Below are 144,179 nucleotides of genomic sequence, written 5' to 3' on the forward strand. Positions count from 1 at the left end.
AGGGGCTTCTCAGCACAGGGATCCCAGGTCCAAAGGATAGGCTCCCTTCCCAGCACTTCTTTCTTGGTGGTATGAGGTTCCTTTCCTCTCTGCTTGATTATCTCTTTTATATCTTTTATTAACTCAACATACAACCTAATCCTGTAGATTGAGTCCTGACTCATTAACATAACTACCTCTAATCCTGCCTCATTAATATCATAACCCAGTAATCCCAGGATTAATATCATAGAGGCTAGAATTTACAACACATAGGGTAATCCCATCAGATCACAAAATAGTGGGCAACCACACAATACTGGGAATCATGGCCTCACCTATTTGACACATATTTTTGGGGGACACAATTCAATCCATGACAATGTTCATGAAAACCTTTGAAGTGAGGAAATTTGCACCTGAAGAACATAAAAGCTTATGCAAAAAGTAAGTTAAAATGATTAAGGTCACAAGTGAATTATGAAGCCCTGTATAAATATTTTATGTTCATTAAAATAAAACAAAAAATCTAATTAATTTCCATTTATAACCTCCCAAGGTATTTGTTCTCAGCAATGTTAATACTATGGTTGAGAATTTGTTTTGCTTTTTGAATAATTAATATGCATAATAGGAGGCTTTTGTCCCTCATGCCTAATACTCATTAATTCATTTCTGATTTTATGGCTTAGAATTTTTGACTTCTATCTCAGGGAACTCAACTGGGGATTCAGAATATCTTCATAGCTAAATAACAGCATTCAGAAAAGTTTATTGACTTGGTCAAAACAACATAACCAATAAATTATGTTGAAACTCCTTCCCCATAACAGTTACAGAGCCATGGGGACTTCATTCCAGTACACATGAGGATGTACTGAAACATTTTGATTTCACTTTTAAAAATGGATTATATGGAGAGACAGGAGTCCTTGTGGTACAGTGGTTAAGAGTTTGCCTGCAGTTCGAATCCACTTGCCGCTCCTTGGAAACCGTATGGGGCAGTTCTACTCTGTCCTATAAAGTTGCTTTCAGTCAGAATTGACTCAATTGCAACGAGTTTGGGTTTTTTTTTTTGATTTATGGAGAGAGAGAGACAGACAGACAGATCAGCGAGAGAATGTGAACACGTTTTAATTAATTGTATAGTTCACAAAATTTTCTCAAACTGAATAGCTCCATCTAAACAGCAGCCAGGTCAAGAAACAGAACCCCAGAAACCCCCTCTTGCTGCCTTGCAGTTACTATTCCCTTTCCTTTCTCCCACAAGAGGAACCAGTATTCTGATTTCTTACATTGCAGATTATTCTCACCTGTTTTCGTACTTTCTATAAATGGAATCATATGGTATGCATTCTTTTTGTTTTTCCTCTGACTTCTTTCACTCAACATTATGCTTGTGAGATTCATCCACGATGGAGTGAGTAGCTGTAAAACATTCATTCCCGTTCATATTTTAGTATCCTAGTCATAAATAAACCACAATTTATTGATTGCACTGTGGTTTGGCATTTGAGTATTTTTCAGGTTCTGACTATTACAAATAGTACTGTTAGAATATATGAGCACATGTTTTTCGATCAATATGTGCATACAGTTTTGTCAAATATATACCTATTAGTGGCGATGCTGGATCATAAGGTATGTGTCTGTTCACTTTTACTACCACACACCTTTCTAAAGTGACTACAACAATTACTACGGGGAGTTTGCAAGGGTTTTTTTTTTTTTTTTTAAATAATTTTTATTGAGCTTTAAGTGAACGTTTACAAATCAAGTCAGTCTGTCATATATAAGTTTATATACACCTTACTCCATACTCCCACTTACTCTCCCCCTAATGAGTCAGCCCTTCCAGTCTCTCCTTTCGTGAACAATTTTGCCAGTTTCTAACCCTCTCTACCCTCCTATCTCCCCTCCAGACAGGAGATGCCAACACAGTCTCAAGTGTCCACCTGATACAGGTAGCTCACTCTTCATCAGCATCTCTCTCCAACCCATTGTCCAGTTCCTTCCATGTCTGATGAGTTGTCTTCAGGAATGGTTCCTGTCTTGGGCAAACAGAAGGTTTGGGGACCATAACCGCCGGGATTCCTCTAGTCTCAGTTGGACCATTAAGTCTGGTCTTTTTATGAGAATTTGGGGTCTGCATCCCACTGTTTTCCTGCTCCCTCAGGGGTTCTCTGTTGTGCTCCCTGTCAGGTCAGTCATCGGTTGTGGCCGGGCACCATCTAGTTCTTCTGGTCTCAGGATGATGTAAGTCTCTGGTTCATGTGGCCCTTTCTGTCTCCTGGGCTCATAGTTGTCGTTTGCCCTTGGTGTTCTTCATTCTCCTTTGATCCAGGTGGGTTGAGACCAATTGATGCATCTTAGATGGCCACTTGTTAGCATTTAAGACCCTAGAAGCCACATTTCTTCTAGGTTTGCAAATTTGTTAGAGTACAATTTTTCGTAATAATCTGATATGATTCTTTTAATTTCAGTTGGGTCTGCTGTGATGTGGCCCATATCGTTTCTTATTTGGGTTATTTGTTTCCTTTCCTGTATTTCTTTAGTCAGTCTGGCCAATGGTTTATCAATTTTGTTAATTTTTTCAAAGAACCAGCTTTTGGCTTTGTTAATTCTTTCAATTGTTTTTCTGTTCTCTAATTCATTTAGTTCAGCTCTAATTTTTATTATTTGTTTTCTTCTGGTGCCTGATGGATTCTTTTGTTGCTCACTTTCTATTTGTTTAAATTGTAGGGACAGTTCTCTGATTTTGGCTCTTTCTTCTTTTTGTATGTGTGCATTTATCAATATAAATTGACCTCTGAGCACTGCTGTTGCTGTGTCCCAGAGGTTTTGATAGGAAGTGTTTTCATTCTCATTGCATTCTATGAATTTCTTTATTCCTACAAGGGTTTTTTTGCTTCACATCCTCACTAACACTTGGCATCTTCTGTCTTCTGTATAATATAGATTCTGAAGGTTATTTAATGATATCGAATTGTAGTTTTAATGTGTATGTTTTGATAACTACTTTGCTCTCTTTTCATATGTTTATCGATCATTTGCATATTCTCTTTTGTTAAGTATGCTCAACTTTTGTGCCAATTCTTCTATTTTTAAAAATATATTCTAGATATGAATCCTTTATTCTATACATATTTTGCAAATATCTTCTCTCACTCCATGGGTTGCCTATTCACTATGTTAATGGTATCTTTTGATAAGTAATGTTAATATATCCCTATTTATTTATTTATTTATTACAGTTAACATTTTATTTGTGTCTTGTTTAAGACAATTTTTTTGCAGTTCAAGATCATAAAAATGTTTTCTTATATTTTTTCCCCCCAAAATAAAATTGTGTTGCCTTTCACACATTTAGATATTCAGTCCTTCTGGGACTGATTTTTATACCTAGTATAAATAGGTATCAAAATAAAATTTTGTTTTTCTACTGACCTAGCACCATTTATTGAAAACACTATCCTTTTCTGCTGACATTATGACTGAACTTTATTTTGTCTCTTTTCTTCCTAGCAGACATGCTTTTCAATTTATCTTCCTATTCTCTTCTTAGCATCTTTCTTTATTCCTCTCGTTAACAAGGTGGGTGGTTTAAAACTAGCTTACTTCCAATTTTAAGGAAATGGCATAAAACATAAATATTGCATAAACACTGTTTTTTTTTTTTTTAAACAGACCTTGTCAGAGAGTAAAGAATACTATATTATAATTATGATGGCTATATGGTGGGCCTTGGTGGTGTAGTGGTTAAGAGCTTGGCTGTTAACCAAAAAAGGCTGGCAGTTCAAATCCACCAGCTGCTGCTTGGAAACCCTACTGGGCAGGTATACTCTGTCCTGTAGAGTCACAGTGAGTTAGAATTGACTCCATGGTAACGTGTTTTCAGTTTTGATGGCTATACGGCAACTGTCTCAAAATGTTTATTCAGGCGGCCTCATAGTAGGTGGAGAGGAATTTGGATAATCACCATCTATTCCGTCTGCCCTTGCTCTTGCATGTTTTCCTGTTCAGTGGAACCTGGAAATATAAAAAAGAAATTATACACACAAAAAAAGCTTTTTCAAACACCCTTATAGCTAGGATTCTGAGTGTTAATTAGCTGTGCTCATACAACCTTTCACAGACTGAAAACAGAAGATATCTTTCTGTAGCTGTTGTTGTTTCTGTTCTCAATCACTGACATGGAGAAGCTTACTTTTCTATAGCAGTGCACAGTGTCCTGTCTCAATTTAGAGTCCTACAACATAAAGAAAAAAAAAAATTAGTTGTGGCTATTTCATAATTCCTAGGCCACAACTCTATATTAAACCAAAGTCCCATCTCTCTACTTGTGACAAAAGTAATAGTTTCTCCAATCAACGCAGTTCATTCTGGAAGCTTTGCTTCACAACTTAATCTAGAGCCCACTTTTTCAATATTTCTGTCAATTGTGTAGGCATCTGATTTCCCATAATAAATCCCTTGGTGCCTAAAATAGCTAGAGAAGTTTATACGCTGCAACTGAACCCTGAATAATAAAGGAGGGACCATGCAAGCTTAGAGATGGTTGGAAGTACTTACGGAAAGAAGCCCAAATTGCAAGTTGGAACTATCGACTCCAGAACAGAATTCATCCTCTCAGAGGTAAGGTTAAATAAGTAAAACATACTGGAGGATATTAAGGCAGTGTAGCAACAGTGCTGGTAGTAAATAAATGTTACCACTATACTAAATGCCCTCATTAAATAATCACATAGTATAATTTGTAAAAGACCTTCAATGAACATGAAACATGCTTCAGCTTCTGATTAATGGTTACCTCTGTTCACGTATTTGCTGATGGCTATGTTCTGATTCTCATTATTCAGTTCAAGGTTAGGTCATAGTGAACACATTTAGAGCTCTAAACTCCGTCTTTACTCCACGATGCAGTTTTACTGGTCCAAATTTCCAGTTCTGTTATTTGCGGTAGAGATGATTTTCCAAGGGAAACAAAGGAGAATTAGTTGATTCCCTCTCTTTTATTGTAATTCAGAATCCTCCTAATTCCTTATTCCTTAAAAGGCCTTAGGTAGTTTATAATAAATTATTAAAGTAAAGCTAAAGCAGTATGAGTCATGTTAAATCAAAGTTAATGTGCCTTCAAAAAAAATTGCTAGAAGCAGCAATTGAGTACAAAGTTTGCATTCAAACTTCCTAGAAACCAAGTTAAAAGAGAAAACTCAATAAGCCGCCTAGATTTCATTATCTAAGAAAAGGCAAAACTTCAGGTTATCAGAAGATACAAAGATTTTCCCAATATAAACTGTAAGAAAAATTCAGAGAAACAGTTGCCAAAGTCTGTTAAAAATGTAATAAAATTCAAAATTGTTATAAAATTTAAAATGTAATAAAATTTAATCAAACACATTGCTCTATTTGAAAAAGATTAATGGTAGGCACACTAATAGGTCAAAATTTATTAAATGCCCCTCCAATTTTCCAATAACATCCAATATTAATCATTTTCTAAAATAAAAAAAGACCATAAACACTAAACTCAGTGGATACGGTGTTTTAATCTACTGTTACATTATGTCCAGAAACTTAATGCAAGATGATTTATTGCATTTTTCATAAGGCATTTTATGAATTTACTGACACACAATGATTTATGGGAAAATAAATAGATGTTTTGAAAATACAAAAGCAGAGATAAACTTGAAAATAAGTTTAAAACTAAATCTTTCTTAGCTTTTAATTTTGATTTTCTTAGCTATTACTTCAGGAAATCTTTATGGAGAACTTACCCTGTTTGGGGCACTATAAGAAGCCCAGGTAATATAAAGATGTTTAAGACTTCACACTTGCATGATCCAGTTTTGACTCCAATACTCTGATTTATTTTTCAACATAAATTAGATGAACAAATTAAACACTTTTAATATTTCCAGTCCTAAAAATGAGACCCTTTCCTGGTAGACGTAATAGTAAAACTTCAAAACTCAGTATGGTTCACTCATCCCGTTTACACACTCCTCACCTCTCAAGATTGAGTTTCAGATGGGTAGGAGTTCCTTAGATTAGTAGTCCCCTCCCTGCAGGAATAAGTGGATGCCCTAGATTAAGTTTTCCTGGGAGTCTTAAATACCTACCAGAACTCTGCTATGCTCCCAGGATTTTCAGAGCCTGAGTGGCATGGACATCTTAGGTGACACTGTTGTCAACAGAAACATTGAGTTACCAGTTGAAATGGTCCTGCCTGCCTGACCAGGGCCTTTTCCCTTCACATCCATGTTGAAAAAGTGTGAGCCATTGATAATTTCCTCATAAAGACTGAAAGCAAAACCAGGAGTGCCAGATCTAGGAGCATGCCTTATCAATCAAAATTTCCTGAGCAAAAAGCTTCCCCTCTTGTGAGTTGAGGATGGCAGAACACGAGAAAACTGCCTACGTGTGCAAACGATGCATACTGGTTTATTGGCACGTAAGGGGTAATGCAGCCAGGGAGTCTGACCTTGTCACATCAGGGCATGGGCATGGGTAGCATTCTGACTCTCTGGGCGTTTTCTCCAGGGAGAAACGCTCAGAGGTATTTTGAAGCCCACTCCCTCTTATAACGAAGTTCAGTCTGATGTACCACCAGGTGCATTTTTCATGTCCTCAGAGAAGTAGCTGTGCTTGGAGATGTTTATCCCCCTGGTGTACAACAGTGTTCCATCTGGCACTTAGGTTCTTTAACCACCACACCTGAAAAGCTAATTGGGGTTTGTGCCTAGTATTAGACTTCTGGCCATGTGAGACATTTCCTCAGCCATAATGTCAAGTCATCCCAATGAGGGCCATTTACTACGATTTGATATAATTCACCTCCTGACCCTCATCAGGATGGTGTGAGCATTTGTTGCCACTGGAGATTGTAGAGAACAGCATAACATATTTTTAGGCCAAAATAAAACAGCAGAAGTCAGGTCCCCATCTACACCATTCCCAGTATAAAGTCCTGCATAATAATGAGGTTTAGTCAGGAAAGTAAGTCCTTAATGCTGTTTACTTTAATTTCCTGAACAATTTTAGTTATTCTATGGGTTCCAGTTTTCATTGTTACACTACCTCTCAGGCTTGGGGGTATCATCAACCCACAAGCTATAGGAGGAATTAGTGATGGAGCCACTCCTCCTTGGGTGGCTAGAAAATAGTCCAAGGCAATGTGATTGTCTAGAACTACAGTCCCTAAAGTGTAGTGTAAGTCAGTAAGTGATTCAGGCCTTGAGTGATGGTAGCAACTTGCCATGTAAATTCTTTAGCCATGGCCAACTAGCCCTTTTGAAAATGTTTCTGAACATATGCCATGCCAACTGCACTGAAAATTAATGTCCCCAAAATGGCAACCACTACAGCTCCTGCTGTTTGCTGCTGTCATGTTTTGGGAGTGGGTGTGGGTGTATCCCTAACCTGGGATGTTAAGGGAACCTCTAATCACATCAGGATGCAAGTGAGTGAATGGAGGAATGACTGAGGGAACCCTGGGTACAGGAGTAGAGTGGTGTGGCCTGTAGAGTCCTTCCAGGATCTCTGTGTTCCCTGTAGATGTTGATCTCTGAGCAACAGAGTGTTCTTTGTCCATATATGAAGGGACCTTCCTGTGGACAGAGGGTCTAGATGAGACACTAGTCTGTGTTAAGCTGATTGTGCCCTGGTGGAGTCTACCAGTTTGGACTTCCTGTAGTGAAGTTTGGTTTAGGTGTTGTGGTGGTAGAGATCTCTGGTCCAGGGAGAGTCTTGGTGGTGAGAATTGATGTAGGTTCTTCCCATGGTTTGGCTGCTATCTGGGATCCACTGGCCCAGGGTTTTTGAAGGCCCAGCAGGCAGTTAGATCAGCTGCATAATGAGTTTTTTGGATGATGGTCTTGTGAAGGTTTCCATTGGGGTCATCTAGTTGAAGACTAGTGAAGAAGTTTTTGCCTATATTTTAGGGAGCATTGACACTGGAGTTTTTGACCCAGTTTGATAATTTGTCAGCAGTGGAATTGGGTTTGGGAGCTATATCACTGGCCAGAGAAGTGCCGGGAATTCAGATATGGAACAGCCTTATGCACACAGTGCCACATTTGGATGTGGCAGGGCTCCTGTAAATAGGCAGATGGCATTCCCCCAGGTCCTTCCAGGTGTTTAACTAGATCTAAGGAGGCATTCTTCTTGCTATACATTCTGTTGGAGACATTGTCCTATGGCTTTGGTTCTGCTCTAGTCTCCCCAGGCCTTGATTGGCTCCCCATTTATATGACCTCCCACTGCAGGTGCAGATGTAGTTACTCCCTTGTATTGCAGAGCATGGTGGAGGTGCTTCGACCAGCCCAACTAAGTCTGTGACAGATGTGTTAATAGATGTCTTTCCAAGTGGGATAATAGGACACCCCGGGGCATTGTGATTCCTCAGCATGAGGCTTGTGATAGTGATTCTGGGGACAGCAGGCAGTGATATTGGGCTGTTGTAGACATTTTGCTTAGCAGGGGTCTTAGATCCAGGTAGAGCCCCTTATATACTTGACAGGTGCATGTTAGAGTGTAGTGAACTTGCAGATGACTTAGGAGATGGGTCACAGCCACGTCTGGAGTTGTGAAATATGTTATTTTCAAAATTCCAAAAGTCCAGTGAGGCGGTGTGATTCCTTGATGTTGGTGGGTATATGAAATCTGAGGAGCTTGTTTCATGTTGGTTTGGAATGTGCCTTCCTTTTGCGTTCCAGATATACCCTAGGAACTTTTTGGTTTGGACTGGACTCTGGATCTTATGAGGGCAATGATCCATCCTCTATGAGGCAATTGGTGGTGATGCAGAGTGATGTCTGAATAGCCTCTTGAGTGGGTATGGCCAATAAAATGTGATCGACCTATCATCAAAGGTGAACACCATCTGGCAAAGAGAGGCCCTCTAGATCTTGTTGGCGCAGGCCATGGTGACAACTGCGCTATTAAGATATCCCAGGGAGAATTTAGTGAAGGCGTACTGTTGGCTCTTGAAGGTAAAGACAAATTGGAATTGGTCTTTAGGGATGATGGAGACAGAGTAAAACATGTTAGCCAAATCAATGTCTCAGTACCATTGTGCCTGGAAGTTGTGAATGGCATCCAAAGTGGATACAATATCAGATAGGGAGAGCTTAATGGGGGGAACTGCCTTGTTTAAATTGTGATAGTTAATGATTAGGCACCATTCTTTTCTCTCTGCCTTAAGGATGGGCCAGATTGGGGAATTAAAAGGAGAGATTGCAGGAATCAGGACACTCTTTTTTTTTTTTAAACATATCATGGATGATGGGCCCTCTGCCCCTTGTTGCCGCTGATACTGGGGAGTATTGGTAACTCATTAGTGCCATTTGGCCCTCCTGACAGTTAAGACAAAAGACTTAGGTTAATGCATTGGCATAACTGTGCTGTCAATGCATCCGTGCCGATGACTGGGAAGGGGATGGCTGAGATTAGTACCATGACCCCAGGGATCTGGCTAAAAAGGTGATGCCAACAATAAGTGGTAAGGTAGTCTTAATGCTGCTAATCAGGCCGCCCCCTCACTCCTTTGTCATCAACCTGGACATCATATATTCATTTAGAAGAACCAGGAATCAATGTTGCCTGGTTCCCCCCTGTGTCTAAGAGGGCAAAAAAATGTTGCTTGTTATGGGGCCCCAAATCATCATTAAAGCAGGTACAAGCAGCTATACCATCCCCAGGAGCCCCTGGTGGATAAGCACATATTTTCTTTTGGGGCATCTGCCCCTGCCATTGTGGGAGGTCAGGGGCTGTCCCAGGTCACTGAGCTGTGGGAGGCATGGCTGCATCGCTTAGATCTGTATACAATAAGCAAAAAACCAAGCTTCATTGCCCTGGAATCAATTCTGACTCACATTGACCCTATAGGACACAGTATAGGAAGCTGACTGCCACTTCTTTCTCCCACTTGCGGCTGGTGGGTTCTAACTACCAAGCTTCCAGTCGAGGGCTTTACCACGGCACCAGATGGGCTCCTTAGGGTTTGGAGAAATGCGTAACTGGCTTACCAGAGATGAGTCGGCATCGACTTGGCAGCGGTGGGTTAAGGGAACATCAGTTTGTTTGAGAGTCCTCATTTGTGAAGGCTCCAGTAGAGGGCGCTCTGAGGAGTGTTTTTTTTTTTTTTTTTTTTTTTTTTTTTCTTGCTGAAGGAAAGAAGTTGCCGCTTGGAGCCTGCGTGCGGGTGAGGGGCACGGGCATCACTTCCAACGTGACATGGCCCTTTGACTGTGTGCTGGCAAGCTTACTCCTCAAATACTGGGCTTGTGAGAAGGTTTTCACTGTTTTTCAAGGTGGAGTGGGCCTGCGAGTCCTGCTGGATGGTGGGCTCAGATGCCGCCATGGTTAGAAGAGCGGGCTTGAAAGCTGGAGGAATAACTGGAGGCATCAGGTGCCCAGGGCCAGTGGGGCTGCCACAGACATACATCCACTCCAACGTATCCAGCTGGCTTAGAATATCTCATCTGTCCTGAATGGTTTTCTAACAGCGGTCTGTGCAGGAGGTAAGGACGCTCATGCTGGCGTTAGCCACTTGCCAGGCCATGAACACCCACTGGAGGAGGGAGTAAATCTGGGTGGGTTGGTCATGTTCAATATGTTAGGCGCCCTCAGGCTGGGTAACTTGGATGAGACTCATGGGATATTTGCGAGTGATGGCTGCTAGCTGAGGGACGACCTCCATACTGGTGAGGGCTGGCTCTCTCTTGGCTAGATAGATACAACATAGTGGAGGGCTCCTGCAACAGGCGTTTTTTAGAGCAATTGGGTCTTCATTCAAGTGAGAGTCAGAATCTCTTTATGGATCGCCTGGGGGTTGGAATTTCTCTCTCCCCTTCCACCCCCGCCCCCACACACTTCCCACTTTACCACATTCCAGGTTGTTACTGGGAGTACTTGTGTTAAACGTCTTGATCATAGTGGGAGTATTCCAATTCAGAGTCTCAGCAATACTGTCTATGAACAGCTGCTAGAAGAACCCAGGTGGTGTCTCTGCAGTGGGACAGCCCTGTAGAAGTTGGGACATCTCATCTGAGGTTTGGAGAAGGACAGGACGGTACTGCTCTGACCCTGAGTAATTTCGTGGACTTCTTGAGAGGCTGAGGTCCAAGGGTCACTAAGTGGCTAATTACTGAGAGTCTCAGATTTGGGACAACAGCACAGATCCTGGTGCAGCCGCACTATGAGAGGCAGCACAATGTGTTTTTGAATTTGGAGTCCAAGGTCGGGGAAGCCATGCTGACGCGAGTTACTTTGAATATGGTGGTGGAGCTCCACCCTACAAGGAGCTCCTCCAGCATATCCTCATTGCTCAGACAACACACATGGACCAAGGGAAGAGGATGCCTGGGAGTTCCCGGGCATGGGTATGGACAGATTCCACAGCATCAGGCTGCAGTGGGGGACAGAAGGGAACAAAACTTTGGTTGTCACTTGCCAGCTAAAACAATGATTTTTGACAAAAACTGAAAAATCGCCTAATGATGGTGAAAATTAGTAATATGAAGGCTAGCAGCCTCCTGACCCAGACAGGGGCATCCAACAAATTTTGAGAGGTCCAGGCAAGGGTGTCAAAAAACCCTGACCGTCAGAGATCCTGGATGTTGGTGTGGGAGTCATGCCAACCACCGTTCCATCCTCCTTGCCGGTTGTTTTATACATCAGTGTAGAGTTTCCTGATCAGAAGGCGTCCCCTCTTGTGGATCGAGTATTGCAGAAAGCATGAAGACTGCCCATACATGCAAATGATGCATAGCAGTTTATTGGCACTTATGGGATGAAGAAGAACCCTGGTGGCAAAATGGTTAAGTGCTCAGCCGCTAACTGAAAGGTTGGCAGTTTGAAACCACCAGGCACTCCTTGGAAACTCTGTGGGGCAGTTCTACTCTGTCCTATAAGGTCACTATGAATTAGAATAGACTCCATGGCAACAGGTTTTTTTTTTTTTTTTTTTTTAATTTGTTGGATTGTCAGGAGGGAATTGTTTTGTAAGGTGGCTACCTCATTTAAGGCCTCTGCATTATCTTCAGACGTTGTTGTTATTAGGTGCTGTTGAGTAAATTCCTACTCATTGTGACCCCATGTTATAGAGTAGAACTGCCCCACACCAGAGTTGTTTTTGGCTGTAATCTTTATGGAAGCAGATCACCAGATCTTTTTTGACAGAGCTGCTGGGTGGGTTCAAACCACCAACCTTTTGAACACTTAGATGTTTGTGCCACCAGGTCTCCTTATCTTTAGGATAGAGAGTTATAATCTTCTAACAAAGAGGGATGGACCACTTTTGAAGGTCCAGTGGACTTAGGGGTATGTGAGAGTTCAAGCTTCAGAACCAAATCTCCTCATCTGAACATGGCCTTACTCCTTCCTTGTCCTTGGCTTAGGAAATTTCTTGGTACTAAAAATTCAAACTTCTCTGAAATTCTTATAGTACAAGTAAGTTCCAAGCCTGGCTCTCTGCTCTCTGCCTTAAAAATACAAAAGATCAAGGTTTTCATAAATGTTGTCAATAGTTACTCTGGCTTTCACACTGTGCCTTGAATTGGTGATTAATCATCCTAACCCTGTTGTCATCTCTTTTCAACAAATCAATGCAACTCAACAGCAGCTAACAATTCCATGGTCGTTATGGTTACCCATCCTATCATACTTCTTCTGTGGCAGAGATATCATACCAGCCAGGATGTCCCCTTCCCCTGGTATCCCATTGCAGTCAACTGTTGACAGAATTTTTGCAGTTGCATTGCTATACCATGCCAGAAACTATGCATATCGATTTTCAGTGCAAGCTAGCTGGCAAGTGATCCATTTCTCAAATTATTATGTCTTAGTTCTTAATGCTGCTACAACAGAAATACCACAAGTGGGTGGTTTATTGAACAAAAATTTATTTCCTCACAGTTTAGGAGATTAGAAGTCTGAATTCAGGGTGCTAGCTGTAGGGGAAGGCACTTTTTCTTTTGGCTCTGGGGGAAAATCTGTCTCTCTTTAGCTTCTTTTTCTCAGTTTGTTGGGGATTTTCATGTGGCATGTATCCTCCCCTCCATCTGTGCTTTCCTCTCTGTGCCTCAAGGAGCCCTGGTTAATACAGAGGTCGCCAGGCTGCAGAAAATTCCACTGCAGCTTGCTTGGCCTGCCTTACAATTTTTGCATCAGAATTCCAGTCCCATTGCTTGGCCAGTGTTTTAGGCTGGGATCTCTAGAGAAGCAAAACCAGTAAAGTGTATATCTATTTTTTTTTTTTATAGATATAGACATTTATATCAAAGAAATGGCTCATCCGATTGTAGGGCCTGGAACGTCTGAAGTCCGTGGATTAGGATAGAAGCTTCTCTTGATTCACGTAGCTGCAGGGGCTGGCAATCCCAAGATCGGTAGGTTGGAGAGCAGGGCCCCACTCACAGGCTGTGAATACTGGCGAATCTCAAGATTGGCAGATAAGCTGATAGGTCAAGCCCCAAGAACCAGAGGTCAGATGAACAAGAGGTAGCCGCAAGATCTAAAGCAAGCAAAAAGCCAGAATGTCTGTTTATATTCAGATGCAAGCCACACCCTCAAGGAAACCTCCTTTCAACTGATTGGCTACTCACAGCAGATCCCATCAAGAGAGTGACCACATATAAACACTGCGAATCATGACCCAGCCAAGTCAACACACAATCTAAACCATCACAGCCAGCGTCAGCCTCACCATTTTTGCATAAGAATTTCAGCCCCATTGCTTGGCCAGCCTTGTAATTTTGCATTAAAATTGCAGTTCCTTTCCTTGGCCTGGGAACCCTGGTGGCATAGTGGTTAAGAGCTATGGCTGCTAACCAAAAGGTCAGAAGTTCAAATCCGCCAGGCACTCCTTGGAAACCCTATGGGGCAGTTCTACTGTGTTCTGTAGGGTTGCTGGGAATCGGAATCAACTCGATGGCAAGGGGTTTGGTTTCTTTTTTTTTTTTTTGCTTGGCCCGCCCTGTGAAAATTCTGGTGCCTGTGTGGTTTGATTAAGAGGGTTGCTGACGTAACTTATATGAGCTCCCTATTTGTAAACCCCTTAAAAGTAACTTTTTTCCATCTCCCACTTGGAACAGTCTTGGCAGCAACAGCTCCGATTGCTTCCTTTCTTTGTGCAATGAAATAAAGGCACCTTTACACTCTCCCAACTCAGTCTCTTATTTATTGGCCAATTGGAGTCACACCAAGCAAAACTTAGGATTTCCACCTGGTAACGTGGCAATACAATAGTTTAGTGCATGGCTGCTAACCATAAGGTCAGCAGTTCAAACCCACTGGCCACGCTCCGTGGGAAAAAGATATGACAGTCTGCTTCCATAAAAATATACAGCCTTGGAAACCCTATGAGCCGGCTCTATCCTATAGGGTTGCCATGAGTTGGAATTGACTTGATAGCAATGGGTTTGGTTTTGGTTTTATTTATTGAATATCTGCTATGTGCTTGCCACTGTTCTATGTAATTTGCATATTTTTTATATTAATCCTCAATGCAATTTTGAAAAGTAGACATTTCTGTTGTAAAATAGTATTTAACATATAATACCGATAAGATAATGTGGTAATCCTTACGACTCAGACAGCTTCTTAGTGCCTCAGAATGATTTAACTGTTGTCCAGAGCCATGGAATCTTTTATTTATTTATTTTTTCTTCCTGTTGTGAAAAGCTAAAAATTTCTCATACCTCATCTCTTGTGACACGCTTCTCGTGGAGGCTGGTAAATAAAATATATCTGAGACACCACCGGGCCCTCAAGAACAGTGCTGTTTTTCTAGGCATCAAGCTTATGTTCTTGAACACATAAATTGTCTAACTTTTTTGGTGTTGATTTTTACAGGAACATTGTAGAATTTAACAAAAGTATTTATTAGGATATAGACATTATATTGCAGAATTTTAGACACATTTAACATTTTAGGAAGCAAATGTGCATCAAGCCTGAGTAAAGATTTACGTCTTATTTAGAAGCCTCTTTCTGAAGTGAGTTCCATCTTATCTTTCTGGAAATACCATCCTGGCCCTTGAGGACTTTTTAGATTCTTACAGATGTTCCACTGCCTCATTTAATTTACTGACCAAGAGAGAAAATAAAAGCAGCCCAATGGTTAAATTTCTTCTGACGAGATGAAAATATGGTCTGTCAGAAATATTGTCATTTGCTATTCTGGCTTGTAGAACACTATTAAATGTGAATCTGAACAGAAGACAAAAAGCATCTACACACATACACGTACATGTATAAAACAGAAAATTATGTCTATATATAAAAAATGGAAAAGTAAAATATAGCACAAAGAATATATATACATATGTGTATATATAAAACTTTACATTTATATGTGTGTATGTGTGCATATATATTTATGTTTGTATATGCACACGTTAATTTCCATTTCATCTTTAATAATTAAAAAAATGGAAATATATGGCTTTCAAATAGGTGTTATCTGAACTTGAAGCAATGTTTTAGAAATGTAGGCTTTCAAATATTCTCCCAGTTAAGGAAAAAAAAAAAAGATTTTTTTTTAGTCCTTCAATCTTTAGTATATCGCACTTTCTTTTTTTATTACTTTATGTAGCTGTTCTCTTTTAAGTGTATTTATATATATGAAGGTTTTGAGCATAGTGACTAATGTAAATAATGCCATGATCATTTTAACAGACCAAATGCATTGCTCTCATTACAGTCTTTTAATATTGCAATGTTCTTTTTCCTGAATTTTCAGTAAATGTGGCTTTTAGGTGATGGTAATCATTTCATGCTCAGTGAAAAGCAAAATACATTTAATGCCCATAGAAGTCAAAAGAACCACTGAAAATGATCTCAATTTGCCTTTATAGCATGCATTTTTCTTTGTGAGTCAAAGAATTCACACTGGGAAAGAAACAGGTGCTGGACTGCTGCTCTTACAAGAGACCGTTGGCCTCAGTAAATAAGTGTTTAGAAATATTTTCTTTTCCCTGCTTCACATTCAGGTGCAATTTTCTCTCCATTCAGCTTGTCAAATACCTCTGTCTATCCACACCCTCTCTTCCTGGCTCTTTGTAATTGAAAGACTGATAAGAAAATTTTAGTATGCTACATGTTGTAGCTGAACATTTATTAAGGAAAAAAGAAAAAAAACCCTTTAGCTTGCTTGTGTTGCTTTTCTCCTGAAGCATTATAATTTCCTTTGTAAAACGCAAATACCTTTTTTTTTTACAGGCCACCAGCTTCTAGTAACATACACAGTATTTAACATATCACCTCCTTGTAGAAAGGGAAAAAAAATTGTTTTAAATGATTTCTTTTTTTGTAAAGACTTGAAGAGAACTTTATTGAAACTTTTGTTTATAAGAACTGAGGGCAAAAGAATAAAGCCAGTAAATTTTTTTTCTTTCAGATTTTTGTTACACTAATAATTAAAATGGCATCCGTTACAGGGAAAGTCCAATCTGCCTATAAATATTAAACATCTTGTAAAAATGTAATTACATACTTTCAGGTATATTTATGATATAAAGAACTCTGGTGACAAAGCCCAACAACAAGTTGTAATAAAAATAATATTTTTATCTTTTACTTATCAGAAATTGAAGAGCTATTTGAAACAAAGTACATATATGCCTCCACTTCAAAGAAGAATGAAAAAAGAACTTTAGATAATTTGTCGAGCAAAGGTTTTTTTTTGGCTGGACTGTGTGAAGGAGTTTAAAACCACAGGCCAGTGAGAAAAATGTCTTATGCTAGAGTTACTACACTTTTAAGGTAGTTCTTCAAAACCTCTTTCATTTTTAAAAAATGGTTTACATTTCAGTTTGATGATTCATAACAATTTGTTGTTGAAATAAATCAAAACATGGAAAGTAAGACAAGACTTGTTGATTCCTCGGTATGGACTATGTCAATTTACCAAAAGAAATGCATCCAAGCTTTCTAGCTGATCTTATTTCACTGCGTTATAATTGCTTATCAACCTGTAATCAGAACTGAACCTGTTACCAAACTCAGCGGGTCCGCCACTTGTAGTCTGGTTAAGAATAACTAAGAGTCAAGTGGATTTAAAGCAGGCATAGTTTAACACTATCAGCAAGATCACTCTTAAAGTACTGTCTCCCAGAACAAAGGACTGGGGGAAGTTTATACTATGCAGTAAAAGGAAAGTTGTACATATTCATTAAACTCTTGGGAAATAACATGCATATTTAAAAGGCTGGGCTGAATCTTAGAATGGAAGTGGATGTCAGACCTCTTGATTCTGAATTGGGCTTGGCTTCTATCTAGTGACGTATGTCCGGTGTTTTTAGTTCCTTGATACGAGTTTCTTGGTTCCTAGGCAGGACTCATTATGGGATGGGGACATCCAGCGTTCAACCAAATCATTTCTGTGCCTGCGCGGGATTCTGGTTTTAGTTGGTTTGCCTGAAAAACAATCTTAAGAGGAAGCATTATGGGAAATCTGGTTGCTTATCATTTAAAATTTAGTCTCAGGTTGAGATTCTGGTTTCCCTGTGTCCAGCCTATGCCATATCTTGTTCGTTTTGGAATTTTTACGGCCTCTGTTCACAAGAGAGTTAATTTTACCTCAGGACCCCAGACCTGTCTCAAACCCATTGCCATCAAGTTGATTCTGACTCATAGCAACCTTGTAAGACAGAGTAGCGTTGCCCCATAGGGTTTGCAAGGAGCAGCTAGTGGATCCGAATTGCCCACCTTTTGGTTAGCAGCCATAGCTCTTAACCAGTGTGCCACCAGGGCTCCTCCTTCACTAAAGTAAAGCTACAAAAGAACCATATGCACCCGTTCCTATTTATCTGCAAATTCAACTAAAAGACACACTTAGGAATGGATTTCTTTTGTTACTCAGGGACTACCTGTAATCTGTGTCCAAACTCATATTCATAACTATTAATATTTTTACTATTTTCTTCTTTGCTCTTAATGATTATCTTTGCTTTAGAAAGATGATTTTAATCTCCCCTTCTTGTAACTTAAAAAATCATAGTGAAAAGAGTGTTGGATTAGTTGTTACGCAACCCATGTTCAAGGCTAGCTTGTCACAACAACCTGTGGCTCTCAATCAGTCTCTCTGGATTCAGCTTTCCTACCTGTGTAATGAAAGAAGCAGCCTGCATCATTTCATTTTCCCTTCAAGGTGTAAAGCAAATGCTTGAGGTTTTACTGCTGTAATTCCTCCTATTTAGCCGTGTCAAAACAAGGTAGATGAGGATTTCTTCTTTCTCTTTTCTGTAATTTTGCTTCTCTTTTAAAGAAGTGCATTTTAATTCAATTGGAAGTTTCTGAGTCCACCTACCTTCTGTGACTCACATATATATGTATATACATATGTGTGTATATATGTATATATATATGTGTGTGTATTTTTTTCTGTTAAGCCACAGTCAACAATTACTGAATAACTGATCTTGGGAACTTAAGAAAACAAAAATAAAGAGTAACGTAATCATCCAATAGAGCAAATTTAATCTGTACAGCTAGATGCTTCTTAAACTAGTATACCTTTCCCTTAACTACCAGGTTGTTTTTCCATGTAACAAAGATGATGATAATCAGTACTTGCTGAGCTTTACATTGTAAGCAGTGTACTTTATCTTAGTAATAATAAAATTTCAAAATAAATTTATTTCTGCCTATTTTATCAACATTGTTTGCAAAAACTTTTGTCGTCTTTATACCACATTACAACTTTTCTTTACTCCAAATACCACCTCTTACTTGATTTTTTTTTTTCAAGTAAAGCATCACTTATTTTTCAACTTAAATAATTATAGCCTCATTTTAAGCAATAATATTTTGGGAAACATGGATTTGATAGTTAAATTGTTCTAGTACACATTGACATAAATTTAAAACTATCAAAATTAAAAATTGTCCATCTGTGAACTATCTAAGAAGCCCTCGTCATGCAGTGGTTACAGCAGTCAACTGCTAGTGGAAAGCTCAGTGGTTCAAAATCACCAGTGGCTCTGAGGGAGGAAGATGTGGCCATCTGCTTCCATAGAGATTTAGCCTCGGAAGCTCTATGGGGTCCCTATGAGTCCAAATCTACTCGATGGCAGTGGGTAGCATGGGCGGTAAGCTATCTACAGTCATCTGAGATGACAAGTGCTACACGTATCATACTTTGTAATGGGTACTTTTTACAAAAGTTTCTTTTTTTTTTCCTCCCTATTAAAAAAAAAAAATAAGCTCTGTCATAAAGCATGGGAAATTATTGTTTTCTGAGCTATCAGAGATTCCATATTTTACAATGGTTAAGAGCTCAGCTGCTAATAAAAAGGTCCACAGTTGGAATCCACCAGCCGCTTCTTGGAAACCCTATGGGGCAGTTCTACACTGTAGGGTCACGATGAATCAGAAGCCACTGGAGAGCAACAAGTTTGTTTTTTTTCCTATATTAAAAAAAAAAAAAAAAAATTCCTAACTCCTTTGGCCTTTATTTGGCTTTTATTCTTGATTTAGACACATATATAAAAGATGTTGACAGGGAATATTAAATACTGAAATATTTCAATTGCAATCAGTAGAAAATATGAAATAAGTATTATTTCAAGGAAATGAAAAAATATTTCATAGTAGTCTCGATGGGATTATATTGAATAGCTACATGGAATACAGGGAGTATTCCATGCATAGAGAGAGAGGAGTTTAATTATCAAACGAGTGCCACCCACAAAATGTAAACTTTTTCACAGCAGAAAGGATACTTTCCAAGGAAGAGATTAGGAGTTATGATATTGGCAGCAAATTTTTTGAAAAGATTTAATAATATCTACCACATGCAAATAAAGAAAACAAGGTCATAGAAAAATTGCTTGAGATAGGTTAATAATTCTAACTCTACTGTACTAAATTCCATATTTTCTAAATTTAGCATTTAATAATATACCTTTCAATTGAATGCAGCACTATGAAATATCTACATTTTCACTCTTATATTTCAGATTTTTCATTTCTGATCGCAAAAGCAATGAATTTATTTAAACATTATAACAATAGAAGCGATGTAAGTCCTCTTTGAAATTTAAGTCCCGTGTGGCGCAGTGGTTAAGTGCTTGGCTGCTAGCCAACAGGTTTGTGATTTGAACCTCCCAGCTGCTCCACAAAGAAAGATGTGACAGTCTGCTTCTGTAAAGATTTGCAGCCTTGGAAACCCTATGGGGCAGTTCTACTCTGTCCTATAGGATCACTATGAATGTGCATATATGTATATATACACAGATATATAATCCTATATGAAGAAGAACTGTATGAAGAAGAACGTGGCATCAGGCTTGAAGGAAGACTTATTAACAACCTACACATGCAGATGGCACAACTTTGCTTGCTGAAAAAAAGAGAACTTGAATCACTTACTGATAAAGATCAAAGACTACAGCCTTCAGTATGGATTACAGCTCAACGTAAAGAAAACAAAAAGCCTCACAACTGGACCAATAAGCAATGTCATGATAAATGGAGAAAATATTGATGTTGTCAAGGATTTCATTTTATTTGGATCCACAATCAGTGCCCATGGAAGCAGCAGTCAGAAAATCAAACAACATATTGCACTGGGCAAATCTACTGCAAAAGACCTCTGTAAAGTGTTAAAAAGCAAAGATGTCACCTTGAGGACTAAGGTCCACTTGACTCAAGCCATATTTTCATTTGCCTCATATGCATGTGAAAGTTGGACAAGGAATAAGGAAAACTGAATTGACACACTTGAATTATGGTGTTGGTGAAGAATATTGAATATACCATGGACTTCCAGAAGAACAAACAAATCTGTCTTGGAAGAAGTACAGCCAGAATGCTCCTTAGAAGTTAGGGTAGTGAGACTTCATTTCACTTACTTTGGACATGTTGTCAGGAGGGACCAGTTCCTGGAGAAGGACATCATGCTTGGAAAAGTAGAGGATCAGCGAAAAAGGGCAAGACCCTCAATCAGATGGATTGACACAGTGGTTGCAACAATGGGCTCAAACATAGCAACGATTGTGAGGAGGCATGGGATTGGGCAGTTTTTTGTTCTGTTGTCCATAGGGTCTCTATGAGTCAGAACTGACTAGATGGCACCTGACAACAACAACAACTATATATATATACATACACATATATATATATATATAAAATAGTATCTGTCAGATACATTTATTTAGATTCCTTAGAAAGCAATATATTCAGGTTTATCAATAATTTATAGTATTTTTATGCTAAAGGCAAGTGATGATTTTATATATCTATTATTTGTAATAAAATTTTAAATATCTACTTGGGAAATACATGCAGGAAAATCTCAATGGAATGGAGATGACACTTCTAGTGCTTTCTTTTTCTTCTTAGATTCTAGCTTACCATACCCTCTTACTGTATGCATCCCACCCCTAGAATATTGAAATTTCATTATTCCTCTGATGTGTTCAATTATTTATTGACTTGTGTTTTGATAAATCCTAGTTTCCTCTGCCCCAAAGGCTTGTCTTCCATTCTTTTACATAGCATACTCATAGCCGTTCTTTCAGAATCAGTACAGACTTTGTGAAGTCTTACCCTGCTGGTGAATGCAGAGGCTTTTGTTTGTTTGTTTTTAATATCATGCATTGCCATGAAGTTTTATTCATATCATAGCAGTAGTAATTATCATTTTGTATTGCTTGCTTACATTTCTGTGTCTCTCAGAAGCTTGTGCAAACAAAGGTAGAGATAACATCTTATCTTTCTATCACCTGTGTCTGGCTCATAATAGGTGATAGGCAAATGTGTAGAAACGATGGTCAAAAAGTCACATCTACAGAATACTAAAGAAAGTAGTCAGTGTTTTATTCACTGAAAACAAAGATTAGACAGGTGTGTATTAATTGAATTTTTTCTTTTGCAGTTGAATATTTGGACATCATGAAAACACTGCATTAGAGTGGTTCTAATCACTTAATTTTCATTATCAGCTTTTCTTTTTAAACAGATATATCTTGTGATATTATGGAGAATAGACTAGAGGCAAGAGAAGGACTGGCACAAGAAATGATTGAGAAAATCATGACGTTAATGTAGTTACGAAAATTTGCTGAAGAGCTGAACATGTATGAAGAAAAAAAAAGAAAGGCAAAGGAAAATGTAAAATCTCTCAGAGGTTAGAAATAAGACTTGGTGTTACGACTTGAATTGTGTCCGGACCCCTATACCTGTGGTTACAATCCATTTGGGAATGGATTTTCTTTGTTATGTATTTTTGTGGTTCTGTCTTGAGTTGACCTCTTTTGAGCTATAGAAGGAGCAGATTAAGCAAGACAGCAGAGATGGGTGAAGATAGATGCCAAGCCACATGAAAATTCCTGAGGAACACAAAAGACAAGGACTTTCCTTCAGAGTTAATAAGACAGTTGAAGAATTATGTGGGCATGATCAAGAAGTAGAAGAAAACTCAGAGTGTAAGCTCAGTTGTAGGACTGTTATTCCCCTATGGTATTTGCCTATTTCTAAAAGTCGAAGAAACTAATCGGGGTTTTTTGTAGTCTAACAGAGCTATAGGGAAAATGTGGGATGTCAGAGGCCTATACTGTAGAACAGGGTTTCTCAACCATTTTTCTATAGAACCCTTGGGTTCCAAGAGATGACACTAGGGCTTATATGAGACATGATTAAAAAGTAAATAAAAGTTGGGTTTTGAACTTTGTCTTCTTAGCAGCCATTAGCAGTTTTTTAAATATGTCTTTTAAGCCCCTTTGGCAATGTGCAATGGGACTATGTTTGTTTGATTGAGTTCATTCTCAATTTTGATATGAGATGAGGGACGCCAATGATAATTGGTGAGCTTTGTATTGCATAGAGGGGAGGATGATAGGCTGGTGATGTCAGCTTCTCTTTACTCAATTACCTCCCCCAAACATCCTTTATATGCCATTGACTTACTTACAGGAGCAAACAAATTCTACGTGTGTAATAGAAAATCAGAGGACAGTTTTTGCTCTCTGAAGAAGAAAGTTAAAATAGACCCGAATGAATTAGCTGAGTGGATAGAAAGAGAATGTTAAGCAGAATAATTACCAAAACATACTGTTCCCTGGCTGTTAATATCCAAGAGAACTAGACTTTTGAAGGAGAAAATTCAAATACTGGGAAAGAAACAATTAAGATCAGGTTTGGTTGCTAAAAGCCTTCTTGGGCTTCTGTGGCCACTTGAGCCGGCATATTCACTGGAAAAGTAATACAACCCCTAATTTGGCTGAGGCCATAGTATCCAGATGATATTCTGTTAAAAGGCCGTTTTGTAGAGAAATACGAGTAGAAGACTGATGAATCCCTGCCAGCATGAATTAAAAAAAAAAAAAAAAAAAATCAGCCATTAGGGGATCACATCACTAATTCTAGACACTGCCAAATTTAGAGGGATTATGAGGTTTGGCAGCTGATCCCAAATGACTGTTGTTAGGTGCCTTCAAGTTGATTCTGACTCATAGCAAACCTATGTAGAACAGAAGGAAACACTGCCCGGTCCTATGCCATCCTTGCAATTGTTGCTATGCTTGAGCCTATTGTTGTAGCCACTGTATGAGTCCATCTTGTTGAGGGTCTTCCTCTTTATCACTGATCCTCTATTTTATAGAGCATGATGACCTTCTCCAGGAACTGATTGTTCCTGATAACATGTCCAAAGTACGTGAGGTGAAGTCTAGTCATCCTTGCTTCAGAGAAACAGTCTGGCTGTACTCTTCCAAGACAGATTTGCTTGTTCTTCTAACAGTCCATGATATATTCAGTAATTTTCTGGACATTAAACCACTCAGGTTACCCTTGTTCTGTTTGAATGACTGCCTCTTGGTCTATGTACAGGTTCCTCATGGGCATAATTAAGTGTTCTGGAATTTCCGTTTTTCACAGTGTTATCCATAATTTGTTATAGTCCACACAGTCCAATGCCTTTACATAGTCAATAAAACTCAGGCTAACAACTTTCTGGTATCCTCTGCTTTCAGCCAAGATCCATCTGACATTAACAATGATATCTCTCGTCCCATGTCCTCTTCTGAATCTGGCTTAAAATCTGGCAGTTCCCTCTCAATGTACTGCTTCAACTGCTTTTGAATTATCATCAGCAAAATATATTGTGTGTGATATTAATGATATTATCTGGTAATTTCCACATTCTGTTGGATCACCTGTCTTTGGAATGTGCACAAATATGGATCTCTTCCAATCAGTTGGCTAAGTAACTGTCTTCTAAATCTCTTGGCATAGAAGAGTGAGCACTTCCAGTATTGCATCCATTTGTTGAAACATCTCAATTTGTGTTCCATGAATTCCTGAAATCTTGTTTTTCACCATTGCCTTCAGTGCAGCTTGGACTTCTTCCTTCCGTACCATGGGCTTTTGATCATATGCTACCTCCTGAAATGGTTGAATGTCAACCAGTTCCTTTTGGTACAGTGAGTCTGTGTATTCCCTCCATTTTTTTTGATGCTCCCTGTGTTGTTCAGTGTTTTTCCCCGTAGAATCCTTCAGTATTGCAACTCGAGGTTTGAATTTTTTCTTCAGTTCTTTCAGCTTGAGAAATACTGAGTATGTTCTTCCCTTTTGGTTTTCTAACTCCAGTTTTTTGCACATTTCATTATAATACTTTGTCTCCTTTGAAATCAAAAATAGAAGTTCAGCTCTTTTACTTCATCATTTCTTCCATTTGCTGTAGCTACGTTACATTTAAGAGCAATTTTCAGAGTCTCTTGTGACATTTGTTTTGGTCTTTTCTTTCTTTTCTGCCTTTTTAATGACCTGCTTTCTTCATGTATGGCACCCTTGATGTCATCACATAACTCATCTGGTCTTCAGTCATTAGTGTTCAATGCATCAAATCTATTCTTGAGATGGGTCTCTAAATTTAGGTAGTATGTATTCAGAGTTGTACTTTAACTCTCATGGACTTGTTTTAACTTTTTTCAGCTTCAACTTGAACTTGCATATGCACAGTTGATGGTCTGTTCTGTACTTGGCCCCTAGTCTTGTTCTGACTGATAATATTGAGCTTCCTCATTGTCTCTTGCCACAGATACAGTCAATTTGATTCCTGTGTATTTCATCCATCCATCAAGGTCCATGTGTATACTTGCCGCTGATATTGTTGAAAAAAGGTATTTGTAATGAGTAAGTTGTTGGTCTTGCAAAAGTCTATCATGTGATCTCTGGAGTTGTGTCTATCACCAAGGCCGTATTTTCCAACTACAGATCCTTTTTCTTTGTTTCCACTTTTCGCTTTCCAAACACCAGTAACTATCAATGCATCTTGATTGTATGTTTGATCAATTTCAGACTGCAGAAGTTGGTAAAAACCTTCAGTTTCTTCATCTTTGGAATTAGTGGTTGGTGTGTAAATTTGAATAATAGTTGTATTAACTGGTCTTCCTTGTAGGCATATGGGTATTATCTTGACACCTAGTGCTTTGTACTTCAGGATAGATCTTGAAATGTTCTTTTTAACGATGAATGCAATGCCATTCATCTTCAATTCGTCATTCCTGGCATAGTAGACGATACGATTCTCTGATTCAAAATGGCCAATACCAGTGCATTTCAGCTCACTGATGCCTAATATATGGATTTTTATGTGTTCCCTTTCAATTTTTGATGACTTCCAATTTTTCTAGATTCATATTTTGTATAGTCCATGTTTTGATTATTAGTGGATATTTGTAGCCATTTCTTCTCATTTTAAGTTATGCCACATCATCAAATCAAGGTCCAGAAAACTCAATCCCATCTGTGTCATGAAGGCAGAGTCTACTTTGAGAAGGCAGCTTTTCCTTAGTCATGTTTTGAATGCATTATGACCCAAGGGGCTATTCTTCCAGCAGTATATCAGACAGTGTTCTGCTGCTATTCATAAGGTTTTCACTGGCAAATTTTTCAGAAGTAGACTGCCAAGCCCTTCTTCCTACTCTATCTTAGTCTGGAAGCTCCACTGAAACCTGTTATAGCTTCTACAGCAACACACAAGCCATCACAGTTTGACAAAGTGACGGATGACTCATAATCCCCATAAAATATGTGTGGATCCCAAGTAACTTCAAGCTTTTGTGAGCAGACCATTGCGCATTGTGCAAAAACTAATCCTTTGCAATGGGTAAAGATAGAAATTTGCCACACTTACTATGAGAGGAGAAAATGTTCTCTTCCTTCTGACTATCTAATAGTATCCACATTCTGAAGCAACAGAAGTCTGTCCAATGCTGGAAACCCTAGATTAGCTGCATGATGGTCAGGATACACATTTATATTAGTGTTGTTGACACAGACCATGATAGATGATGTGATACGGAAACTCCCTGCCACTCCACCAATCTTGGAAGCTTTGTGTGACCTTGTTAGTAAGTGCCAAGAAAATACTCAGGAGGCGGTAATTGATTTCCTAGTTTACTCTGCATGTGACTAAGTGATAGGAAATACTTTTGTTCTATTCAAAGGCAAGGTGACACTGAGAAAAATGAAAAAGACAAGAGGGGTGATAACTATTTATCTAGGTTGAGATTTTAGATAGCTTTTTTTTTTTTTAGATTGAATCGTGTCCCCTTAAAATATGTATCAACCTGGGTAGGCCATGATTCCCAGTATTGTGTGGTTGTCCTCCATTTTGTGATCTGATGTGATTATCGTATGTGTTGTAAACGCTAACCTCTATGGTGTTAATGGGAGCCCTAGTGGCACAGTGGTTAAGAGATCAGCCGCTAACCAAAAGGTAGGCAGTTCAAATCTACCAGCTGTTCTTTGGAAACACTATGAGGTAGTTCTACCCTGTCCTATAGGATCGCCTTGAGTTGGAATCAATAGTAATGGGCAATGGGCATGATGTTAATGAGACAGGATTAAAGGCAGTTATGTTAATGAGGCAGGACTCAATCTACCGTATTAGGTTGTCTGTTGAGTCAATCTCTTTTGAGATATAAAAGAGAAAATTGAGCAGAGAAGAGAGAGATCTTATTACCACCAAGAAAGAGGAGCCAGGAGCAGAGTGCGTCCTTCAGACCCAGGGTCCCTGCATGGGACCAGGGAAGATTGAGGACAAGGACCTTCCCCCAGAGCTGACACAGAGACAGAAAGCCTTCCTTTGGAGCTGGGACCCTGAATTCTGACTTCTAGACTCCTAACCTGTGGGAGAATAAATTTCTGTTTGTTAAAGCCATCCTCTTGTAGTATTTCTGTAATAGAAGCACTAGATGACTAAGACATTACTGAAAAATAGAATAAAAAGAGGGGAAACTAATTGGATTGCCAGTAGGAAGCACATTATCAACACTTGGGACATAAGACAGAGTTTTCTTTTCACTTTTAGCTATGATGCTTACTCTTCTTAAAGTGACCCGTGAAATCCACGACACACATCCAACTGTGTATGGATTAAAATTATATTTTAAGGGTTGTGATTTAGAAAATACTTGAACATGGTGCTGAATTTACTCTCTCAGATGAATAGAATCAAAGGCCTTTCATAATTACATAGATGGTTTCCTCTCGGGTGGTGTGCAAAACTGCTTGGGATTACTAGCATGCAGCGATTCCCATGGGGGAATGAGACGACAATCTTACAGGTACAAATGTGAAACTTAAAAGGTACATGAGCGATGTAGTGTATTTAGGTTATAACAAAGTTAAGTGCTGGAAAATGTTACTAGAGAATATCTTACAAGGTTCTTTTGCTGTTATTGAATACCTAATTGGGATTGATATTATATGTGAATGGGATGTTGTCTGGTTTTAATTGGATATGCTGAGTGGGAACCTTTGTATCGCCCACTCTGTTTTGTACATTGAGCAATATAGAATTTTGAAAGTGCAACAAAAAACCACTGTTCTGGTTAAGGAAATGACTAGGGTGAGGGCATTAAACATCACTTACTCAGCTTTTAATAGTTTCGCCCAGCTGGTAAACAGGACAGATGCATCATGGAATGTTACAATAGACATTTGGGGATTGTACAAGGTGATTCTCCTCATTACTAAGCCATACAAATATAGTAGAGAGCAACAGGCCAAGTGTGATTGGTATGCGTAATAGACTTGGCTAATGCCTTCTTTTCCATACCTATTTGGAGTCCAGCCTGGCATTTGTGTCCCTCTACATCTCTACCTCCTTATTCCCTGTTGCTGTATGTCTGTTCTCACAAAATTGTTTGGTTCACGCATGAGAGTTCCTAAATTGAGGGTGGCACTGCAGTTGGAAATTGGCCACAAGGGATTCTGTAGATAGTGAAGTTCTCAGGAAGAAGGTCAGGGTAAGTCTACACAATAGGCAGAGCTGAGAGCCACTTATTTAAGAATCAACAGCAAGGAGAGTAATACTTGGCTTTAAGTAGAGTGTTTGGATATTTATGTACTCTTTTGCCACAGTCAGTGGCATTTCAGTATGGTCCTAGATAATTGAAAAATAGCTACCAACCCTCCACCCCATAAGGAATAGTTAGTTTTAGAAGTCTCTATGAGACTTTAGAGGCAGAATTAAAGTGGGTGAAATAGATGCCCACAAAAGAAACAGTTATCTCAAAAAGGGGTAGTAATACTAAGGGAGATGCCTTAGTCACTAGAAAGTCACTTAGAAAGCTAGCTCCATGTTTATGAAATGAGTTGCAATGGTGGATGTCAGCTTATGTCCACTGGGACAAGAGGGATACATTTCTTTTATACCAATTAAGCCAATAATGTGAGAAGGGCCTCTACTTTGTGCTAGTAGGGGTAAAAATACGTGAAGATGGATTTGAACAGAATTATTAAGTTGGCATTGCCTTCTATAGGAAGCATTGCAGGGCTATAAATGGGTATTGACTGGAACTAACACCTATTCTGTTTTAGGTTTTGTTTATTTAGACAAAGAGGTAACTACAGAAAACACAAAGAAATGTTAGAAATGGCAAATAATTTATCATTTTGGTCTACATAAATATAATTTCTCTGATAAAGCGATATGCTGCACTGCCACTAATACTGAAAAGTGGGGAAGAAAACATAATAGTTCAAAACTGGAAACAACGGAGATTTCTGTTCACGGTAAAATGGATAAATTGTGATGTGCACATATTGTTGGATAGTATAAAAGCATTAAACAGTGAATTAACTACAATTCTGTAGGACAAAATGAATAAACCTGACAAAGATAATATTAAGTGAAGGAGGCCTGGAACACAGTAAAATGATATTGAATGACAGTATTTGAACCTAAGCCCAAATAATAGTTCTGCCACTCACCAGCTGTGTGAACTTGGGTAAAAAATAGAATATTCTGATGAAAAACTGAAAACTTTCCTTCTAAGATTAGGAACAAGACAAGATTTTACTCTTACCATTTGTTTTCAACATTGAGTTAGAGTTTCTAACCAGTGCAATTAGGCAGTACAAAGACATAAAAGGCATCCAGACTGAAAAGGAAGAAGTAATTTTATCTCTATCTGTAGATAGCATGATTTTGTATATAGAAAATTCTAAGAAATCCACAATAACACTTTAGAACTAAAAAAACATATTCAGCAGGATGTTGTCAGGTGCTGTCCAGTTGGTCGTGACTCATAGTGACTGTCTTAGTCATCTAGTTCTGCTATAACAGAAATACCACAAGTGGATGGCTTTAACAAAGAGAAATTTATTCTCTCACAGTCTGGAAGGCTAGACGTCTGAATTCAGGGTGCCAGATCCAGGGGAAGGCTTTATCTCTCTGTCAGCTCTGGAGGAAGATCCTTGTCATCATTTTCCTGGTTAAAGAGCTTCTCAGCATAGGGACCCTGGGTCCAAAGGATGCTCTATTTTCCTGGCCCATGTGTCATGGTTGCATGAGGTCCCCCATGTCTCTCTGCTCACTCCTCTCTTTTATATCTCAAAAGAGATTAGCTTAAGACCCAACCTAATCCTGTAGTTGGAGCTCTGCCACATTAACATAACTGCCTCTAAAAGAAAAAAAAAAAAACACCAAACCCACTGCTGTCTAGTCAATCTAATCCTGCCTCATTAACAACATGGAAGTAGGATCTAAAACACAGAAAAATCACATCAGATGACAAAACTGTGGACAGTCACACCACACTGGGAGTCATGGCCTAGCCAAGTTGACACATATTTTGGGGGAACAGAGTTCAATCCATCACAGTGACCCTATGTACAACAGAAGGAAACATGTCTGGTCCTGCACCATCTTCACAATCTTTGTTATGCTTGACCCAATTGCTCTATCCATTGTGTCAATCCATCTTGTTGAGGGTAATCTTTTTTGCTGACCTTCTACTTTACCAAGCATGGTGTCCTTCTCAAGGAATTGGTCCCTCCTGATAACGTGTCCAAAGCATGTGAAATGAAGTCTTGATATCCACACTTCTAGGGGAAGACAGATTTGTTCATTCTTCTGGCAGTCCATGGTATATTCAATATTCTTTACAAACATTGTCTTATCATTGTCCAAGTTTCACATGTATATGAGGTGATTGAAAATATCATGGCTTGGGTCAGGCACGCCTTAGTCCTCAAGATGACATCCTTGTTTTTTAACACTTTACAGAGGTCATTAATTGGAAAGTATGGCCTTGGTGATAGAAATAACGCTGGAGATCACATGATAGAATTTTGCAAGATCGACAACCTAGTCATAGAAAATACCTTTTTTCCAATAACGTAAGTGGCACCTATACAGGTGGACCTCACCAGATGGTATACGAAGGAATCAAATTGACTACATCTTTGGAAAGACATAGTGGAGAAGCTCGATATCATAAGTCAGAAAAAGGCCAGGGGTCAACTGGGGAACAGACCATCAATTGCTCATATGCAAGTTTAAGTTCAAGCTGAAGAAAACTAAAACAAGTCCACAGAAGCAAAAGTATGACCTTAAGTATATCCCACTTGAGTTTAGAGATCATCTCAAGAATAGATTTGATGCATTGAATGCTAATGACCAAACACCATATGAGTTATGGGGTTGACATCAAGAGCATCATATTTGAAGAAAGCAAAAGGTCATTAAAAAGACAGGAAAGAAAGAAAAGATCAAATGGATGTCATAAGAGACTTTGAACTTGCTCTTGAACTTAGAGTAGCTAAAGCAAATGGAAGAAATGATAAAGTAAAAGGGCTGAACAAAAGATTTCAAAGGGTGGCTCAAGGAGACAAAGTAAAGTATTATAATGAAATGTGCAAAGACCTGAGTTATTAAACCAAAAGGGAAGAACACGCTCAGTATTTCTCAAGCAAAAAGAACTGAAAAAAAATTTCAAGCCTTTAGTTGGGATATTGAAGGATTCTATGGGCAAAATATTGAATGACTCAGGAAGTATCAAAAGAAGTTGGAAGGAATATACAGAGTCATTGTATCAAAAGTAATTGGTCAACCAACCATTTTAGGAGGTAGCTTATAATCAAAAACTGATGTTATTGAAGGAAGAAGTCCAAGCTGCACTGAAGGCATTGGTGAAAAACAAGGCTCTGGGAATTCAGCAGGATACAAGATCAATATACAAAAGTCAGCTATATTTCTATACGACAGCAATGCTAGCAATATTCAATCCAGAAAAGAAATTTAGAAGACAGCTACCTGGCCAACTGACTGGAAGAGATCCATATTTATGCCTATTCCCAAGAAAGGTGATCCAACAGAACGCAGAAATTATAGAAAATATCATTAATATCTCACACAAGCAAAATTTTGCTGAAAATCGAGGTGGAGCCAAGATGGCGGAATAGACAGATGCTTCTGGTGAGCCCTCTTTACAACAAAGACCTGAAAAAACAACTGAAATGAGCATATTTGTAACAAGCTGGGAGCCCTGAGCTTCAAAGGGAAGCTTAGAAAACAAACTGAGGGGCAGGAGGGAGGGGCGGGAGGAGGAAGAGACTGTTCAGAAGCAGAGAGGAGTTACTGGATCTGAATTGCGGGGAGCCCTCAGGCACCATTCCTGGAGCGGCGGCGTTCGGCCGCAGTTTCCTCAGGGAGAAGCACCCAGCCACACAGCCCACTCACACCTCTGGAACCTGAGGGTAATAGTGCTCTCAGCAAAAGCTAAGTACTTGCATATGTTTTAAGGCACCCCACTACCTGCAAACTGGCTTCAGCAGCTAAATTCCCTGGGCCTGAGATAGACATAAACTGTCCGTGGACGTTGAGCACCTTTCCCTTCTGCATGAATCTGTGTGGGCCTATCTCGGGAGAATAGGACCTTGTTGGCAGACTCCAACCATTTCAGCTGTGCAGTGGAGAGGTGGCTGTTTCATGTTCGACATTGCCTTGCCTATTAAACTAGGTCCTCACCTACCCACATCAGGGACCTAAGGACTGGTAGCTCCACTCAGGCCACCCAGCCACCTGAGACAGGGGTCCAAAGATAACTGGTACCACCCAGTCCTTACAGCCAAACACTTTGGGTGCCCATGGTCTGTCTGAAGAACCCACCCACCTGCATGCTCTAGGAAACAGGGGCGTGCTTTCCTCAGAGAAACTTGGGGGGGGGGTTGGTTCTCAGCCCCCTGCCTTGTTCAGAGTGTGACCCCCTGCTGCAATCAGATACCAGTATATGAGCCAATCACCCCTGTCCCTCTAAGACTGTAGGACAGAGCCTGTACCACACACTTGATCAGCTACCTGGAAACCTGAGCTGAATTCATACAAGAAAACTGAATGGACTCCTAGACTGATAAATCTAATAACAGCTCTAGCCATCTGAGGACCAGATGTCAGAGCTCCAAAGGCGAAAATAATCATTCTAGCTCACTCAAGCAACCCATAGGGTATACCAAAACAAAACAAAGCAAGAAGTGGCGAAAAAGTAAGCAAGCATAAACTAATACAATAACTTACAGATGGCTCAGAGACAGCAGTCAATATCAAGTCACATAACGAAACAGACTATGATCACCTCAACAGGCTCTCAAAACAAAGAATCCAGGGATCTTCTAGATGAAAGTGGATTCCTGGAATTACCAGATGCAGAATACAAAAGTTTAATGTACAGAACCCTTCAAGACATCAGGAAGGAAATGAGGCAATACACAGAACAAGCCAAGGAACACACAGATAAAGCAATTGAAGAAATTAGAAAGATTATTCAGGAACATAATGAAAAGTTTAATAAGCTGGAAAAATCCATAGGCAGGCAGCAACCAGAAATTGAGAAGATTAACAATAAAATTACAGGATCAGACAACTCAATAGAAAGTCAGAGGAGCAGAATTGAGCAAGTAGAAGCTAGAATTTCGGAACTCGAAGATAAGTCACTTGGCACTAATATATTTGAAGAAAAACCACATAAAAGTATTAAAAAAAAATGAAGGAACCTTAAAAATCATGTGGGAGTCTTATCAAGAGAAATAACCTATGAGTGATCGGAGTACCAGAAATGGGAGGGATAACAGAAAATACAGAGAGAATTGTTGAAGATTTGTTGGCAGAAAACTTCCCTGATATTGTGAAAGATGAGAAGATATCTATCCAAGATGCTCATCGAACTCCACATAAGTAGATCTGAAAAGAAAGTCACCAAGACATATTATAATCAAACTTGCCAAAACCAAGATAAAGAGAGAATTATAAAAGCAGCGAGGGATAAACGAAAAGTCACCTACAAAGGAGAGCCAATAAGAATAAGCTCGGACTACTAGGCAGAACCCATGCAGGCAAGAAGGCAATGGGATGACATATTTAAAAAATCGAAGGAAGAAAATTGCCTGCCAAGAATCACATATCCAGCAAAACTGTCTCTTAAATATGAAGGTGAAATTAAGACATTTCCAGATAAACACAGCTTTGGGGAGTTCGTAAAAATAAAACCCCAAACTACAAGAAATACTAAAGGGAGTTCTTTGGTTACAAAATCAATAATATCAGGTATCATCCCAAGACTAGAACACTGGGCAGAGCAACCAGAAGTCAACGCCGACAGGGAAATCCAAAAAAATGAAGGAAGATTATATATATATATAAAAAAAGGCTCAAAACAGGGTAACAGCGATGTTATTATATAAAAGAAGACAACATTAGAATAATAAAGAGGGACTAAGAAATGTAATCATACACCTTCCATATGGAGAGGAAGATAACGGCGATACACTGAAATAAAAGTTAGGTTTAAATTTAGAAAAATAGGGGTGAATAATAAGGTAACCACAAAGGGGACAAACTATTCTACTTGTCAAAATACAAGAAAAAATAGAGACTCAGCAGAAACAAAATCACCAACAACAAATATGAGGAAAGGACAATATATAAAGGTAATCTACTCAGCACATAAAATCAAGTGGGAAAAAGAAACTGTCAACACACAAAAAAGACATCAAAATGATAGCACTAAATTCATACCTATCCGTAATTACCCAGAATATAAATGGACTAAATGCACCAATAAAGAGACAGAGAGTGGCAGAATGGATTAAAAAACAAGATGCGTCTCTATGTTGCCTACAAGAGACACACCTTAGACTTAGAGACACAAACAAACTAAAACTCAAAGGATGGAAAAAAATATATCCAGCAAACAACAATCAAAAAAAGAGCAGGAGCTGCAGTATTCATTTCTGACAAAATAGACTTTAAAGTCAAATCCATCATAAAGGATAAGAAAGGACACTATATAATGATTAAAGGGACAATACACCAAGAAGATATAACCATATTAAATATTTACATACCCAATGAGAGGGCTGCAAGATACATAAAACAAACTCTATCAGCATTGAAAAGTGTGATAGACAGCTCCGCAATAATACTAGGAGACTTCAACACACCAGTTTTGGCGAAGGACAGGACATCCAGAAAGAAGCTCAATGAAGACACGGAAGATCTAAATGCCACAGTCAACCAACTTGACCTCGTAGACATATATAGAACACTCCACCCAACAGCAGCCAACTATACTTTCTTTTCTAGTGCACATGAAACATTCTCTAAAATAGACCACATATTAGGTCATAAAGCAAGCCTTAGCAGAATCCAAAACATTGAAATATTACAAAGCATCTTCTCTGGTCATAAGGCCATAAAAGTGGAAATCAATAACAGGAAAAGCAGGGAAAAGAAATCAAACACTTGGGAACTGAACAATACCCTGCTGAAAAAAGACTGGATCATAGAAGACATTAAGTATGGAAAAGAAATTCAGAGAATCCAATGAGAATGAAAACACTTCCTATCAGAACCTTTGGGACACAGCAAAAGCAGTGCTCAGAGACCAATATATATCAATAAATGCACACATTCAAAAAGAAGAAAAGGGCCAAAATCAAAGAATTATCCATACAACTTGAACAAACAGAAAGAGAGCAACAAAAGAAACCCACAGGCACCAGAAGAAAACAAATAATAAAAATTGGAGCTGAACTAAATGAAATAGAAAGCAGAAAAACAATTGAAAGAATTAAGAAGACCAAAAGCTGGTTTTTTGAAGAACTCAACAAAATTGATAAACCACTGGCCAAACTGAGAAAAAAAAAAGAAGAGGAAGCAAATAACCTGAATAAGAAATGAGATGGGTGATATTACAACAGACCCAACTGAAATTAAAAGAATCGTATCAGACTACTCTGAAAAATTATACTCTAACAAATTTGAAAACCTAGAAGAAATGAATGAACTCCTAGAAATACACTACGTACCTAAACTAACACAAACAGGGGTAGAACAACTAAATAGACCCATAACAAAAGAAGAGATTAAAAAGGTAATCAAAAACTTCCAACAAAAAAAAGCCCTGGTCCGGATGGCTTCACTGCAGAGTTCTACCTAACTTTCAGAGTGGAGTTAACACCACTACTACTCAGGGTATTTGAGAGTATAGAAAAGGATAGAATACTACCAAACTCATTCTATGAAGCCACCATATCCCTGAGACCAAAACCAGGTAAAGACACCACAAAAAAAGAAAATCATAGACATATATCCCTCATGAATGTAGATGCAAAAATCCTCAACAAAATTCTAGCCAATAGAATTCAACAATATATCAAAAAAATAATTCACTATGACCAAGTGGGGTTCATACCAGGTATGCAGGGATGGTTCAACATTAGAAAAACAATTAATGTAATCCACCACATAAATAAAACAAGAGACAAGAATCACATGGTTTTATCAATTGATGCAGAAAAGGCATTTGACAAAGTTCAACACCCATTCATGATAAAAACTCTCAGCAAAATAGGAATAGAAGGAAAATTCCTCAACATAATAAAGGGCATTTATACAAAGCCAACAGCCAACATCACCCTAAATGGAGAAAGCCTGAAAGCACTCCCAATGAGATCGGGAACCAGACAAGGATGCCTGCTATCACTGCTCTTATTCAACATTGTGTTGGAGGTCCTAGCCAGAGCCATTAGGCTAGATAAAGAAATAAAGGCATCCAGATTGGCAACGAAGAAGTAAAAGTATCCCTATTTGCAGATGACATGATCTTATACACAGAAAACCCTAAGGAATCCTCAAGAAAACTACCGAAACTAATAGGAGAGTTCAGCAGAGTATCGGGATAGAAGATAAACATACAAAAATCAGTTGGATTCCTCTATGCCAACAAAAAGAACATTGAAGAGGAAATCACCAAATCAATGCCATTTACAGGAGCCCCCAAGAAGATAAAAAGAAGATAAAATACTTAGGAATAAATCTTACCAGAGATGTAAAAGACTTATACAAAGAAAACTACAGTACACTTCTGCAAGAAACCAAAAGAGACTTACATAAGTGGAAGAACGTACCTTGCTCATGAATAGGAAGACTTAACATTATAGAAATGTCTATTCTACCAAAAGTGATCTATACATTTAATGCAATTCTGATCCAAATCCCAACGACATTCTTTAATGAGATGGAGAAACAAATCACCAACTTCATATGGAAGGGAAAGAGGCCCCAGATAAATAAGGCATTACTGAAGAGAGAACAAAGTGGGAGGCCTTATTTTACCTGATTTTAGAACCTATTATACTGCCACAGTAGTCAAAACAGCCTGGTACTGGTACAGCAACAGACACATAGACCAGTGGAACAGAGTTCAGAATCTAGACATAAATTTATCCACATATGAGCAGTTGATATTTAACAAAGGCCCCAAAACCATTAAGTGGGGAAAAGACAGTCTTTTTAACAAATGGTCCTGGCATAACTGGATATCCATCTGCAAAAAAATGAAACAAGACCCATACCTCACTCCATGCACATAAACGAGCTCAAAATGGTTCAAAGACCTAAATATAAAATCTAAAATTATAATGATCATGGAAGAAAAAATAGGGACATCGTTAGGAGCCCTAATAAGTGACATAAAGAGTATAAAAAACATTATTAAGAATGCAGAAGAAAAACTTGATAACTGGGAGCTCATAAAAATCAAACACCTGTGCTCATCCAAAGATTTCACCAAAAGGGTAAAAAGACTACCTACAGACTGGGAAAAAGTTTTTTGCTATGACATTGCCTACCAGCGCCTGATCTCTAAAATCTACATGATACTGCAAAAACTCAACTACAAAAAGACAAATAACCCTATTAAAAAATGGACAAAAGTTGTGAATAGACACTTCCCTAAAGAAGACATTCAGGTAACTAACAGATACATGAGGAAATGTTCACAATCATTAGCCATTAGAGAAATGCAGTTCAAAACTACAATGAGATTTCATCTCACTCCAGCAAAGCTGGCATTAATCCAAAACACACAAAATAATAAATGTTGGAGAGGCTGTGGAGAGATTAGAACACTTATACAATGCTGGTGGGAATGTCAATTGGCACAACCACTTTGGAAATCGAATTGGTGCTTCCTTAAAAAGCTAGAAATAGAACTACCATATGATCCAGCAATCCTACTCCTCGGAATATATCCTAGAGAAATAAGAGCCTTTACACGAACAGATATATGCACACCCATGTTTATTGCAGCACTGTTTACATTAGCAAAAAGATGGAAGCAACCAAGGTGCCCATCAACAGATGAATGGATAAATAAATTATGGTATATTCACACAATGGAATACTATGCATCAATAAAGAACAGTGAGGAATCTGTGAAACATTTTATAACATGCAGGAACCTGGAAGGCATTATGCTGAGCGAAATTAGTCAGATGCAAAAGGACAAATATTGTATAAGACCACTATTATAAGAACTTGAGAAATAGTTTAAACTGAGAAGAAAACATTCTCTTGTAGTTATGAGAGGAGGGACGGTGAGAGGGTGTGAGAGGGGTGTTCACTAATTAGTTGCTAGATAAGAACTACTTTAGGTGAAGGGGAAGGCAACACACAATACAGGGGAGGTCCGCACAACTGGACCAAACTAAAAGCAAAGAAGTTTTCTAAATAAACTGAATGCTTTGAAGGGCAGGGGTTTGAGGACCATGATTTCAGGGGACATCTAAGTCAGTTGGCATAATAAAATATATTAAGAAAACATTGTTCATCCCACTTTGAAGAGTGGCATCTGGGGTCTTAAATGCTAGCAAGCAGCCATCTAAGATGCATCAATTAGTTTCAACCCACCTGGATCAGAGAAGAATGAAGAACACCAAGGACACAAGGTGATTACTAGCCCAAGAGACAGAAAGGGCCACATGAACCCGTAACTACATCATCCTGAGACCAGAAGAACTAGATGGTGGCCGGCTACAACCGATGACTGCCCTGACAGGGAACACAAGAGAGAGCCCCTGAGGGAGCAGGAGAGCAGTGGGATGCAGACCCCAAATTGTCATAAAAAGATCAGACTTAATGGTCTGACTGAGACTGGAAGGACCCCGGTGGTCATGGCCCCCAGACCTCCTGTTGGCCCAGGACAGGAACCATTCCCAAAGCCAACTCTTCAGACATGGATTGGACTGGACAATGGGTTGGAGAGGGATGCTGGTGAGGGGTGAGCTTCTTGGATCAGGTGGACACTTGAGGCTATGTTGGCATCTTCTCCCTGGAGGGGAGATGAGAGGGTGGAGGGGGTTAGAAGCTGCCGAAATGGACACGAAAAGAGAGAGTGGAGGGAGAGAGCGGGCTGTCTCATTAGGGGGAGAGTAATTGGGAGTGTGTAGCGAGGTGTATATGGGTTTTTGTGTGAGAGACTGACTTGATTTGTAAACTTTCACTTAAAGCACAATAAAAATTATTAAAAATTTTTTTTTTTGCTGAAAATCATTCAAAAACGGCTGCTGCAGCATATCCTGGGTAGCGTTTTGTCCTATTGTGCATAGGGTCGCTATGAGTTGGAACTGACTCGATGGCACCTAACAACAACAATCTATGATTAACTGATTTTTGACAAGGAAGATGTATGTGTTCAATAATATCCCTTTAAAATTCATGTCTACCTGGAACTTCAGAATGTGACCGTATTGGAAATTGAGTGTTTGCAGATGTAATTAGTGAAGTTAAGTTGAAGTCAAACTGGATTAAGGTGGATTCTAATCCAATGACTTTTATCCTTATAAGAAGTGGGAAATTTGCAGGACACACAGAAGAGAACTCCGTGTGAAGACACATCCTCAGGACGAATGCCATGTGATGATAAAGACAGAGATGGGGGCGATGTTGCTATAAGCAAAGAAAATTCAAGGATTGCCAGCAACCACAGCAAGTCAGGGAGAGGCAAGGAACAATTCCTCCCCTAGAGCCTTCAGAAGGAGCATGGGCCTGCTGACACCTCGATCTCAGACTTCTAGCGTCCAGAACTGTGAGAGAATAAATTTCTGTTGTTTTAAGTCACCATTCAGTTTGTGACAGTTTATTATGGCAGCCCTAGGAAACTAATACAGGTGTCAGACATCTCAAGTGGGAAAGAAAAGTCTTTTCAACAGCTGATGCTTTGTCAGCTTGGTATTCCAATGCAAAATAATGAAGTTGCACATGTATCTTACATCATAAAAAAAAAAAAAAACTCAAAATATCTCAAAGAGCTAAATGTTAAGACCTAAAACTATAAAACTCTTAGACTAAAACGTAGGTTTAAACTTCTTGACAAGATTAGACATTATGTAGAAATGACACTAAAAGTCCAAGAAACAAAATAAAGTTAGTCTATCAAATTTGGAACCTTTTGTCTGAAGGATACTATCACGATAGTGAAAAGACAACTCACAGAACAGGAGAAAATACACGCTAATCGTATATTGTGTTAAGGGTCTAATAACCAGAATATATAACATGCATTTACAACTCAACAATAAAAATACAAATAACACACTTTAAAAATGGGTGAAGTATTTGAATAGACATTTTTCCAGAGAAGGTATAAAGATGGCCAGTAATCACATGAAAACATGGTTAACATCATCAGTCATTATGACAATGCAAATCAAAACCACAATGAGACCCCACTGCATGCTCTGTAAATTGACTTTAATAAAAATGGTGGACATTAATAAGTGTTTCCGAGGATGTAGAGAAATAGGAACTCTCATACGTTACTGGTGGCAATGTAAAATGGTGCAGTTTTTTTGGAGAACAGTTTGTAAGTTAATGAAAAAGTGAAATTTGGAGTTACCATATGACTTAGCAATTCACTCCTGGACATGTACTAGAGAATTGAAAACATACATTGAGACATACCTTGTAAAAAGACGTTCAGAGCAGCATTATGCGTAATAGCCAAAAAGTGGAAACAACTCAAAAGGTCATCAACTGATGAATGTATAAACAAAATGTGTATGCATACAATCTTATATTATTCAACCATAGAAAATAATCAAGTGCTGGTGCATGTTACAGCATGAATTAACCTTGAAAACATTGTAAGTGAAAAAGCCAGAAACAGAAGGCCGCATATTGTATGATTTCATTTACATTGTATATCCAAAAAAAAAAAAAAACCCACACCCAGTGCCGTGGAGTCGATTCCGACTCATAGCGACCCTATAGGACAGAGTAGAACTGCCCCATAGAGTTTCCAAGGAGCACCTGGCAGATTTGAACTGCAGACCCTTAGGTTAGCAGCCGTAGCACTTAACCACTGTACCACCAGGGTTTCTGTTGTATGTCTAGAATGGGCAAATTCATGAGACAGAAAGTAGATTAGTTGTTACCAGGGTATGTGGTGAAGGAATGAGGAGTAACTGCTGATGAGCATGGGGGTTCTTTTTGTGGTTATTAAAATGTTCTGGAATTAGAGTGTGATGGTGATTATATAACCTTATGAATATACCAAAACCACTGTATTATATACTTTGAAATGTTGACTTTTAAGGTATGTGAATTATATCTAAAAAAAAAAAAAAAACCTGCCTAGCTGAAATGTTTTATGTAGCACCATTTAGATCTTTCCGAGGTCTTAACAAAGGTGAATCTTAAAAGGTTTCAAAGCCAGTGCCACATGTTTTGGGGTTTTGGTATATTAACTCCCCATTACCAGTTATCTGTTATCTGTTACTGGTTACATATTACTCTATAACAAACTTCACTAAAACATAATGGCATAAAAGAGCAAACCACCATTTTGTTATATTACAGTTTTTTTTAATGGCAGAAATCCAGAAAGCGTTTAACAGAATCAATCTCTTGTTCCACATGTTAACTGGGATTATTTGCTGGTACTCTCTGTGCTGCTCTGGAGGATTCAAGATGGTTAAAAGGCTTGGCTGGTCCAGCATCTCTCTCTCTCTCCACACACCTTCCATATATTAGCTTGAACTTCCTCGCAACATGGTGGTTTCACAGTAGTCAGACTCTTTGTTTAGCAGTTGGCCTTCACTTGAGGCAGAATTCCAAGAGATCAAAGCTACAGGCTTGATATTTTTTTCTGACATAGTGTCATAAGTTAGACAGTTCTGCTTCCAGTGCATTATATTCTTCTCAAGCAGATCACAGGACCAAGCTAGATTTAAGGCTTAAAAAAAAAAAAAAGAAAATTTTTTTTTTAAGAACCATAAAATGCTATGAATTCTAGGAGATATATTTAATTGCAGGGAATGGAGAGTAGATTTGTGGAGATTCACGACCACAGAATGTTTTCACAGAAATTTATTTGTGTGGACAACTCCATGTCGTTGTCTTATGGAGATACCATATTTTTTCACAAATAACATGCCCACGTAAATAACGTACCCAAGGATATAATGCGCGTAGGAAGATACCGCCCGAGGAGTTGCATGGTTTGCAAAAAACATGTAAATGTGAGTGTTAGTTGCATGAAATACAGTATATGCACATGAACCTATAATTCCTTCAGCTAAATTTTCAGCTTGTATAACCAGCAGCTCTCTTCAGGACTGACAATCTTTAAGTCCCTTTGTAACATTTATTCCCTAATAATTTTTTTTTTCATATTTTTGGTGTGGTAGGGAATAATAGGAGAATAAAGTAATCCAAATGCCACTTTATCCGAATTCAAGGGTACAGATTCTCTGTAACACCCAACAAATCTTTATTTTACAACAGCCTCCAGGGGGGAAAATAGCATCCTTAAATGAGATTTATAGCATATTATAGGAGTAAATAAAATCCATTTAGGATATTCCATTTTACCCCATTTTTAAATGTAGCAAATTTTCATGTTATAAATAAGTAGTGCAACAAAATATAGTTTTGAGTATAAAACATTTAATCAAGTAGCCTGTGTATCATAGTTTAGATACAAAAGAATACACATTATGTCATCAGCTGAAAAAAAGGTCACTTGTCTCACAGGGTGATTTTCTGTTCTTTGGATATTTTCTTATTTTCAAGCATTGCCACATCTAACCTTTAGCTTAAAAGTACCTTTTGACCTTTTGCTGCTACTGGTTCACTAAATGCTTACCTTTAAAAATAAAATAGCATATTATAGAAGCTGTCACATTTAGGAAAATGTAGCAAAACAGATGTAACAAAAAATAAGAGAAAGAAAAAATAGGTAATTATGTGCTATTATTCTCTGTAAATGATTTCTGGATGGGAGAAGTTATAAAAACAATGAGTGTTTCTTCCAGATTCTAGTTTGTGTTCATAATTCTGTGGTGGTTTTGTTGTTGTTATTGTTGTTTTCCAGTGAATTTTGAAGTATTTGAAAATTCTTGACACGAAAGAAAGCTGGGAGAATTTGCATGTGAGTAAGTAATTCCTGCTTCACAAGTGTAGAGTCTCTTCAAAAGTCTACGTAAATACATTGCACAGATCACATTTTTTACAAAGGGGTAGAAAATCAATGACTAACATTTATTAAGGCACAGTCTCAGTACAGAAAACCAGATGGAAAAAATGGACTGTAACTATAGATTTGTTCAGCCACTAAAAAATTTATAATCTGTTGTTGAGAAGTTTGAACTCTGAATAAAGAAACCAAAAAAGAAAAAAAAAAAAAAAAACCTAGATGTGAGAATGTAAATATATGGGTCATAAAAATTTTGGTTATATAATATTACTATTAAATTTAAAAGAAAACATAACTAAGTATATTTTCATTTACATCCTTGATATTTAGATCATTATATCTTTACATTCCTGAATAAGCTGTATTTTGTTGTATAACAAATTACTTCAAAACTTTGTTGTCTTAAAACAACAAACATTTATTATCTCACACTTTCTGGGGATCAGAAAATTGGGAGTGGCTTTGCTGGGTGGTTCGGTCTCAAGGTCTCTCATGGGGTTGCGATCAAGATGTTGGTCAGGGCCGCAGTCTTCTGAAGGCTGGTTTGACTGGAACTGGAGGATCCACTTCCAAGCTCACTCGTGTGGTTATTGCCAGGAGGTTTTTGTTCCTTACCACATGGGCCTCTTCCTATGGCAACATGGCAGCTGGCTTCCTCCAGAGTGAATGATCTGAGGAAGAGATAAAGAGAATGAGACAGAGGAGCTGCACTGCCTTTTATAACCTAATTTAGAAGTGACATACTGTCATTTCTTGAATATTCTATTGCTGAAACAGGTCAACCATGATACAACATGGGAGGGGACTGTAAAAGCCATGAATTAAAGGAGGAGATTGGGTGTTTGGGAGCCATTCTGAGGTTAGCTACCACAATTCCAAATCAGATGTTTGAAACACAATACCCCTGTTTCAGTATTTCTGAAAATCCTTATTTTATTCAATTTCTCTTACTACAAATATAATAAATAACTTAAAATAATATTGTGATAATAGGGGGAATCCATGAACATTTTTATAGGTATATATGTGTGTGTGCATGTATATGTATATGAGTGTGTGTATGTGTGTTCTTTGCTTTTAAATTTCATTTTCATATATATATTTTTTATGCTTTTTTTGTTGTTCAGAAAAACGATAAGCTCTTGCTATCTAAAATTTTACCTTCCAACAGGAAAATGTAAATGGTCGATACTTTCACTTCCTAAAAATCAGTCTTCAAAATCAGGCAGTTCTTTAAGAATGATATTTGTGCTTTATCTCCCTTTGTGAGTATATTAAATTGATAGATTGTGACTTGAATTTTCCCCTGGCATGCATAAAAATATCATTGCAAACACCCTGGATATTTTAATATGCAGTCAAATTTTAAGTGATAATCTCATATAAAGCCAAGCAGTGATTATTCATTCATGGGCCATCCAACATGGACGATCAAACACATGTGTCTTAGGCTCTATTCAATAATAAACTTTTTAATAGTTCCTCTTAATGCTTTCTAAATATCATGGAGAGAAATACAGTGTTTTCACTGAAGGATGATTGTGCAGTTTTGTTGAACTGTAGGGTATGATAAATTCAGTCTAAGCTAGCATACATCTGTGTTAATTTGCTTATACATTACATCACTTTCAAAAATATTTAATTAGCTATGTCAGTAACTCACAGATTGCTTTAATTTTGGGATAATTTACACAGGTAGTGTAATAAAATGTTACCTCAAAGAGTTCTTTTATGTTTCACAAAACCAGTTCTTGGGCTTTTTTGTTGCTATTACAAATTATTATCACACAGTAACAACTTAATTTCTTACTTAAATTCTAGCAGAAAGCTATGACTTAGCTATTTAGGTATTATTTAGGTTTCATCACACATACTGTCATATCCTTCCTCAAGTCTGATAAGATTGTAAATTTTAAATGGGATTAGGTGTTTTCTGGCATAACTGAGGAGGATAATTGCTGAAAGAGACTATTTTGGATCAGTTTTCGTGGGATAATTTTTCGCTCCCTCATTTTGAGGACCGTTTTATGGAGATAAAGATGACGTTAATACTGCGAAGCTATATTCTTCCATTGTGAGAATATGGTTTGGTAATAATTCTCTTTTAGTGTATAAATGTATTGAGTTAGAATTTTGCTTTTTTATTTTCTCTCTTCTAAATCACAAAGCTACATTAAATTAAAATATTTGTCATTTTGAGAGTTAGTTTTGATTTTCTCCAAAAATTTCTCCAAGGAACATTGAGAGTTCTACAGTAATGAAATCAATCACTTTAAATGTTACCAGATAGTACAGAGAAAAACATGTTTAATTAGATAAATTTCCTGTGTAATTTTTAGTAAACATATATAAATATTTAAATAATCCATATTGATAGAAATTTATTCATTTCAGGTCATTTAAATCAAATTGTCAGCCATTCTGGCAAGATTATCTTTTATCAACTCAAAAAAAAATTCCTGAAGTAGATATTATTTTCTTTTTTAACAAATAAGGTAACAAAAGTAGAGATTTCAGGTGATTACTCAAGACTATGCAGCAAAGAAATGGTAGAGACAAAAAAAAATGTTCCTAACTTCTAACAGAATTTTCAAAACATCCAAAAATCTATTATATAAATGTCCCCATGGGGAAAATACATGTGTTTTACAGTTCAAAATGTTTTTCTGCTTACATCATTCCATGGAAACCACTCTCTTGAAAGTCATACAGGGACGTTTTTTCAGTCACCATCTTACATGTCTTTTACTTCCTCCTCCTTGAAACGCTCACAGGCCTGCTCTGAAACTCTGCTTCATCACATTCTGGGAATGGAGTTTTCTCGGATCACAGCTCTTGTTTGATGCCTCAGGTTGCTCCAGCCAGCCTTTGGCTCTTTAGATTCCTCTGACATGATTTAGACACCAGTTCACGTTGTCTCCAAACTGAAAGATAAACATATTAAGTCCTTCAAGTAATCCTCTTAAAGCCCTTCTCTCTTGAATTCCGTTTAGGAGGCAGTACTCCCCCATGCCTGCCCTTGGAGACTGTGGCTCATAGTTAAGCTTTCTCTAAAGAAATACTCTTTAAAAATAATCCCTAGCACTCCAGCCTCCTCACCCTTTCATATTCTTATGGGAATGAGGGGTTTTAGAGTTACTCAACTTCTAGGTTACCTTCTCTTAGAAATTTTTGTGTTATGATACAACTCACTTTGGAATGTGCCCTAGCTGATATCTTCATTTTAGCACTGGATTATAAAGAATGGGAAAAAAAAAAAAAAATCTATGAGTAAAGGAATCAAGGAAGTTTCTGAATTTATTTCTCAGTTCTTCCTTTTGTAAATGCTCTTTCAACCTGTTTATGAGGCAGTAAACAAGGTGATTTCTCTCAGTGCTAATTATTTTCAGAATCTGCTAATTTGAATTTGGGAGTGTGGCCAGGGTAGCAATTTTGAAGGAGTAAACTGGGAGTTTGGCTTGAAATGGAGGTATTTATGAAGGGCTAAGGACCAAGTTTTTTTTTTTTTTTTTTTAAGGACGAAGTATCAAAAACTCAGGTACCCATGAGCTTACATGGGCTTGTACAAGATTTACATATGCAGTTGCCCAGTTTTCACTTTTTCACAGTTGATAGTCTATGAGATAAAAATATTTCAAGAAAATTTAGGAAAAAGTTTTTTACACTTCCATAAATAATTTTAATGTGGATATAAGTTAATGAAGTATAACGGTTGTAATTGAGTGTAGGTAATTAGGTAATTAGACTCTATTATTACCATTATTAACATCATCATTATAACCCCATTTTTAGTTGGACATGTAAGAATTACAAAATACGAGATGCAACAAGAGTTAATGTATCAGGAATAGACATCTGTTCATTTAGCTTTACCCCTGATAGCAATATATCCCAGGGTACTTCATTCATTCTTCCATTCATTCAGTTATTCTTCAAGAAAACTGTTTTAAGCAACTATAATTTGAGTCATATCATCTGATTAGTATGACTACATATACAATACAAATAATGAGACGAATCCCTTTATTCATCCCTTTATTTTCACTTCGCTAAGAGCTCATTTAATATAATACCACACAGCTCTATGTATCACTGCCTTGTTAGATGAGGAAACTGAGGCTTAGCAAGGTAAGTAAATTGCTGAAGATCAAACATATGGTTGAGTGGAGAACCAGGATCTCAACGCACATACTCTTAATGACTAAAATACCTTGAATTTAATAATTTACTGTAATATTTGTAGTCCACAGATACTGTACATTAATGCCCAGGGATTTTTAAGGATTTTTAAAATTTAATTTACTAAATACTTTTCAAAGTAAATATATTAAATTATGGATATAATATTCATCTTATTAACACAGAGCAGAATTTACATTTTTTATCTTCCAGGTATGTGTATATCTATGTACATATGTATACATATAGAAAGAACCTTTCCTGACAATGTTATTTTATTTGGTCTTATTTTTAAAATTCAAGATATTGATTAGAGAAAGTTGAGCTGTTACTATTTAAAATTGAAATAAATACATTGATTAAGCAACTACGATAATTATCCTGTGATTATGTGTACATTGGGGCCATTAACATTAATGAGAGTAATGAGAAACACAAGGCGGGTGAATTATGATTTGGTGAACACTGAGCAAATGAAAAATTAGGTTCTGCTTCAATTACTTGAGCTGAAAGAGTTTACCAGAGTTCTAATAATACCTGCAACATTTACATCTGATCTGAATCATTTTTAGTTCTGGTATATAAAGCAGAGAGGCTAATGTGATATTGGAGGGAAATATCCACATAATGAATGATCAAAGAGCCTAAAGGGCTCCTATTACATGTCTCAGATTTCATTTTACCTCTCATTTATGTGTAGCAATGAGGTGTGAAAATTGTTCTTTGGTTGTCTTAAGTGTCTGTAAACTGAATCACACCACACTTCTTTATGACTTAATGGAAATGGGTGAGATTCACTTTACAATTAATTCCTGCATTTAAATTAAAAAGGTAATATTCAAAGTGATGTTATACTTCCTGTTCTAGTGAGATTTTCCAAAGAATGATTCATTAGCTCTTAAAGTCTTGTTAACAATAACTCCTCTTTTGTAAGATCTCTTTTTTTAACCTTAAGTCACCACTTTTTTTTTTTTTTTGCACAAATTATACTCAATGAAAATTAAATTACCTCATGATATATATGTGTACTGAAGTGGTAGCCAGTAAGATCTATATACGGTGATGATATTTCTAAGATCTAGTTTAGGGATAAATGTTAAATTCTTACCCAATAAAGAATGTTCTCCATCATGTCTTAATCACTAGAAGTTAGAGTTTATCCAGTCTCTGAAGTTTATTGACTCTTTCTCTCCAAATGGGGGTCATTCAATATATCTGCTGAGTTATTGAGAGCTTGATCCCATGAAAATAAAGATATTAGTCCCCTTTCAATTTAGGCAGCTACCTTTTACATCTGAGTTAGATTGTTTTCTCTCCCCTCTGCTGTGTTGGCAAATGTATTTAATTAGACCCCGTCCTAACAGAAAGGTTGATGGTTCAAACCCACCAGCCCCTCTGTGGGAGAAAGATGTGGCAGTCTTTTCCGTAAATATTATAGCCTCGGAAACCATATGGCGCAGTTCTACTCTGTCCTACAGGGTTGCTATGAGTCAGAAATGACTCGACAGCAGTGGTTTGGTTTTGGGTTTTGGTTCTGAGTAGTAGCCAATCTCTATCACAATTTCTTTAAAGGCAACTGCAAGAGCTCACTGTTTAGCAGTATTATCTTTTTTTTTTCTTGGAGAACGTATTTGTTTATTCATTTACACACACACAAATGTTTGTGATCATATTTGTGTGAGATCACTGTTTGCTGTTCATGACTGAGAAATCCCAAAGAGGTGAAATTTTAATCATATAACGGGAAAATGCTTATCACTAACAGCAGTGATATTAATAATTCCATTCTTATTCCTGCATCATTCTCTTCTATTTTTTGCAGTCTGGCTAAAAATTAATATGTTATCCTGTAAAATGCTAATTGGGCATGGAACTTAGGATACAGATTTACCACAGGCTGAAGGAGGATTTTTTTTAGTCATCTAAGCTTAGAGGCATAGTTAGAAATGTTTGTAAGGCTTTAGAGTGGTGATCTAAATTTAAGTGATAGTCTGGAATTTACTGCCTTTCTTATGTTGTTGCACTCTACTTATAATTCCAGCTTGCTTGAAATGTTATTTATTGTTCTAGCTCATACCATGTTGTTTCCCCTCTTTTAAAAGCCCAAAGGCTCCATAAAGACAAAAAATATGTATGTATATATATATATGTATATATATATATATTTGAACCTCCCTCACTATATTTGAACTTCCTTCACCAATAGCTATTCATCATATTTTCATGAATTTGCTAAACAACAACAAAAAAAAGTCATTATAAACAACACCTAGTGAATAAGTGAGTTCCTGTGCTAGAAAGAACCACTTGTAGGCAGAAATGTGAACTTTATAATCAATAACATTTGTCTCAAGGCATATATACTTGGTCTATGGGCAAATTTTTCCTTAATTTGAAACAAGAAAAATTATATTTTAAAATATTAATGAAGCCAATTTTCACAAAGATCATCAAAAATATCAGTTCTCCTATTTCTCAAAATGCATATTTATAGCACACTTATTATCTTTTTTCTTAGTGAGAGCTTAGGAGTTAATCATAACAGATACATTGCCCTGCTGATTTCTCAGGGAGAAAAAGAAAATCCAGAATTTTGTCCTTCAAAAACGCAGGGGTTAATGTTATCAGTCTACATTTTTTTAAATAGATCATTCCCAAAAGTTCAACTTCTGCAAACTTTCTCCAAATATTCATGTCTGGTATCAGTGAACACAATAATTGGGGGAGGGGGAGGAGATTATAGGCACTTGTCATCATTAAAAATGTATTCTACTGTTAAGTTAAAATAAGCCCTTTTTAAGACTTTATGTTTTTGGCAACATTTTCTTTTGTTTCACAATTATTCAAGAACCACCCTCATAACACTGAGCCATCTTGTTTTCTCAGTCACTACAGTCACCTAAATATTTTACTTTTTCTCACTGTACTCATAATAAATATACTCTTTCCATTGCAGAAACTTATTTCCATGCTTTATTCCAACTTTTCATATTTTGTAAGGTTTAATATTCACAGCCTGGACTATTCATGGGTCATAATGAAAGTACACAGCATATGATAATTTGTATTTCTGCTAAGATTTCAGTTTGAGTCATTTGCACTGTGAACTGGTAGGGTAGAGCAAGTCATTGGGCTAATGACTAAACCTAATGGAGTCCCCTGTATCTGAGCCTCATGTCCAATTCTTGGTCCTTTTCTCCTATAAACTAATCTCCCTGAACTTACTTTTTTTAGAGAAAGAATGAGAACTTTGGGTCTTTCTTAATATGACCATAAAAGGAGAACTAAAAGCTGGTGATTACTATAAAATTTATATACTTTTTGGAGAAAATTACATTAACTCTCATAATGCATTAAATTTGGTTCATATCCTAGTCCTCTAGTATGTACTATTCAGTTTACCAGCCCAGTCCTTAGAAGAACAGGGTATTTTGCTTTTAGTAATTTGAAGTTTACTTATCGTTGATGCTCCTCTGAGCCTCCTAATAAATGAAGCACATCTGTGTATTCTTGGTTGCCTCTAAGAGAGTACTTGAAGCATCTTTATTGTAATTCTGAGCAGTCAGCATATCCCTCAGTTGCTTTGTCATGTTTGTGGACATAATGCAGGTTCCTTTCCTTTTTCCTGAAGAAATTTTTTCAGTAAATTTCTTCTAATGATTAATTTATTTCTTTTGCAAATTACCTATATGCTGAAATTGATTCCAAACATGTTGTTTTAAGCTGAATTCAATGGAATGGAGGCAGTGCTTGAGTGACAAATAGACCAGGTATACTAAATAAGAGATATCGTTCCTGGAGAAGAAATTGTTTTTTCCTTTTGCCTCTGAATGGTGACAGTAAAACTTTATCCAAGGTAGAAAATTTTGATGACCTACTTAAGAGAGTCTTCTACTTGGGAACTTCCATTGAGCATGCCCCGTTTTCATTTCTTCACAGGTGTACAAATCTAGTATCTGCAAAAAATAAACAATACACAGTAGTAGAGAAATATACAGTAATAACATTTCCATAAAATTAAGAGCTAATGTTATTGGCAGAGTTTACCATAAATATAAAAATTTGTGAACATTTAGTAATATTTATATTTTCCAAGAATTAGCATAAGGTTCTTAATATTAGTGATAAATATAACTAAAATGGAAGAACTGTATGAACACAGCTGCTATAACTGCTTTTCTTTTTCTGCAAACCTAACTTAAATTTGCAGTATTGGAACATTTACCACTGTCTATTTTTAAAAGAATTATGCATAATAATCAAAGCAGTCTGTAGCTGAAAAAAATAACTGAAATGTAGGTAAGGACATAAATATACTAATCATTGAAAGTTATTGCAGGTACACAAAAAGATTGTCTTTTGTTATGAAATGTTTTAAATAGACAAAGCAGCTGCATTTAATTGAAACTCAATATAAATTAAATACTACATATAACCAAAAACCCATTGCCATTGAGTCGATTCCAACTCATGGCGACCCTATAGGACAGAGTAGAACTGCCCTATATTTTTCCAAGGAGCTGCTGATGAATTTGAATTGCCAGCCTTTTAGTAAGCAGCCAAGCTCTTAACCACTGTGCCACAGGGCTCCATAAAATTTTTGTGTGATATGTGTTAAATACGTATAACATATCGTACAAAAATTTGCCTCATTTCTGTTTACCATTATGTGTACTATATTTCAACTACAATTTTATTGCCTTATTTAAATTGTAATAATAAAATGTATGTGCATATTTTTGAGTCACATATATAATGTGATGTTCAAAAAGATAAATAAACTTGGACAAACCTTATGATTTTCAAACTGCTTTGGCAATGGAACTCTTATTTTTTTTAAAATGAAATATTGCTTTTAAAATCAACATTAACAAGAATCTATTCAAATCCTGCCTGTTTCACTTCCTCCTTCAGACTTCTTCTTCATAGTGGGCCCTGGTGACCCCCTCAGAGCCTTCAGATCGGGAAACCAATTTGAAAGCCACTTCCCAGGTATGGAGCCCTGGTGGTGAAGTGGTTAAGAGCTACAGTGAGTTACAGATTCTAACCAAAAGGTTGGTAGTTTGAATCCACCAGCTGCTCCTTGGACACCCAATGGGGCAGTTCTGTTCTGTCTTATAGGGTTGCTATGAGTTGAAATCAACTCAACAGCAATAGGTTTGAGTTTTTTTTTTTTTTGGTCCCAGGTATATGCTTAAAAATAAAATTAATCACAACTACCTACTCTTAATAATTCACTCACCAAATTCACACACTCTGGGTCAATTAACTGATAAATACTTATTTGAAGATTAGGTCTTTAAGTAGGATTTGGATAGGAGGAAAGAGAAAATTGCAAGTGAGGGTAACAGCATTAAAGAACTCCAAATGAGAATGGGCACAGTATGTTAAACCCTAGTTCCAATCAGATTAGAGTGCCAAACAGTGGTGAGGATAGAGAAAAAAGGATTGGGGAGGAGGATGAAATCAGAAAACAGAGGTCGTTGAAGGCCATGAAGAACATTTAGACTTGGTGTCACAGGGAATACAGAAATGTTGAAAGTATTTACGTAATATTAGAGAAGCTGAATTTTTAATGTAATATACATTTATATATGCTAATAGATGAGAAGCAGTACCCTTCAACCAGCCAACTGAACATTATTAAATGTTAGTTATCTTCCATTTGGATTTTGGATTTCTACAAGACTGTAATTCAGTGCATTTCAGATGGCATTTGCCTATGTTCATCTGTACCAGCACTGAAATGAGGAAGCAAGCCCAGTGGGATGCTGTGTGATCTCCTGATGAGCTTCATTGTTAATGAACTTTTTGTCTGTGATGTATCCTCCCTGTACTTCTGCTGTGGGACCTACCTGACATGGCTGTTTTTGTTTTTTCATTTCATTTTGATATCAGATGATTCCATTACCCATGTGCTTTGAATTTTTGTACAGTAAATGCTGTTGGGAACTTGTCATACTCTTGCAATGAGAGAAGGAATGTTTGAACCTATTTAGTAGTGACTTTTTTTTTATTAAGCATTTTTTTATTAAGCATGGTATTAAGCATGGCAGACAAACCAAGCAGAAAATGTGTTCTTTTGCTGCATGTCCCAGTTGATACCATGAACATATTCTTTAAGAAGTAAAGGAGGATTTCCAGCTTGCATGGTATCACAGCTCACTCTTGGGTTATGCCCTGGGGTGGGAGAGGGAAAAAGACTACTAACCAAGTGGCAGCTTAAGGCTTGAGCAGGGAGTGTAACCTGGCGAGGAAATCAAACCAATTAAAAAAAGAAAAAGCAGGTTTGATTTTGTTTTTCATTGTATTGCTGTTAATATTTTAAAAATAGTATTTTTTAGTTGCAAAAAACGCTGATATCTTACCTCTAAATGCCACATGATGAGTTTTCAAAGGTCTCTTAACATGAGGAGGCTCTACAGTATCATTGCTTATGAGTTCTTCATAGAAGAGCCACCCAAGGTTGGACTCATTTACAATATCAAGGTCTATCTTATTTATACTTCCAATTATTTCTTAGATTTTTGCATTGAATTCTGCTGTTATTATATATATATATATATAATTTATATAACTGACATATCTAGTGTGACTAGAGTGTAACTATGATAGTTAAGGTTGTGTGTCAACTTGACTGGGCCATGATTCTCAGTGGTTTGGCAGTTATGATGTAGTTTAGCAGTGTAATGAATGATATACTTACCTCCATAATGAGATCTGATATAATGTAATCACATCCACGATGAGATCTGCTCTCAGAACCCAATCAGTTGAAAGGTATTTTCCTTGGGAATGTGGCCTGCATCCAATATATGTGGACTTTCTGGCAAAACTAGCTGGGCTTTCTCGCTCTGGGTCCTATATTTGACCTCCGGTTCTTGGGACTTGAGCTTGCAGCTAACCTGCCAATCTTGGGATTCATCAGCCTTTGCAGCCTGTGAGCCTGTTATGTGACCTGCCGATCTATGTGACCTGCCGATCTTGGGATCTTGGGTTTGCCAGACCTCGAGGCTACATGAGTCAGAAGAAGACTCCAGCCTGACCCACGGACTTGGAACTTTCCAGCCTCTACAACTGTGTGAGCCATTTCCTTGATATAAATCTCTCTCTCTATTCCTGTATACACACACACACACACACACACACACACACACACATACACACGCTTCACTGGTTTTGCTTCTCTAGAGACCTCAGCCTAAGACAGTAACATAATCTCCTTCAGTGTCAAGTATATTGCAGGAATCCTTAGAGGCTATACCATGATTGTTAAAACTTTGGTTTATGATATTCTAGATTTGTGATATTCTGAAATTCTGTCATTAGTTTGTGTAATTTAATTGACTGTGCTTATGCTTCAAATGATCTGTATGTAGCCCTGGATCCATAACTGTAATTAAAAAATATAATTTAAATTTACAACATTCAAAAATGGAGAAATGGTAATGGGCAGTTAGGACCACAGAAGGCAAAATATCAGGGATTTTTTTTTTCCTATTGAAACTGAAAAAAAAAAAAATTGTCCTAAGCTATTTAATGGCATATATATTTGCCAGACATTCAAATAATGAGCATAGGTCACGTTTAGTGCAATCATAATAAAGGAAAAGTATGTTGTTAGTATGTGAAAAAAAATTTTTTTAAGCACTTTTTCTGTCAGCCCCTAGGGTTTCTAGAGAAGTCCCACAATGCACCTTTATTATTCTGTATACAATCTTTGCCTTATGGTGTAATGATCAAAGGATGCTCTGATAGGGGAGCAATACCTCATGCAAGTTAAGAATATGGGCTTTGGCAAATACCTCAAGTGCTTTTATTGATCTGTGATAACATCACAACATAACTCTTGGAACTGTTGGAAGGATTAGATGATACATAAGTCATCTGAAGAACCTGGTGCATGCTTTGCATATTTATATGCATTTAAATAATGGTAGAAATTTTTAAATTATAATTTTGTCATGGCAGTTAATGCTTTTGCATGTGAAAGGGATTTAGGACATTAACATCCCTGGTTTCTAAATAAACATAGCATATTTTCCAGATTACTTCATATCTCAACATCAACATAAGATTATTCAACAGGAAATTTCACACTCTATTTTCCTTGTCACATAAAAAGCAAACATTTTAACAGTCCAGATATGCCAATATCTTTTATTATTTCTCCATATCTACATCACTGCTTTAGAAAGAAGCATCAAATTTTTACTGAAATTTTGCATTCTCCAGAGCATATGATCACATATCAGTAGGGCAAAATACTCCATTTTGACAGGTAAAGGGCCAGAGCCCAGGAAGCTGGGTGACATGAGTGGTCCTTCAACTGTGTCTCATGCACAGCCACTCCTTCCTCCTAGTTCTGGTTGGTCTGAAAGGCGTCAAACACATTTAGTAACCCACAATCAATTTTTCTCTGGCCTGTTTTGATAAGTGCAATTAATATTTATTTTTTTATTATTTTTATTGAACAACTTCCATTTTTGTATCTATTCCTATCATGATTTTCAAATAAAATAAAATTTTATGCACTTGCACTTATTTATTATTTTTGCATTGATAATCTATGAGGAAATAGGTGTTTTTATAATCCTATAAATATATTTTAAAGTTGGTTATAATGACAGGTAAAGCAATATAATACGTAATTGAAGAGCTTAAACATTATAATGGTTGACAACTAGGAACAACTTTATAAAAGTAATTCATACTGTATAGTTAAAAAATACACTGGAATGTTTGATAAACATTTAGAAAAAATCTGTATTAAAATTTTCAAACTTATTGTTAGTTGGAAAATCCTTTTAAAAATCTAATCTTATCAGTTAGCTTGATATATTAGAGAAAAAAAAAATTATCGAAATAACCAAACCAGTTGCCATCGAGTCAATTCTGACTCATGGTGACCCTATATGTTTCAGAGTAGAATTATACTCCATGGGGCTTTCAATGGCTGTGATCTTTCAGAAGTAGATTGTCAGGACTTTCTTTTGAGGTCCCTCTAGATAGTTTCAAACCTCTAACCTTTGGATTAGTAGCCAAGCACTTAACTGTGCCACCCAGGGACTCCTCTCACTGAAATAACCTATTACCATAGAGTCAATTCCAACTCCTAGTGACCCTGTAGAACAGAGTAGAACTGTCCATAGGATTTTCAAGGACTAGTTGGTAGATTCAAACTGCCAACCTTTTGATTAGCAGCCAAGCTCTTAACCACTATGCCACCAGAAGCCCCTCATTGAAACAGTAGAATGTAAAACTTAGTAGAATGTAAAACTTAAATGAAACAGCCTTTGAAAAGCACTGATTGAAAAACGCTTTGGAATTGGAATGGACTTCAGCTATCACCTAGTCCAACCTCTTTATTTTTCATATGAGGCAAGAGAAGATTAGAGAAGTTGAGTAAATGGCCCAAGTGTGCATAGCTGATGAGTGGCAGAGGCGAGATTCCCAGGGTAGTGCTCATACAATGACACTGTAAGACCCTTGGCAGTTCCAAGTTACACTGAAAAAGCATCATCTGTATATAATGTTTGTGCTATTTTTTCTTCAAAAATTACACTTTCAGACTATGATGCACAAATTTAAACTGAAGGCTTGGATTAAACCTCACTTTATAACATATTGAATGTACTTGACAATATGGATTTTGTTAAAAACTTCCAAGATATTATACAGGAGTACAATGAATTCCAGGGTTTAACATTAATTTCTCATAAAGAAATGGCAGGTTATTCTTTTTAATATGCTACACATCTGAAGTGGCTAAGGCTTAAATGAACACTCACTAGCTAAATTTGTAATTATTTTCTAGGAGCTCTCCACTCATTTTTTTTTCTCTTTATACATGATCACTAATTTATAGTGCTTACCCTCATGATTTTATTCATTTGACATATAGGAATATTTCTTAGATTTTAATATGTGTTTATGAAGCTTCATAATGATCTAAAAACAATGTGTCAGTGTATAATTAACACTAGTCAATGTGTCTTGGTCTGAGGAGCTGCAATTTAAGGAAGCTAGGATAGTGTGTGAGGGGTGAAGGAAAAACAGTATCTTTCTCATCACAGCGTGTACCCTCCTGCATCAAAATATGTCCTAGCATTGCAATAAAATATCTCATCTAGAAGTGTTGACATGCTTAGCGGAAAAATAAATTGTAAATATCTGAAAATTATTAGAACTCTAAACATGAGAAAAAAAATCAAAAGATTGGTGAACACTCAGTTATTTTTCTTTTGTTGCTGTGTACAGATACAAATTTCAGCAGGATAGAAAGCTAATGTTAAATTTTACATGTTTAGCTTCCAAAATATGTCCTTCATCTGTCTACTTTTCTCGATCTCCATTGCTATCATTATCTCTTACCTTTCCTAATTCAATCAACTCCTAAGTGGGCTTCCTATTTTCCATTGTTACCTACCCCTCTTTCTCTACTCTGCTCTTCTTTTGGCATCCAGACTCATTTTTTTTTATCCCTCACTTAAAACTATCTCATGAATTCCTATTGTCCTAAGAGTGAAACTCAGAATCTATCATGCGTTTCTCACAGGGCCCTACATTAAGAAACCTGTATTTACTTCTCTAAGGACCCTAGAGGCAGAATGATTAATTCCTTGGCTGCTCACTGAAAGGTTGGCAGTTTGAGCCCACCCGCAGAGTCCGTGGGTGAAAGACCTGGTAATCTGCCTCTAAAACCCCATTGCGTTGTTCCACTCTGTCACATGGGGTCACTATGAGTTGAAATTGACTTGATGGCACCCAACAACTACTTTACTTCTCTGACTCCATCTCCCTATTTATATCGTCTCTTTCACCACGCTCCAGACACTCAGGCCTTCTTTTTGTTTTTTCCTGTCCTAGGACCTTTGTGGAAACCCCGGTGGCATAGTGGTTAAGTGCTACAACTGCTAACCAAAGGGTCGGCAGTTCGAATCTGCCAGGTGCTCCTTGGAAACTCTATGGAGCAGTTCTACTCTATCCTATAGGGTTGCTATGAGTCGGAATCAACTCGATGGCACTGGGTTTTTTGGTTTAGGGCCTTTGTACTTGGTATCCCTTAAGATTTTCTTGGGGCAGGCTTCTTCTTGTTATTCAGGCCATAGATCAAATGTTATCTCGTAAGAGAATCCTCCCTGGTCATTCTTTCTAAACACATTTTAACGGTTTGCTACTTCTTCAAAACATGTTTCTGTTTTGGAAATTATCTTGTGTAATCACTTGTTAATTATGTCTTCCCTGCCAAACTTAAGCTACATGAGACAAAGATCTTTTATGCCATGTTTACAGCTGTAGCCTCAGGATCTACCCAGTGCCCTCGAGTCATATAGTAAAATATTTCTTAACTATGCAATGGATATGCATGAACACTATGCATGGATTTTATTTATCTGCCCTATGAAGTAAATGTTTATAGGAAAGATGAAGTGTTAATTTAGAAATACTATTGAAAATGATTGCTTTAACCTCCCATGTGACCACTGATAAATTCTGCAAATTTTTGTTGGTGACCAGCAGATGGAGAGAGTATAAACAAATGGTAGATAATACATATTAAAAAAAAGAGCCACTTCTCATTCCTGTTTTTTAAATCATATAACCATGGTTAGAGAAAAATTATTTTTCAGAACTTATGTTTAAAGAAATGATTATGACATAAACCTTTTTCTTTCGTGACAAATTAGAGGTTATATTTTAACATAATAATGGTAGAGAATGATTAGGTAGAAAAAGAAACAGTAAACAAGCAAAAAGCTTTTGAGAATTCTCTCCATTCTGATTATGACAGTTTGGCCTATTTCTTCTTCTTAGTAATTCTTCTGTTGTATATTTTTCTGTTTGTCAGAGATATTCTATGAGTCACTGTACCTATTTAGGAGACAATTTGATTCAAATACTTCATGAAATAGAGTGTCATCCCATTAAGTCATCGTTAATGTATTCTAATTCCATATTTGGCACAAAAAAGAAACACTATTCTTCAAAGAAAAATTATCCTAGCTTTCAAACAATGTTTCTTTTCTATGATAGGTACATAATTTTATTTAGGCCTAAGATTACTAAATTGTTAGAACAAGGTCATCTCCCATACACCAAACATTACGTAATCAATTTTCCATTATTTTATCTACTTTCCCTAAACACTGACAGAGTATTCTTTATCAGATTCTACACTTCATATTTATATTGAAACTTTTGAAAAGTTATCAAAATTCTGTATTTATTAATTTAATCAAATGTTATTCTTGGAAGCCATATTTTGTTATTATTTAGGATAAAAATATATTGATTAAATCCAGTGAGCATAAAATTTAGTAGATAAATATATATATGAACATGAAAATTTTTGCAGAGAAAACATCATGATCATTTTAAGGTTGGAAAGAATTTTGGTAACGTTTATAGCAGAGAGAAATGTATGTGTCTGGAATTTTAGATTATCCAAATACTTGTCTTGGATATTTCATAAAAGTGAATTTTTGGGTTGTTTTTAATTATTTAGTTGTTTACTTTATCCTTGGATTATCTAAATAAATATTTTAATTTGTAAGTTTATACTTCTGACACAAGTCAGTTAATGACTTTTTTTTTGTGCCTGCTATTTGCAACAAACTGTTAAAAAATGATTATGACATACACACTTTTCCCTCAAGACAAATTAGAGGTTACATTTAAACATAAAATAAGGGAACATCATAAAGAAGGCAAAATTTTAAATCGTGGTGTAAATTTTCAAAAAAAAATTTAGGATCCAATTAATCTAGACTATTGGAATGAAGAGAACAATCTGTCACTTCCCACAAATTATTCTCATTCATGGTAGTGGCTTCTGAACCATTTTTATATGGTGCTAAAAATAATCATTATCCTTGACTTATCCATTAATACAGATTATTCACCTAATGGGGGAAGGAAACAATAAATAAGTAAATGAATAAATAAATAGGTGATGAAAAGCAGGATGATAGAAAGTGGGTAATGGGGAGTACTATTTATGGATAGCCAGAAAGGTCTTTCTGAGAATTTAATGTTTAAGATCAGGCCTGAATAATGATAAGAAATCAGCCATGTGCATCCAAGCAAAAATAATTCCAGACAAAAGAACCGACAATTCAAAGACGCTAAGACAGGAAAGAGCTTTTCAGATTCAAGGAACTAAAGGAAATTTAGGATGGTTAGAATTTAATGAATGAAGGGAAAATGTGTTAGACGAGATTGGGTAGATTAGCAACTGGAATGGGTTTGTTTTATTTTAAGAGGAATTAAATTTTTTTAAAACAGGGTACATAATCTAATACTTTAAAAAATATATATCTGGGCGTATTGTAGAGAATAAATTTGATTAAAAGAAAAAAAGGAAGTGGGGAGATAATTTAGACTGATATCATGGTCATCTATACAAGATATCATTGTGGCTTTGCCTAGGGTTGTGACAGTGGGGATAGAGGAAAATTAATAGACTATGATTAAATATCTTGGTGAAATATGACTTGATGGAAGTTAGGAGTAGAAAGAGTGAATAACTTGAGTATTAGAAGGGTACAGGTTGGAGTAAGGCACAAGAGTTTAGTTCTGAGCATGTTGATCTCAAATAAATAGGTTTATATATACCACAGAGGAGCAATATTAGATAGAGGAAAAAAATCTGGCATTCATCAATAAGCCAACAGTTTTTAATGTCATGTGATGGAAATATCTAGAGTGAGAGCACAGGACTGAGACCCAAGAAAAGCGAACATTTCAAGGCTGGCTTAACATGGAGGAATTTGCAAAGCAGAGTGTTGAAGGAACAGGGAGGGAAATATGTGGAAAAATCATACTTATGTGTTGTTATCAGGAGGGATTAGTCCCTGGAGAAGGACATCATACTTGGCAAAGTAGAGGGTTGGTGTTCCTGAGCCTGAATTGTAACCTGTAACTTCCCTAATAAACCTCATAATCGTGAGTATGGTCTGTGAGTTCTTTGTGGCCATTGCAATGAATTATTGAACCCAGCAGAGAAGCAGAGAGTGCCATGGGAGGTAAAGATGGTGGAGAGAGGAGGGTTGTCTGGCCTCTGCCTCATGGGAGTCAGCCACGTGGTGTTGGTCTTAGTTCTCCTTCTCCCTTGTGGGATTGGAGAAGCTAAGACACTGCCTCCACGCTTTTTTACAACAACTAAATATTTTTTAAAGGGAAAATGCAAACAAAATTTTGTGAATGACAGCCCCTTAAACATGTCTGACCTTCTTTCCCTCCTCTCAAACTTCTCTGGAGTTAAAGGAAAGCTACAGATTCTAGAATGTGCGACTACCAGACTTAATTAAATATCAGAATCTTCAGAACAGATCTGGGAATACCTGCTCCTTGTTGCTTGCTGAGTGAGAGCCAAGGTAAAAGCAGCTAAGAGTAGGATTTGCTTTGTTTCCCTGATTGAGATGAAAATCAGCCAACCAACTAACCAACTAAAACACCCAAAGAAACAAGTAAACAGATGAAACTGAATCATCTTGGAGTGCCTCATTTTGCTCACCTGCCAGCTGTGTTAAAAGTGGAGAGAATTACGGTGTTGCTGGGATAGAGTTGCCACCTGCAGGTTGGGACTCTGAGAGCACAGATATTCCCATCCTGTCCCTTGGCAGAGAAGTCAGGCTTTGTTGTTTTGTTTTGTTGTCACCACCAGGCTTCTAAAGAGACTGTGTACTTAATTCTATTCTCTCATCCCCACTTCTTGAGAAAAAAAAACGTGATCTTACTGCTGAGGAAATTAAGCCTCATGGGAAAAAAAAAAAAAAAACTCACTTATGAACACTAAAACATCAAAGGGAGGGAGACAAAGCATACATTTATAATATATGGCTCATTAGTTTTTGTTAAAGGGGTCCTGTTATGCCTTGTATTCTGTCCCCCCAAAATATGTGTTATGATTCTTAACTCCTGTGCATATGGATATAATCCCATCTAGGAATAGGATTTTCCTTGTTACGTTAATGAGGCCATATCAGTGCACGTTGTGTCTTCAGCCAGTCGTTTTTGAGACATAAAAGTAGCAGTTTAGGCACAGAAGCACAAATGGAGAGGAAGATATACGCCACATGAAAACAGCCAAGGAACTGGAGAACAGAAGCAGAAAAGAGACAAGGACTTTCTCCCAGAGCCGACAAAAGGAAAGCCCACCCCTAGAGTCAAAGCCCTGAATTCAGACTTCTACCCTTGTAAACTATAAGAAAATTCATTTCTGTTTGTTAAAGCTACCTGTCAATGGTATTTTTGTTACAGTATCACTAAGACACTAAGACAGGTTCTCAGTGATATTTATTTGGGCTCTTAAGGAGAAGCAAATAGAGTAGAAAATATTAACTTTAAAACAGGGTTTCAAACTGGTTTGGAACAGTTCAGTAATATCTGACATAAACAAGAGCAGAGTTTGCGTTGCATAGCAACCAAATCTGTTGCTCTTCGGATTTTAACCTGAAACAAACAGCTGTGCTCCATTCAAAGATGGCAGCTGACCATACCACTTTGAATGTGTGCCGCTCTCCACAGTCCTGTGAATAATCTCCTGCATCAGGCTCTTGAAACTTTTGGAATTCATGCAGGAGATTGGATTATTGACAGAACTGTGGAGAGCGACACACATTCAAAGCAGCAGTGCAGCGGTATTCAAAGCTATGCATTGCGTATATTGCCCTTGTTTTTCTTTGACGATTACTGAACCATTCTGAACCAGTTCAAAGCCCTGCTTTAAAAGAGTAATAATAAGGCTGTGAGCTCTAAGCCAAATTTTTTTTTTAAGATTTCCAACTGTTTATTTATTTATTTTGCTAAAAGTGTAAGTTTACAAATCAAGTCAATCTCTCATACAAAAACTTACATACACCTTGCTATGTACTCCTAGTTGCTTTCCCCCTAATGAGATAGCAAACTCCTTCACTGCACCCTGTATTCCCCATGTCCATTCAGCCAGCTTCTGTTCCCCTGTGGCTTCTCATCTCCCCTCCAGATGGGAGCTGCCCACATAGTTTTATGTGTCTACTTGAGCTAAGAAGGTCACTCCTCACCAGTATCATTTTCTATCTTATAGTCTAGTCCAATCTCTGTCTGAAGAGTTGGCTTTGGGAATGGTTCCAGTCTTGGGTTAACAGAAGGCCTGGGGACTGTAACCTTAGGAGTCCGTTTTGTTTCAGTATGGTATTTTTAAGATAATTCAAGGTCTGCATCCAACTGCTTTCGTGGTCTATCAGGGATTCTGTGTTGTGTTCCCTGTCAGGGCAGTCATCGGCTGTAGCCAGGCACCATCAATTTGTTCTGGCCTCAGGCTGTTGTAGTCTCTGATTTATGTGGCTCTTTCTTTCTCTTGGAAACCCTGGTGGCATGTTGGTTAAGTGCTCTGGCTGCTAAACCAAAATGTCAGCAGTTGGAATCCGTCAGGCGCTCCTTGGAAAATCTACGGGGCAGTTCTACTCTGTCCTATAGGGTCACTATGAGTTGGAATTGACTTGGCAGCAGCAGGTTTTTTTTGTTGTTGTTGTTGTTGTTTTCCTATCTCTTAGGCTCCTAATTACTTTGTGCCTTTGATGTTCTTCATTCTTTTTTGCTCCAGGTGGGTTGAGACCAATGGATGCATCTTAGATGGCCACTTGGTAGCCTTTAAGACCCCAGACACCACTCTCCAAAGTGGGATACAGAATGTTTTCTTAATAGATTTTATTATGCCAGTTGACCTAGATGCTCCCTGAAACCATGGTCCCCAGACTTCCGCCCTGTTACTCTGGCCTTCGAAGAATTCGGTTGTATACAGGAAACATCTTTGCTTTTGGAATGTGCAGATCTCTTAGAATATTTTCTTCTGTGTTTAAACTATTTCTTGAGTTCTTATAATAGTGGTCTCATACAATATTTTTCCTTTTGACTAATTTCACTCAGCATAATGCCTTCCAGATTCTTCCATGTTATGAGATGTTTCACGGATTCAACATTGTTCTTTATCGATGTGCAGTATTCCATTGTGTGAATGTACCATCATTTATTTATCCATTCATCCATCGATGGGCACTGTGGTTGCTTCCATCTTTTTGATATTGTAAACAGTGATGCAATGAACATGGGTGCGTATATATCTGTTCATGTAAAGGCTCTTGTTTCTCTAGGATGTATTCCAAGGAGTGGGATTGCTGGATCATATGTTAGTTCTATTTCTAGCTTTTTAACGATTTCCAAAGTGGTTGTACCATTTGACATTCCCATCAGCAGTGTATAAGTGTTCCAGTCTCTCCACAGCTTCTCCAACTTTATTATTATGTGTTTTTTGCATTAATGCCAGCCTTGTTGGAGTAAGATGGAATCTCATTGTAGTTTTGATTTACATTTCTGTAATGCCTATTGATTGTGAGCATTTCCTCATGTATCTGTTAGCTACCTGAATGTCTTCTTTAGTGAAGTGCCTGTTCATATCCTTTACCCATTTTTTAATTGGGTTATTTGTCTTTTTGTTCTTGAGTTTTTGCACTATCATGTGGATTTTAGAGATCAGATGCTGATTGGAAATGTCATAGCTAAAAACTTTCAGTCTGTAGGTAGTCTTTTTATTCTTTCAGTGAAGTCTTTGGATAAGCATAGGTGTTTGACTTTTAGGAGCTCCCATTTATCTAGTTTCTCTTCTCGTGTTTGTACATTGTTAGTAATGTTTTCTATACTGTTTACACCATGTATTAGGGCTTCTAGCATTGTCCCTAATTTTTCTTCCATGATCTATATTGTTTTAGATTTTATATTTAGGTCTTTGATCTATTTTGAGTTAGCTTTTGTGCATGCTGTGACGTATGGGTCTTGTTTCATTTTTTTTGCAGATGGATATGCAGTTATGCCAGCACCATGTGTTAAAGAGACAGTCTTTTCCCCATTTAACAGACTCTGGGCCTTTGTCAAATCTCAGTTGCTAAAAAAAAGAAAAATTTTTTTTTTCATATGTGGATGGATTCTCAATTCTGTTCCATTGGTCTATGTATCTGTTGTTGTACCAGTACCAGGCTGTTTTGACTATTGTGGCAATATGTTCTAAAATCGGGTAGTGTGTGGCCTCCCACATGTTCTTCTTTTTCAGTAATGCTTTACTTATCTGGGGCCTCTTTTGCTTCCATATGAAGGTGGTGATTTGTCTCTCCATATCATTAAAAAGTGTCATTGAAATTTGGATTGGAATTGCATTGTATCTATGGATCACTTTGGGTAGAATAGACAATTTTACAATGTTGAGTTTTCCTATCCATGAGCAAGGTATGTTTTTCCACTTATATAAGTCCCTTTTGGTTTCCCGAAGTATGTCTTGTAGTTTTCTTTGCATAGGTCTTTATGTCTCTGGTTAGATTTATTCCTAATTTTTTTATCTTCTTGGGGGCTACTGTAAATGGCATTGATTTTGTGATTTCCTCTTTGATGTTCTCTTTGTTGGTGTAATGGAATCCAACTGATTTTTGTATGTTTATCTTGTATCTGATACTCTGCTGAACTCTTTTATTAGTTTTAGTAGTTTTCTTGAGATTTCTTTAGGGTGTTCTGTGTATAAGATCATGTCATTTCCAAATAGAGATTCTTTTGCTTCTTCCTTACCAAACTGGGTGCCCTTTATTTCTTTATTTAGCCTAATTGCTCTGGCTAGGACATCCAGCACAATGTTGAATAAGAGTGGTGATAAAGGACATTTTTGTCCGCTTCCCATTCTCAAGGGGAATGCTTTCAGACTCTCTAATTAGGGTGATGTTGGCTGTTGGCTTTGTATAAATGCCCTTTATTATGTTGAGGAATTTTTCTTCTCTTCCTATTTTGCTGAGAGTTTTTATCATGAATGGGTGTTCGATTTTGTCAAATGCCTTTTCTGCATTGATTGATAAAATCATGTGGTTCTTGTATTTTGTTTTATTTATGTGTGGATTACATTGTTTTTCTAATGTTGAACCATCCCTGCATACCTGGTATGAACCCTCCTTGGTTGTGGTGAATTATTTTTTTGATATGTTGTTGAATTCTATTAGCTGGAATTTTGTTGAGATTTTTACATCTAGGTTCATGAGAAATATAGGTCTGTAATTTTCTATTTTTGTGCTGTCTTTACCTAATTGTGGTATCAGGGATATGCTGGCTTCATAGAATGAGTTTGGGAGAGTTCTATTCTTTTCTATGCTCTGAAATACCTTCAGTTGTAGTGGTGTTAATTCTTCTCTGAAAGTTTGGCATTTCTCTCCAGTGAAGACATCTGAGCCAGGGCTTCCTTTTTGTTGGGAGGTTTTTAATTACCTTTTCTATCTCTTTGTTTGTTATGAGTTTATTTAGTTGTTCTACCTCTGTTGGCATTAGTTTAGGTAGGTAGCGTGTTTCTAGAAATTCATCCATTTCTTCTAGGTTTTCAAATTTGTTAGAGTGCAGTTTTTCGTAGTAATCTGATATGATTCTTTTAAATTCAGTTGGGTCTGTAGTGATATCGCCCATGTCATTTCTTATACGGGTTATTTGCTTCCTCTAATTTTTTTTTTTTTTTTTGTCAATTTGGCCAGTGATTTATCACTTTTGTTAACTTTTTCAAAGAACCAGCTTTTGGTCTTATTAACTCTTTCAATTGTTTTTCTGTTATCTATTTAATTCTGCTCTAATTTTTATTATTTGCTTTCTTCTGGTGCCTAAGGTTCCTTTTGTTCCTCTCTTTCCATTTGTTCAAGTTGTAGGGATAATTCTTTGATTTTGGCCCTTTCTTCTTTTTGGATGTATTCATTTACTGCTATAAATTGACCTCAGCACTGCTTTCACTGTGTCCCAAAGGTTCTGATAGGAAGTGTTTTTATTCTCATTGGATTCTCTGAATTTCTTTATTCCAGCCTTAATTTCTTGTATAGCCAGTCATTTTTGAGCAAGGTGTTGTTCAGCTTCCAAGTGTTTGATTTCTTTTCACTGCTTTTTCTTTTATTGATTTTTACTTTTTTGGCTTTATGATCAGGGAAGATGCTTTGTGACATTTCAATGTTTTGGATTCTGCTAAGGCTTGCTTTATAACCTAATATGTGGTCTATTCTAGAGAGTATTCCATTTGCATTGGAAAAGAAAGTATACTTGGCTGCTGTTGGGTGGAGTGTTCCGTGTATGTTTATGAAGTCAAGTTGGTTGATTGTGGCATTTAGATCGTCCTTGTCTCTTTTGAGCTTTTTTCTGGATGTTCTGTCCTTCACTGAAAGTGGTGTGTTGAAGTCTCCTACTATTATCGTGGAGCTGTCTATCTCATTTTTCAATACTGTTAGAGTTTGTTTTATGTATCTTGAAGCCATGTCATTGGGTTTGTAAATACTTAATATGGTTATATCGTCTTGGTATATTGTCCCTTTAATCATTATAATGTCCTTATCTTTTGTCGTGGATTTAACTTTAAAGTCTTTTTTTATTGGAAATTAATATTGCCACTCCTACTCTTTTTTGATTATCATTTGCTTGATATATTTTTTCCATCCTTTGAGTTTTAGTTTGTTTGTGTCTTTAGATCTAAGGTGTGTCTCTTGTAGTCAGCATTCAGATGGATTGTGCTTTTTTTTTTAAAATCAATTCTGCCACTCTCTGCCTGTTTATTGGTGCATTTAATTCATTTACATTTAGCATAATTATGGATATGTATGAGTTCAGTGCTGTCATTTTGATGTCTTTTTTTGTGTGTTGTTGACAGTTTCTTTTTTCCGTTTCAATTTTTGTCCTGGATAGTTTTTCATTATTTAATGTCTTTCCCTCTTATTCACTGTTGTTAATTTTGTTTTTGCTGATTCTTTATGTTTTTCTTGTATTTTATTTTGATGTATAGGATTGTTAGTCTCCTTTGCGGTTACCTTAATATTTTCCTCTATTTTTCTAATTTTAAACCGAACTATTATTTCTTTATATTGCCTTGACTTCCTCTCTGTTTGAAAGATCTGTCTACATTTTTTAGTCCCTCTTTATTGTTTTAATGTTGTCGTCTTTGGCATAATAACATCACTATTTCCCTGTTTAGAGCATTTTTTATCTTGATTTATTTTTGTGATTTCACTATCTGGGTTGATATCTGTTTGCTCTGTCCTGTGTTCTAGTCTTGGGTCGACATCTGATATTATTGATTTTCTGGAAGTCAGAATTTTTTGAAATAAATTTTAATACATATACTTAAAAGGAAGATGACCAAGGAAAACCTAACCAAGCAGATTCTCTTATATTGTAAGGAGAATGATTTAACTTGCATAAACAACAATAATAACAACGAAAAACAAACAAAAAACTACTTGAAGAGATTTAAGTAATAATTAAGAAAACATCATCAACCGAAATCCATCAAATTCAGGTGGCTCAATAGGTATATTCTTCCAAAATTTCAACTTTCCATGTAACCCGAACACAAGAGCTGGAACTCTCATACACTGCTGTTAGGTTTGTAACTTGATGAAAGTATAAATACTGTACATTAGTATCTTCTGAAGCTGAAGCAAATCTTACTTTAAGGGCTAGATCTCTACTGCTCAGTGAGATAGCCACTAGCTACATGTGGCTAAATATAAATTAACTAAAATGAAATAAAATAAAAAAATTTCATTTTCTCAGTCACATGAGTCATATTATAAGTGCTCAAGAGTCATGTGGTTTTATTAGAGAACAGTTACATCACTGCAGAATATTTTATTGGGCAGCACTGGTCTAAACAATGCATTCCTAGTTTTATGCACAATAGATTATATACCAATATGCATGAAAGTATATTTAAAAAAATTCCACAGCATCACTGCTTGTTATAGCCTGAAACTGGAAAGTTGAGTCAAATGTCTGTCAACGCTGTTGTTGTTATTGTTAGGTCCTCTCAAGTCAGTTCCAACTAATAACAACCCTGTGTACAACAGAATGAAACACTGCCCAGTCCTGCACCATCCTCACAATTGTTGCTGTTTGAGCCCATCGTTGTAGCCACCGTTTCAATCCATAACGTTGAGGATCTTCCTCTTTTTCGCTGACCCTCTACTTTATCAAGCATGATGTCCTTCTCCAGGAACTGGTCACTCCTTGTAACATGTCCAAAATATGTGAGATGAAATCTCACTATCCTCTCTTCTAAAGAGCATTCTGGCAGCACTTCTTCCAAAACAGACTTGTTCGTTCTTCTGGAAGTCCATGGCATATTCAATTTTCTTTGCCAACACCATAATTCAAAAATATCAATTCTTCTTCAGTCTTCCTTATTCATTTTCCAAATAAATTATGGCATGTTCATAAAATGGAATGGTTGACAGAAATAAAATAAATTAATTACAGCTACATACTATAATACTGACTAATCTCGTCAATATAATTTTGAGGAAAAAAGACAGATAAAATGATATATATGATATTATTCCATCTACAAAAAGTTCTATACTAGGCACAACTAATCTGCGATGTTAGAAGTCAGCATAGAGTTCATGTAGTGAGGGGTGTGGCTAGTGTAGGCCAGGGAGTTCTTGGGGTGTGTGTCATGTTTCGAGCTTGTTATACATGAACATTCACTATGAATTTGTATCAATTTACTCTTTTTCTTTTATTCACGAATAATTGTTGTTCTTTTCTGTAAGTACATTTGACTTTATTTAAATACTTATTTAAAAACCACATACAGATAGGAAGTTATATATAGTAAAACCGAAACCAAACCCAGCGCCGTCCAGTTGATTCCGACTCATAGCGACCCTATAGGACGGAGTAGAACTGCCCCATAGAGTTTCCAAGGAGCGCCTGGTGGATTTGAACTGCCGACCCTTTGGTTAACAGTCGCAGCACTTAACCACTACACCACCAGGGTTTCCGTTATATTCAAGATATATGTCAACTATAAGGAGCTCTGGTGGCGCAGTGGTTAAGAGCTTGGCTGCTAAGCGAATAGTCGGCAGTTTGAACACAACAGCCACTCTGAGGGAGAAAGATGTGGCAACCTGCTTCCATAAAGATTACAGCCTTGGAAACCCTATGGGGCAGTTCTACTCTGGGTCAGTATGAGTCAAAATCGACTCAAAGGCAATGGTTATGTAAAATGTATTAGAGCGTGTGCTTTGTAGGGGGCAGATAATAATGAAGATTAGGATTATAGGCTTGAAACAATGGCAACAACAACAAAAAGACTGGTGATAAATTTGTTTTATATTTAAGGAAAGAAATTAAAAAAAACAATGAAATAAACTCATAGAAAGGTTAAGGGAAGCATTAATGTAGATAAAATATTATATTAATGGAATAAGAAATAAAATATTGCCAAAGGGGGGAAAAATCAAACCAACTGGCTACCTAAATTTTAAAAAGTCCAATGAAATATATAAATCTATATAGGGAAAGACTGAGAGAAATGAAAAGTAAAAAAGGAACATAATATTTAAGTGAGTTCTACCTGTATATGTGAAAGATATATCAAAATTTGGGGGGGTGGTAACAGTGATTTGAAAATAAAACAATCTACCAAAACTAACCCAAGAAAATTAGGAAAATGCCAAACATTTGAAAAAGTAGTTGGAAAAGTACTAAAGAGTTAGTGTTTAAAAAAGCACCAAGCTCAGGTTGTTCTTTACAACAGTATTTAGATTCTTTTCCTGATTCCTTAGAGAGAGAGAAAATTCCCCAACTTGTTTTAAGTAGATCACATAACCTTAATAGCAATACTTGGTAAAAATATTACCAAAAAAGGTTATAAACTTGGATGTAAAAGTTTAAATAAAATTATAAAATATTAAAATAGTAAAACTAAATTAAATAGGGTTTATTTGAAAAATGGGGTGATGTCTCAACTTTAAGAAATGTATTGACATAATTTTCTATGAGTAATTTGTTGTTCTCAGCTATTGCAAAGTTGCAGAATACATTTGTTTCAGGCATGGAGGACATTGGAACTATGATTACTTTATCAAGATATGAACCTTTTCCTTCAGTGATCATGTCCAATAGGAAAAATTGAAGCCTTTTTATTTCAGTGTGTATAAAAAATTTATTATGCCTCCTTGCCTCTAATTGAAACAGGGTTAAATGACATTTGAACCAACCCCTGAGGGCCAAAGTAACACACGGTGCTGAACTGTTCAGGCCTAGGTGTATGCAGCATCCCTGGGCCATGATCTATTTAGAATCACCTGAGCTGAAAATGAGGGAGGTATTTAGTATGCCAGAGGGAAATCTGGGCATGATTTCCAGAAGGGTGAAAGATCACTAGATGTCCGCCCTTAATAACCAAACCATTTTTCATGTCTTCCAATAATATGCAAAATGTGTATTTTGTTGACTTTTTGGTTTGCTTTACCATGATAATACCTCAGTTTTCCACTTCATTTAAAACACATAGGTATTCTAAATCCCACAGTTACTATTTATGTAATTTTTAAATTATTATTATAAGGATTGATTTGAAATAAAATCTTTTATTCTAGTCCTTCAGCATTGCCCCCCCCCAAAAAAAAATTGGAGTCATAGCATATTCAGCAACTGTGACCTACAATCTTAGAATATGTGGTAGGCAGAAAAATGCCCCATACCCCTCAAAGATATCCATGCCCTAATTCTCAGAATCTGTGAATATGTTACATTACAAATGTAATTACATGAGGCCTTAGAATGGAGAATCTTTCCTGACTAGATGAGGAAAAATGAGGCAGAAGAAGGAAGAGAGATTTGAAGCTTGAGAGGGACTTGACTTGCTATGGCTGGCTTTGAAGAGGGAATAAGGAGGCCATGAATTCTGTTTGGTGTCTGCCTTGGTCATCTGGCGCTGCTATAACAGAAATACCACAAGTGGATGGCTTTAACAAAGAGAAGTTTTGTTTTTGTTTTTTTTTCTCACAGTTTAGTAGGCTTAGAAGTCCAAATTCAGGGTGTCAACTCCAGGGGAGAATTTTCTCTCTCTGTTGGCTCTAGAGGAAGGTCCTTCTCATCAGTCTTCGCCTGTACTGGGAACTTCTCCGTGAAGGAACCCCGGCTCCAAAGGATGCACTCTGCTTCTGGTGCTTGTTTCTTGGTGGTATGAGGTCTCTCCTCTCTGCTTGCTTCTCTTTCCTTTTATCTCTTGTAAGATAAAAGATGGTGCAGTCCACACTCCATGGAAACTTCCTTTACATTGGATCAGGAATGTGACCTTAGTAAAGGTGTTATGATCCCACCCTAATCTTCTTTAACATAAAATTACAATCACAAAATGGAGGACAGCCACACACACTGGGAATCATGTCCTAACCAAGTTGACATATTTTTGGGGGACACAATTCAGTCCATGCCAGTGTCCTGTGTAAGTTTGAAAGAACGTATCTTTTCAATGATCATAAATATCAATAATAAAAATAATAAATTTGGTGTTTAAACTGCTAAGTTTGTGGCCATTTGTAATGGTAACAGTAAAAAACTAACACATGATATTTCGATGATAATTTTTTGTGTGTTTCGGGACTCTGAGAACTATGCATATCATTTGAGTTCCTAGAGCTACTACAATTCATATAGCTCCAAAAGGCTTCTGATAACCTATTCAAGTAAGTGACAGCTAGTTTGGATATTTAAAGAAATTAGGAATCAACTCATTTCAGAAGGATTAGGAAATTTAAATGTATGCAGTTTTTACTATAAGAAGTATAATTTCAACTTAGTCTTGGGGCCTAAATCTGTGCTGGACTATGTAGAATACACTCAATTTCTATTGACAATGAATGCAGAAGGAAAAAAAAAGGATTTGTGAAAAAAATGTTTCCTAGTTTTTATATTCAAAATTATCATATAAGGGCCTATGCCATGTAAGTACATTAACCATGCATCATTTTAACATCAGTTGTTGTAAAGTTGCATGAATAGCATATAGTTCTTAAGGGGGAAAATAAGAAAAAAGAAAAGATGAAAAGAAAAGGGGGAAAATAAGAAAAAAGAAAAGATGAAAAGATAAAGAAACTTTAAATTCAGTACTTATTATTTTGGACTATTAAAACTTAAAAAAAAGAAGTTAATGGTTAATCAACACAAATTTAATGTTGATCATTTTAAGTCTGACTAGGCAGTTATTTTAATGACTGTCATTATCACAACATCTCTCTGTCAGTGTGAGATCCGTAACAGCCAATATAACCATCTCTTAATGTGATGCTTCAAAGAGTGTCAATATAGATTTAAATTTCTGATGAAATCCACTCATATTGTGACTCACAGTATTTAGTAATCTGTTTCTCTTTGCCTTTAACATGTACTAAAAAGCACCATCCTCATAAAGTCATTTATTTCTGGCTCCATATATTATACTTCCTGCCAAGTTATTATTCATGACTTTAACTGGTACATAACTTTTTACTACAGTTAGTACACTAAGAGGTACCTTAGTCATCTGAAAGAGTTAATGTAGTTGTCTAAGCATCTAATTTAATAAATGAAAATGATTTGGGTCCTGATGATGAGCTAGCTCAATATAATAGAGAATCAGTCATCTTGTGAAAGTAGTGGTTAAATTCACTTTAATTGAGAATCTTGTTACAACTGGGAAATTTTAAAAGTGCTGATGAATTAAGAATTCCATTTAGAGTCAGAGTTAATGTTTGGCTATGGGGCTAATGTCTAGGGTATATTTAAAGCACTGTGAGAACAGATGCAAACACAAGTAGGAATAATTCATGCATCTGATGGAGGGTTAGACGAGATGACTTTAAGATCCTTTTCAACTCTGGGAGTGCATGAGTCTATGCATATTAGAAATCTAGCCCTGGAAGAAATATGCATGAACAGTCACATTATAAAATCAGAGCATAAAGGGGAAACTGTAAAAATAACCAGAGTGTGGCGAAGAAGGAGGACAGTTAAAATAAGAACTCTGCTTTGAATCGCAGATTTAAAATAACTTTAAAGTGCTTTAGTTTGAGTTTCCTTCAACTAGTGGTCCATGATTTTAGAATGAGAACTTTTAACAGGCATTTTATTATCTCCATGACTTGATGGCAATAGGTTTGTTTGGTTTAAGCTGATTCTACTATTATTAGCTGTTGAGATGATATATAATGGCAAAAGACCATGCTTTAAAATGATTTTGTATTTTATTAATAGTCCTGTATGATACAATGTATGATATAGTGTATGATACAATGTATGATACATTGCTTATCCATTTAGCATACCAGCCTGGTTTTACATATGGTTTTGTAGAAATAATCCTAAAGTCTCATAGGAACCCAGGACCACAGGTTTTGAACTACTGAAATTTAGAAAGTAAGTACAAGTTCTTAGGCACATGACTATTATTAGAAAGAACACACATACAGAACAGGAAAAAGTAACTAATATGATGTTTCTTATAGCCCATTTGCCAGGAATGGGAACAGTATGAAGAGCTTCATATTAAACCTCACAAAAATCTTATTATTATTATAGATGCCAAAGCAGAGAAGTGTTAGGTAACTTGCTTAAAGATAAACTGATTTCAACTCCAGTCTGTCTGTTCCCATATCCTGAGTTCCTTTTACCAAGTTATTATGCCTGTAACATACCATTTACAACATATAGCAAAGTAAATGGTATTAGAAATCTACATGAGTGTATGGCAAATATTATCCTACTTGTAAAAGTAAGTAAGATAATGTTTAAATTAACATTTTCAGTATTAGTGTAAGACATCAATATGAGGCTTTTGGCTTTTCTTATAGACTTTAGGACATAGAGCATCAGATGGTGAAAATGTTTTCTTTTTTCTTTCTAGTAATTTATGTAGCACTTTCCATGTGCTTCCCTGGAGTATTTCACAAATTTTAACAAGTTAAATTGTCACAGTAGCCCCTTAAGTCAGGTGATAGTTTTGTGTTCACTTTATGTATGAATATTAGGGGCAGAGAAAGTTTAAATGACACCCTCCAATTTTCATAGGTAGTAAGTGGCAGAACCTAGAATTTGTGTTTAGGATGTCTAATCTGAAGTCTGTTCTCTTAATTCTTTACTTATTGCTATAAACTACCATTGAGAATGCTTGAACAAATATGAAAAATGTGTATAACATGACACTTGGAAAGCAGTGAAAAGATTTGGTATTATAAAACCTGGGTTCCAACAGATCTCTATTTAACACTATCTGGCTGTGTCATCAACAACAATGTAAGTATCTTGCACTGGATTGGAATTTTGCAATTCTCAAGTAATTTCATCTGTGTTATAACATATAGTTGTAACTTTCTGAGGGAAGTAGAAAAGTTATTGTTTTCTCCACTTTACAAATGAGTAAACTAAGTCTAATAGAGATCAAGTTCTTAATAAGTGGTAGACCTTCTCCCTGGGTAGGTTCCATTGAGTAAGTTATACAAATATTACCTCATTTGATATATAAATTTTGAGATATTTGGGGTCTGCACATAAGGATTTTGAGAAGTTGGAATAGAAAACTTCCAAAAGAATGGATTTGAATGAATGATGCTGAGACACCAAATGTTCCACAATAAAAGTGGAGGTAAAAATAATGGCTCAAGGAAAAACATTAACTGTGGTGTCAGCATCTGGCTAGTGAGGATTGGTCTTCAATAATAAATTTGGTGGAATATTAAAGTATAGGTTTTACAGATTTATTTTGCCCTCTCCCCAAATTCCATATATACACTTCTAAGGAAAATTATTTCTCCTACTAAACTTTTTTGAGTTAATGGTACAATGAGTGAAAATATAAAATTAGGAAAGCCAAATGAGATTAAAAAAATCACTGCCTAGAAAGAGAAATGGGAAATATCTGGAAGAAAAGAACATAAGGTAGGAAAAGGCTCCAGAGATGACCACTGGGATAGGGAGAAGGTAGGGAACCTAGGTAGGGAGAGAGCAATACTCTAGTAGATACCAAACCAAAACACCTACTGCCGTCGAATCGATTACGACTCATAGCGACCCTATAGGACAGAGTAGAACTGCCCCATAGAGTTTCCAAGGAGCACCTGGCAGATTTGAACTGCCAACCTTTTGGTTAGCAGTCGTAGTACTTAACCAGTACGCCACCAGGGTTTCCAGTCTAGTAGATAGAGGAGAAAATTTTGAGACACAGGCAAGGGAGGAAAGAAGGGAAGAGGTATGAGCAGCTGCTTGAGGAGTAAATTTTGAGAAAACTGAAGGGAGAAGATTCATAGTTGTTAATGCTTTGGGAGTTAAATGGGTATATATGTGTGGTGTGTGTGTGTGCGCATGCATGTGTAGAGGTGCAGTGTTTTATATGATTTCATATGCTTTTATAACATGTGACAATGTGTGAGGTTGTCTTAAATCTAGACCTAAGAGGCCTTGGTTTATTTGGGTTGCAAATATAATGCATATGACAACAAAAGAAGATATTTAAGGTTTTTTTTTTTTTTTAAATGTCTGTTATCTATGTCCGCTGATGTTTTAGTGCCTTTGCTTCCCTATCCAATGGTAGAAGAATTACCATCTATTTCTTTCCCCAGTATCCTGTGGAGATGAATTAATCCCTCTTTTTAAATGACATTTTAGTTTGCAAAGTACATTGGTCTGTGATTAGAATATGGTTCCATATCCCCATCTAGCCAAACTATGCACCTTTATGTATGGATTGTCACACAAGGTGCTAACCCGATTTCAGTCTCTAGTAATACAAATACAGGGATGATGCTTTGTCTCTTCTGAATAGGAACATGTGATACCTTATGTATAGAGAACAAACTGACCTTAAGAATACTACAGTTAATTAAGCGAAGAGCGTAATTGAATGCCAGTTTGCACTAAAAAATGGTCTGCCGCCTTCTGAGATTCATCTAAGAGCAATTGAGAGAGGCAATGTGTAGGTGTTTACGGGCTCAGCATTAAGTCATTCCAAGTGTTCTCTTAACAGTTCTGCCTTTATTATCCTGCTTATGGAGAGTGTTAAGCTTTCTTTTTGCTGGATGTGCTAATTATTTAAGATCATACCAGATGGGGAGCATTGATTTAGAACTTATTTTGAGTTCAAGTGGCATGTTACCACCAAGTGATTGGTTTTAGAAAGGATTCTGGAAAAACCCACACATCCTACAATTTAGCGCATAAATTTTCTGGCATTTGCCATTAGCAGTGTTTCCTTCTGTTGAAAATACTGGGTATTTATAATATAAATATTTATCTTAAGGAACATTTGCCAGAAGTGCTACTATTTTGTTCTATGTTTGTGTATTAGTACTGTATAAGGATGAATAATTTATATTCTTTGTTTAGGAACCCTGCCGCCTGTCTTTGTAGAGTGTTTTTCTTTATAGTCAATTTAGAGAACAGCTTGTCACTTTATTTGAAAGGTCATTAGACCTTTGCTTTATTCAGGTAGATTTCATCCACAGGCACATACAACAGCTACTCAGTCGTATCAGAGAAAGATTAGAAGAGAGAAAAAATTTTATTGTTATACTTTCTGGTCTATATAACTGGCCTAAAACTGTGGGCTGTTAGTGAGCACACTCCCCATCCCATGTAACTATCCTCAACAGTGTCCCTTTGGGTCCCAGTTTCACTTCAAAGCTTGATGTTTTCCACTGATATATAGAAGTAAAAAAAAAAAAAAAATTTTTTTTTACTTCTATGTATTTAAATATAATCTGTCTGAGTTATGTGTAACAAAAAGGGTGTTCAGAATCCTTTGACCAGTTTCTATCTCTTGATTTCCTAACATTCCCATTACACAATACATTTTAGTTAAAAGAATCAAAATGTCATCTAGCCCTGAGGATTATTCAGATTCAGCTGAACTGTTCTAACTATTAAATAAGCCCTGAAACATCAGTGACATAAGTTTATGTCCCTGGAGAAGCACCATTCCAAACAATTACTCAATGATTTTTAAAGATTCCACTATGTGGTTTCACAATATAAATATGAAGCTTTCAGAGTCACTGTAGCAACATTTGAGCAAGCAGGAGAATAGAGCAGTCTTTTTGTTGTCTCAGCCAGGAAGTGACACATATGAATTTCACTTACAGCCCATTAGGTGGAACTAGTCATATTGCTCTGACTAATTGCAAAGGGGCTGTAAATTTGAGTCTTCTAGGTGTCCAGGAAGGATAGAAAAAAATGAATAACCATGAAAGTTGGTACTGTATTTTTACGCAAATAACACACACCTTCTGCGTTTGTTTCCCAAATGTGTCATCCCCCCAAGCAGTAATTTCATAAGCGTAGCTATGCCATTTTTTTTATATGTTGCTGTAAAAAAAATTAGCATAGCATGCTTACAAAAATATCTCATGGGTGGGGGAGGGTGCTGTTGGCAAACAAACGGAGTGCATTATTTGCATAAAAATATGGTAATTACTACTATAGCCAGAGGGGCATTGCTCCTAATTTTGAACAAATCCTAATATAATTGCTTTCGTTGCTTTTTTTTCTGTCACCTAAGCTTATTGGTCTCTGAGCCTCCCTAGCCTACAGATCTAAGTTCTGTAAAATTGGGACATCTTGATTTTTTTTCATGAACTTCTTTAGACTACTTAAAACAAAACAGAACAAAAAACCAAACCTGTTGCTCCATTTTGCACTCAGGGACACAGGAACAATATAGACTGAATAGGACATAAAGTAACAAATTACAATAAACTTTTAGACATTGTAGATCTCCAGCTTTTATGTCTGGTATTTCATTTTCTAAGTAATAGCTTTGAGATTTTCAAGATGTAATTTTGAAGCTTAGGGCTGAGGTTCTCAATTGGAAATCTAGGGTCCAAAATGTACTCTCATTATTATTATTATTTTTTTAACTTAGTGAAAAACAGTTTTACTTTTAGATTACTGTATTTATTCCATGTTGTTCCCGAGTGGCTGACTTACATCCTGGACATTAATTTAGCGTTCTGCAGTTTTGTGTGAACTTAATGGCATGAAGGAAAATAGATTCATAGATATTCTAGGTAATTTTAAGAATAAAGTATTTTAATAAAATTATTTTTATATTTCTTTTAGTATGACACAGCTCTGATTTTTCTATTAGCAATTCTGGTGTAAAATACAGGAAATAATAGGATTTTCCAAAATTGTTACTAAGTTATCATCTATGAATTTATAATAGTAAACTGGCTGTTAGGTCTTTTTTTAGACACAGAAACTTTGTTTTAAAAACAATAGCATGACTAATAGAGAGAAATGAGGAATTTAAATTATTTTTTTTCTTCCAAGTATTTATTATTACTATAACTCTATAATTGAATTTTATTACTTTAGCTCAGTCTAGGATAACTTTCCTGTGCCAATTACTGTAAAGCATAACGAAGCCTCATTTTTGTCTCCAGCCTGCTGCTACTTTTTAAATCTTATCTTTTGCAAAAATATCCATGGGGATTAGAGCTACTTTTGACTTAAATTGACCAGTTTATATTGATCCATATCAGATAAAAGAAAAGTAAAATCAATGCATTAAGACACTCATGAAGCAATAGATGTGTTTGTAAGCAAATACATAGTAAACAATTATTGAAAGAGGGAAAAGAAGAAATGAAAGTAAAAGCCATTATTTTAATTATTTTTCTCTCTCTCTTTTTTTTAATTTTACTACAACAATTGGTTTTGGAAAAAAAAAAATAAGACCATTACAAAATCTAAAGATGGCAATATTCAGAGGCCTATATCTTCTATGAGTTGGGCTATTCATTATTAGAACACCTGTCTCGAGCCAATGCCACTTTCATGTGCTCAGAAGAAACATTGTCTATTTATTAATATTAAAATGCTATACAATCATGGTTTACATTTTTCTCTCTGACTTTGATAGTGAACACACCCTGAATCCATTCATTGTTAATAGTAAGAGATAGCCAGATTTTTTAATAAATTCAGTGTCATAAATATTATATAACTCACTCTTCGCAGAATGGAAATCCAAGTTCCAGTGTACAATACTAAGGTATCTCTCTTGCTTGAATCCTTTTGAATAGCTTTTTCCTTTTGTTATAATGTGTAACTCTATTACACACATTTTTTGTATACAGTAGATAAATGGGGAATAAAATATTCAAAACATGAAATTGTGTCAGTTCATTTCAGATTTTTTAGGAGGGGATTTAGCTTGCCCCTACCAAACAATAACAGCTGAAAGTGAAAAAGTGTACGAAACTGAACGAAGTGACCCACAAAGAAGTATATTTTCCATGACACACACACAGACTCAGTTTATCTTCTTTCTTTTACTCCAGTTGTCTACATGTTTTGCTCTACCATTGTACACAATGTTGTTGATACAACAGTGTTTACTTTATATAAAGTATTTAATACAACATTCCAAACATGAGCAAGAGAGCTGGCTATAAGAATCCAAATAGTGAGCAAAAGGGAAAACCTTAAATAATGAGAAGATTTAAATAATAAAACATTTTGAAAGCAATGAAGAGAGAATGAAGTCTAAAGAAACTACACTGTTCACCATCGGAGGCAATGCTACAAAAATAAATTAATTAAAAATAATGTAAGCTTCACATATCGCAGTTATTTGCTTGAAGTGGAAATGAAACTTACTTGGAGCGAAATGAAGTTAACAACTATAAAACTGAGTACAGGAGGATAGCACTTTGTAGCATCTGTTCTCACTTGGTACCATATGAGCACTTTCTTTGTAAAAGGAGGAAACTGGCCAAACAACAAAATCTAGATTTCTATTTTAAGCCAGTGTATAGAAATGAAAATCAGGACAATGAACTGCAATAATGAACCTTCAAAGGGACATGATGCCCGTCTTTGCACTTCAAGAGCCATAATGCTTCAGTATATTGAAACAGAAAGCAACATTCAAGGTTTTTGTCAAGATGAAGAGCTAGATTCATTTTAGTATTATTTATGAAAAATTGAAGATGTTTTAAACTATGGTGGCATTTTGACTGGTATGTTTATTTATGAGACCATATAGGTTCTGAGTGCTCTTCATCTAACTGTATTTCTGATAGTAATTTGTTATTTGTGAAATTCTCTAACACAGGTACATATACATTACAGAAAAATTATAGTAGTTAGGTAACTAACCTCACTAGATTTTCTCATGAAAAATCTATATATATATTTTTTCTCTTTGAGAAAAAAATAAGTAAAATTTAAAAAAATCTAACTTTTTAATGTATTTTACACTTACATTATAAGTTCCTTCATACTAAAGAGATTTGATTTTGTTCCTTTTTGTAACCTTAGGTAATGCTCAACATATAGCAGTTGCTCTTTAATTGTTTTTAAATAGAATTCAAGAGAACTAAAACCTCTGAACAAATAAGGTTCGTTACATTTTATAAACTATGATTGCTGGCCATTCCCAGGAATGAACGTTATTGTTCATATTGCTCTCAGAGGCATCCCTGAATATACATAACCTTGTCATTAATCTTCTTATCTCTCACATTCAATGACTGGCTATAAGTTCCTGGGGTTGGTCTGAGTTGAAATGGCCTCGACAGCAATGAGTCTATAAGCTGACGACTCCCATATCTATAACTATGGCCCAGAAATCCAAATCTCCTTTGGGTGTCCCATGGTCCGCTCAAATTCTGCGTGCTTAAAACTGAGCATCTCAACTATTCCCAAACTGGTTTTTATCATTTTCTTAATTCTTATCTCTGGCAATACCTTTTACTTTTCCCATTCTCACAACCCTCATATCCAAATTTGAATGAGCGTGACTACCAATTACCTTTCCAATCCATCCACTTCTTTTCATCTCCTATATTTCTATCTAGTTCTGTCTACTAACATCTCTCAATAAAAAAAAAAAAAATTTGAAATGACTTTGATTGCCTTTTCAGCATAGAACCTGGGTTCTTTATTACAAATAATCCCCCAGCCAGTACCTCTGGTGATAACAGGAGGTACCCTGTTGTGTCCTGTGTTCAAAATCTGGTAGCTAAATAGCTTTTTTCAAGGGACATGGTAAGACTTTCCTCAAGTTACATTAGACAGCCAGTGGAACACTATGGAGTGCAGTTTTCTTAGCTGTTATTGATGTGATGGTGCCCAGATTTATTCATTTGTCCTCTTTAAGGTGCACACAGATTTTGACCAAATCTTGCCAAGAAATTAAATAAGAGCCAATGGACCTTGTTTGAACTCATCATAAGAAAATATGTTGGAATAGTAGTTTTCTCCTGATCAATCATCCACACCCCTAACCCCTAGTTCTAGCATACCCTTCTAAGGTCAAGACAAGTACAACCATAAAAGTCAAATTTCAGAAATAATATAGGAATTTTAAGGTTCTTTTTACATAAACAACTCTAAACAAAATTATGTCACCCAATAAAGGTGGTAATGCTGGGAACACAGAGGCATTAGAACTCAGCTGTTATGGAAATGGAAATAAAAACGTATGTAATATCAATAAGCATCTCAAAATACAGCATTATTATCCTTGTCATTATGGCACAAACAAGGACGGAGTCTGTCAACACAGTCAAGGTATTTTATAAATGGTTAAGAGAAATAACGGACAAATTGAAATAGATACAACGTTCTGAAAATGTATATCCTAGACTGAATATTTCACATCAGAATACCCCACTTGGTGACACTCTGAATAATTGAAACATGATGCCATAGACACCTGTGGCAGAAAGACACTGACATGCTGTTATTTTCAGATAGCATAATAAGAAACAAGGGACACGCAGGAATAGAAACTGTCCAGAGGTACAAGCAATGTTTCAGCATTTTTAGAGGCTAATTGAAAACAAGAAAAACTAGATACACACTGTTAGAAATTAGCCTGGATAAAGATCCAATAACTTGCTACATGGATTACGTTATTAAAGATTCTGGATTTAAACTTTTTGAAAAGAAGCAAGTTTTAGAGGAAAGAATTTAAAGTATATAAGAGGTTTATCATGGTGATGGCTACTTTAAACTGAAGATAGTAATTAGTTGTTCTCAAAAACTGGTATTAGTTGTCTGATTTTTTTCCAAAAAGAATAAATCTGATCCAACTAAATCACAGCTCCCTTTTCTCATCCAGCTGTGGGGCTGGCAAGTGCAAAATCTGTATGTCAAGCTATAGGCTGGAAATTCTGGTCGTCTCATATTCTAAAATTCGTAAGTCAGGTAACAGGCTGGAGATCCCAGCAGATTTGTATCCCCACACTGGTAATTCATGAGGTGGAGGAGCAAGAGGAATTCTGGCAAGATATCTATTTGTTGTCTGGTGACAAAATTCTCCCCTGGCAAAACCCCTTTTTGCCTCTTAAGGCCTTCAACTGATTGGATGAGGCCCACCCACATTATAGAGGACAATGTGCTTTATTTAAGGCCAACTCATTTATCCACGTGCAAATACTTCATATTGACATCTAGATTAGTATTTGACCAAATAAGTACCATAGCCTAGCCAAGCTGACTCATAAAATTAACCACTGTCTTTACGATAAAAATCTGTACCCAAAAATAAATGAAAAAAATGTTTTCAAAAGAAACAAAAGAGGAGTAATTCATAGGTTTCTTCAGATGTTTAACTAGTGTTTGGGTACTCTATACAATCAAGTTGTGTATATAAGCATATAGCAAATATGACCAAAGGGAAAGAAAATATCTCAATATATACCTAGATTCAGACTGGAAACTATGACTGTGTTGAAGTTGTCCTTTCCTGAAGCTCTGACTAGTGATGCTAATTGAGTTAAATTTTAAGAGATAAAAGATTTTTCATATTTTTTTCTTTCTTCCAACATCAGTTTTGGAAGAAAGCGTTTTCCTGGAAATTTGATTGTTTTATCTAGATTTGCCAATTTTTCAGAAGTAGATTGCCTTCTTCCTGGTCTGTCTTAGTCTGGAAGACCCACTGAAACCTATCCACCGAGGGTGACCCTGCTGGTATTTGAAATACCAGTGGCATAGCTTCCAGGGTTGCAGCAACACTCAAGATACCCTAGTATGACAAACTGACAGACATGTGGTGGTATTGCTGACATCAGATGGATCCTGGCTGAAAGCAGATAATATCAAAAAAATGTTTACCTGTGTTTTATTGACTATGCAAAGGCATTTGACTGTGTGGACCTTGACAAATTACGGATAACATTGCAAGGAATGGGAATTGCAGAATACTTAATTGTGCTCACGTGAAACCTGTGCGTAGACCAAGAGGCAGTGGTTTGAACAGAGCAAGGGAATACTGCATGGTTTAAAATCAAGAAAGGTGTGCTTCAGAGTTGTATCCTTTCACCGTACTTATTCAATCTGTATGCTGAGCCAATAATCCAAGATGTTTGACTATATGATGAAGAATATGGCATTAGAATTGGTGAAAGACTCATTAATAACCTGTGATATTGCAGATGACACAACCTTGCTTGCTGAAAGCAAAGAGGACTTGAAGCACTTATTGATGAAGACTGAAGACTACAGCCTTCTGCATGGATTACACCTCAAGAAAACAAAAATTCTCACAACTGGACCAATAAACATCATGATAAATGGAGAAAAGACTGAAATCATTAAGAATTTCATTTTACTTGGATCCACAAATCAGCACCCAAGGCAGTAGAAGTCAGGAAATCAAATGACATATTGCATTGGGCAAATCTTCTACAAAAGACTTGTTTGAAGTGTTTGAAAGCTAAGATGTTACTTTGGGGACTAAGATGCACCTGACCCAAACCGTGGTTATTTTCAGTAGCCTCATATGTATCTGAAAGCTGGACAATGAATAAGGAAGACTGAAGAAGAACTGACGCCTTTGAATTATGGTGTTGGTAAAGAATATTGAATATACTATGGACTGTCAGAAGAATGAACAAGTCTCTCTGGAAGAAATACAGCCAGAGTGATCTTCGGAAGCAAGGATGGTGAAACTTCATCTCATATATTTTGGACACGTTATCAGGAGGGACCAGGTCCTGGAGAAGGACACCATGCTCGGTAAAGTAGAGGGTCAACAAAAAAAAAGGAAGGCCCTCGTGAAGATGGATTGACACAGTGGCTGCAACAATGGACTGAAACATAGCAACAATTATGAGGGTGGCGTAGGATTGTGCAGTGTTTCCTTTCTGTTGTACATAGGGTCGCTATGAATTGGAACCAACACGACAGTACCTAAGAACGACATTCAGTTCTTAATTTTAGTCATTAGATTTTTCAGTTCTAAAATATATACTTTTTTAAGTTTTAAAATAACTGTGGAAATTCTTTATATTGTTATCTAAGTTTCTGAGTATTATAATTACAGTAATTTACCAATTTGTGAATTTTCCACAGGTCTGTTTGGTTTTTTTCTCTTTCTTTTCTTTATATTCTGTTATATGGGTTAGTTTCTGGTATGCCAGGTAAGTTCTGATTGAATGTTGGGCATATTTTATGAAGAAGAAAATTAGACATAACATCGGTTCTCTGGTTGATTTTTTTTCCTCCCACAGAGGGAATTTTCTTTTTGTCAGAAAATTAGAATAGCCAAAGTCCACCTTAAAGAAATCAGGCATTGAGCTAATTCATAACTGGGTTAGGTCTTGTTGAGAGATGCTGTATTATTGGTTCACCTTTAATCCTAGGTTACAGTCCTTTGTGGGCCCCAGCTAAATACCGCTCACCTCGAAGCTTAAGATGACTGAAAGCTCTGCTCAGTCTCACAGGCAACACTTTATGCTCACCTTCTCAGCCCCTTAGCTGCAGCCTTAGAATCAGTGGATGCCTGAAGAAGAGATGTTGCTTGAACGTCAGGTTCATTTTTTGTTCCATTTGGCTCCTCAAGCTCCTCTTCCTGCATTGGTCACGTTTTATTTATAAGTTATATGTTGTCTTAGGAGGAAATGTGGTCAGCAACAAGATAATTTAGGATTAGTGGGACAGAAAATATGGGACTCAGACTCAAAACATGTTTTGATCTGACAATTATTTGTGGTTATTACCCTTAATGGAAAGAGATTTCAACAAATCTCTAGGCAAAGGGGAATGTGAAAACACTTTTCATGAAAGGGAAATCAGGATCTAATACTATATCAGTTCTCTAATACAGCAAAAACAAGTGAAAGGCCTGTGACTGGATTAAAATCTACTGATTGGGTGGGTCTCTCTGATTCTATTCCATTTGAGAACTGTTCATTTTCAGTCTACTTAATAACAACAACATAAAACAACAGCCTTAACTAGGAAAGTTTAGTTTAAAATTTATTTAATAAATATCAGTAGTAAATAATCCAAAAAGCTGTAGTATATGAAAGAGTGTGGCATCAGGATTGGAGGAATACTCATTAACAACCTGTGATATGCAGATGACACGACCTTGATTGCCAGAAATGAAGAAGCACTTAATGATGAAGGTGAAGGTCTACAACCTTCAGTATAGATTACACCCTAATGTGAAGAAAATGAAAATCCTCACAACCAGCCTGATAAACATCATGATAAATGAAGAAGAAAATGAAGTTGTCAATTATTTCATTCTACATGGATCGACAATCAACATCCATGGAAGCAGCAGTCAAGAAATCAAGTGATGTATTGCATTGGGCAATTCCGCTGCAAAAGTCCTCTTTAAAGTTTTAAAAAGCAAAAACATCACTTTGATGACTAAGGTGTGCCTGACTCAAGCCATGGTCTTTTCAGTTGTTGCATATGCCCATGAAAGCTGGAAGTATAAAAGGAAGACAGAAGAAGAACTGAGACATTCAAATTGTGGTGTTGGTAAAGAATATTGAATATACTGTGGACTGCCAAAAGAATAAACAAATTAATCTTAGAAGAAATACAACCATCACACCTTATTGGCTGGAATACTTCACATGTCTACCAATAAGCTAATGTAGTGGGGAGGATTACTTTGAATAGTTTAAACCAAGGATGTTTTTATCATATTTTTTTACCGTGTTTTTACACAAATAATGAGCACCTTATACATTTGTTCTCCAGGTACTCCCTCCCGCCAAAAGGTATTTTCTCAAGTGCTGCTATGCCAGTTGTTTTTTACATGTTACCATGAAAAAGATAAGCAAAAAAAATACCTTGTGGCTGGGGTTGGAGTGGGGAGGGAGTGTCTGGCATCTCAGTGTAGGAGGTGTGCGTTATTTGCGTAAAAATATGATATTTTTAGGAGAGTGAACACTATAATAAATTTATGTTTCTGCTATCAAGAAACAAGTGAAGAAAGATTACCAATACTATTCACTACACTGGCTATCTTAGTTACCTAGTGCTGCTGTAACAACAACAACAAAAAATACCATAAAGTGGTTGACTTTAAAGAATAGAAATGTATTGTCTCACAGTTTTGGAGGCTAAAAGCTCAAATCAGGACAACAAATCCTTCCTTGTTGGTAGCCCCTGCTGTTTCTTGGCATTCTTTGGCTTGTAGAGGTATCTGCACATGACCCCTTTGCTTGTGTGGGTATGTTTCTTTCTGTGTCTGTTTTCCCTTTTTTATGAGACACAACTCAGAAGGGTTTAGGTTAAGACTCACCCTATTCTGGTATAATCTCATTAACATAACAAAAGAAAAACCCTATTTTCAAATAGGGTGCCATCCACGGGTATAGGGGTTAGAACATCAGTATATCTTTTTGCCTTGGTGGTGCAGTGGTTCATAGCATGGCTGCTAACCAAAAGGTCAGCCGTTCAAATCCACCAGCAGCTCCTTGGAAACACTATGGGGCAGTTCTGCTCTGTCCTATTGGGTTGCTATGACTTGTCCGCAGTGGGTTTGGTTTGGCTTTTTATATCTTTTGCGGGGGTACATTCAATCCATAACACTGGCTGTGATCCTTCACTGACTTTATACAGAAAACAGTAAACACACAAAAATGACTTGAATTAATGGGGGGAAAAACCACTGAGCAAATGTTTAATTAAAGAAGGTTTGGAAGGCATTTGTGAGGAAGGAGTAGGTGTGTAGTAAATGGATATGTTTTCATTAACCACTTATTACATAGACTCTTAATAGGAACATGCAATTTCAGCATAATTACTGTCATATAGGTTATGGTAGAAAGAAAAACAATGATTACAAAACAACTTTTCAAAACGTAGGAAAAACATCTCGCCTCTTGAATTAATGCCGAAAAATGATGTTACAAACCTCTCACTAGCAAACATTGCTGTAACATCTTTGGCAGTGATGATTTGGTGCTCCAGTCATCAGTAAATGATTCAGATAGCGAATTAGTAATGGTTTCAATTTACCATTTGACTAATTTTATCATCCAAACAAACTGGCAGTGCTGCCTTGCAGCCAAGTTACTTGCTTTTGATTCTGTAGACTTTTGATGCTGTAATTCTTGGAGACAAGGTCAGAAAAGGAGACACCCTCTGAGCATTTCTAGATCATTGCCTCTTTCTCCAGGAACAGGCCTTTAATATCTGATCATTTCAGTTCAGACAGAATGACCCCCTTGAGACATAACTCATGATGCCCTCTGCCTTCATTGAGTGTTTGGTTGTGTCTTCTTTAAACTATGTAGTACTGGGAACCATTCTGGCAAAGACTGAGCCAGTAGTGACTTATGGGGGAACCAAACCCTTAGATAATATTGCTTTTCCATGAATATAGGCATAGCTTACAAATGGGAGCATTAGAAACTGTGCTGGATAGATATTACTATTTTTTTTTTGTGTGGTAATTTACATTATAGTGCCTAGAAGAGATGAGAGAATTTTACCTAGGAATTAAATTCCATAAATTGGAATGGGGAAAATATGATTTAAAAAAGGCATACATAAACTTAAGCATGTATATATCTTTTAGAAACAAAAGAAACTGTTAAAAACAGTTAATGAAAAATTGTTCTATTGAAAATATCGCTACTTTAACCCTGGCAGAGCTAGAGGCTAGCTAGCAGTTCCCTGTGAATCATAGCTCATAACACTAAAGCGTTCCCATGGCAGGGGACACATTCAGTTTAAGAACACAGTTAATTCAAAAGTTTTTGAATTTTCAGTTTTGGAACTGATAGAGCATTTTATTTCTTAAACTGGAAAAGCCCTTAGTTGTTTTTTGTCTGTCTATCTGTTTATTTTCCCATCTGCCTTACCCTTCTATTATTAGATGAATATCTCAGTACAAAGGAGACAATGATACATGTGCAATACAGATTATACTATACCACATAATTTATATGAAAATTAACATTAGTCAGGAGTTGGAGATGAATGGACCCATATTAGGTAGCAACCCAAGAAATGTTACTTAGAATTCTGAAAACCTTTGTTTCTTGAGTAATGTTGTAATTTTTAAAAAATGTATCTAAAATACTGATAGATACTAGGAAAATATAATATTTGAAAATTAACTGTTTTGTATGGCTTATTGATTTTTATCATAGTTATAAACTACAGTAACAGAGAAGTTGCCCAAGTTTTAAATCGTAAATATCTTTTCATATGTGATGATGTACTTCAGAAGCCAAACATTTCTTCAGAGCTTTTAAATGCTAATAGCATATGACATGCTTCATTGTAGAGATTTCTTTAATTTTCATATTAAGGTTACTTTGTATAAAAATACGTTCACTTTAAAAAATCTAAAGCAAGTTAATACAGGGGAATTTCATCAAAATACAGTATGTAAATAAAATGAGCCATTACATTAGTTGCCTTAGCTTATGCAGGAAACAAATCAGTGTTTATGAAAGGCTCTGTGTTAGGTTTTAAGGATATTAAGATCTACAGTCTGCCCTGTAGGATCTCAATGTGTAATGGGAGACAATTTGACTATAGTATAGGGCAAGGGTTTTGATGAAAGGCTAGTAGTGGTCATGTTGAATCAGATTATGAAGTGTCTAATGAATCACTTATGGAGCCTGTTTTTATTCTGAGAGCAAAGGGGCATGAGCCATGATGTGACAAGGTATGAGTGTTGAAAGACTGTTCTGGCTGTGGAGTGGAAAATGAAGATGCTGGAGGCTGGAAGAGCAATGTGGACATTGTAAGAATCCTAGTAAGAAAAAGCGACCTGAAATAAAGAGACATATTAAGGATAAAATGAGAAAGTGTATGTTATTCTAAAGCATTAAATTAGCAGCCATGTTTGTACAAGACACATTATTCATGTTTCCAGTAGCATAGAATACTCTGAAAATGTTTTTGTGTCTTCATTCTTAATAGTAATATAGGACTTTATTTTAAAGCTCTGATGCACAAATATCTTGATATGTATTTTTTTTTATTCAATATTCTTGGGGCTATGAAAATTTAAATTTGAAGTTTGAAGGTAAAGTAATACCTGGCTGTTGGAAGGTGATAAATTTGAAACCTAAGTAGTGTACCTCAGTAGAAAATTTATCCAGTTACATTGTTTGAAATTATTACATTAGATCTGATAAATTCAAGTCACTTCAGAAAATTAGTCAGTGGTAACAGAAGTACAAAACAGAGTTCACAGACACATAACTGTTATTTGTATTCTCAGTTCTAACCTTAAACATGTTTTTTTGGTGACAATTTGAAAGAGAAATAAGAAAAATTATTTTCATTGCCAAGGTGATTTTATCTGTTCAACTTATTTCGATTAGGAGAGGTTGAATCTATTAATCAAAATAAGTCTGTTAATGTGGGCAATGCAAAAAAATGTGACTTTTGTTAAACTTCAGGAAACAAAAGAAGTCATTTTGTAATTATAAGGAAAATTTGCAGAGCAAAATTATTCAAGCCAGATCCTAAACTATGGAATCTTGGCATTTAAAATAGGTGGTGTTATCCTGTTCTACCAGTTATATGTTTAGCTTTTTTTTGGACATAGACTTTATTTTTTTAGGATAGTTTTAGCTTTATATAAAAATTGAGAAATAGTACAGAGTTCTCATATGTTCCTTCATCCCGTTTTCCCTATTATTAACATCTTACATTGTTATAGTATACATTTGTTAAAATTCATGAAGCCGTATTGATACATTGTTGTTAGGTGCCGTCTAGTTGGTTCCAACTCATAACGAACGACTCTTGTACCACAGAACTAAACACTGCCTGGTCTTGTGCTATCCTCACAATCTTTGCTATGCTTGAGCACATTCTTCCAGACATTAACTAAAATCCATTGTTTAATTACATTTCCTTAGTTTTTACTGAATGTCTTTTATTGTTCCAGGATTCCAGCCATGATACAACATAATTAGTTGTCATGATTCCAGATCTCTCTTGTAGAATACAGTTTCTTAGACTTAAACCTTGTTTTTGATGACTTTGACAGTTTTGAGGAGTACTGGTCAAGTATTTTGTTAGATGCTGATCTTTGAAATTTGTCTCATGTTTTCCTTATGATTAGACTGGGATTATAGGTTTTAGGGACGAAGACTACAAGGTAAAGTACCATTTTCATCATGTCACATACATAATTTATTACCCTTGATGCTGAACTTGACTATCTGGCGAAGGTGCTATTTGCCAGGTTTTCTACTGTAAAATTACTTATCTTTTTTTTTTTTTTAAACCCCTTTCTATGTTAGGGTCACCATGGGCCAGAATTGACTCTGCAGCAACTTTTTTTCTTCTGTACCGTATTCTTTGGAAAGAAATTGCTATGTACAGCCCACACTTAAGCAGTGGAGATTTATACAGCCCTTCCATGGGGGCTAGACCCCCACAGGTCTGGGTTTCCACGGGGGCAGAGTATCTAATAGATTATTTTAAATTTTCTACCATGAGGTTTTTTTCTTTAAACCACCATTTATTTATATAAGTACATAGACTCATGGATATTGTTGTATTTAAAAATTTATTGCAAAACTCAAGGTCACCTACAATTTCTCTTATGTTTCCTTCTAGAAGTTTTACAGTTTTGCCTTTTACATCTAGTTGTATATGATTTATTTTTAGTTAATTTTTATGATAGTTGTAAGATCTGGTTCTAGATCCTTTTTTATCCCTTTTTAGCGGACATCAACTTTTCCATCACCATTTGTTGAAAAGGGTCTCCTTTCTCCATTAAATTGCCTTTGCTCCTTTGTGTCTGTGTGGGTCGATATCTGGACTCTCTCTTCTGTTCCATTAATCCATGTGTCTACTGATAATACCACACTGTCTTGATCATAGTAGATTTATAGTAAGCCTTGAAGTCATGTACTGTCCTCCAGCTTTTTTTTTTTTTATGTTCGTCAATATCATGTTGGCTATGCTAGGCTCATAAAGATACACACTTTAGAATCAGTTTTTCGATATCTATAATATATTGCTGGGATTTTTTAACTAGAATTTTGTTGACTCTTTAGATCAAGTTGAGATTAACTGACATAACAATATTGAGTCTTCTAGTCCATAAACATGGAATATCTCTTCATTATTTGACCTTTTTTCATCTCTTTCATCAGTTTTATACTTTTGTAGATTTCTTCATATAGACCCTGTAAATGTTCTGTTATATTTATATGTAAGTATTTCATTTTAGGGATGCTATTATAAATGTTGGGAAACCCTGGTGGCATAGGGGTTAAGTGCTATGGCAGCTAACCAGAGTGTTGGCAGTTTGAATCTGCCAGGGGCTCCTTGGAAACTCTATGGGGCAGTTCTACTCTGTCCTATAGGGTCGCTATGAGTTGGAATCAACTTGATGGCACTGGGTTTTTATTATAAATGTTTTTTATATTCAAATTCCAATTGATCATTGCTGGTTCATAGAAAAGCAATTGACTTTTGTACACTAACCTTATATCCTGTTACCTTGCTGTACTCATTTATTAGTTCCAGGAATTTTTTTTCTTATTTTGTTGATTTTTTTTGGATTTTCCACATAGACAATCATCTTATCTGTGCCCACAGTTTTATTTCTTCCTTCCCAATCCATACACCTTTTATGTCCTTTTCCTGTCTTGTTGAATTAACATTGACAGTGTGAGTCCAATAAATAATGAGGAAGAAAGCATATTGCTACAGAAAGCAGAATCATTACTAAGAAATTATATCCAAAGTGTAGGGAACATTTTTTGGAGATGAAGGTGTTATACAAAAAGGATGATTTATTCAATATTTAGAAAGGTTTAAAGGAAGGCTCAGTTGTATTTGACTAGATGGCAGTCCACAACAAAGGAAGACTCTTGAATATAACAATTAAGATCATGTTTCTAGGTAGAAGGGAAGAAAAGAGAATATTGTGTGCAGTGCAGTAATGGATGAAGCAATGTTTTGGAGATATTTGAGAAACAGAATACCCAAAATTAGGTGGTGAAGTTAGATTTACAATGAAATTTAAGCTCATATATTTCTGAGAAGAAATGGGAAGGTAGGTGATCATAGATTATATTTAGAGAAAATTTAGAGGTGAGCAAGAGACGAGAAGGAGAAAGGTGGTCAGATGATGTTGATTTCAATAAAAGAGGCAGAAGTTTCCTGTGCTGAGATGAAGAAAATTGGAGGTAAGGTTCCTTGAGTGATTTATGTATAAAATAAGTGCTAATTTAAGTAAAGATTAAAAAGAAAAAAAAAAACTCAAGCAAATGGTCACAACCTTTTCTAAGGATGGAATTTTCTTTGAAATTAGGAGTTCAAATTTAGAATAGGTGGCAATATGGGTAGTCAAATAGTGAAAGCAAAACTAAATGGTGAAATACATTAATTATTTTACATTGACAAGGATGAAAGAATTTCAAGGAACTAGATTAATCTCTCGTAGTAACAAGAATATACCTGACTCACTGATCAGGTTAGGTAACACAAGGAGACAGGTGGGACAGAAGAAGTTTGAAGGATTAACATAGAGAGTATTTAAGTGAGCAGAGTTCATGATTACAGCTGAAAATAAAGAATAAATGAATAATTACAATGTAAAGGGGGAGGGAGAAATGTAAGTGTTGGTTCTCATGAAGAAGAAACTCAATTTGGGATCTCAAAGGTCCATTACTGAATAATGTATTAAGTAAGGTAGCATATGCCATGCTGTGAGTCAGTATTGACTAGATTGCAACGAGTTTTTTTTTTTGGTAAGTGAAGATATGGCAGCAGATTTTTAAATCTAGCTGTTTAACAAAGTAAAATTTTTTTTTTTTTTTTTTCTGCTCACAACACTGCTCAGTGCTAGTCAGTTGTCTCCTTTTGGTGGCTCTTTTCCGAGAATTGACTAAGGGACTAAGACTCCTTCCATATTGTGATGCTGCATTTTTCAAAACCTGACCTACATGGGGCTCAAATAGAAGAAGGAAGAGGGTGGACTACCACAGGGAAAGTTTTATGACCAGGGCTAAAAGTAATATGCATCACTTTTAATAATATTCCATTGGTCATATCCCATCAAAGTGCCCCGAACTAAAATGTAAGGGAGGTGGGAAAATGTAGTCTTGTTCTCTGACTATGAAAAGGAAATAGGATTGGTGAGTACCTAGTTAGACTCTACCATTCACAACAAAGTTCACAGAAAGACTGTTGGCCATAGTGGAATTGAAATGACAATTAATATGAACAGAGTGAAACCCAAGTAACAGAGATTAGAAAATTAGATAAGTGCCTTGTGTTTGTGAAAAGGTCACAGAAAATGATAGAATGGATAGTTAGGAAAGGAAAATTGACCCAGATTTCTATTTGAATTTAATTGAAATTTGAACAGATCAACATAGTGAGAAGTAAGGGAAGAATGTCTTTCCTGTACTAGTCAAAAGGACATAAACTTTCTCAATAAAATAGACCTAGATTTAATAGAATCAGTGGAGAAAAATGTGTGTTACACAGAAAGAGGTAATGAGAGAAAGGTAGGAAGGAAACAAAGAAAGGGGAATGAGTTCCTAGTGGTGAAGATTGTGGGCTAAAGTTAGTATTAGGGTCTTAGCTTTGGAAAGACAAAGTAAAGCATAACAGCAAAATGTGCAAAGACATGGAGATAGAAAATGGAAAGGAAGAACATGCTTTGCATTTCTCAAACCAAAAGAACTGAAGAAAAAATTGAAGCCTTGAGTTGCAATATTGAAGGATTATATGGACACAAAATTGAACGATACAGGAAGCATGAAAAGATAATGAGGGAATATGCGGAGTCACTGTGCCAAAAAGAATTGTTAAATGTTCAGCCATTCCAGGGGTAGCATATGATCAAGAACTGATGGTACTAAAGTAAGAAGTCCAAGCTGCACTGAAGGCATTAGTGAAATACAAGGCTCCAGGAATTGAAGGAATACCAGTTGAGATGCTTCAACAGATGAACGCAACACTGAAAGCACTCACTGGTCTAATTTGAAAAACAGCCACCTGACCAATGGACTGGAAGAGATCCAAAGACATGTCCATTCCAAAGAAAGGTTATCCAAAGGAATGCAGAAATTATCTAACAATATCATGAATATCACATGTAAACAAATTTTGCTGGAGATAATTAAAAAAAAAAAAAAAAAACTGCTGCAGCCATACATTGACAGGGAACTACCAGAAAGTCATGTGGGATTCCAAAGAGTACATTGAATGAGGAATATCATTGCTGATGTCAGGTGGATATTGGCAGACAGCAGAGAACATAAGAAAGACATTTGCCTGAGTTTTATTGAGTATGCAAAGGGATTTGACCGAGTGGGTTATAACAAATTATGGATAATATTGCAAAGAGTAGGAATTCCAGAATACTTAATTGTGCTCATGGGGAACCTGTACATAGACTAAGAGGCAGTCTTCATCAGAACAAAGAGATACTGTGTTATTTAAAATTGAAAAAGTATATGGCAGGGTTGTATCCTTTCACCATTCTTATTCAATCAACATGCTAAACAATTAATCTAAGAAGCTGGACTATATGAAGAATGTGGAATCAGGACTGGAGGAAGACTCATTAACAAGCAGCAATATGCAGATAACACAGCTTTGCTTGCTGAAAGTAAAGAGGACATTGAAGCACTTACTGATGAAGATCCAAGACTACAGCCTTCAGTATGGATTACAGCTCAACATAAAGAAAACAAAATCCTCATAACTGGACCAAAAAGCAACATCATGATAAAAGGAGAAAACATTGATGTTTCCAGGTATTATATTTTACTTGGATCCACAATCAATGCCTGTGGAAGCACCAGTCAAGAAATCAAATGATGTGTTGTGCTGGAAAAATCTTCTGCAAAAAAACCTCTTTAAAATCTTAAAAAGCAAAGAAGTCACTTTGATACCTAAAGTGATCCTTCCCGAAGACGTGGTCTTTTCAGTCGCTTCTTATGCATGCTAAAGCTGGTCAGTGAAAAAGGAAGACCGAAGGAAAATTGAGACATTCGCACTATGGTGTTGGCGAAGAATATTGAATATACCATGGACTGCTAGAAGAGCAAACAAATCTGTCTTGGAAGAAGTATAGCCAGAATGCTCCTTCAGAAGCGACAATGGTGAGACTTCATTTCATTTACTTTGGACATTTTGACAGGAGGGACCAGTCTCTGGAGAAGGATATCATGCTTGGTACAGGATGAGTGAAAAAGAGAAAGAACCTCAATGAGATGGATTGATACAGCAGCTGAAACAATGGCCTAGAACACACCTACTATTGTGAGGATGGCACAAAACTGGGTAACATTTCATTCTGTTATACATAGGGTTATTATGAGTCAGAACTGACCCAAGAACACCTAACAACAACAGCAGCTTTGGAATCCAACTGTGTCGTCTTGGGTAAGTTACCTTACCTGTCTGTGTTTTAGTTTCTTCATCTGTATAATAGAGATAATAATAGTACTTATTTCTTAGGGAGTTTTGTAAAATTAAATAAAATAATCTAAAAAAGGTTTGGCACAATACCTGACACATACATAAGCAACCAGTAAATATTAGGTATTTTGTTAGTGATATATCTTAAAAGTTTGTAAAAATTTTCTGGGTTAGGATAGTGTGAGAAATCCAAAAGGAAATAAGTCAATACCCATCCTTGTGTAGTCCAAACATGTAATAACTGGAGAGAAAATACACTTACAAATAAGACAGTCTGTACTTTTATACTTTTTAAATAGACATACTATTCTTAGTAATATGGTAAAGCACTTGAGAACCAAAAATCCAGCATTTCTCAGCTAGGAGTCCGGAAGAAAATCCCTAGCGGCAGCGTCTATAGCACTTAGAGTTTTTCTTATATTTGGAGGAGAGCATATTCTTTTATGCTCTGCAGATTTTTCTTGTTGGCACAAATGTGTTACTTTTCAGTAGTTAAAATTTCAGACATTGGTTGATTTTTAGAATCATAAATGTTTAAACACCTGGATTTTCATTGCTCTATTAGTCGCTGTGAGTCAGAATTGACTCGACTGCAACAGGTTTAGTTATTTGTTAATCTAATGTCTAAACTAAACAAGCCCCTGAGGAAAACTCACTGTGAAAGTTTCTCAATTATAATTAAACCAAAACCTGTGAGTGTAGTTACCTCTACAAGCACATATTACTGGACAGCCATATAACTCCTGAATGAACCACAGCTAAGATTACTCTTGGAAGTGAGTAAACTGCTTCTAATGATTACATTTCAACACTTTCTTTTTTTCTTTTCTTTCCCTTACTGCACTATCCTTGGTTAATGCCTACCTATCACGGAGATCCACTACTTATCGGTCAGTTTGTCATACTGTGGTGGCTTGCATGTTGCTGTGATGCTGGAAGCTATGCCGCGGGTATTTCAAATGCCAGCACAGTCACCCATCGTGGACAGGTTTCAGCGGAGCATCCAGACTAAGACTAGGAAGAAGGACCTGGTAGTCTACTTCTGAAAAAATTGGCCAGTAAAAACTTTATGGATAGCAGTGGAGCATTGTCTGTATAGTGCTGGAAAATGAAGCCTTCAGGTTGGAAGACACTCAAAATACAACTTGGGAAGAGCTGCCTCCTCAAAGTAGAGTCAAACATGGATGGAGTAAAGTTTTCAGGACCTTCATTTGATGATGTGGCATGGCTTAAATTGAGAAGAAACAGCTGAAAACATCTATTAGAACTTGGAACATGAAATATACAAAGTACGAATCAAGGAAAATTAGAATTTATCAAAAATGAAATGGACCACATGAAGATCAATATCCTAGGCATTGGTGAACTGAAATGGTCTGGTATTGGCCATTTTGAATTGGACAATCATAAGATCAACTGTGCTGGGAATGACAAATTGAAGAGGAATGACATCGCATTCATCATCAAAAAGAACATTTCAAGATCTATCCTGAAGTACAACACTGTCAGTGATAGGACAGTATTCATAAGCCTACAAGGAAGATCAGTTAATGAGACTATTATTCAAGTTTATGCAACAACCACTAATGCCAAACATGAAGGAATTGAAGACTTTTTGCCAACTTCTGCAGTCTGACATTGATCAAACATGCAGTCAAGATGCATTGAAAATTACTGGTGATTGGAATGTGAAAGTTATAAACAAGGAAAAAGGATCAGTACTTGGAAAATATGGCCATGGTGATAGAAATGATGCCAGAGATCTCAAGGTAGAATTTTGTACGACTAAAGACTTATTCATTGCACATATCTTTTTTAACAACATAAATGGCGATTACACATGGACCTCACCAGGTAGAATGCACAGGAATCAAATTGATTACATGTGTGGAAAGAGACATTGGAGAAGCTCAATATCATCAGTCAGAACAAGACCAGGAGCTGACTGCTGAACAGACCAACAGCTGTTCATATGCAAGTTAATGTTGAAGCTGCAGAAAATTAAATCAAGTTCAAGAGGCCAAAGTACAACCTTGAATATATCCTCAAGAACATCAAGAATATCATACATGAAGAAAGCAAAAGGTCATTAAGAGGACAGCAAAGAAAGAAAAGACCGGAATGGATATCAGAAGAGACTCTTAAACTTGCTCTTGAATGTAGAGTAGCTAAAGATATGGAAGAAATAATGAAATAAAAGAGCTGAACAGAAGATTTCAAAGAGCGGCTCAAGAAGACAAAGTAAAGTATTATGAAATTTACAGACCTGGTGTTACAAAACCAAAAGTGAAGATCATGATCATCATTTCTCAAGCCGAAAGAACCGGGGAAAAAAAAGAAAATTCAAGCCTTGAGTTGCAATATTGAAGGATTCTGTAGGCAAAAAATTGAACAACACAGGAAGCATTAAAAGAAGATGGAATGAATACACAGAGTCACTGTACCAAAAAGAACTGGTCAATGCTGAGTCATTCCAGGAAGTATCATATGATCAAGAACTGATGGTACTGAAGGAAGAAGTACAAGCTGCACTGAAAGCATTGTCAAAAACAAGGCTCCAGGAATTGAAGGAATACCAACTGAAATGTTTCAACAACTGATGCAACGCTGGAAGTGCTCACCCATCTGTGCCAAGAAATTTGGAAAACAGCTACTTGCTAACCTTTTGGAAGAGATCTATATTCATGTACAGTACTAAGAAAGGTGATCCAATGGAATGTGGAATTATTGAACAATATCAGATGCAACTAAAATTTTGCTGAAGATCCTTAAAGAACTGTTACAGCAGTACATTGTCAGAGATCTGCCAGAAATTCAAGCTGGATTCAGAATAGAGCATGGAACAAGGGTTACATTGCTGATGTCAAATGGATCTTGGCTGAAAGCCGAGAATACCAGAAAGATGTTTACTTGTGTTTTCTTGACTATGCAAAGGAATTCAACTGTGTGGATCATAACAAATTATGGATAACTTTGGGAAGAATGGGAATTCCAGAACACTTAATTGTGCTTATGTGAAACCTGCACATAGACCAAGAGGCATTTGTTTGAAGAGGACAAGGGGATACTGTGTGGTTTAAAGTCAGGAAAAGTGTGTATCAGGATTGTATTCTTTAACCACATTTATCAATATATATGCTGAGCAAATAATCCTAGAAGCTGGACTATATGAAGTAGAACATAGAATCAGTTTTGCAGGAAGACTCACTAACAACCTGCATTATGCAGACGATGCAACCTTGCTTGCTGAAAGTGAAGAGGACTTGAAGAACTTACTAATGAAGATCAAAGAGTACAGCCTTTAGTGTGGATTACACCTCAACATAAAGAAAACAAAAATCCTCACAACTGGACCAATAAACATCATGATAAACAGAGAAAATATTCAAATTGTAAAGGATTTTGGTTTACTTGTATCCATAACCAATGCCCATTGAAATAGCAGTCAAGAAATCAAACAGCATATTTCATTGGGAAAATTTGCTGCAAAAGACCTCCTTAAAGTGTTAAAAAGCAAAGATGTCACCTTGAGTACTGAGGTGAGCCTGACCCAAGTTATGATATTTTCAATTGCCTCATATGCAAGTGAAAGCTGGACAATGAATAAGGAAGACTGAAGAAGAATCAGTGCCTTTGAATTACAACGTTGAGGAAGAATATTGAATATACAGTGGGCTGACAGACCAATGAACAAATCTGTCTTGAAAGAGGTACAACCAGAATGCTTCTTAGAAGTTAGGATAGTGAGACTTCATCTCACTTACTTTGGACATGCTATCAGGAGGGACCAGTCCCTGGAGAAGGACATCATGCTTGGTAAAGTGGAGGGTCAGCAAAAAAGAGGAAGATCCTCAAGAGATGGATTGACACAGTGGCTGGACAATGGACTCAAACATAGCAAAGAATGTGAGAAAGGTTCAGGACTGGGTAGTGTTTTGTTCTATTGTGCATGGGGTGTCCATAAGTCAGAGCCAACTGGAGAGCACTTAACAACAGCAAGAACAGCAGAGAGATACTTATAAATGCACAGTGTGTGCATAGCACCCTGGAGTAAAAACAAATCTCTGATTCTTACCAGTGAGCATTCCAGATAAGCACACACTCTAATTTATACTTGGATTTGATCTTTAATTAGGTGAATAGTCATGTTTATGCTCTCATAAATAATATTTAATGACTCCCTATGTAAATAAAATGTAAATAAAATATGTTAGTTTTTACCAAATGCCTTAGCTACTGTGTCATGTTCACTGAGTAATAAACTCTTGCGTAGTTTTAAAACAAAACAATATTTTACACTATTTGCATGATTGCATGTACTTTAAACTAAAATGTAAGAGCTTTGGGCTGTAAAATATTGTTGTTGTTGTTAGCTGCTCTGGAGTTGGTTCAGAATCATAGCGACCCTAGGCACAACAGAACAAAACACTGCCTGGCCTACGCCATCCTCATTATCATTGTTATGCTTGAGCCCGTTGTTGGAGCCACTGCGTCAGTCCATCTCTTGAGGATCTTCCTCTTTTTCACTGACCCTTCACTTTACCAAGCATGATGTCTTTCTCCAGGGACTGGTCCCTCCGGACAACATGTCCAAAGTATATGTGAGTTAAAATCTTGTCATTCTCACTTCTAAGGAACATTCTGGCCCTACTTGTTCCAAGACAGATTTGTTCATTCTTTTGGCAGTCCATGGTATATTGAATATTCTTTGCCAACACCAAAACCCAAGGGCGGCAATTCTTCAGTCTTCCTTATTCATTGTCCAGGTTTCACATGCTCATGAGGCGATTGAAAATACCATGCCTTAGGTCAGGGGAACTTTAGTCCTCAAAGTGATATCTTGGCTTTTTTAAACACTTTAAAGAGGTCTTTTACAGGAGTAAAACACTACTACAGGATTATTAAACAGTTACTTGTGACTTAAATCCAACAGCAATAGTAACAAAAAACAAGCCTAAACCTTTAACAAGGGCTCACTATTATGAGTATATGTTGAACATGTAAAGGATTGTAAAAAGCATTGTGATCCCTAGTGACTAAGAAAATACACATTTAAAGAAAATAGTTTTATTTTAATTTTTATTGTGGTTTAAGTGAAAGTTTACAAATCAAGTCAGTCTCTTATGCAAAAATTTATATACACCTTGCTATCTTTTTTATGTACTCCTCATTGCTCTCCCCTAATGAGACAGCACACTCCTTCCTCCACTCTCTCTTTTCATGTCCATTTGGCCAGCTTCTGACGCCCTCAACCCTCTCATCTCCCCTCCAGACAGGAGATGCCAATATAGTCTCATGTGTCTACTTGATCCAAGAAGCTCATTCTTCACCAGCATCATCTTCTATCCCATTGTCCAGTCCAATCCCTGTCTGGAGAGTTGACTTTGGGAATGGTTCCTGTCTTGGGCCAACAGAAGGTCTGGGGACTGTGACCACCACAGTCCTTCTAGTCTCAGTCAGACCACTAAGTCTGGTCTTTTTATGAGAATTTGGGGTCTGCATCCCACTGCTCTCCAGCTCCCTCAGGGGCTCTCTGTTATGTTCCCTCTCAGGGCAGTCATCTGTTGTAGATGGGCACCATCTAGTTCTTCTGGTCTCAGGGTGATGTAGTCTCTGATTTATGTCACCCTTTCTGTCTCTTGGGCTCATAATTACCTTGTGCCTTTGGTATTCTTCATTCTCCTTTGCACCAGGTGGGTTGAGACCAATTGATGCATCTTAGATGGCTGCTTGCTAGCGTTTAAGACCCCAGATGCCACTCATCAAAGTGGGATGCAGAATGTTTTCTTAATAAGTTTTATTATGCCAATTGACCTAGATGTCCCCTGAAACCATGGTCCCCAAACCCCCGCCCTTGCTACACTGGCCTTCAAAGCATTTGGTTTATTCAGGAAACTGCTTTGCTTTTGGTTTAGTCTAGTTATGTTGACCTCACCTGTATTGTGTTTTGTCTTTCCCTTCACCTAAAATAGTTCTTATCTACTATCTAATTAGTGAAAACCCTTCTCCCTCATTCCTTCCCTTCCCCCTCTCACAACCATCAAAGAATATTTTCTTCTATATTTAAACTATTTCTTGAGTTTTTATAATAGTGGTCTTATACAATATTTGTCCTTTTGCAACTGACTAATTTCAGTCAGAGTAATGCAATCCAGATTCCTCCATGTTATGAAATGATTCACAGTTTCATTATTGTTCTTTTTCGATGCATAGTAGTCCATCGTGTGAATATACCAAAATTTATTTATCCATTCATCAGTTGATGGGCACCTTGGTTGCTTCCATCTTTTTGCAACTGGAAACAGTGCTGCAATGAACATGGGTGTGCATATATCTGTTCGTGTAAAGGCTCCTATTTCTCTAGGATATATTCCAAGGAGTGGGATTGCTGGATCGTATGGTAGTTCTATTTTTAGCTTTTTAAGGAAGCACCAAATCGACTTCCAAGGTGGTTGTACCATTCTACATTCCCACCAGCAGTGAATAGGTGTTCCAGACTCTCCACAATCTCTCCATAGCCTCTCGAACATTGATTATTTTGTGTTTTTTGGAGTAATGCCAGCCTTGTTGGAGTGAGATGAAATCTCATTGTAGTTTTGATTTGCATTTCTCTAATGGCCAATATTGTGAGCATTTCCTCATGTATCTGTTAGCCACCTGAATGTCTTCTTTAGTGAAGTGCCTGTTCATATCTATTGTCCATTTTTTAATTGGGTTATTTGTCTTTTTGTAGTTGAGTTTTTGCAATATCACGTAGATTTTAGAGATCAGGTGCTGATAGGAAATGTCATAGCTAAAAACTTTTTCCCAGTCTGTAGGTAATCTTTTTATTCTCTTGGTGAAGTCTTTGGATGAGCGTAGGTGTTTGATTTTTTAGGAGCTCCCAGTTACCTAGTTTCTCTTCTGCATTGTTGGCAATGTTTTCTATACTGTTTATGCCATGTATTAGGGCTCCTAACATTGTCCCCATTTTCTCTTCCATGATCTTTATTGTTTTAGATTTTATATTTAGGTCTTGATCTATTTTGAGTTCATTTTTTTTGCGTAGTGTGACGTATGGGTCTTGTTTCATTTTTTTTTTTGTAGATGGATATGCAGTTATGCCAGCACCATTTGTTAAAAAGGCTGTCTTTTCCCCATTTAACTGACTTGGGGCCTTTATCAAATATCAGTTGCTCATATGTGGATGGATTTGTGTGTGGATTCTCAATTCTGTTCCATTGGTCTATGTATCTGTTGTTATACCAGTACCAGGCTGTTTTGACTACTGTGGCGGTAAGGAAAATAGTTTTTGAACTCCCTTTTAAAAACTAAACAGTCACTTTACAATTTAAGACTTAGATATAGTTCCCAATCGATGTCTATTTTTAAAGACAAATGAGAGATTGGATTTAATCTTTTCCACACTACTTGAGTGGATGTTATTTTGTCATATAGTTATATGTTCTTACAAACTTTTAAGTTCCAGATTTGATATCATTATTTTAAATAATAAATAGTAATTCCATCCTTCCTCAGACCCAAGAGTCACAGGAGTTGAAACAACTTTAATACCCTAGATATGGAGTCAGGAAGCTAAGTTGGGTTTTAACAGTTAGATATCAAATCATACAAATACTATCATTCAAAAATCTTTTTTTTTTCCTATCAGGGCATGCATGCTATCAAGAAAGGCAGATCTAGCTAATTAGCCATATTTTAAAAATAAAAATTAGCAAATATTCTGATTTTCATCATGTATTTTCAAAAAATAATTTTTTTTTTAATTTTAGTTAACACTTTTTAACTTGATCAGAGATGTCAATCGATAAAAAATTGTGACTTCTGGGTGTGAAATGCATTCATTAAGTGTCTGTAATTCAGTCCATCTTTCTTGGTTAATCAACAAAAAATTAGCTATTGTAACTAAAGGGTAAGTATTGTCTTAGTTATCAAGTGCAGCTATAACAGAAATATCACAAATGGATGACTTCAACAAACAGAAGTTTATTCTCTCACAGCCTAGTAGACTAGAAGTTCAAATTCAGGGCACCAGCTCCAGGGGAAGGGTTCTGTGTCAGCTTTGGAGGAAGATCCCTGTCATAAATTTTCACCAGAGCTGAGAGCTTCTCAGTGCTGGGACACCGGGTCCAAAAGACACGCTCTGCTCCTGACACTACTTTCTTGGTGGTGTGAGGAGGTCTGCCTCTCTCTCTGCAGCTTAACTTTCATTTTTCCAAATACACACTCATCCACTTTCAAGGAAATCATGTCAAATAGATGATACATACAAAGTGGCATGATGGAGACTTGTATTACTATTTAATTCAGTCCAGAAATCCTGGACTTCTTTTACACTTCTGCTTAGTACAGGAGGAATAAAATGCTCATTTGCTCATTGGCCCCTTAGAGGTTTGGAGACATATATTGTCAGTGTACTAAGGACATTTTTTATTTCACATGGTGTGAATTGTCTCCATTAAGATGACTGTACTTTTACATAAAACATATTAAAACTGGTAACCATTTTGAGTTTATTAGCTGTAAAATGGATTTGCACTATTATTGCTGTACTGCTTCCTAAACACAGGTCTACATGGTATTTCCTTAGAGAGACCTTGTCAAATGATTGTCTGAAGCTTATCCATATTTAGGCTGACATTCCCATTATTCCATTTAGGAAAGTGTCCGTAATTACAGTTCATTCACTGAGTGACAGGCATAGGTGATTATAGATTTTCCTTCTTGGTTTATCATTGAAAGTTTGGTTTGGTTTTTATTTACACAGATTAGCTCTTAAATCTGAAATATTTTATTCTAATTCCCAAGGCCAGTGGGAAGCAGTATAGTCTGAAAGAGTAAAAAGACAACAGAGAGAGTGTTATTATTACTAGTTAGCAGGTATAAGCCAAAGTGAGATTGGAAATAGCTGGTTTGTCTCTTGTCTAGCTCTTCTCTTGTATTACTTTCTGTCCACAAGTTTTCTCAGCCTTCTCAGTTGCCAGTGTTCTCAGTAAGCTACTGAGGAGTAGCTTACATATTGTAAAATATACTCAATTTATATGTATGGGTTAGTGTGCTTTCATATAAATGAAAAATTGTATTAAAAATACACATATTTATATTAAAAATATACATATATTTGTTGTTAATGCCATTGAGTTAGCTCTGACTGATGGTGAACTTAAGTATTACAGAACAAAATGTCTAGTCCTGTACCATTTTCATGATCATTGATATGTTTAAGTCCATTGTTGTGGCTATTGTGTAAAAAAAAAATTGAAGGGGCTCATCTTTAGCCCTATATTGGACAATATTCTGTTGTGACCCATAAGGTTTTCATTGGCTGATTTTCAGAAGTAGATCACCAGACCCTTCTTCCTAGTCTTTCTTAATCTGGAGGCTCCACTGAAACCTGTTCACCATGGATAACCCTACTGGTATTGGAAATACCTTTTTTTTTTTAGCTTCCAGCATCATAGCAACACACAAGCCATCACAGTATGGCAGACAAAGAGGTGAAACCATATAATAATCAAGATAGAGAGCGTTTTGATCACTCTTCGATGTTCTCTGTATCCTTCATAGTCAATCATCTACCAATACTCTTGGCTGTAGGTAGCCTCTGATGGATGAGATATTCTTTAAATAGATTTTTAATACTTAATTGAACTGAGTGGGGAAACAAGGAAAATTTTCACAGGCTAGACACTATCAGGAAGTTGAACACCAGAAGGCAAGTAAGCACTGCAGCTAGTGTGGCTCTGATGTGTGCTAGATCTTGGGAGACCCACAGCCTCAGTGTTATTGGAATGTTTTCAAAAAATGACTATATACTAGCTCATAAAGCAAGCTTTGACAAATTCTAAGCAATAAAAATCATACAATGTATTCTCTGTATACAATAGTAATTATGTCATAGATCTATGAAAATATGTGTTTCTAAATAACCCAAAGATCAAAGAATAAATTAAAATGAAAATAAAATACATCTTCCTCAGACTCAGACCACTCAAAAATGCAAACTGTTGAATGTTTTGATTATGCTGGCACATATCTACTCTTGAGCCCCTCTAGTGGATACTTTATTTTGATTATTGTACTTTTCAACTCCAGGATATCCATTTAGCTCGTTTTGCTTTTTTAAATAATCCCTGCCTCTTTGTTGATATTCTCTATTTGGCGAGGCATTATATTTTAAACATGATTTCCTGTAGTTTTTTTTTTTTTTTTCTCAACATACTTATGTTTTGAAGTCTTTTGTCTGTCAAGTCCTGCATCTCAGTACCACTTCAAATCAGTTTTTATTGTCTGCTCCCCCCACACCCATGCATGGATCACATATCTGTGTTTATTTGCATGTCTCATAATTTTGTTTTAAAAACTGGACATTTTTGATAATATTTTGTAGCAACTCTAAGATACTGATCCTCTTCCCACATTGAGGCTTCTTATTGTTATCCTTTGATTTTTTTCTTGTTTATTTGATTTGGGTGGACCCCTTCAATGTAGTTGTTTTGTGTTTCACCCTGAAGTGTGCAGTACAGCCTTTGATGCTAATGCACACAGTTTCTGTGACCAGCAGTGATGACTGAGATTTTAGCCAGTCTGGCTTTTTCCCAGTTAAGCTTTTGGCTGATCTGCCCCAGTTAGTATGACACCCAGCCTCCACTGATTCCTTCTTGATTGTTGTATTGTTTTTGACCAAAATCAGGGGCGTAAATACATTTTAGTTAATGTTGCTAAAACATAAGACTTAAAAGTTTTAAAATTTTAAATTAAAGTTGTATATGTAAGGTCAGCTGGAGTCAGAATGGAAGTTATGTTTGCTAATAAAAATCTTATGACATATCCCGTCTCAGGTTTTTTTTAAATGTGGTCATTTATTTTAAATTGATCCAAATATTCTGATATAGCCTTTGGTTTTAATAATTTGATTTAACTTTATGATACTTTTGCCACTGTCCTCCCCAATTTACTATTGGCAATTTTAAATTAAAATGTGTAGATAATATAATTATAATAAACATAATTAACTGTGACATATAATTATAGAAATTGAAATGAATTATGCAAAAATAAATAAAAATGTATTGAACTAGTACAGGAAAGGGATACTAACAGAGGTTATCTTTAGGTGATAAAATTACAGCTTTTTGTATTTTTATAAATACCAATATAGATTTTTGTTTTCCACATTGCCTACAGAGAATTTGTTGTATTTGATAATAAAATAAAAACTATTTTATCTACATTTTGAGGTTCACATTGTGAACAAACTTTTAACTTCAAAAAATGTCCTCATTAATAAACTTTTTCTGAAATGAGTGATGCAGTTGTTGAAAAAAATATCCTTGGTCTGTTCATTAGAGTGAAGAGCTCTAGTGGTGCAGTGATTAAACCCTCAACTGCTAACCAAAAGGTCAGTAGTTCGAACCCACCAGCTGCTCTGTGGGAGAAAGATGTGGTAGTCTGTTTCTATAAAGATTTACAACCTCGGAAACCCTATGGGGCAGTTCTACTCTGTCCAGCAAGGTTGCTATGAGTCAGAGTTGACTCGATGGCAGTGAGTTTTTGGGTTAGGGATTCATTAAAGTCTTCCTTTAATTTGCATGGGCTATTTTATTGTACTGTCAGGTATGTAGACTGTCTACCCTTATTAGAACAGTATAGATAGAACAAGTGCACTGCTCTATGAGGGAATGTATTATTACAGACTTACCAATAACTGGGGTCTTGCTGCACCCTAGCCCATTGAGACAGTTTGTTGACTTCACTTTTATTTGACTCATTTTCTGCTGCTGTAGGCATTTTTCATCTCCTGTGTAGAAGGTACTTTTCCTGTGTCAAAGTTCAGCACCGTTCTGAAAGACAGCGGCAAAATTAGAGCCTTCTAAATTAGTACATTAACAGACAAGTCTGAACTGAGTCATCTTCTTACATGCTTGTTGACGAAAATGTTCTATTGACTTGAGTTCTTCCATTCTTTCATTATGCAAAGAGCAGCAATCATCTGGCTAGTCTACATTTTTATAGTCTTATTATTATTATTATTTTTGGAAACCCTGGTGGCATAGTGGTTAAGTGCTGCAGCTGCTAACCAAGAAGTCAGCAGTTCAAATCCGCCAGATGCTCCTTGGAAACTCTATGGGGCAGTTCTACTCTGTCCTATAGGGTCACTATGCATCAGAATCGACTCGACAGCAGTGGGTTTGGTTTTTTTGGTTTTTATTTTTTGTTTGGTTGGTTGGGAGGTGTATATGAATGTATCATATTTCCTCTTGAAGTTGTACTTTCTAAAACAAGGTTAATGTATTTTGCCATCCTTATAAAACTTACTTTTATATTGATCTTCTATTAAATTTCCAGTGTAGCAAATTTCAAGTACAGCAGTGTTATGACAAGAAAATCACATTTTTTGTGGATTGTGAAGCACTTTGCTTTTTGTCAGTCAGGTGTAAAAAATAATTTTAGGTAGTAATATAATAAGATAAATTATGCAGTTTTTAAAGAAATGTATAATTGCTTAGTGATGAGACGGCATTTCTGGCATTTAAAATTAATTGCTTTTCAGTACAACTGAATCGGCTTGTGCATATGCATATGTTTGTTAATTTTGAATTTAAATTATGTCAGATTTTTTGGTGTAGAGCCTGGATACTATGGCCAGGCTTCCAAGTTAGCATCAAGTTTTACAAAAAAAGAAAAAAAAAAAAAAGCCCTTTTTAAAAAATTACCTGAACCATCACACTGCTCTGAATTTAAGCCTGTAGGATTCCCAGCTGCATAAAGAAGAAAGAGATTCCTGTTTTGGTACAGTCAAAGGATTACCTCCAATGCTACACATGTGATCCAAACCTAAAAGGCTGAAGAGAAGGGATTTTTGTATTCTATCAGGCCTGTTTTCTTTTAAAAATCTCAATTTTCAGTCATATATGTTTGGAAACCTAGAACAGCACCTTCAGTCATGGTGTGAAAAGGGAAAAAGTGTATGGAGGGACTCACATTTCTTGGGAAATGCCTTCATTTTCCTTAACTAGAAGCAGATAATGTTTGGCTATTAAAAGTATGATATATGGGGAAAAAAATAAAACCCATTGCCATCAAGTCGATTCTGACTCATAGCAACCCAATAGGACACAGTAAAACTGCCCCATACCATTATTTGTCAAGTGTGTTTGGTGAACCCACTTCACCAGAGAGCATGCTTTATTTACAGTATTAAATCTACATCTTCCATAATCCTAACCAATATCTAGTTAATATTAAAGAAGAAAATATATGTTGAGTAGTTAGTACATCTACAAAGGACAGTTAAAAGTTAAACTGTTATGTTAAATTAGCATCATATAGGTATCCTTAAACTTAAATATTGTTGTAATACATTTTTAAGACCTCTTAAAAAAATAGTCTGGCTGATGTTATTTTCTCAAACACAACTTTACAAAGGGGTTGTTCAAATTATGGGGAGAATTATGGGAATTTCCACCTAGAAAAATTTTATAATAACCAGATACATCCATCAGGTTCATTCATAGATTCAAGTTAAAAATAGCTTTCTCATAGGGTAGACATTTGAATGTCTGTGTTACATCACTAAATAAAGCATGTCTTTGCTGCCAGTGGCAGAAGGTGTTTGATTTTATTTCTTCATGCAGCCATTATATAAAAGGCTGCATGAAGATCTATCCCTTTTTTTTTTTTTTCTTTCTCTGTCTAAAAACCAGTTTTTCTCCACAACTTCATGATAAAGTCTATTCTTGTTCTTTCCTTATTTGGGTTACTGGTAACTATATTCTGCTGGTAGTGTTGATCTAAATAACTATCTTACACTATAATCATGCCTGAGATTATCATATTTATTATTTCTTAAATTATGTTTTATTTTATGATCCAATTTATTATAAAACTCAGAGAGACTATGCAATTATTATATACTGTAAAACCAAAAATAAACACCAAACCAGTTGCCATTGAGTCAATTCCGAGTCAGAGTGACCCTATAGAACAGAAGCTATAATCTTTACAGAAGCTGACTGCCCCGTCTTTCTCCCATGGAGCAGCTCGTGGGTTAAAACCACCGTCCATCTGGTTCACAGTGGAGGGCTTAACCAGTGCACCTCCAGTGTTCTTCATTATATACTATAGGTGAAGAAGATTAATATTAAGAAATCTTGAAAATATTTCTAAATCAGAGGCAAAATAGCATTAGAATCAAGATAGATATCAGGAACTGTGAATCTCTGTTTGACATTTTTCCTATTGCACCACGAAGTCATTTTTTTCATGCTCAAAATTTGAACAAAGTAACTGATTTTTTTTCCTCCCACCTTTTACTTAGTTGTAAAGAAATTCAGGCTACAATTTGAATCAACTTTTGAAATTATGTAGGATCTATATATCTGCATTTGAAGTTTCTTCTTGTTCTCTTTTTTTTTTTTTCTTCCTAGTCTACCTAGGAAGACCTATTTACATTTGAGTCTTCTTTATTTTATATGAGTTCTTATTATCTTAATTGAAATTTTAGGGACTAGATGAGTTTCAGAATTCAGGCTATTTTTACTTTAGGAAGAAATTTAGAGCACATTCCAAATATTCACAGCACCTCATAATCAGCTGCATTTATTTCTGCAGCAAAATATACAAATAATGACACTAAATGAAATCAGTAAAAACCAAAATTAGCTTTACTTGAGTTCTAATGGGCTTTATTCATCAGACTAATTATGAAAAACCTGTTGGTCTTTGGAAATTTTTTAAAGAATTGCAGATAGGAATTGTGTACCTGTAGTTGTTTTTCTGAATAATATACATTTAAATTGAGTCCATACATTTTTTAAAAAGTATATATGTAAGAAGATTAGAATTGTTGAAGTAACCTAATGGTGAATCCTTTCGTAAGGAAAATTGCTAGGTTGCATCATTTATCTTTGTTATAACAGCATTTTTATTCCCCTGTTTTAGTTAGAACAGGAGTTCTTCAAATTGAAATGCTTGATTTCTAGGGCAAGGCAGGTACCATAAATGCATGAGCTGGTCCCATATGATACAGTAAGAGTGGTAGGGAATGCATATTGAAGACTGCAGGCCTTACCTAAAAGTCTTTATAGTCCTTTTGGAAATGTACACACACATGCACACACACGTATGTGCACACCTGCATGCATGTAGTCACACACAAAGCAAGGTGTGATCTCTGAGCCAGAAGGATATACTTTACAAGGAAAGATGAAATGGGGTTCATTACGGAAGGCTTTATTACAACGTTAAGTATTCTTTTACATTTAGCTTATTTGCTTTTGTCACTCTTTTCTGCTTCTCTAAAAGAATGTCTAACCTATTTAACTATCAATTCATTTTTTTCAGTCAGGCAGCATTTCAACGAACAGTTATTAAATTGTGATTCTATTAAAATGAGTGCAAAACTTTGGGAACATAGAAATAAATGAGACAAGACTTTCAAGATGTGTTAAACAGTGTACTATAATCATGCAGAGATAAGGGTGTTGTGCTGTGGGACTCTGACAGATATGCACCCAGGTTAGTCTGAGGCTATTAAGGTGGCATTGCCAGAGGAAATAACATGATTGTGTCTTGAAGAAAAAATGAACACTAGCCAGTCAAGGAGTGCAGCAAGGAGATTCTGAGTAGAGAAAAGGCTATGAACAAAGGCACAGAATGTGAAGGGACAGGGCTAAGGGAGGCATGGCAGACTTCATTATGGCAACAGCCAAACCCAAAAAAACCAAACCCAGTGCCATCGAGTCAATTCCGACTCATAGTGACCCTATAGGACAGAGTAGAACTGCCCCATAGAGTTTCCAAGGAGCGGCTGGTGGATTTGAATTGCAGACCCTTTGGTTCGCAGCTGTAGCACTTAACCACTATGCCACCAGGGTTTCCAAACATAGAGTAAAAATTCAGAAGCCAAGTATCTCTTCTCCTTTCTTAAATAGGCAGAGCAAAAATTACAGTGACCTCCATTGTTGAGGATATTCAAATTTCTGTTTCATTAAGTCTGTATATTTTATTTTATTTTTTCCCTTCCATCAGATATAAAGTCAGAGTAACTCAAATATAAAGTACTGTCATTTTGACATCTGAAATATGATATCTGTACGTCTTTATTGAAGAAAAACACCAGTAAAATACTTAAAGTTCTCACCGAGACACACTTATCTTTATAACCATCAGAGGTTTTTAACTCTGTTGATTTATCAAAATAATTTAACTATTAAAGAGATGAGCTGTTTGTGAATCCTGGTATGCTTGAAACTTTATCTTGCAAGGAAATAATGGAAGTGAAAAATTTACTGTGGATACGGAACTATATGTGTAAAGTCACAACTTAAAAGTAGATACTATTTCAATTTTTATTCTAACCTTTTAGAAAAAGCACTATTTAACAATTAAATTTACTAGGACACATACTGGTAATCCTATAAGAAATCATTAGTTAGAAGATTAAAATGGATTCATGTATTTTAAAAATGTACAAGAATTCATAGGATTATGATTTTAGGTTTCTGAAATCAGTTCAATAAAATATGACTTTAGAATATAAAGAAAATCTTTGGCATGGTCATGTTTACTTAGATTTCTCAGAGCTACTTATTTTTAATTTGGTGCAATACTGTTATTTAGGTGTCAGCTACAGCTATTTTCTCTTTTAAAAAATTCCTCTTTTGACTCCTTACACTCTAAGAAAACACACACACACAGAGTAATGCCCTGATTTTATATATGTGTCAAGGAAAACAAAGGAATACAAAGAAACTGAAGATGAGAACAAGAAAGTGACTAGTTCTTTCACAGACAGTTTTATACAATAATTCGACCTCCCATTTCAAAGAAGAAATGCAATTTGTATTTAATTGGGAGTCAGTTTTATTTTATCTAGCCAATATATTTTAATTTTTAATATAAGCTTCATCACAGAGTTTGAAGCACTGAAAGAAAAATGCACGATTGACTCCAAAGGGAGCATTCTATTGCTATTTTGTACAATAGCTAAATGGAAAAGATTGAATTAAGCAAAATTATATATTGCTCTCTTTTATTAAAAATTTCTTCAAATGGGGCAAAAATATTTGTGTTCCAATTGCATCCAAAGTTGTAATATGAAAACTGTATCAGAGCAACAATAGCTTGTGAAATCCATCAGTAGAAACTTCATGCTGACCTGGGTAAGACTGCTAATTTAATTTTATCGTTTGAAGTGAAAGTGATTTGAAACCAAGGGAGACTAATCTGAACAGTAAGCCTAATTGCAAATGCCTCAGTACATTATGCAGATAATAACAGCTCCCGTGTGGATAATAGAAGTTAGCAAGAGTACTGAAAATCACACTTTCTTTTGCCATAGTGAAAATGAATTGATATTGCATCTTATCTCCTGATCCACATACTAAAATAGAAATTGCTTTCCAGGTTTTACTAATTTTACTGACTGGATATTATGTGAAGGTCTTTTTTCCCCCCTTCTGCATTTATTCTAATTAAATTTAAAAGTACACCCAGGAGCAAAATTGGAAAATGAAAAAAAAAAAAAAGCAAAGGGAAGTTCTAGGCATGTACATGTCTATGATTTCATATGGCTTTATCATCAGCGTTCATTATGATATCTTAAATAAATTGAGAAGATTTCTGTTGCAAATGAGTCTACATTAAATAAAAGATTTCCACTATTTATATGACAGTGAAACTGAATGAGTCTGAAATTAGCATGAGCTACTAAACCACAGACACTATTAAGTTAAACACCATAAATATCATTATGAATAAGCACTGAGATGTTTAATATTTGCATATAAATTTAAATCATTTCAGTAAATTATACCTCAGTTAACACTGAAACTTAAGACTTTTTTAGCTCCAACATGAGATTAATAACCAAGTCAGGACAGGGATCACATTAGAGGGTCCTGGACAGAGCTGGAGAAAAATATGGTACAAAATTCTAACTCACATAAAAAGACCAGACTTATTGGTCTGACAGAAACTGGAGAAACCCAGAGAGTATGGCCCCTGGACACCGTTTTAACTCAGTGCTGAAATCACTCCTGAGGTTCACCCTTCAGCCAAAGATTAAACAGGCCAATAAAACAAAACAAGACTCAGTGGGCACCCCAGCCCAGGGGCAAGGACGAGAAGGCAGGAGGGAACAGGAAAGCTGGTAACGGGGAACCCAAGGTCGAGAAGGGGAGAGTTTCGACATGTGGCATTGGCAACCAGTGTCACAAAGCAGTATGTGTATTGACTGCTTAATGAGAGACTAATTTGCTCTGTAAACCTTCAGCTAAACTAGAATAAAACAAACAAAAACGTCAGGAGCTGAGAGGGTTTATACAGCTACACGTCATGGGAGCCCTACACACAACCCCATCAAAACCAGGATTTGAAGAGGTTACTTCAGGTTTGAACACCTGCTGAAAATTTGCATTTCTAAAATGTTCCCAGGCGATGCTACTGTTGCTGGTTAGGAACCAGTTCTGGGAATCACCAGTAGAGCAATTGTTCTCAAGATTTATTATATGTAAGAATCACGAGGGGATCTTGTTAAAACATAGATTCAGATTCAGTATATCTGGGGTGGAAATGCAAATTCTCAGCAGGGGTTCAAACCAGAATGAACTGATTTGAATCCTTGATTTAAAAAAAAAAAAAAAAAAAACTTCTAATGACACTGTAGTGAGAGAGGCACTGGACTAGGATTCAGAAGATTTGAGTTCTTGTCCTGACTTTGGGCCAAGCCTACTTGTGATTCACAAGGGCAATATTAATCATTCTACAAATTCTACATCTGCCTTCATGAGGTGTGTAATGCTCTCAACAATGTAATATATTTATTGGCACACATATACACATAGAAGTGCAGATGTTTAAGAAGATACTTCTTAACAGCAAATTGGGTGTTTCCAAATTACAGTTGAAATTCAAGTCATGTTTGCTATATTTAAGCATTTAGTTATACAGCATGATAATACTTGGAGTTTTTGGGTTTGTTTGTTTAACCAAACTTTTAAAAATGTTCTTACATGAAGCACAGTTCTTTGACACATGGGGTTGTGAGGAGTCAGAATCAACTGCATTGCAATTGGTTTTTACTTCAAGCAAGTTTGTGTAGCATAAAATATTTGAAATTAGTAATAGAGTGGAATACTCTTGTCTGTTTTAAACTTTAGCTGGTCTCAAAAAAGGCTTTTATTGAACCAGTATATGGTATCACATCAGATGAAAAGTTAGTGGACAGTCACACAATACTGGGATCATGGACTATCCAACTTGACAGATATTTTGGGGGGGACAGTATCCATAACCCTCAGCATAGCAGACCATATGACTGTTCAATTCAAAATGGCCAATTGCAGTCCATTTCAGCTCACTGACACCTAGGATATTGGTGTTTATGCTTTCCATTTCATTTTCGACAATATCCTGTTTTCCTATAATCATACTTCGTACATTCTACATTCAGATAATTGATGGATATTTGCAGCTGTTTCTTCTCATTATTGATTTGTGCCACATCAGCAAATGAAGGTCCCAAGTTCTTGACTCCATCCATGTCAATAAGCTTGGGTCTTCTTTGAGGAAGCAGCTCTTCCCCAGACGTATTTCGAGTGCTTTCCAACCTGAGGGGCTCATCTTCAGGCACTGTATCAGAGAATGTTCTACTGCTATTCATAAGGTTTTCACTGGCTAATGTTATGAATAGAATTGGCTTATATAGCCCTATTCTGGGAATATATTTACTCTCCCCCATCTAATAATAGGCACTAAAGATTCAAAAGGAACTTAATATAGAGATGTAACAAAAGCCTTGGCAGTAGCCTGAGGATAATTATTTCTACACCCAATGTACTTGGACTTTATTTAAGGGATCAACTAAATTAATTTTTAATATTTTATATTTATTTCAATAGTGCATGAAAAACTCAGTATAAATTATATTAAGGAGCTACCATTAATCTAGATAGAGTGCTTGGATCATTTTCTAAAAGTCGTACTTGAGGCAACAAAACACTTGAAGCATTATTACACCACCACTCCATTATGTTACATGAGTAAATAGGGTGGAGTATTTTACTGTAATATCATAACATAATATATGATGAAAAAGTGTCTTTGATTGAGGCACACTTTAACCGTATGTCCTAAAAAACCAAAAAACCAAACCCGTTGCCGTCAAGTTGATTCTGACTCATAGTGACTTATAGGACAGAGTAGAACTGCCCCATAGAGTTTCCAAGGAGTGCCTGGTGGATTTGAACTGCCAACCTTTTGGTTAGTAGCCATAGCACTTAACCACTATTCCACCAGCATTTCCCCATATGTCCTACTTTAATTAATAAGCATTATGATACGAGGGATATCATTACTGATGTCAGATGGCTTTTGGCTGAAAGCAGAGAATACCAGAAAAACATCTGCCTGTGTTTTATTGACTATGCAAAGATATTCAACTATGTGGATCATAACAAATTATGGATATCATTGCAAAGAACGGGAATTCCAGAACAATTAAGTGTGCTCACGAGGAACCTGTACATAGACCAAGAGGCAGTCGTTTGTACAGAGCAAGGGGGCACTGCATGGTTTAAAGTCAGGAAAGGTGGGCATCAGGGTTGTATCCTTTTACCATACATTGCTCAGTCTGTATGCTGACCAAATAAACCTAGAAGCTGGATTATATGAAGACTGTGGCATCAGGATTGGAGGAAGACTCATTAACAGCCTGCGATATGCAGCTGACACAACCTTCCTTGCTGAGAGTGAAGAGGACTTGAAGCACTTATTGATGAAGATCAAAGACCACAGCCTTCAGTAGGGATTACACCTCAACATAAAGAAAACAAAAATCCTCACAACTGGACCAGTAAACAATATCATGATAAACGGAGGAAAAAATAAAATTGTCAAGAATTTCATTTTACTTGGATCCACAATCAACACCCATGGAAGCAGCAGTCAGGAAATCAAAAGATGCATTGCACTGGGCAAATCTGCTATAAAAGACCTCTTTAAAGTGTTGAAAAGCAAAGATGTTACCTTGAAGACTAAAGATACCCCTGACCCAAGCCATGGTGTTTTCAATCACCTCATATGTATGTGAAAGCTGGATAATGAATAAGGAAGACTGAAGAAGAATTGATGCCTTTGAATTATGGAGTAGGTGAAGAATATTGAATATACCATGGACTTCCAGAAGAATGAACAAATCTGTCTTGGAAGAAGTAAAGCCAGAATGCTCATTAGAAGCAAGAATGGCAAGACTTCATCCCATTTACATGGAACATGCTATCAGGAGGGAGCAGTCCCTGGAGAAAGACATCATGATTGATAAATGAGGGTCAGAAAAAAAGAGGAATACCCTCAATGAGATGGAATGACACAGTGGCTGCAACAGTGGGTTCAAACATAGCTATAATTGTGAGAATGGTACAGAACTGCTCAGTGTTTTGTTCAGTTGTACATAGGGTCGCTGTGAGTCAGAATCAGCCCAACAGCACCTTACAACAACAACAATGAATAAGCATATCTATTGGTCCAATAACATTTACAAAGTTCCTACATAAAAGTTCTTTTATGTAAGTTACTTTTGAAATTGTTACATGAAAGACAGTGCACCAAGTGCTAGGAATGGTGTGGAAAACAGAGACTGACTCCATCCCATGCAACTTACTGTCTGTAAAGAAGACAGGTGAGCAATTCTGCAAATAAATTTAAACGTAATAGCTTGGTAACTACCGTGAAAGTTGCATGGAGTTACAAAAGCATATTGTACAAAACTTGACAAATGCCAGGAGATGAGAGAAGACTCCTCAGATGAACTGTTGATGAAATGTAATTATATGAAATTGTTGGGCAAAATCTGTGTCTACAATGTCGTGAGAGATATGTTCTTGCGGTAATTGTAACTTTCGGTTACATGTCCCAGTATGGCATTCTTCATGACAGTGTGATTAGCAAAGGCCTCAATTTATAGGCATTTTTGTCAACATTACTTTGTGACTGCATTGAACAATTTAATAAAACATTATGTCCATAATGAAAATTGATCTATGTTATTAATGGACACTCACCCTAAGTTTCTGCCTTTATATAAATATTCATACATCCTTCCAGAACAGTCTTGCTTTGTTGTTCTCGGACAGGTAAATGTTCAATGAGTTTCTTTGAAATCTTAAGGTAATTTTAGAGATAAGAATTTTTTTCTAGTAATTTGTTCTCATAATTATTAGAAAAAAATGTTTGCATGTATTTTTTGAGAAAGAAATATATTTATGAAAAACTAGCACATTGTTTCAGATAAAAAATGCAATTTTGCTGTAGAAAGTTAGAAATTAAAAATGACTCATTTTATAGTCAAATTTGACTTTTGGTATGACTTTGGGATAATCTTAATGCATTGATTTCCCCATCGATAAAGGAGAAGTAAAAATAATTATCTAGCTATAGGAGTCCTGTAAGGATTACAGAATTAATGTACTCAATTTTTTTGACTCTTAGATGAAAGTTGCCAGATAAATGTTAAGTATTATTCAGAACAGATGCTGTAGTTAATCTCACACTCAGGTTAATAAATGTCACTTTAAATCAAAGGTTTATTTTGTACATTTCTGTAGAAATATGAAGAATGCTGTTTATCTTCAATATTCTGCTGACAATAATTTTTTTAAGTGTCGTGAACTGTTATAAGGAATGGAAGAGCCTTTGACATTTTCTAGCTCTATATTTTGTGGCATTACGTGAAAAAAAAGAAAAAGTTCTTTTTTTTTTTTCATTATGTACATCAGCTATATTGTCCACATGGCTTTCAAAATTAAAAGCAGCTGTGATGTTATGCATCAGCTTGACTAGGCTATGATTCTCAGTGGTTTGACAGACATTGGACTGATTGCTCTTCCATAATGTAATCCAGTGTAATCACTTATATTATGTGATCTGATGTAATCAGCCAATCAGTTGAAAGGGAAATTTCTTTGGGGGTGTGGCCTGCCTCCAGTATATTAATGGATGTTCTGGCAAGGTTCACTCTCTCTCAATCCGGTACACTTCTTGTTGCCTGGCCTTAAATTTTTGGGACGCAAGCCTGCAGAAGTCTTCAGCTTTCCTCCTGACCTGCAGATTTTGGATTTGCCAGCCCCTGCATCCCCGTGAGTCAGCAGAAGCCTCCAGCCTACCACCTGACCCACAGATACAGGACTTGTCATCCCCTGTGATTTTGTGAACCATTTCCTTAAAGTAAGTCTCTCTCAATATATTTGTATACATGCTTCACTGATTTTGCTTCTCTAGAAAACCCAAACTAAGACAGCAGCACTTCTGGATAAAAAGAAAAAAGTTTCTACTAAAACAAGAACAATTTATACACTAAGATAGTAGGTAATTTGATTCAGAGACAACAGAAAAGAAAATGACATTATTGGGAAAATTATAATGATGTGGTTTAAAATTGCTATATCTCTACTAAAAATTATAATTACATGGGTTAAAATTGCTATATCTCTACTTGCTATGTCTCTACCGTATAATTTTAAGTAACATAATCCAAGTTAAAATTCTTTCATTTTCACTGACATTAACAAAAATATCCATAAGACCAATTATTGTAAGCAACGATTGATTTCATTTATAAATCATTGCGTCCAACACCAGTTTACATTAGGCTCTTCATTTAGTGGCAATTTTAGAACCAAATGTTTGATTGTAGAACACATGATCTTATGACCTCACTGTGCTTTCTCTTTCTAGTGATCTTAATCATGTGACGTACCAAAGACACAGGTAAAATACAACTATAAATACTGGATACGATTAGCAGAGGTAGCCTAATGTGTTCTCTAACATAGTTGTAATTCCTGGTAGAAAGATCTTAAAATGTTATGTTTATACTTTATTAATGTTCACTTTTATTTTTGTTGGCTTTTGGAAAGAATAGTGTCTAGTGGTTAGATGTTATCCTGATGTTCTCTCCATTGACCTGAGTGACTGTACTCAAGCAGCCTGTGTTTGTGTAATTTTGCCGCTGCATCAAAAAAAAAAAAAAAAAAAAGGAACCCTTGGCTAGTGCTGCATCTACATCAGAATCATAAAACTACTATAAAAATTTATTAAACTATAAAATTATAATATTAGAAATGAACAATTCTTTCTGGTGGTAATGTATTTTTTTTCTCACTTTTAGGCCCCATAGGAATCATTAATGAGCAGAAGCTGGTAATATTTTTTGAGACTCAGAAAATGGTTCTAGGAAATATTACCTTATTTGCCAAACAGTGAATAAGAGAAATTCCAAAATAAGCACAATCTATTTCTTAAATATCTTTCCAAGGATTTTATTTTTAATAATTTCATGACAAAAATAAATAGCCTCAAAGCCTCAATTTTTTTTTTTGGGCGGGGGGGACAGGGCATAGTGGTTGCTGAGGGAGGGGTTAGGAATGACCAGCCAGTAAACGCTCAGTTTGCTAACATTTTGGGCAGTTTATGTAGACCTTTATTACTTATGGAACCATAGTTATGGACAAGATTTTACAGATCATCTAGACTAGTAATTTCAAAACCTTTCCATGAAACAGCCTCTAGATTTTCATAAAGGAGGAGAGAGAGCGCTCTGGGCCTTCTTACCATCATTCAACAAGAACAATCCTAAGTTTATCTTTTTTATATATCACAATTCCATAAGAGATGTCATTGGAAGAAAAGGCTCAGCTGCTTAACACAGTGTGAAATTTTCTACTTTACAGTACACTTTTAGAGATGAGGAATTTCTTCTCACCTGAGAGCCAGAAAGAGAAAAGTTTTTTTTTCATGTCACATAGTTAGCGCTTCGTTGTAACTTTGAAATCATTAAATCACTTTTCCCCCCACCCGAATTTTCACTGTCTTGCAAATTAATTCAATGACACACATCCTCTTCCTTGCTCACTCTGCTACAGCCACAATCAACTCATGTATTTTTCCTTTTCTCTCTTTTGAGGCTCCTGCCTCAAAGACTTTGTCTTGGATGTTCCCTGTGACTGAAATGATCTTTTCTAAGATATTTATCTTTCCCACAACCTCTTTACATTTTTATTCAAACATGAGTCCTTCTGTTTTATCACAGCATAATAAGTCAATTATACCATGTGTCAAGGTTCTTGCAATATAACTTTTCCCCCATAATGACTGAATTTAGATTTTCCCATCCCTTGAATCTGCTGTGACCTTTGCCTTGGTTTGGGGAACAGAACTGTGGAAGTGATGGGTTCCAGTCCTGAGCGTACACCCCCAGAGTAGGCGGAGGCTTACACACATATGTTCACATTTTTGGAGCTGGCTACCACAAAGCAAACAAGTCTAGGGCAGGTAAATGAAAGACTATGTGCATCACAACCAAATCATTTCAGCAAAGTTTATCCTAGACCAGCAGCCTCCAGCCCATCAACCAGCTGACTACGGATATACAAGTTAGCCTGGCCAAGATAAGCCACACCTAGCCCAGAAGACCAGAAATGCCCTGACAACCCATAGACTTATGAAAATAATAAATGGGTATTGTTTTATCCATTCAATTTTGGTGCAATCTGTTATGAAAAAGGAGTTAACTAATATTTAATATATCTTAGCTTCCTCGAAAACAGAGCTTAACTCAAAGATTAGGTGAGGGAGTGTAAAAGAAGGGAAGTAATATGGAAAATGATAAATTAAAAAAGTAATATAAGATGATTCTATTGAGCTGAGTATGGCCTCACAAGAAATACCATTTTTTGGTGGTGGCGGGGGGGTCAATCAAGCCATTTTTACAAGTAACCTATCGAATCATTGCTTCTTGGAACCAGCCCTCAGAAAAAGGAGGGGCAAGCAATTTTTATAGTCTTTTTTGCAATCTCTTTTCTCTCAGTGGTCAAAGTTTACCTCATGGGATACAAACTCTCAAATACTTCTGGGCTGTGTTACACAGTTTTCCAGGCAATCACTGGAAAAGCCAGAAACTCCATTGGCCAATTTGGCTGGACTTGTGTACTAGAGCTGGTGAGGTTCTGTCTGTGGTGGATATGATAGAAACCATGCTAAAGTCCTGCCCTCATTCATTGAGAAGTCTAAACATAACCCGTGGCACTAAAAAAAAACAGTGGTAAGAAAAAAAAAAGTGGAAATGTGTAGATCTTTATGATTCAGGGCTGCCATGACTTGGACAAACCATTTTTATGGCCACTGCAGTTAGGAAGCTGGGCAAAATAGGATTAGGTGGAGTCTAATCAACAAGTTTTGTAGGACCTAGGATACATATACACTGGTTTCAATGCACATCCTTTCCTGCTTTGTTTTTCTCTTTAGAAGCATACTGTATATTTTTATTTTGAATATTATTTGGTCTTCTCCACTAGTATTAAAAATCCATAAGGAAATCTTTTTTTTTTTTTTCTCTATTATATATTTAGACCTAGAACAGTGCTTGGCACATTGTGGGATCTCAATAACTATTTGATTATTGGGGTAAAAGAAGCAATTTTAAAAATGAACACCTGGCTAAGACTAATGCTTAAGTAATTTTGAGCTAACTATATACCTCTTAATTAAAAATTTCTTAAAAAAATTAAATCCTTTTCAGGTCAATCATGCATAGCAGCCACATTGCTGTTACTAAATTCTATTGATAAGAATTAGTTATAAAGAAACATCTGTTCCCTTTTCATTAATATATATAGATGTAATTGAAGAGAATACTTAAGTTATTATTTTTGAACATGAAAATTTGCGCATCGCCATCTAACAAGATTACTTTTTTGATTATTATGTAATCAGTTACTCAGCTCAAAAATTAAGACAAAATCTTGATTAAAATTACCACCGTTATTTTAAAATAATGTAATCCTGCTTCTTACCTGGAACCAGACACTCAGTCTGCCATATACATCCAGGGGACATTCTTGATTAAAACATTGATTTATCTAATCACTCCTGTGCTTTATAAATGTATAGCATATGTTGAAAAAGTAGTAGCATATGGCTCTTTAAAATAAATTTTCTACGTATTGTTCTTACATAAAATTTTAACTCACATTACTTAATTGTCTTTATTCAAGCATTAAAGATACTCAGCATAACACAGTTTGTTCTCCCTGTATTACACTCATTTCCATTTTTGGAAATATTGTTAATCTCACCTGCATATACTTATGTCATTAATAACAAGGAAAACTTTATAGTCTCCAAGGAATAACTGGTTATCTCAATTACGCCTTGTTTCTGAAATTAGAAAATTTTTCCATTATACGATCATATAAAAAAAAATTTTTTTTTCATATAGACTAGAAAAATTACAATTTATCAAAGTAAATATAAAATGTTACTCATCAAATAATATTAGCAACTCATGTGAGTCCCCAATCTTTGGCTTATTTATATTTTCTATATGTGTATATTTATGGATATGTGTATTTCTCTGTAAGTATGCTTTTTCTCTTTTCCTGATATAAAACTTATATTCATACAGTATCATATTAAATTTTAACTCTGAGTGTGTTTGTATGTATATGCGTGTATATGAGAGAGAAAGAGAGAGATTCCAGCTTGAGAGTAAGCTACGTTAAACTTTGTGATCCAGGAATGTCTGGGGGTGTCTAGAATCAGAGAATTAAACAAGAATGTATTTCACTAGGGAAGGAAATAAACTTTTGAGGAAGCGTTAATTCTAAGACTATCATGCTCTACTTATCTTCAGGAAGAGGGCCTGGAACACCACTGGAGCACAATTAGTAAGTGTAAATGTAAGATCAAAACGATAGCAGAGAGTAATATGTGGTCCCTTCCATTCAGATTTTGATTTTCAAAATTCAGCTAGATCCCGCAAAGTTGTGTATGAATTAAAATGAGAGGGATTCAAAAGAAAACTGGGAAAAAAAAAGTTCTTTTTATCTATGCAAACATTCTCATATGCCCTTACACTCACCATCTCTACGATATATTGGAAAAGAAAGCAGCATTACTCCGAGACAAACATGTTAGGAATGGAAAAGTGTGTATTTGTGGGTGTGTATGTGTCTATGCACACATACATACACACATGTGCTTGTGTATGTTGTTGCTGTTGTTAGGTGCCGTTGAGTCGGTTCCGACTCATAGCGACCCTCTGCACAACAGAACGAAACACTGCCCGGTCCTGCGCCATCCTTACAATCGTTGTTATGCTTGAGCTCATTGTTGCAGCCACTGTGTCAATCCACCTTGTTGAGGGTCTTCCTCTTTTCCGCTGACCCTGTACTCTGCCAAGCATGATGTCCTTCTCCAAGGACTCATCCCTCCTGACAACATGTCCAAACTATGTAAGACACAGTCTCGCCATCCTTGCCTCTAAGGAGCATTCTGGCCGCACTTCTTCCAAGACATATTTGTTCGTTCTTTTGGCAGTCCATGGTATATTCAATATTCTTTGCCAACACCACAATTCAAAGGCGTCAACTCTTCTTCGGTCTTCCTTATTCATTGTCCAACATTCACATGCATATGATGTGATTGAAAATACCATGGCTTGGGTCAGGTGCACCTTAGTCTTCAAGGTGACATCTTTGCTCTTCAACACTTTGAAGAGGTCTTTTGCAGCAGATTTGCCCAATGCAATGCGTCTTTTGATTTCTTGACTGCTGCTTCCATGGCTGTTGATTGTGGATCCAAGTAAACTGAAATCCTTGACAAGTTCAATCTTTTCTCTGTTTATCATGATGTTGGTCATTGGTCCAGTGCTTGTATATAAGAGGTCAATTTTCCATGTTTTTCAAAAGCATAGAGCAGCTTTGTCTCCAAGAGACACTTCATTCTAAGTCTCTAACCACACTGGCTTTTTAACCAGGCGATATTTTTTCTTCCTCTCCACTGCATTTGTTTATATTATTTCTCTGTCTAGAATACTAGACTAGTACCTTCTACATGACCACCTTTGCTCAATTCCTCCTCATTACACACCCTCCCCACACACATACCCACACAAACACTGACATATACACCATACAAACCATTCTCACCTAACCAGCTTCTAGGCAACCTTTAGGTACAGTTTAGGTCTAAAATACTTGCTGTGAAAGGCCTTCTCAGGAACCATAATAGAAATTAGGTTCCAGTTGCTATTTTGTCTCAGATCACCTGCCCATTTTGTTTCACAGCATCATGGTGTATAGTCATATATTAATTGTTCATTGTTTGTCTCATCCAGTAGAATATGAGGCCCATGAGCTAAAGAACTTAGCTGTTTTATTTCAATGTTATAACCCAGCATCTTGTGCAGCATGAACACTTACTAAGAATACAGTGAGTAACTTAATGAATAGGCACCGGCCTTTGGGACCCATTTTCCAACAGCTCACCTACCGGCACTTAACACATCTTTGGCTCCAGGAGTCATGATCTAAAGAAGTACTGACAATGGAAAATATTGCTTTGGCCTCTTCGGAGGCAATAGGAGTTGGCATTCTCGGCAGAAATATCATTTGTTTTTGGAAAAGGGATACCAGCAGCAGTAGCAAGCAGGGCTTCAAACCAGTTTGAACCAGTTCAATCATGGCTGACGAAGTGAAACTGGAACAAATCCAGATTTTTACAATTTGGGTGATCTAGAATGATAACCAGAATGGGAAAAATTATTGGTCAAAGCCCTGGAATGGGACTCTTGGAAGAGACATAGTGACCACTTTCAAGAACCTGATGCATGAGATGAGATTATTGGCAGGATTGTGGAGAGTAACACACATTCAAAGTGACACAGTGGGCCACCATTTTTGAGCAGGGCACTGATATTTCTGACTCTGCTGAAAACCTGACAGGTGAGAGATGTGGTTACTATGCAACGCATATGCTACCCTTGTTTTCTAAGAGCGAGATTAAGTTTCGAGCAGATTTCAACCCGTAATTTTTCCCGTTCTGATTATCCTTTTGGTTCACCCAATTTTAAAAACTTGGTTCTGTTCTGGTTTCATTTCTTTGGCCAAGACTGAACGTGGAAGAACTGGTTTGAAGCCCTGGTAGCAAGTGCTATTATTGCTTGATGATTATAGGCTAGAAGTATGTTTATCCTCACCTGTACTCACTGTTTAAAGATACCTGTTCTCAATGTCTCTCCACCTTTGAATATGAGGATTTTAATAAAGATCAGTGACACTGATGAGTCTAACCTTGCCTATGAACAGACTCTAGACAACAGAGGCCTTTCCTTATTCAAAAACAAATAATGTAGACAAAAATGATACCTTCAACATAAAATCCACTAAATATTATGCAACAAATATTTGCGAAATGCAGTTATTAATACATAGAGGGAAAATGAAAATTTGGAAGGGAGAAAAACATTTTCTGAAACACTATTGGTAGCATCATTGGGCTTGGCATGGTGGCACCCTGGACACACACTGGCAGGATCTACTCCCTAATTTTAAAACACCTTAGAAGACAATCTTTGGCTGGTTGATTTGCACTGTTCTCAAAAAAAAGCTCCTATGTCATGTAGACTTGTATTTAGCATGACACTATTAAACTTGGGAAGGATAGGCTTTTTATCATTGATTGGATTATGGAGAAAAAAATTTATTCTTGTATGTTTTGAAGCAGTTCTTCAAAATGTATTAATGGAAAACAGCGTCTTATATACATTTTTCCCAGAACTTGCCATCTTTGTTTGATGTACATATCTATCCATCCAACCGTTTTCTACCATTTACTAAACGTTTAATAGTATCAGTAATGTGTTAAATACATTAAACATATTAACTTATTTAAATCTCAGAGCAGCTATATAAAATCAATATGTTTATTCTTATTTTACAGACAAGTGAGTTTCAATAACTTGAGGTTCTATAACTTGTCCAAGGTGGCATATCTAGTAAGTAGTAAAACTGGATTTCGAACTCATGTTTATATACAGAAGTCCATGGTCCTAACTACTATGCATCTCCAAATTAGATTTACTGACTCAAATTGTGATTTAGCAACTACTCTATGATTCCACAATTCTGGACAAAACTGGTGGGATGTAAAAAGAAGGGTGCTTATGAAGGAAAATGGCCCAGCTTGCCCCAGATAATTATGGAGTCATTTGTTTTTAGCTTTAAAAAAATTTTTTTTTTAAGTAGGAATGTTTCTCCCTTTTGATATTACATTAAGTTTATGTTCAAATGTAATACATATTAAAATTATTAGGTTAGTATATGTAGATATAATGTGTCCCATGCAAGAATATAACATGTGTAAAACACAATTAATATAGGTCTCATGATACAGTCCTCTGATGAAGGGGTTATCATTCCCATTTTCAAGAGAGAGATCTGAGTCTAAAAACACTAGCTAGCTTGCCTAAGGCACTCAACACTGGATCACATGGCACATTGAGGCTAGGATCAAACACCAGTCTGCCTGAATTCATATCCAATGATCTTTCTTCTTTGACTTTCCATATTCAGGAACTGAGAAAACACAGGTCAAAGAGTGAAGGGATTAAAAAAAAAAAAAAAAAAAAAACTGAGTGACTAGAGAGATAAACAATTTTCCTTTTTAATATAAACCAAAAAAAACCAAACCCAGTGCCGTCGAGTCAGGATTTATTAAAAAGAATGGGGGAGAGACAGTTCCAGAGTTAACTGGAAGAATCAAAACACAGTTATACATTCATTGTACTAATAGCTTATTTTGCTAATAGAGTAAAGCCCAACTAGAAGGAAGATGCCCAGAAATGTGTGCCAGCTGAACCCACTTTGTCATATTGCATTGGGCAAATCTGCCTTATGGCATTTTTATTGGAGTTAGGGGAGAAGTAATTTATTACCAGCTGAGATATTTTGGGGGCTATGAATCTAATTTATGTTTCATGTTTTTCATTGCTGGTTGAGATAATTTCAAAGGAAATGAATGAGAACAGCTTGAGGGAAAAGTAAGGCAAGGTATCATACTGGCTGACTTCTATCTCTTCTCCCCCCTCAAAGTATTCTTCTATATCCATAGTCTCCATAAAGGTACCAATGGCATCCATGAAACTAAATGTAATAAAAACTTTAGCAATCTTATTTTGCTCACCCTTTCAGAAGTATTTGATGTTATTGTTCACTCACTAACTTAAACTTTCTCTTCCTTTGGCTTCTGTGATACCACATGTATTTGCTTATCATTTATCTCTCTGAGTTTTCCATCTCAACCTCATTTGCTTGGTCCTTCTCTCCAGGGTCCTTTTTAGGCCCACTTATTTTTTTTAATCTGCATGTTCTTTCATGGTCTCTAGTAATCAGTGTTTGTGTGTTTGTGTGTTGTATGCCTCTGAGTTGATTTTGACTTATAGCGATCCTATAGAACAAAGGAGAACTGCCCTATAGAGTTTCAAAGGAGCAGCTGGTGAATTTGAGCTCCCGACCTATTGTTTAACAGCTGAACTCCTACCCACTATCATCTGATATTTTATCGTCTGATGTTTTATTATATAATGTAACCTACTTGTTTGGATCCAGGTTACTTAATCTGGTATGTAAAGCTCTCACATTCAGAACACAACCTTTTCTTCTTGTTTTATTTTCTATCGTATACACAAAGCATCAAATTTAGGCCAAATGCCCTATCCACATTTTTTTCACAAATTGTTTGATTTTCTGCTTCTCTGCCTTTTTTTGCATAGCCCTGTATCCCTTCAGCCCTAAGCACCACCCTCTCTGTATTCTAGCTCTCCAAATTGCCAATATAAACCTGCCTATCCTTTAGCTCAGTTAATACTTATCCTCTCTTTTGGCATGTCACCTGTCCCCACACTTCCAGCTTCTCTCCACAGAGGTCTGTTCTTTTTAACAATTCTTAGCTTTCGCTTCATCTCTCTTTGAGCAATTTATCATGTTTTGCCCTCTGTCACTTTTTTGCTTGATGCCATTTTTTCAGACTGTGTTGCATAAATAGATTAAAAAGAACTTTGAAGGCAAGGACATTTAATTTATACTTATCTGTGTACAGCATGGTGCTTGAAGTTATTTCTTTGATTACACTGATTCAAGTAGTTTAACTGTGATGCAATAATGCCACTTAGATTTATGAAAGTAGCAGGGTATATATGGACAAAGAGATAAATCTCCTGTTGGACATGAATGTAACTCCAAGCATCATAACAAAGTGGAATTTGGGCGGCTTATAAAAATACTAGATGTCAGAAAGAGAATTAAGATATTGCGTATTTAATATAAAGTAATAAATGTCAGTGAATGACTAATAGATTTTAACTGAACAGTAGGAAAATTCTCACTAGTAGCTGGAGACAAACTGTTCTTACACCTGTGGCTATCAGAGTTCTGGCTTGGGTGTTCTCAGGAGTAAAATAAGGGCAGTGCAAACACCCTCTGCTTTTGAAGAACTGAAGAAAAAAAAAGAAAAAGTTGAAGCACTAACTTGAGATAGTTGCTGTCTTTGCCTACAAACTGCCAGAGCTGATGAATTACCATCAATGGAGCCATACCATTATATGCTTATTTGAGCCAATATGTCAATATCAAGTATAAAGAACATATGGACTCACAGGATATTTAATTGCTGATGGGCGTGTTATTACAATCATTTTGGAAAAAAATTGGCATTTTTTCCTGAAGTTGAACATTCATACACACAACCTAGCATTGCACTACTAGGTAAGTACCCAAGATAAACTGACGGGATGTTCACAGCATCACTTTCCACAGAAGACAAAAGCAAAGTAATAAACTCTAGTATATTCATGTAATGAAATATTGTTCAGTAATCATAAACACTGGTCTACAATGACAAATGGAATTATGGATAGGTATTACTTTTTTTTTATTACCAATGTGAGGAGCCATGGTGGCATAAAAGTTAAGAGCTCGGCTGCTGAGGCTGCTAGCCAAAAGTTTGGCGGTTCGTATCCTCCCAGTGGCTCTGTGGGAGAAAAGAGTTGGTGAAATGTTTCTATAAAGATTATAGCCTAGAAAACCAGGGAAGCTCCATAGACACATCCAAACTCCCTGAGGGACCAAATTACTGGGCTGAGGGCTATGGGAACCATGGTCTTGGGGAACATCTAGCTTAATTGGCATAACATAGTTTATAAAGAAAATGTTCTCCATTTTACTTTGGTGAGTAGCATCTGGAGTCTTAAAAGCCTGTGAATGGCCATCTAGGATACTCCACTGGTCTCACACTTTCAGGAGCGTGGGAAAGTGAAGAAAACTAAAGACATAAGGGAAAGATTAGTTCACAGGACTAATAGATCACAACTACCATGGCCTCCACCAGACTGAGTCCAGTATAACTAGATGGTGCCTGGCTATCACCACTTACTTCTCTGACAGGGATCACAATAGAGGGTCCCAGACAGAGCTGCAGAAAAATGTAGAACAAAATTCTAACTCACAAAAAAAGACCAGACTTACTGGTCTAACAGGGACTGGTGAAACTCTGAGAGCATGGCCCCCAGATACCCTTTTAGCTTAGTAATGCAGTCACTCCTGAGGTTCACCAATCAGCCAAAGATTAGACAGGCCTGTAAAACAAAATGAGATTAAAGGAGCACACCAGCCCAGGGGCAAAGACTAGAAGGCAGAAGGGGACAGGAAAGCTGGTAATAGGGAACCCAAGGTTGAGAAGGGAGAGTGTTCACATGTTGTGGGGTTGGTAACCAATGTCATAAAACAGTATGTCTACTAACTGTACTAACTGAGAAGCTAGTTTGTTCTATAAACTTTCCTCTAAAGTACAATAAAAAAAAACAAAAAAATTATAGCCTAGGAAACCCCATGAGGCTTTTCTACCCTTTCATATAAGGCCACTATGAGTTGGAATCAACTCTATAGCTTGCAACAACAACATCACCAATGTAAGATAATTATGAAAAGATGACCCCAAACATATAATGCAGTATAGCTTGCATAAAGCTAAAGATCGTTGGTTCAGATGCTCCCATAGGCCTCTGGAAGAAAAGGTTGGCTATCGGCTTCTGAAAGGTCACAACTTTGAAAACGCCATGGTGTGCAGTTCTACTCTGAAATATATGGGGCCACCATGCTTCAGAATTAGCTGAGCGGCCACTGGTTTGGTTTTGCTTTTTGCATAAGCATTAATGTTTTATGAAAAAGAACACAAGGAACATAGGTGAAGATAAGTTCATGCTGGAAAAGATAGCGTTATGGGTTGGGGGTTACTATATGGTTAGATGTAGATTTTTGTTAATATCTTAACTTTTCCTTTGGATGATGGATTTGTAAGTGATAATTTTATTATTTAAAATAACTAACTAAATAAAAGTAGACCAATCAATACCTGTGTCATGAAAATGAGAAGGTAATTAATCTATTTCTGCACATCTGTGGTCTACAGATAAACCAAAAGTGACTTCAAGACCCAATTTAATTTCTTCCCAAAACTCACTCTGGTTAAATTATTTGAAAGCATGGTCAAGTACTGTGTACATGGAGACTGTGGGCACGTGTGGTCTATGGGAAGGCAGAATCCTGCTTCCTAATGGAAATGGAATGAAGTCAGTCCATGGAAGAACTCCTCTTCCTGCCTCCACCAACCGTGTGAGGGAGGGAGGTGTGATTGCATGACGTTGGCTTTTTTGGCTGCCTTCCGAGTTTCCTTCCCTTTGATTTGTGGGTCTCAAAAGATGATCCTCAACCAGAAGCATCAGCATTACCTGGGAACTTTTTAGAAATGTGTATTATTTGGCCCTGCCTCAGACCTTCTGACGTAGCAGCCTGAGAGTAGGCCCAGCAATCCATGATCTTTCAAGCCCTCCAGGTAATTCTGACTCAAGCTAAAGTTAGAAAACCACAGCTTCTAACTGATTCCTACGCCTGTTTTCTCTGCCATTGTTTTCTATTACTTTCTATTTTCAGGCAAAATACTTATAAATTAATTAAATTAAAATACCTATGGCAACAACCTTCTATCAGTTTCCCTTGAATTCTAGCCACCATCTAATCCTTTCTCATGTTGGAGCCAGTTGCTTAGCAGTTGTTCTTAGCATAACAGTGTACAGCTTCCCCGACAATCTGACAATGTCTTTCCCTTTAGGTTCATCTTTCCTTCAACCTTCAGGTTTCTTTTTAAGCATGCTCATTTTCTTTCAGCTACATATGCTCTTTCTTCCACAACTAGTGTGTGGCACGGGATGAAACCTTTTCCTTCTCCTCCTTCTGTTTCTGATCACCCACTTCTAGATGGTAGCCTTAATTCATGATTTTTTTCTTGCTAAAAATTTATCTCTTTAAATTCTTCATGATGCCCTAAAATTGCACTGTTCGCTTGCTGCCCATTCCTATGAACACCCTTATAATTAATATTCATTACACATAATTTTAATCAATTTTTTAATTGCTTGTCCTTATATATCAATGCTTTAGTTTTTCACATCATCAGAATGAAGATTTAGTTCTATTCTTAAGACTGCTGTGAAAATTAAGTGAAATTGCCCACTTAGCACAGTGCTGTTAATGCCTATTACATGCTGAATGAATGAAATTTAAACCTACACAATTTCTCTAAGCTGTAGTTTTTATACTTAATACTACTTGAGTCATAATAGTAACCACATACAACTGTTTATTATGCTTAAATATTTGTAAGTTAGGCGGCATCTATGCAAAAAAGTTTTAATGCATATCAGTATTGCTCACTTTACTCTTGTATATAATATAAATGGTATGTGGGCTTTAGTGAAATCCCACCGGGAGCTATCTAAAAAATCTGTCTGCTGGCAGACTTCCAAGGAAGATGCATAATGAAGTGAGAACCAGTCAAAATAAATGCTTCATTTTACAGTATAATCACAGATTCTTGGATAATGAGTCTAGGTACTTTTCTTGATGATGTGCTGGTCTTGGAAACACTCCCAAATTTTACTCAGAAGAATTTAGAAGTTGTATCTCTCATAATTAGCAGGTGCTAAATGGTTGGAGTTGAATCTTTGAAAATCAAGGTAAACTTGATGGGTAAACATTGGAATGTGCTATATTTGATGCTTTAATCTTAAACTCAGCTAGCCAACTTTTTAATCTGTAATAAATGAATATATATTAACATGTATCTGGTTGTATATATACATAGATACATATATGTCATATATGTAATGTACATATATATAACATAGAGGTTATTCAATATTGTTTCTTATCAAAATGACAGAAAGTCTCAAGATACTTGTGAACATTAAATAACCCAGAGAATTTTTTTCTTATAATTTTTTTGAAAAATATGATGCCTTTTACTCTGTCTATTCTGGAACTTCATCATTTAAAATGTGTCATGTTATGATAAATTGTTTGGTGTTGAATCAGTTGGGTTTTGTTGTGCTTTTCCACCAAGCCAGTATGAAGTGGCTGATGAAATCTAGCATGACAAATTACAAAAGATGAGTCACCTTGGGTTGGGAAAAAAAAAAATCAGTATTCATTTGTTAACTTTGAAAGACAGAATTTGTTAAAATGAACAACATATAGCCTTAGCTGTAAAGTATAATAAGGGAGGGAGTATCAAAAAGGGAAAATAAAGGCTATTCACAGTACAACAGCTAGTAGAGAGATTTGCCTAAACAAGGATATCACAGTAAAACTGTAGCATTTACTGTTTGTTAAATATATATTCTCTAAAAACAACTCAAAGATTTGTGTGCAGATCTATGTCTAAAGATACATGGAAAATTGGAATACAGTTACATTCTCGATTTCATGTTGAATATGCAAACACTCAAAATTTAAGAAGGTTTTCCTTTGCACACTGAAATTATTTGAGAGATGGGCATGTTTAAATCCATGTAGTACATATGTCACTTACTAGGGGATTCATTTGAAGGCACATGGTTCTGCTTTTTCATTAGGATATTATGTCTTCAAGTTCTTGAGCAGAAAGTTGTTTCAAGGGACAATACCTGGCACCTCATGGCTTTGACCTTTATTCCAGAGGAGTAGGTTAGCTCTCCCTGGAAGCTATAATATTACCTCTTATCCCATTAACTAAGGCAGAATCCCTTACCTGCATTTGTTATTTTGTTAACTCAAATGAACAACCCATACAAGGGTGAAGGGGCCCATAAAATGAACCTTTAAAAATTCTGGTCAAATAAGTTCTTTCTTCTTGTCAACTTTATCCACAAACTCTGTCAGGGAATTGGCTAGCTCACTATACCACAAAAGCGCTATCACAGTTGATGATATATTTCTTTACAGAGAGTCATAGTTTGGGCTCTTCCTCCTCCTTCCAAACAACTAATACCTCAGATTTACATTTAACCAACTCTAGAAAGTGGTTCAAGCATGTGGTGGTTAAGATTGTGTATCAACTTGGCTGGGCCATGATTCTCAGTGTTTTGGCAGTCGTATGACGTCGTGGTCACTTCCTTGTTGAGATTTGATATGTGATCACCCCCATGATGGGATCTGCTATGAATAGCCAGTTGTTTGAAAGGGAGTTTCCTTGAGCATGTGACCTGCATCTGGTGTGGGTAAACATTGTGGCAGGGCTCAGGGACTTTTGCTTTTTCTGGATCCTGCATTTGGCTCCTGTTCATCTGACCTGGAACTTGAGCTAGCAGCTTACCTGTGGTCTCGCCTGCTGATCTTGGGATTCATTGACCTTCATAGCCTGTGAGCAACAGCCCTGTCCTCCAACCTACTGATCTTGGGTTTGCCAGCCCCCGTGGCTACATGAATCAGGAGAATCCTCTACCCTGACCCACAGACTTGGGACCTTACAGCCTCTACAACCGTGTGAGCCATGTCTTTGATATAAATCTCTCTCTCTCTATATATATTATACCCTTTTCTGGTTTTGCTTCTCTAGAGAATCCAGCCTAAGACAAAGCACATTCATGATTCTGAGAATTTCCTATAGTATATCCCTGATTTTGAATATAAATTCAAATTATATTTCGAAATCCAACTATTTACCATCACTCCAAGGTCACCATGTGAGCTCAAGGCCCCATAATTTGACCGTCTCTCAGCTTTGCCTAATCTGCTTCAGTCTGTTATTTAAAAAGAAGCTGGAGTGATAATATTACCCTATATGTTAGATCATGCTCAAAGCCTTGCCATGACTGTAATCTGAGTCAGAGTTAAACAAAAGCCCCAAGTAAAATATATGAAAGCGTGCATACCCTGCCTCTCCCTGATTCCTTTTTCCTCATCACTTACCATTTTTCCTCTCACTGACTCTGCTCCAATTTTGCTGGCTTCCTCTCTATTTCTCAAACACACTAGGCCTAGTCTCAACTCAGAGCCTTCCTATTTGCTGTTCCCTCTGCAGAGAATGCCTACATAAGATGTACGTAAGCCTCTCTTCCCTCATTCCTTTTGTCTTTAACAAAAAAATTAGCCTCTCAGTGAAATCTTCCATGGTCACCATACATAAATTTTAACCACTTCCCTGACACTGTTTCACTTCCCTGCTTTATTTTCTCTTTTACTATTATCATCATCCAAATTTTCAAAACTTGGTCATCTTATTGTCTAGCTACTCCACTAGAATGTAAGTGCTGTGAAGGCAGAGGTTTTTGGTTTTTTTTTTGCTTTTTTTCCCCATCCTCCTCCTGGAAAGTATATTACAGTCAATAAATATTTCTTCAATGATCAAAGAATATATACATATTCTAATATGTGGTCACTTTCTGGGAAACCAAAAGAGTTATACTATAATGTTTGAATATTAAAGTATTAATTGAAATTGGCTTTTTCTTGTAATTCTTGCACAGGCAGTTCTCACTTCGAAGGCGATTGGCTAGGATATGAACAGATTTCAGTTACTGCAGTTAATTTAAATAGCATTATACCCCTAAAAAACACAGTTCAAATTTTAGTTTCCAGGGTATGTTAACTGTAATTATTATATGAAGTTTTAAGTTGGCTGCCATGTCTCAGCCTGCAAATCACTGTGCTTAAGTGCTTGGCTGCTAACTCAAAGGCTGGCGGTTTGAACCCACCAGCCTATCTGTGGAAGAAAGATGCAGCAGTTTGCTTCTGTAAAGATTTACACCCTTGCCATAACATACTTCATAAATGCATTCTAGTTTGGTGAGTCTTAAAAGCTTCTGAGCAGCCATTTAAGATACAGCTATTGGTCTCTTTCTGTCCGAAGCAAAGGAGAGTGAAGAAAACCAAAGACTCAAGGAAACAATTAGTCCAAAGGACTAATGGTCCACATGAACCACAGCCTCCTCTAGCCTGAGACCAGAAGAACTGCATGGTGCCAGGTTACCACTACTTTCTACTCTGACCAAGAGCACAATAGAAGGTCCCAGTTAAAAAGGGAGAAAAATGTAGAACAAAAATCAAATTCATAGAAAAGACCAAACTTACTGGTCTGATAGAGACTGGAGGAATCCCTGAGACCGCAATGGTTTGAAAGATAGTACAGAGTGTTACATACTCCACACCCGGTTTCCCCTATTATCAGTTTACCGAAACTAGTGAACCAATGAAACATTATTATTAGCTAAAGTCCGTATTTTATTCTGATTGACTTAATTTTTTTTTTTTTATTTAAATTTAATACCTTTTTCTCTTCCAGGATCCCATCCAGGATACTCCATTATACTAATCATCATGTCATCTTAGGTTCCTTTTGTCTATGGTAGTTGCTTGGATTTTCCTTGTCTTTTATGGTCTTGACAATTTTGGGGAGTGCTTGTTAAATATTTTATAGAATGTTCCTTAATTAGGATTTGTCTGATATTTTTTCTCATGTTTAAACTGGGATTATGTGATTTTGATGAGAAGACCACAGACGTAAAGTACCGTTTTTATCATATCATATCAAAGGTACATGCTATACATATGCTTTATCACTGATTTTAAACTTGATCGCCATACTTCATTTTTTTATTTTGCATTTCCCTGATGACAAATGATGTTGAATTTTTTTTTTAATTTTATTGTGCTTTAGATGAAAGTTTACAGCTCAAGTTACTTTCTCAGTCAAAAATGTATATACGTATTGTTTTGCAACATTGGTTGCAAAACCACAATGTGACAGCATGCTCCCCTTTCCACCCCGGGTTTCTTGTGTCTGTTTTTCCAGTTCCTGTCCCTTCCTGCCTTCTCATCTTGCTTTTGAATAAGAGTTGCTCATTTGATCTGATATATTTGACTGAACTAAGAAGCATGTTCCTCATATTGTTATTTTTGTATAGGCCTGTCTAATCTTTCTCTGAAAGTGAGCTTCAGAAGTGGTTTCAGTTCTGAGTTAGCAAAGCGTCTGGAGGCCATAGTCTTGGGGGTCCCTCCAGACTCTGGCAGAGCAGTACGCCTGGTCTTTTTTTGTGAATTTGAATTATTTTCTACATTTTCCTCCCATTCTCTCTGAGACTCTTTTGTGATCCCTGTCAGAGCCGTAGTTGATGGTAGCCGGGCACCATCTAGTTCTTCTGGGCGCAGGCTAGAGGAGTCTCTGGTTCCTGTGGTCCTTTAGTTTTTTGGGTTAATATTTTCCTCATGTCTTTAGTTTTCTTCGTTCTCCTTTGCTCTGGACAGGATGGGACCAATAGATGTATATTAGGTGGCTGCTCCCAAGCTTTCAAGACCCCGGACACTACTCAGGATGTAAAACATTTTCTTTAAGAATTATGTTATGCCAGTTGACCTACTAGAGGTTCCCCAAGACTATGGTCTTCAGCCCCCAGTCCTAGCTACTTGGTCCCTCAAAGTGTTTGGATGTGTTTAGGAAAATTCTATGTTTTGGTCCAGTTATGCTGACTTCCCCTATATTGTGTGTTGTCTTTGCTGTCACAAAAGTTGACACTTGTCACTATCTAGTTAGTGATTACCCCCCACCCATAACCATCAAAGAATTTTTTTTTTCTGTGTGTAAACCTTTTCTTAGTGGCCATGTACAATATTTGTCCTTTTGTGTCTGACTTATTTCACTCAACATAATGCCCTCCAGATTCATACATGTTGTGAGATGTTTCATGGTTTCATCATTGTTCTTTATCATTGTGTAATATTCCATTGTTTGTATGTACCATAATTTGTTTATCCATTCATCTGTTGATGGGCATTTAGGTTGTTTCTATTTTTTTTGCTATTGTGAATTGTGCTACAATGAATATGGGTATGCAAATGTCTGTTTGTGTGATGGCTCTTATTTCTCTAGGGTATATTCCCAGGAGTGGGATTGCTGGATTGTATGGTATTTCTAGCTTTTTAATGACGCTTCATATCATTTTCCAAAGTGTTTGTACAGTTTTACATTCCCACCAGCAGTGTGTAAGAGTCCCAATCTCCCCTAACTTCAACATTTGTTATTTTGTGTATTTTGGATTAGTGCCAGTATTATCAGTATGAGATGGTATCTCATTGTAGCAAGCATTTTCTCACATGTCTGTTGGCTGCCTGAATGTCATCTTTAGTGAAGTGACTGTTCATATCCTTTGCCCATTTTTTAATTGGATTATTTGTCTTTTTGTTGTTGAGGTGTTGAAGTATTTTGTAGATTTTAGAGATTAGGTGCTTGTTGCATATGTCATAGCCAAAATTTTTTCCCAGTTTGTAGGTTCTCTTTTTACTATTCTGGTAGAGTCTTTTGATAAGTATAAGTGTTTCATTTTTAGGAGCCCCGGTTATCTAGTTTCTCTCCTGGTGTTTGTGCATTGTTAGTTATGGTTTGTATTGTATCTATGTCATGTATTAGGGCCCCTAGCACTGTCCCTATTTTTTCTTCCATGATCTTTATCCTTTTAGGTTTTATATTTAGGTCTTTGATGAATTTTGAGTTAGTTTTTGTGTATGGTGTGAAGCATGGATCTTGTTTCTTTTTACAGATGGACATCCAGTTATGTCAGCACCATTTCTTAAAGAGACTGTCTTTTGCCCATTTAATGGACTTCAGCCCTTTGTCAAATATCAACTGCTTATAGATGAATGGATTTTTGTCTGGGCTTTGAGCTTTTCATATGTGTATTTTCCATCTATGTATCTTCTTTGGTGAAGTGTCTATTTAGATCTTTTGTTGCTTAACACTTTTTTTTTTTTGAGTTTTAAGAGTTCTTTGTATATTTTGGACACATATTTTTATTAAGTGTATGCTTTGTAAATATTTTCTCCCCATCTGAGGCTTATATTTCTGTATCATTTTTTTTCTCTCCAAGTCTTTGCAATCTATCCTTTTGTGAAATAAAACTCAATTTTAAGAACTGGGAGGGGAATTATAGATAAGGCACAACTTTTCCTTTTTAGAGCCCATGATGATGTAGATATTCTCAACTTACTTTTTCAGAAACTCTGATTTCATTAATATTCTGTGATAATTACTGGAATAAATGACTTGTCTTTATCTTTATGCTCTTAAGAATAATTTTCCTATTTTAATTTTATTGGTGAATAAAATGTTCAATAACATATGAATAAATCATCACTTGAATAATTGCATATATATTTATAATTAAAAGTAGGCACAACATACTACTTTTTGAAAGAGTACTAAACTAGGAAGTAGTTAAAATCTCTAGATTGTAGTCCCTGCTTTTTCTTAATAACCCATGATACCTTGGATCAACTTCTTCACCTTTGGAAGTTCTTAGTTTTCTCAGGTTCAGCTTTACTGTTGTTTTTTGTTGTTGTTTTGCTTTATTTTTGTTTCTGTTTTTTTTTTTTTTTCCCCCATGGTCACTCTCACATTCAAAGATTTTCTACCTAAGTACCTTTCCCTGAGATTAACCTTGCAATACCTGCCATCCCACTGTCCATGGTTCCAGTATGAAAGATATTGGTAAGGAGGGAAGGAAAAGAACAGGAAGATTCGGCATTCAGAAAGACGTTCGTGTAGTTCTTAAAAATGTTGAATATTGTAGATCTTTTTTCTAATACTACCTGGATTTGACTTGATAAAAGGAATTATAACTGTAAATCCAGATATTTTTGTTTTATTTGTGACATTACAGTATTATATTATTTCAAGAATGTTTATTTCCCAAAGCTAATTTTGATTCCTATTTAGCTTGTTCTTTCATGATATATGTAAATGTAGCTTGATGTGCATGCCAGGTTTTGGGAGTGATATTTACTCCTAGTGTCAGTGAAACAATCTGCTTCTTTCTTGTCCTTATAACTTAGTAGGAAATATTAGTAGTAAGTATTTCTTTCGGCTTTATTATGTTATTTCTAGATACATGTTTCTAATTAACCCTCACAATACCCTTTGAGATTGATATTATCCCAATTTTAGAGATAAGGCAACTGAGGTTTATAATGTATAGGCAAGTTAATAAATATCTGCTCTGTTTATACTTCATTTTTTCATCTTTTCATTAATCTTTGCGTATTGATATTGATATTGGAGTTACAAGCATAAAGGCCAACTGGGGCAGATAGATAATGTAAGTGATTCTTATTGGGTAAGAGAAAAACAGCAAAAGCATCATGGTAAGTAGCAACCAACGGCCTTAGTTTCTGATTAATGATACACTATTCTTGCCCATTTAAAGATAGAATACTTCTGAAATGTTTCCAGATCACCTTCTCTTTCTCCTGCTTCTGTTTCACACTTTTCTTACAGAGAAAATGGAAATACAGACACGTATCTGAGATTTTAAAATTATTAAATGTTTGCAGCTAATACATTTTTTTATGACCTTTTGGTGAACCAAATAAATCTGACATGTTCTCTGGCTGCAGCTTGTGTGCTGCTATTTTGTGACATTTCTGTTTAAGGGATGGTAGAAAGAAATGCAATCCACCAGTTTGTAGATAGGTACTGGGCTGCGGCCTTTCACAGAAAACTGGCTATGCCATGTGGTACACATATCTCCTTGTGCACATGTTTTAACTCATATTTTGCCACTTAATTTACAGTATCTGCACTTTATTCCATAAAAAAAAAAAAATTATTCCATAGCACTCATAAAATCTTTCACCAGTACATAATAAAAACCCAGTGGCATAGAGTCAATTCCGACTCATATAGAGAAGTCCAAATTCTCATTATATATACTGGGGGGAATATCATTGAAAATGTCACCTTTAGATGACTAAAACAAAAGATGTTTAGAAATTAAATTATATTTGATTTATTTTTAAATCACTTCTGAACTTACCAAAAATAAATATATAAATAAAAGAAGGGTGTATAGGAGTGATAGTCTTCCAAATGGATGCTTCTCATCAACTTTATTAAAATGTGAGATATCAGATGCCTAACACGTCATTCTGACTACTTCACAGTTGAACATGGCTCTCCACCAGAGCTCTTGGCACAGCTTATCAATTTTAGTTGATCTTATCAACTCCCTTTGAGGTAAGGAGACATTATTATATCATGTTTTTGATAGGGAAATTTATAGCCAGAGAACTAAAATAACTTTACCAAAGCCAAAAAGATAGTTTTCTACATATACGTAGTGGTTATTGTTATATATGGGAAAATTATTAATTCAGTAATTTAAACATCACAGAAGCATTTTCTTAATTTTTGTCTATTTTCAAGAATGAGAGCAGAGTTAATCATCACTAATATCAGAAAATATTTTATAACTTTCCAGGTAATTTCTCCATTTTAATTAAAAAAGGGTAGAAAATATGATTACTTGAAATAAGAGGTATATAAGAAGATGCAGCAAATAGGATCACCTTAAACTGTCAGTGTGTGTTCTTTGCTATCGTATGAGTCACAATTAGGGTTTCTATTAGAAAGCATATACCTTTCTCTGGCTCAGAAGCATATCTAAATGTCCTGATTTCCTTTCTCATTATCTGCCTGACCTTGTAACTTCATGTTTTATACAGACTCTGTAATTTTTTTACATATACTGAATCCAATTGAAAAAATAGTTTCTATTGAATTATTTCTTTATTTTTTGTTTTTTGAAATTTGGTTATACTTTTTTTTAATTGAGCTTTAGACAAAAGTTTACAGCTCAAGTTAATTTCTCATACAAAAATATACACACATATTGTTTTGTGTCATTAGTTGCAATCCCCATAATGTGACAGCATACTCCCCTTTCCACCTTGGGTTCCCTGTGTCGATTCAACCAGTTCCTGTCCCTTCCTGACTCCTCATCCTGCCTCTGGACGGAAGCCGCCCATTTGGTCTTATGTATCTGATTGAACTAAGAAGCACACTCCTCATGTGTATTATTTTTGTTTTATAGTCCTGTCTAAAAGTGGGCTTTGGGAGTGGTTTCAGCTCTGGGTTAACAGATCATCTGGGGGACATAGTTTTGGAGGTTCCTCCAGTCTCTGTCAGACCATTAAGTCTGGTCTTTTTATGTGAATTTGAGTTCTGCTCCACACTTTTTTCCCATTCAGTCTAGGACTCTCCGTTGTATTCCCTGTCAGGGTGTTCATTGGTGGTAGCGGGCACCAACTAGTTCTTCTGTCCTCAGGCTGGTGGAGTCTCTGGTGTATGTGGTCCTTTGGTCACTTGAGATAATATTTTCCTTGTGTCTTTGGTTTTCTTCATTCTCCTTTGTTCCAGTTGGATGGGACCAATAGATGTATCTTAGATGGCCGCTCACAAGCTTTTAAGATCCCAGACGCTACTCACCAAAGGGGGATGTAGAACATTTTCTTAATTCACTTTGTTATGCCAGTTGACCTAGGTATCCCCCGAAACTATGGTCGCCAGGTCCCAGACCCAGCTACTGTGTCCCTCAGAGTGTTTGGATGTCCAGGAAACTTCTTAGCTTTTGGACAGATGCAATTGTGCTGACATTCCCTGTATTGAATGTTGTCCTTCCCTTCAAAATTGTTTATTTTTCATTTATCAATCTAATCTGTTTCTGGTTTGGATTATTATAGTATAAACTGTCTTCCTATCCAATTTTCACCAAGGCTTGGAAAGATTGAAGATCTTTTCAAATTGCATCAAAAAAGTAATAAAACCTTTTTGATAAAGTTAAGATGTTCTTCACCTATGAATGCAGTTCCCCCTCAACCCCCACCTCTTATTTAGCCATTCACATAACCAGCTACTACTTATATCCCGGAGTTATGACTATAAATTTAGTCACCTTCAAGTAGTCTGAATTGGATGTGTAATATATTTGGAAATTAACATATTTACTTCTGTTTGTAATTTGGCAAACTGTTGTAACTTTTACAAGTCACCTGATTTTATTTTAAAAAGATGGTAAATATATATGGTAAATATATATTTAAAATATTAGCCCCAAAATATATTGATAATCTTTCTTGGTTATAAACCTGTTTGGATTTTGATTCATAAAGAAAAACCCTAAAATGATAAGTGCTGTGTAAAAATTTTATTTCACCAAGTATGCCTACCTAATATTAATTATTCTAGTGTCTTTGAAAAAAACCTTCCATTTTCTTGGATACCCCCTTCTCCACACCATTTCTCTGTCAGAATTGAGCCACTAATAACTTAATTTTATTTTTTACATATAATAATAACTCTATATAATTTGAATCTTAATTGAGGGATTTATATAAGCTCAGAATAATTATACAAGGTAATATTGTATAATATATCGCATTCTTTTACTTTACATTGGGAGCAAGAACCCACGTTTTGAAAATTTGCCATTATTTTCCTTGGTAA

The sequence above is a fragment of the Elephas maximus genome, chromosome 2, assembly GCF_024166365.1.
Source record: "Elephas maximus indicus isolate mEleMax1 chromosome 2, mEleMax1 primary haplotype, whole genome shotgun sequence".
NCBI lineage: Eukaryota > Metazoa > Chordata > Mammalia > Proboscidea > Elephantidae > Elephas > Elephas maximus.